The sequence below is a fragment of the Lagenorhynchus albirostris genome, chromosome 20 (assembly GCF_949774975.1).
Source record: "Lagenorhynchus albirostris chromosome 20, mLagAlb1.1, whole genome shotgun sequence".
NCBI lineage: Eukaryota > Metazoa > Chordata > Mammalia > Artiodactyla > Delphinidae > Lagenorhynchus > Lagenorhynchus albirostris.
In genome coordinates this window covers 15745099-15887689 of record NC_083114.1, presented here as the reverse complement: position 1 = coordinate 15887689, position 142591 = coordinate 15745099, and the positions used below count along the sequence as shown (strand labels likewise).

At 46.9% G+C, this 142591-nt stretch overlaps 5 protein-coding genes across 9 annotated transcripts in view; 1 reads left to right on the top strand and 4 right to left on the bottom strand.

Moving 5' to 3' along the window:
- The window catches only part of FAM222B (family with sequence similarity 222 member B), a 65984-nt gene extending 16991 nt beyond the window's left edge, over nt 1–48993 (bottom strand). Inside the window, exon 1 of the mRNA XM_060135501.1 lies at nt 48875–48993. The gene's annotated coding sequence lies outside the window, so the exon portion shown is untranslated. The remainder of the gene's footprint in view (nt 1–48874) is intronic.
- Nucleotides 48994–58980: 9987 nt separating this feature from the next.
- ERAL1 (Era like 12S mitochondrial rRNA chaperone 1) lies at nt 58981–63228 on the top strand. The gene is made up of 10 exons (XM_060133162.1): nt 58981–59276; nt 60429–60556; nt 60671–60748; nt 61148–61194; nt 61358–61419; nt 61587–61699; nt 61785–62033; nt 62175–62324; nt 62446–62526; nt 62643–63228. Exons 1-10 carry the CDS (start codon nt 58994–58996, stop codon nt 62763–62765), a joined length of 1314 nt encoding a protein of 437 aa, XP_059989145.1. The 5' UTR covers nt 58981–58993; the 3' UTR covers nt 62766–63228.
- A 13894-nt stretch (nt 63229–77122) lies between these two features.
- On the bottom strand, nt 77123–92494 carry FLOT2 (flotillin 2). Of its 3 annotated transcripts, none has more exons than XM_060135835.1 (11): nt 92330–92494; nt 86906–86987; nt 83774–83864; nt 80590–80713; nt 80022–80140; nt 79790–79903; nt 79569–79688; nt 79265–79479; nt 78670–78853; nt 78212–78361; nt 77123–78096 (listed from the first exon to the last, which is right to left on the bottom strand). In XM_060135835.1, exons 1-11 carry the CDS (start codon nt 92376–92378, stop codon nt 78058–78060), a joined length of 1287 nt encoding a protein of 428 aa, XP_059991818.1. In that variant the 5' UTR covers nt 92379–92494; the 3' UTR covers nt 77123–78057. The 3 variants fall into 3 exon arrangements, with proteins under 3 accessions (XP_059991818.1, XP_059991817.1, XP_059991819.1); XM_060135834.1 differs by lacking the exon at nt 83774–83864 and adding an exon at nt 81649–81739 and having other exon boundaries at nt 92330–92493; XM_060135836.1 differs by lacking the exons at nt 83774–83864; nt 86906–86987 and adding an exon at nt 81649–81739 and having other exon boundaries at nt 92330–92477.
- DHRS13 (dehydrogenase/reductase 13) lies at nt 86906–97193 on the bottom strand. Its single transcript, XM_060135837.1, has 6 exons — nt 96947–97193; nt 96735–96853; nt 95610–95733; nt 95118–95429; nt 92723–93688; nt 86906–86987 (listed from the first exon to the last, which is right to left on the bottom strand). The coding sequence occupies exons 1-5, from the start codon at nt 97071–97073 to the stop codon at nt 93246–93248; spliced, it is 1125 nt and encodes a 374-aa protein (XP_059991820.1). The 5' UTR covers nt 97074–97193; the 3' UTR covers nt 86906–86987; nt 92723–93245.
- Nucleotides 97194–99435: 2242 nt separating this feature from the next.
- Nucleotides 99436–138961, bottom strand: PHF12 (PHD finger protein 12). Of its 3 annotated transcripts, none has more exons than XM_060133318.1 (15): nt 138760–138952; nt 137930–138111; nt 117803–117875; nt 114768–115161; nt 113469–113589; nt 112110–112242; nt 109900–110064; nt 107103–107261; nt 105689–106484; nt 104371–104496; nt 103559–103702; nt 102574–102672; nt 101771–101853; nt 101043–101181; nt 99436–100677 (listed from the first exon to the last, which is right to left on the bottom strand). In XM_060133318.1, exons 1-15 carry the CDS (start codon nt 138823–138825, stop codon nt 100343–100345), a joined length of 3015 nt encoding a protein of 1004 aa, XP_059989301.1. In that variant the 5' UTR covers nt 138826–138952; the 3' UTR covers nt 99436–100342. The 3 variants fall into 3 exon arrangements, 2 of the variants coding, with proteins under 2 accessions (XP_059989301.1, XP_059989302.1); XR_009537451.1 differs by lacking the exon at nt 99436–100677 and adding an exon at nt 104620–104644 and having other exon boundaries at nt 101127–101181; nt 138760–138961; XM_060133319.1 differs by lacking the exons at nt 137930–138111; nt 138760–138952 and adding an exon at nt 137539–137645.
- Nucleotides 138962–142591: the final 3630 nt, after the last annotated feature.

The following is a 142591-nucleotide window of genomic DNA, read 5'->3' as shown; positions in this document are numbered from 1 at the left end:
GGGGGCTGGGGGTGAAGCGATCTAGAGTAATCACCTCCCAGCACAGTCTCCCACTCACACCCTAGTGCCTTCCAGTACCCTTCTTTGCCAAGTCTCTCTCCTGCTTTCCTTTTCCTTCCCTTCAACCCCACCTTCAAAAAGAACCCCCCCCACCGCCGCCGCAAAAAAAAAGGTTGACTAGCCCAATTTCTGATTCATGCTGTGGTTCAAAATTTTAAACCTGCCATTTATGGACTTTAATTAAAAAATGAAATTGAGAGCAGTGCCATCTCTGAAATACCAAGTAAAAAAGAGAAAATGTTATGCCCCATGTTATTTGACTCCACTTTATAAAATATACCCAACAGTGAAAATCCTAAGCACATGCATCTTAAGAGAATATGATTAACACTGAGAAGCTGCATTAATTAAAAGAGTCATCACTATCTCTGATTAATAAGCCTTCTCATCCATGAGGTAAAAGGCTTATCTAAAAAGACTACTTTTCAATAGTGGGGGTAGAAGTTTTATCCTACTGTTCCCCATTCTTTTACTCCTGGGGTCCAAGAAATTATGTTAAAACCTAACGGAAATACTGCTCTGGCGAAAATAAACGGGGTCAAGGATGGCAAAAATTACATGTTTATCAAATCAGACTCTGCAGAATCAGTCATCTTATAGTCTGTGTCAATGAAATAATCTATTCAACCAGTAATTTTTGTCAGTCCAGGTAACTGTGAACTTCCAACTACCTTGTACTTTTCACTATTTACGCGATCTGAATAACATTCAGTCATTGCTCAAAGGCATCTTTCTTCTCTATCTTTAACTCAATAGGGGACTTAAAGTCACTTGTAATTGTAACCTCACAACTCTGGGCTGGGAGAAAGAGCAGGAGAGAAAGATGGATGTTCACTCTGGACTAACTTTGTTGAAAGCCCAGAACTATCCCTGCTGCAAACCATCTCCACATAGCTGAACACAGAGGCTCAAGGGGTTTGGAAACATTATTTCTTTTTTTAAAAATTTCTTTTTTTAAAAATATTTATTTATGGCTGCGTTGGGTCTTCACTGCTGCGCGTGGGCTTTTCTCTAGTTGTGGTGAGCGGGGGCTACTCTTCGTTGTGGTGTGCGGGCTTCTCATTGCAGTGGCTTCTCTTGTTGCGGAGCACGGGCTCTAGGTGCACGGGCTTCAGTAGTTGTAGTTCGTGGGCTCTAGAGTGCAGGCTCAGTAGTTGCGGCACACAGGCTTAGTTGCTCTGCAGCATGTGGGAACTTCCTGGACCAGGGCTTGAACCCGTGTCCCCTGAATTGGCAGGCGGATTCTCAACCACTGCGCCACCAGGGAAGCCCTGGAAACATTATTTCTAACTACCCTTTAGACCCATCACAACAGGTCCTGTTCCTATGCTGTTTCCCACCCCACCCTGGTCCCTAAAGGTGCTTTCTCTGCCAGTGCTTTCTTTAGCATGAATACTCTTTCCTAGATCCTCTTATTATTTATCTCATCTATGACCCACTGCTTTCTCCTGAATTTGTTATTCAGGTCCTAGGAAAGTATTTGCCCTGGCCATTCTAACCTTTCAACTCGAGTGTGAGCTTCCAAAGACTGTCTTTTATTTATCCTTCCAAGTAACAGGGTCAGGAATGAGATTATTCATGTAACAGATGTTTAATAAATATTATTGGCTCACATTCCAGAAGAATAGCAATACACTTTAATCCCAGGCTCTGGAATTTATCTGAATTTAGGTCCTTGAAACACATGGATAATACAAGTGCCAAAAACTGTCCGTGCCTGTGTGTGCACAGGTGCCTTTACTCTGAGAGTGAGAGAGCAGAGGAGACAAAAACTGCCTAGGTACTTAAAAAAAAAAAAAAGGCCCAGGTACTACTTTTGCATTGTATTGAAAAGTATCCTTTGGGACTTCCCTGGTAGTCCAGCGATTAAGACTCCATGCTTCCACTGCAGGGGGCCAAGTTCGATCCCTGGTCTGGGAATTAAGATCCCACATGCTGTGCGGCAAGGCCAAAAAGTAAAAAAAGAAAGAAAAAAAAACAGTATCCTTTGGCTTCTGTACTTTCATCCCCATTAGGTAGAAATCAGTGTTCCTAAAACTGTGAAATGCAGGCTGTGTTCATTGCAAGCCACTAAATCAGAATTTGCAGTTTTTCATTATCGTATGTAATAGCCTTCAGTTTCCTATCAGGGCTGTATCACTATAACTTAAGCTGAACAATTTTAGAAAGGTAGACTGACCTTTGTATTTAACCACATTCATAATCACAAGCAGAGCTCTCAAGCTGGGTAGAATTTTACTCATAAGTACCTGGGACTGTGCCCAGCAAGACAATGAGAATAACAACGAGAAGAAACCGCTTGCTTGAGATAATACACAAATATTGGATTTTTACCTTTTACAATTTCCTGTAGAAACTTGTATCAAATCAGAAAGTTTCTGATTATTACTCAGATTAAATATAATTTAACAAATAACCTATAATTATGTGGCAGTTTTTAATCTTCAAAGCCCACATCACACATGAGTCCATGAAAAGCTGCCAGAGAAGCACAGATCTCACATCCAGATGGGGAAACTGAGGCATCAGAGCTAAATCATTAAAAAAAAAAGTAAATCTGTAGGAAAGATATCAAAGTTGGGTGCAATTTTAAGACTCAGGGTGTCTAAAAAGTCCTTTAATAGGCCTTGACTGAGCCCAAAACAAGTCAGATCATAGACAGGTATTCATTCCGGTTAAAATGAAAAAGGCAGTTCCTCAGTATAGCTTCTGTAATTTTATAGATCAAAGACAACATGGAAAAAGAATGTGAAGAATTTCGCAGGCTGTTAAAAAACTTTGGCAAGAATGTGTTTAAAGAACATCTAAATGAGCTGCTTACTCACGCCCTTTCTCCTCCCCTCACCTGCACGGAGGCCACATTCTCTAGTGACTCCCTTGCCTCAGAATCACCTCGCCAGAGTAGGCCCCCTAACTCAGTCTAGAGTCTGGCTTTCAAGTTTGAAGGGTGACAGAAATTTAAGAGACTTAAGGTCATTTAGAAAGCCTGCTTCATTTTTTTAAAAATGTGTTTTATTGAAGTTGATTTACAAGGTTGTGTTAATTTCTGCTGTACAGCAAAATGATTCAGTTATACATATATATATACATTCTCTTTCATATTCTTTTCAGTAGAACCTTGTTGTGTATCCAGTCTATATTTAATAATAGTTTGCATCTGCTAATCCCAAACTCCCAGTCCATCCCTCCCGCACACACCACCCCCTTGGCAACCACAAGTCTGTTCTCTACGTCTGTGAATCTGTTTCTGTTTCATAGGTAAGTTCATTTGTGTCATATTTTAGATTCCACATATAAGTGATATCGTATGGTATTTGTCTTTCTTTCTTTTCTTTTTTTTTTGGCCGAGCTGCATGGCTTGCAGGATCTCAATTCCCCAACTAGGGATCAAACCCAGGCCACAGCAGTGAAAGCCCAGAATCCTAACCACTAGGCCACCAGGGAACTCCCCTTGTCTTTCTCTTTCTGACTTACTTCACTTAGCATGACAATCTCTAGATTCATCCATGTTGCTGCAAACGGCATTATTTCACTCTTTTTTATAAGCCTGCTCCATTCTGAATACGTAACTACAAGACATTATTATTTATTTTACTAAATAAATTTATTTATTTATTTTAAAATTTTTGGCTGCATCAGGTCTTCGTTGCTGTGCACAGGCTTTCTCTAGTTGTGGTGAGCGAGGGTTTCTCATTGCAGTGCCTTCTCTTGTTTCGGAGCACGGCTCTAGGCGCGCGGGCTTCAGCAGTTGCAGCACGCGGGCTCAGTAGTTGTGGCTTGTGGGCTCTAGAGTGCAGGCTCAGTAGTTGTGGCGCATGGGCTTAGCTGCTCCGCGGCATGTGGGATCTTCCCAGACCAGGGCTCGAAACCATGTCCCCTGCATTGGCAGGCGGATTCTTAACCACTGCACCACCAGAGAAGTCCCTACAAGGTATTATTCTAAAACAAATCTAGATGAGAGTGTTTGGACCTGTGTGTGCTTCTGTTTCCTCACCCCGGTGCCAAGGTGTCTTCCTTATCTGGGTCTAAAGTGCCTAATCCAAAGTTCACTGCTGGGTTTAGAAATTTCAAGAGACATTTATAAACCCATATTTTTGCTATGTAATGAGTAACACTGATTTATACTGCCTAAGAGAGTAGTTTGTCAAAACTGCAGAGAATGGTTTTAATGAAATTTTGAAGAGGTGTTGAAGAGTTATGAATGGAAGCAGTGAAAGGAGATAGGATCCACAGCAACATCTGAATGCATGTGCGTGGACTGAAGACACAACTCCCACCAAAGTCGTTGGAGAAATATAAGCAAGTACTAAACATATAAAGAAATGGTGCAACTATCTAATATTTAAAGAAATGTAAATTAAATAGAATGACATTTTATTTTTTGATTAAAAATTGACAAACATGTTTGGAAAAAAATCTAGAACACACTGAGTCAAGGATACAGTGAAGAGTCACTAAAGTGAGATGTTAAATTGACACATTCTTTCTAGAAATAAATATGAAGTTTTTAAAATATTCATACTCCTGATATGGTAACTACACTTCTAAAGTCTAACTTAAGGAACTAATCAGAAATGTAAACAAAGGGCTTCCCTGGTGGCACAGTGGTTAAGAATCCGCCTGCCAATGCACAGGACACGGGTTCGAGCCCTGACCCGGGAAGGTCCCACATGCCGCGGAGCAACTAAGCCCCATGCGCCACAACTACTGAGCCTGTGCTCTAGAGCCCTCGAGCCACAACTACTGAAGCCCGTGTGCCTAGAGCCCATGCTCTGCAACAAGAGAAGCCACCGCAATGAGAAGCCTGCGCACCGCAACGAAGAGTAGCCCCCGCTCACCACAACTAGAGAAAGCCCATGTGCAGCAACGAAGACCCAACACAGCCAAAAATAAATAAATAAAATAAATTTATTTAAAAAAAAAAAGAAATGTAAACAAAGATTTCCATACAACTCTCTTCACTGTAGTATGGTTCATAATTGTGCAAAAACTCCAACAATCTAAATGTCCAAAAGTAAGGAAATCGTTATATAAATTATGGGCTATTCATCTATTAAAATTAGTATGAGCCTCCCAAATTAAAAAATATATATTGTTAAAAAATATCTAAGGACAAAAAAATGCTTATAAGATAAATGCTGGGTTAAAAAAGTATGTGTGTGTGTGTGTGTGTGTATATATATATATATATATGTATATGGTGTAATAATAATTTTGTAAAATTTATTATATATACATAAAAATTATGAAGTCATTTGTATTTCAGCATTAAATGCATTACAGCACTTTGTGGGGATAAATTCTCATTCCTGGACTATCTAGTTCAGGATAACATTCTACTTAGCTTTCATTTCTTGAATATAAAACGAACAGAGCCAAGGAAGTAACTTAGGAAAAAACTGGCTGGCAAGGGCAGTCATTTTCTCATAAGTTTTCAAAAGGGGAAAATTCACATATAGATAAGTGTCAAGTGAAGCTCAAATCACCTGAAGAAATCTGGATTAACAAGAGGCACATCAAAGTGGTTAAGAGACAAGACTGAGTTTGACTCTCAGCTCTGCTGCTTACCAGCTATGTGACCTTGGGAAAGAAACAACTTCATCTGTAAAATGGACCTAGTTCATGGGATTGTTGTAAGAATTAAATGAGTTTAATATACTCAAGTGCTTAGGACACCAGTGCCTGAATGTTATTCAAATGTTGGCTCTTATCACTTTCTTAATCTATCAAAATCCAGGTCACTTTTTATTTTGCCAACACAACTAAACCACCACCTTACATTTTATATAGTTCTTTATACTCTGAAACATGTTTGCATACACTATTTCACTTGAAATTTAAAACAATCTTTTAATCTATATGGAATAAGTATCATTCCCTTTCCATAGATTAGCAGGTTTAGAAAGATCAGGTAACTTGTCTAGTGATATGTAGCTGGGATAGTGGACCTCATATCGAGTCTCTGTCATAACTCCTAGACTTGGGGCTCATTCCATTAGACAAGTATTTTCTAATCTGTAGGCTTGACCAGCCTTAAAAAAAAAAAATCACAAAGTAACAGTAGGAATGCTTATTGTTTCATGACTCTATTCCAGCTATTTAAATTATGTGTGTATTTATTGGGATGCAGTCTTTATTGTGGGCACAGATGAAGATGTTCGAAAAACACTGCACTATACCATGGCTGCCTCTCAAGTCTTTATTTATTCGGTACCTATCACAGCCCTCTTCTTACACTTATTTATTTATTTTTTTTGCAGTACGTGGGCCTCTCACTGTCGTGGCCCCTCCCGTTGCGGAGCACAGGCTCCGGACGCGCAGGCTCAGCGGCCATGGCTCATGAGCCTAGCCGCTCCCTGGCATGTGGGATCTTCCCGGACCGGGGCACGAACCCGTGTCCCCTGTATCGGCAGGCGGACTCTCAATCATTGCGCCACCAGGGAAGCCCTTCCTACGCTATTATATACAACAAAAACATACAATTCTAAGCCATGGTTTTGTTTTTTAAGTGTAATTATCGACTTTCCTATGGATTTGGGGAACTACTACCTGTCCCACATCAGCACTTCGCTCTGTAACTCTATTATACTATTGTACTCTGTAACTCTTCGGCTAGCCTAACACTTTGGAATCAGCTTTTAGTGAAAATTCCTTTTTTAAAAAAAGGGGCGGGGCAGCAACTATAACCAAGGTAAGACTGCAGTGGGAAAGTGACTACATAAAGGCAAAGAAACGCTTTAGGTTCGAGTGGTTAGACTTTCTTCCCCAGGGGAAAGCTCTATCATTCACACTGAGGAAACTGTATCAGAGAATACTACAAGTAATGATCAAACACAGTTATCTCTCGTTCTCAATCCTCGCACAGAAAACTCTTCCCTTCCTATTCGCATGCTCTTTCCTGAATGTGAGAAGTAAACCTTGCCTAACTGTGAACGTACTCTCAACTCATACCTTTTCTAAGTCTGTTTCCACTTTGGACATGCATACTATGATGGAAGCTGGGCATCATACAGCCCACCAAGGTCTCTGGCAGGAAGCATCCCTCTGCTCTTTAAGATGTTCTAAATTTGGGGGCGGTGAAAAGGAGCTCATACTTTTCCATGGCTATGCATCTAGTATATCCACCATATATTCATTTGGTCTGTTACCTTCTTAGAACTAGTTCTCTGTACACAATACCTTGAGCTTATGTGCCTTAGATTTCTAGTGTAGAGTTTCAGTAAGGCTAGTAAATTCAGCGCAGGTAGGGAATGAAGTTATGCTTACAGTAAACACATCACCCTTCACTGTATTAGTATTATTAGGGTTGGTTTGGCAATAGGCAGATTTTAAGGTAATAGGGCAAGGCATGACTGATACACTAATACGTTCTGTTCATTTAGGCCCTTCCTTCTGCCCCAGCCTGAGTAGAGGACCATGAGGAATTCTGATGTATAACAACTTTGGGGGAGGGTTTCTATAGCCTTAGTGAAAATCAAAAGATCTTGCCTTGCCATTTCACTAAGACTCACTATCACTGGAAGCTTTATGGCTCACACTCCACATATCCAAGGAATTACCAGGCTTCTGAAGCCTACGGTGTTTCTGAAAGCAGGAGAGGCTGCTAACCTTAAAAGGACCCAGGAACTGAAAGCTTACTGAGGAAGAGGAGCAACACCTCCTCCCACACCCTGCAAACTACCACAACTGGATAATGAAATTCAGAATACTGGCTGTATCCACAGCAAGAAGAGAGAACAGAGAGACAGTCCCTGTCCCTGCTGGAAGAATACTTTGATAGCTAGAGTAAACACCCACAGAAATAAGATTCTGAACTTAGCTTTAGGAGGCTTCCTCATTTCAGGAACTGCCTTAGGAAACAAAACAAAAACTAACAAAGTAGTTTTAAATTTTTCAAGGACTCAAAGTACTACAGCTCACTCACACATCAACCCATCAGCAGACTGGCCCTGAGAAATTCCATAATCATTCATCATTGTTATATGTCAGTGTGTGACCGGTTCTAACTGGTCAAACATGTGTCTTATACGAAATATTAAGTGCCACCCAAACAAAGCAATTTAACTCAAGATTACTTTAGCACTGAGTGAATCAGGAAAAAGTATATAAATACACGTTTTATCTTACAGATGTCTAAATGAGTTGTCTTCCTTTACCTCAAAGATACCTCAAAGAAATGGCTAACACTACACAAATTAACATTTTATAGACAGTGGCAGAAAACAAGTTCACAGCTCTTCTATTCCTGGTACATGCCTCCTTTACTCAGTGTACCCATTCACTGTCCTAATTTCAACTCCGTCAACTTCTCGCTCTGGGGTCTCCCTCACCAACTAAGTGTCCTCACCAACTTTCACCCAGTTCCCTCTGTTTCAACTGGATTAGAAAGAGAAGGTACCCAAACAGAGCACAGAGTGAGGAGGGTATCCACAAAGTTGAGGGTGGGGAGCCCTGATGTGGGGAGCCAGAACCCAAGTGGCGTGAGAACATCCCCAGAGGGGATGGACGCAGCGACTACTTCCCATTCAATAACAATGAGCCCCAATAGGGTCTGCTCAGATCTTGGCTTCTAAATACTAAATCCTCCATAACAGGAACAAAGGCGCCTTGGAGAAATGGCTGAGGCAGAGAAAGTACTAGATGAGGCTGGTACATACTACTGTGTAGGAAAGGAAGTGCTCAAAGAATAATGGTGACATGTCAAAGAACACAGAAGCTACAGGATGCTCAGCTGGTGAGGGAAACTCCAGAAAGATAAGTTTACACAGTAGAAATTAGAGGGAACAGAGAATGGATACACTGAGTGAAGGAGGCATATACTAGGAATAGAATAATTGCAAACTTTTTTTTCTACCACTGTTCAAAAGATGTTAGTTTGGGTTAGTGTCAGCCAAACCTTTGAAATAGAAGGACAGCAAATCACTTAGGCATCTTTAAGGTTAAACATATAGTTATGTATTTTTTTTCCTGATTTACTGGCAAAATCTGGGATAATTTGAACATCAAAGTAAATAAAGATAACAGACTAAATTTAATAAAATGTAATAAGTTGAATAAAATAGGAAATCATGAGTCCATACTAATGTAAATAAACTAGTAAACTGAAAGGCTTAAGAGGAAAAGGATATTTGCATGGTTTCAAATTGTCTCCTCCCAAAATACTTAGTAATTACAAAGGGAAAAGAGTAACTTTACACTGGAAATGCCTAGCAGGCACCACCTTAACCAAGTGATCAAACATTCCCAGTTACGGAACAAATAAAAATTCTGCGCTTCTTGAAATTATGCAGTGAAGAACACAGCATCACTCCTGTGATATTCCTGTTAAAGACATATAACCTAAGTTAAACACGAGGAACCATTAGACAATCCTAAATTGAGGACTTTCTACGAAATAATTGTCAGTAGTGTCAAGGTCGTGAACATCAAAGAAGGCCTAAAAAACTGTTCCAAATTAAAGGAGACCAAGAAGACATAAGAAATAAATGCAAGGTATGATCCTCAACTGGACCCTTTTTGTAATAAAGAACATTACTGGTACAGCTAGCAACATCTGAGGGGGGTCTGAGAATTATTTGATGGCAATGTGTCATTGTTAACTTCCTGATTTTGATGGCTGAATTGTGATAATGTTGGAGAATGTTCTTGTTTGTAGAAGATAAACACCAGAGTATTCAGGGATGATGATGCATCAAGTCAGCAACTTATTCTCAAATGATTTAAGGAAGAAAAATATTCTCTGTACTGTACTTGCAACTTTTCTATAAATTTGAGATTGTTTCCAATTTTTTTTTTTTTTTTTTTTGGCTGCGCTGGGTCTTCATTGCTGCGTGCGGCCTTTCTCTAGCTGTGGCGAGCGGGGGCTACTCTTCGTTGTGGTGTGCGGGCTTCTCATTGCGGTGGCTTCTCTTGCTGTGGAGCACGGGCTCTAGGCGTGCGGACTTCAGTAGTTGTGGCACACGGGCTCAGTAGTTGTGGCTCGCAGTCTCTAGAGCACAGGCTCAGTAGTTTCGGCACACGGGCTTATTAGTTGCTCCGCGGCATGTGGGATCTTCCCGGACCAGAGATCAAACCGGTGTCCCCTGCATTGGCAGGCGGATTCAAACCACTGCACCACCAGGGAAGTCCCTGTTTCCAAATTTTTTACTAAAATTGTTAAAACAAACAAACAAAAAAACAAGATAGCAGTGTTGAAATCTGAAGGGGGGGGTGTGGAGATCATAAAGAAAAGTTGAAAAGAGTGGTCTGTTAGAAACCATTCTCATTTTATCTCAACACAGGTGACATCTTTGAATTGGTGAGTGCCGACACTGGGGTTCCTGCCTTCTGGAATAGGTTTCCTGTATCTTTCTGCCTCATCAACTTCTAATTTCTTTTCAACACTGATTTGAATAACATTTTCTCCTGTGCCTGCACTTCAAATTCTCTCCCAACCTCCACTCTGTTCTGGCAATGCTTCCACTAAGTGGCATTCATGCAACTCTCTTACCCTAAAGATGGAAAATTTCACCTCTAGAAAGGTTCCAAAAGCAATGTCTTATCCTAAAAGAGGCACTATTAATGAGCCTCCTTTCTTTAGGCCTGACATTCACTAACATCTCCATCAAGTTCATGTTTTAGTGAGAGTTTTTCAAGGCCTTTCCTTCTAAACACATATAACCTACGCTCCAAGGGAAAGCCTTGTTATATCTTCTGGACTGTAACAGGGTTTTGACACTCTTTCCTCCCACTATACAAAAAGTTTCAAATGACATCATAAGCTTTATCTCCAGACTTCCTGAAATGTAGCAACTATAACTAGCTTCTCTACTTTCACACCAGCAGCAGCTGGCAGGCAGAGTCTTGGTTATTCTACAGCAGAAAGGTTTTCAGTAACAATCAATGAAGAGCTTTGAAGTAGTACAAAGATGATGTTTATCACTCATCCTTTCCTCTTCTTTCCTATTTAGGGTGATCATGGAAGTTTTGGAAGAGGAACAACTATATTATAGCCTGTCTCCAAGCAGCCACGAACTTTCTCCCCCCTCCCCTCCTTTGGCTGTGCCACGCGGCTTGTAGGATCTTAGGTCCCGGACCGGGGACCAGGGATTGAACCCGGGCCCACGGCAATAAAAGCTCCAAGTCCTAACCACTGGACCGCCAGGGAATTCCCCTTCCCTTACTTTAAACAAACACTAACAAAAGCAGACTCTTAAAATGTGTGGCCATACTTTTTGGCAATTTATCCTCAACAAAATTTTTATGCAGCCACATCCATGAAAATATCTAAGGAGACCGATAGGCCCTTGGGAAGAGAGCCTAGCAACAAAGGACACTAAGGTGAGCAACAACATCCAGAATGAAAGCAGCAGCAGGTCACCTAGAGATCGAGGAACAGCTCTGGCTGGAATCAGCTTCACTCTTTTCGTGTTAAAGAGAGAAAATTTTGCTTACTAAGCCAATTCAGGGTAACCATCAAACAACAACAGAGAAAGGGGAAATAGCAAAGGAACGTCATCATCTTTAGAGAAAGACAAACTATTTCCTTTTGTTTCTTCCCTCTTTCTCTACCTAACAAGGATTGTTTCCAAAGACATTATGCAATTTTTTTAAAAATCACAAACTAAAATTCCTACAGAGCTAAAGAAACGTGTCCTCAGTGTCATACTGACTTTATTTTTTTTAATTTATTATTATTATCTTTTTTTTTTTTTTTTGGCTGTGCTGGGTCTTCATTGCTGCGTGCAGGCTTCTCTAGTTGCGGCGAGCGGGGGCTACTCTTCGTTGCGGTGCTCAGGCTTCACACTGCGGTGGCTGCTCTTGTTGCGGAGCACGGGCTCTAGGTGCGCAGGCTTCAATAGTTACAGCGCACGGGCTCAGTAGTTGTGGTTCATGGGCTCTAGAGAGCAGGCTCAGTAGTTGTGGCACACAGGCTTGGTTGCTCCGTGGCATGTGGGATCTTCCTGGACCAGGGATCAAACCCGTGTCGCCTGCATTGGCAGGGGAATTCTTAACCACTGCGCCACCAGGGAAGTCCCCATACTGACTCTAGTGTCCAAAAGTTTTCTTTTGCACTTTTAGTGCAAGCAGAGGACTAAACTGCACCTTGCTAATTACTATAATCTTACAATAAGCACATACTCCTGTGAATGACATTTAGTTCCATCTCAGTCTATTCTCCCATGATAAGCAGCAATGAACTCAAGGGTATGATGTCAGAATATAAAAAGCCATTAAGGCTGCTCCTAACAGATTCTTTTAAAATATGATCCTACACTGCTCTTCAAAAGAAGGACAATATGTTTTAATTCTGAAATGGATTTTTACAATGCTTTGACCTCCTATCTAAAAGAAGTCTGGAAAAAAAAGTAACTGCAGTGGAGTGAGGGAGTGAAACATGTCACTCTGGTTATTAAAATCCATCAAGTTCATACTTCAGCCTTAGGATAACTGCAGCCAAAAAACAGACTCGCAAGTAATTAACACCACTGTCTGCAATAAAAGTTAATTGGACACAACTGAACTAACGCCCTAGTCATCGGGAAGCTGCAACTGGCGAAGAGCCCACTTCTCCTGTTCCTTCAATTTGCAAACAAAACTGCTAATGATAATCTGTGGACAAACAAGAAATTGCTCTCATGGCTTCCCCACTGCAAATCACTCAGCAATTCCAGCTAATGCCCAGGCATGTTGGGCCAAGAGAAAAATCATTAACCAACACTTCCTTGGATAAAGATGAATTTTAACAATAACCAAGCCCATTAAGGCTGAGAGTTGCTGAGAACTGTTAACTTTCCCCGGACACCCTAAGTAAAGCAATGTGGCCTGATCTCCACACCTTAGTACTACACACGAGACGTGCCCTGTGCCACTAGCATGTGGTAGTAAGAAGAGACATTATGCAAGGCTGGGAGCTACTGTTACACAAATAATTTATCTTCTTGTAAGAGAATCCTGGGTAATCTCATTTTTAGACAGGCAAATGGCATTGCAGATCTGCTTCAATAGCAAAGATTAAATCGCTTCTGAATTGACTTTGGAGTTGATAGATTCCTGCTGCCTGACTCATCTGCCTTCAATTCTGGACAAGAACTGTGCCCTTTCCCCTGGAATTAGTATCAGACTCTCTGCTTTTCAATTCTGTCTACAGCCCAAGAGACTGAGACTCCTAAGGGTATTATGGCATCTTAGGTAGCCACTCTTACAAAAGGGGAAAATTGTGGTCATTATATCTACAATGACCTGAAAAGTGGGCAGGAGGCAGTAACCTCCTGAGGTGACAGAAGGTAAAAGAGAAAAACAAGTACAAAGTACTACCTCTGCTTATTTTTTCTTAGGTGGTCTGGGCTCTATCCCAGCAAGGAGGTGGCTAGAGAAATTACTAATGCAATCAGAACCATCCCCAAGAAAGCAGCTGGACCAACTGTCCACTTGGTATACTTTTCAATGAAAGTTATTTTGGAAGGTTGCAGTTTACTTCCTCTAGTCATCAAAATACAACATTTTCTGATATGAAATATGGAAAAGCCTAAGAATATCTCATCCAGTATGTAAAAAAGAGAAGGATCTAGAAACTGTAATATGGATAGCAAAGTGAAACAGGAGTTTAACCTGAAAAAGAGGACACTTAGTAGGAACGTCATTCATTCACTGGGCACCTATGACACACTAGGCACTATGGTAGTAGTAGTACTATATATTAGGAATACAGATATGGCAGACAAAATCTTGATGAGGTATGTGATTAATGTGATCATTTCATAATATATACAAATATCAAACCATTATGTTGTACACATGAAACTAATATCATATTGTTTATCAATTAAACCTCAGGAGGGACTTCCCTGGTGGTTCAGTGGCTAAGACTCCACACTCCCAATGCAGGGGGCCCAGGTTTGATCCTTGGACAGGGAACTAGATCCCACGTGCTGCAACTAAGAGTTCACATGCCGCAACTGAAGATCCTGCATGCTGCAATGAAGACCCAGCAGCACAGCCAAATAAATAATAAATATTCTTAAAATAATAAATAAATAAACCTCAGGAAAGGAAGGACAGAAGGAAGGAAGGAAAACAGAGTTGTTTGAAAACCCAAATAATGAAAAAAATACTTCCAGGAAACAATGAGAAAGATGGGAGAAAACAATATGGGTCATTGAAGGCTGAGCAAGAATTTACCAGATTGAGACAGGTAGGCCACTCTACACAGAGAAACTAGCATAATGAAAGGCATGCAGTTGTAAAACTAACTGGCTGGCTTGTTTGGGGAACCACAAGTGGTCTGGTATGGAGAGGAGAGTGTCGGGTGTATGGGCTAAACCTGGAGATGAGCCTGATGTGTTAAATTATGAAGAGCCTTATATTTTATACTAGAGGGACAGAATAGCAGATTAAAAATAAATCAGGGGGCTTCCCTGGTGGCGCAGCGGTTGAGAATCTGCCTGCCAATGCAGGGGACACGGGTTTGAGCCCTGGTCTGGGAAGATCCCACATGCCGCGGAGCAACTAGGCCCGTGAGCCACAACTACTGAGCCTGCGCGTCTGGAGCCTGTGCTCTGCAACAAGAGAGGCCGTGACAGTGAGAGGCCCGCGCACCACGATGAAGAGTGGCCCCCGCTTGCCGCAACTAGAGAAAGCCCACGCACAGAAACGAAGACCCAACACAGCCAAAAATAAATTAATTAATTTAAAAAAAAAGTAAAATAATTTTTTAAAAAAAATTTTTAATAAATAAATAAATCAGCAGGGGCTTCCCTGGTGGCACAGTGGTTAAGAATCCGCCTACCAATGCAGGGGACACGGGTTTGAGCCCTGCTCCAGGAAGAGCCCACATGCCATGGAGCAACTAAGCCCGTGCGCCACAACTACTGAAGCCCGCACGCCTAGAGCCTGTGCTCTGCAACAAGAGAAGCCACCATAATGAGAAGCCCGCACACAGCAATGAAGACCCAACGCAGCCCAAAAAAATAAAAAATAAAAATAAATAAATAAATCAGCAGAAAACTAGCCCTGACATCTTATAGACTAATTGTGATGATTAAATGAGATTATATTTATAAAGTGCTTAGTACAGTGCCTATGCTCAATGACGGTAGTTATAACTATTATTAGCTAATGTCAGACTTTATCCTGAAGCCATGGGGAGATAGGAACAGGTTTTAAGGACAGTAACATGATCAGATGTCTATTTTAAATAAATCTGCTGGAAGTGTGAAAGACAAATGGGAGATGGCAGAAGTCATTTAAGTGGCTATAGTGATTTCGAGGTGAGAGATGATGAAGATCTCAAATAAAGGTGTCATAAGAGGGCTGTCATACAAAGGAGGGAGCAGCTTTATCTCTGAGCTCCAGAGATCAAAAATAGGTTAATAAAGTCTGAAGAAAGGCAATTTTCAGTGAACATAAACAATAATTTGAGCTTATTCAACAGTGGCACAGCACTAGAAACACTAAAGCAAAAGCAATGACCCCTTCATTAAGAATGACGGAAAAGAGTTTATTTTCAGTAGCTAAGAATTTGGACTAGACGACCACTAAACCCAATTTCCAGATTCCAAGATTCTAAATCACTTACAGAGGTGGTTTTGTAAAATCATTAACAATTGCTTACATTTGTAGAGAGGTTTACAATTTTCAAAGTGCTTTCACATTGATTCTCTAACTTAATTTTCTCAAATGCCCTGAGATAGTCTGGGCAGGTATCATTAGTGCCATTTTCACAGATAAAGAAATTAGGAAAAGCTAGTAAGTGCCTGGACTTCAACCAGATTTTCAGACTCCTGGCTCTGTGCTCTTTCCATTCTCACCATTGCCGCCAACATGGTGCCCGCGTTGAAAAGCCATTCTGAGAAACCAGCCCTCTTTGGTCACCTGTTCCAGTGTTTATTCTCAAAATCAGTAAATTCTTCTGCATGTCTTATTTTCGCTGTTCAGAAGTTTCAGCCTATTCCTTTGCCCTCGTGTAGGTGAATAAGAGCTAGTCATCTATCTTTATACAATGTTCCTTCATATTTACATATTATAAAATGTCTGTCATGGGCTTCCCTGGTGGCGCAGTGGTTAAGAATCCGCCTGCCAATGCAGGGGACACAGGTTCGAGCCCTGGTCCGGGAAGATCCCACATGCCGCGGAGCAACTAAGCCCATGCGCCATGACTGAGCCTGCACTCTAGAGCCCGTGAGCCACAACTACTGAGCCCAAGTGCCACAACTACTGAAGCCCGTGCACCTAGAGCCCGTGCTCTGCAACAAGAGAAGGCACCCAATGAGAAGCCCGCGCACCGCAATGAAGAGTAGCCCCCGCTTGCCACAACTAGAGAAAAGCCCACACACAGCAACAAAGACCCGATGCAGCCAAAAATATAAATAAATTAATTTAAAATAATAAAATAAAACAAAATGTCATTTCTCTAATCTAGGATAATTAATCCCAATTACTTGAGTTTTTTCACATAAATATTATTTCCCTTAAAGTAGTTAAGTAATCTGATCCTTAATTTAGTACTAGCTCCAGGAAGATAATATTCTCTTCCCATCACTCCAATTCTAATCCCCAGATATCTATTCTATTAAAGAGTACTTCCTCCAATTAATTAATATCAATATTTATTGAGTACCTAATATGTAGCAAGGCACTGCTCCAGGAGCTAGGGACTCAGCAATGAACAAAACAGACAAGAACTCCTGTCTTCATGGTGCTTCCATTTGTACATGAGGTAGTGTGTGAGGGTCAGATAAACTTAATGAATACGTAAGTGACACAGACTATTAGAAGGTGATAAATGCTATGAAAAAAACAAATGAAGCAGTGTAAGGAGATGAGGAGGACTGGATGGGGCAGCAACCTTAAATAGCATAGTCAGAGTGTGGTCCTCACTGAGAAACTGTACTTTCTCCATGCTTTATCTGCTAGTTTCAGTGCAAGGCAGCAGTACAGCTTTTAATTACAAAAGAGACCTTTTTTTAGCAATTAAACTATAACTAAAATAGTTTTTCCCCCCTCTCATTTCAAGTTTAACTCTTAGGTACTTGCACATTTAATAAAAAGCAATTGATCAACTTGTTTTGAAGAGGAAAATTTTGTTTCTGTAATGCTGAAATACTCTTCAAGAAATAATGAAAAAAGTAATGCAAGCCCACCAGCACACACACGAAGACTGCTGCCGGATGCAACTCTGACTTTAATAAAGACTAGCATTTCTCTAGTTGTGGGGAGCTGAAAGATGAGCAGCTGTGGACAGATAGGGGGATGGAGGGAGCTGGTAGAAACAGAATTTTAGAGAGCTACAAAATTGGCATGCAGACTGAAGTGGCATCAGCCTCTCACTTCTAGGTGCACTAAGGAACAATCTCTCCAGAACATACTATGAATGATAAGAACGACACTTTTCAGTTGGGACATTTGTTCAGCTTGGAAAAGAGGCAAAAATTAAAATATAGCTTGCTGAAAAAGCAACTGGTTCCAAATTCATTTTGCCACAGGATATGGAAATAGGGAAAGGTTTCTTAAGAGGAAAGGTTCCTTTCATCTCTCTGGAGAAATGTCCTAACACAGTATCACACTCCAATCGTACCATACCTCACAGGGACTGAATGAAGCCTAAGTACTAAAATCCTCAGTAAAGCACTTTATTTATTTATTTTTTGCGTTACGCGGGCCTCTCACTGTTGTGGCCTCTCCCGTTGCGGAGCACAGGCTCCGGACGCGCAGGCTCTGCGGCATGTGGGATCTTCCCGGACCGGGGCACGAACCAGTGTCCCCTGCATCGGCAGGCAGACTCTCAACCACTGCACCACCAGGGAAGTCCCACCTACTTGTCTCTTGAATGACCAGACAAAGAAACAAAATTTTAATCAGTTTGTTCAGTTGGAAAATCGCAGTTAAAAAGCAGAGGAGGGCTTCCCTAGTGGCGCAGTGGTTGAGAGTCCGCCTGCCGATGCAGGGGACACGGGTTCGTGCCCCGGTCCAGGAAGATCCCACATGCCGCGGAGCGGCTGGACCCGTGAGCCATGGCCGCTGAGCCTGCGCTCCGCAACGGGAGAGGCCACAACAGTTAGAGGCCACAACAGTGAGAGGCCTGTGTACCGCAAAAAAAAAAAAAAAAAAAAAAAAGCAGAGGAAGTTAAAGCTATTGCTTAAAAATGTGGCCTAGGGATATGTTTGGATTTTACTTGTCTATACTTTGCCTGTTTGCCCTTCTGCATGAATAATCAAGAACTGACTGTATGCTCTGATCAGGAATGAACCCTTAACTAGAGTTCTGCCTGTATGTTGGTAAAGATGCCTCCTGCCCTTTTCAGCTAGGCTTAAATGCAACAAACTCAGTCTATGACTAAATTTGATCTAATCAGCCACACACCCCCACACCCACACCCCCGCCCCGGATCCGTCGGCACCATATTTAATAAAACTTCAATTTGGCCTTTCCTTTACATCTCTTTTATTCCTCCAGCACCTCATCTTGAACCTTTCTCCTTCTCTTGACTGATACTGGCATCTTGGTCTTTGGATTCTCTTCACAACTAGAGAAATAAAAACACCTTCTCAGGGTAGAGATAGGAAAATTTCAATCATTTCAAATAGGGACCCTGAAAGGAGTTCTTGGAGAAAAGAATTAAATATATTAGAAATTCAGAGAAGGGAAGAATTCAGAGACCTTGGCTCTGGGTCTGGCTTCACTACCAAATCACTTTCTAAGTTATTTAGACATTCTTGAGGCATTAGTTTTCCCTACCTCAGAGAAATGCTGAGACCACTAAGAGAGTGCTTATTTAATTCACTGGATGAAAACTAATCCAAAAGTAAAAATATTTATGTTAATACTGGAAATGATTCTTGGGCTGAAGGAATTCTTGTCTTAACCTTTTGTGAGTTGTTATATATTATACCCTACAACCCGACATTTAATTTCAAGGTACAATATGTACTCAAGGTACCAAATAATTCCTTTAAGCCAGGCTCAGGTCCTCTCTTCTATTACTATATATATTTACAGATGATGAAATCTCTAATTAGGCAAAATTCTAAGATGTGACCAAACAAAAGGACTGTCCAGTATTCATAAAATGCTAATGCAGAAAACAAAGTTGGGGGAGGGAGCAAAGGCCTGGATTCTAAAAAACAGATGAGCTATTTGGGTGTTTGGTTTAAAAAAAAAATGATGGATTAAAAGTTTATATCTAAAAGGCAACTCTATTTTGAATGGCTCTAACAATCCCATAATAAGTGCAGTATCAAACAAGTCAGGGTAATTAATTCAGTGGACTCTTCCCCTTTCACTGCCAGATTGAACAGCTCTGAGGATAATCTCCTTCATTCTCCCAGAGCTCAGTTGGAAGATTCATTATTTATGCCCTCAATTGTTTACTCTGTCCTATTTTTCCATCCATCCAGGCCCAAGTGCAGTGTTATCACTGGCCTGTTTCCAAAACGAATGTAGTAGTTCACTGCCTTACTAGTTACAAACTCAAAGATAATCGAATAGTGGTATCTTAACATTGGAGAGCAACTTCATCCCACCACTTGATCCAGGAGAGAAGTTAATGATAATGCTGACCCAGGTTACCAAAAGCTAAGTTATTTTAGATGGATGAAATGAAACACACAAGTTATTCTAGTCTTGTTTTTTTTTTTTGAACCACTGAGCAACATATATGCACATCCAACAGGATTCTTAAAGGGCAGTATCATTAGAAAGACAGCTCTGGCTCTCACCAAGAGCAGACCTGTAAACTATTGAGGATTAAACTGATTGAGATGCACTTTGCCTAGCAACCATTCATTAGGAAGAGTTCAGTAACTCACCAGCAATCAATTCCATGTCCTTATCTAAGCCATAAACAGATAACAGACTCCACCAAGTCCTCTACCCTCTGGATTCAGACAGCAAACAACTTCCTCAAAAGATTCAGCTTCCACGAGTCAACCTTTGGGGGAGGGGGTTGTGCTTAAACACACAAAATATTGTCTCAGACACCTGACTGACAGAGCTGAAGAGCTAAAAACTACCACCAGCCCCATCTCCATATGAATGCATTCATTGTCTCCCAGGTCTTTTTGCCTCTAATATTTTCTCACCTTGAGCAAGCTTTTCCCAATTCCAAACCTGACAACACTCAAGCTGATCATCATGAGAATCAAACAACGCCAAGGGTCCAATCTTTTCCTTCACCTTCTCAAGGGGACCATTTTATACTTCTGATGCGAATGGGGGATTGGGCTTGAGTCTCCCTTTAGAGAGAACATAGGACCCTTTTTCTTAACACATTCTAAGCTGTGACTCACAGAAATAAGCAGAATGGACAAAAACAGATTGCTAAAGAAAAATCAGTGGACTGAACCTCAGCTGCACCATGTCCCCTCAACCTAAGAGATTATGAAAGTCATGGGGGGATTCTCTTTGCCTTTCAATTTAAACATGATTCATGGAGTCTTAAGGGATAAATGGGTAATAAACTAAAAACCCAAAATCTAACAAAGGTTTACTGTGAATCTACTTTTTTTTGCACAACTCTATATTAAGGCTACTTGCGATTAAAAAAAAAAAAGGATATTAAGTTCCTGATCCCTAGTAAGTTTCCACAACTGAGATGGTTTCCTACCCCATCATCCCTAGTCTTTATAATACTTGCTTTTACCCCAAACTGCCCTTATTGATTAGAGATAAAATAAATCAATGCAAAGAAAAAATATTAATCTAGCTTAAATGGTAAAACAGCTCCAGCATATTAATTCTATCTTCAAAACTGAACTCCAGTTAGAACAATTTCTGGAAACTGAACCTGGATTACAAGACTGAACTCTCAATCATTTCAATTAATACTTACCAAAGTGCTGCCAAAAAAATTGGTATTTCTCACTTTTGGCATTCGAGCTCTTTGCTAATCAACATTAAGATAAATCTGGTCCAAACAAGTTTACCATGAACACTGCCACTCAACACACACACACACACACACACACACACACACACACACACACACACACACACACACACACCCTCCTTTGTTTCTATCATAAATTTTGGGTTTTCTATCTTCAATTGATAACTTTCCTCTCAATTAAAAACCTATAAAGAGGTTCCTGATTTTGGCTGAAGATGAGCTCTGTCCTTCAGAAAGAAGGGATCCATACATTGTAGAAGCAAAGGAACTCAAGACATACATATAAATTGTAATGATACAGCCACACGAATTCATGGGGGTGGCGCTTTAAAAAATAAATGAATTAAACAAAATTCATCTGGATTTGTTTGAAGTTTGGTTTTTGATGACAGAAACTAATCCCTCTGAGAGCCTATGAATGAGAAATATACAGATGGAGAAAAAGATAAGACTTTTAAGTTTCAGTAACAGCAAGGTAAGTTTGCTTGCTCTAGCTAGGTTTCTCCAACAGGGCTGAGTGCTACACAAAGCCGGTAACACTGTACTCGGGGAGAGACTTTAGCAGAGTTAATCTCTAACAACTATCAGGATTTCCTTTAACTACCATCTGACGGGGGCTGATCCCTCTTTCCACTGGCACCTCCTTCCTTTTCAGATTGTTTTTGCTGATTAAGGCAGTCCCAAGTAGGAAAATGGTGAAGACAGCCTTAATGGACACGGATGCAGAACAGTTCCAAAAACCCACTCCTATCCTAACCTGCTTTTTTTTTTTTGGTTTGCTGCATCAGATGCCACACAAGAAAGGCTCCTCTTTTTTTCTTCTGTTCATTTTACTACGCGACCGACATCGACACATCAGTAAAAAGAGATCAGAGTCCTGAATCTCCTTACCCTGCTGCACGGGTGAGATGAAGGGAGGGAAAGAAGAATGAAGGGTAGAATTAGAAAATCAAAATAAACTGATTAGATGGGGAGCTCTTACTTCCCATTCCATTTCCCCCTTTCTCACAAGGTTAAGTCGGCTGAAGTCGGGGTTGGTTAGAAAAAGCACACACACCTTGAGCCCTGGAAGGGAGGGAGGTGAGGTTCGCTCCGCAGCGCTCGGTGGGGCTCCGGGCTCCGCCCCGCCTGCCTGGGGCAGCTCAGCCCTCCTCGCCTGAGCCCCGGGAGGATGGAAGAGAAGGGGTTTCTAGCTGTCTTGGCAGGGGGAGGGGGAGGCGGCTGCTCCGGGTGCCAGGCTCTCTGAGCGCAGCACTCCGCGGCGCGCCGACACCCCCTCCCCCAGCCGGCTACCGCTCGCTCCCCCTTCGCCGCCGGAAGCCAGCCCCGCCCCCTCAACTCCATCCCGGCCCTTCTCGAGCCCCCTCCAGTCCGCACAGCCAATGGCGAGCCAGGGAGCCAGCGGAGCGACTCACCAAACAGCCAACTGGGGAGGCCCACTGGGAGGTCAGCCGCCCGGGATAGGCCAGCTACCCGCGGCCCCGGCCCTGGCACGGCTCCTCTTTGTTAGAGCTGCCCCCATCTCTCCAGGCCCCCACCCCGAAGCCTGCAGCCCGGCATCCCGGATGGGCCAGGTGATGCGGCGCCCCTTCTCCTGCTCCCCCGCCCACGCCGTGCCTGGGTACTAGGAATGACCCCCATCCAGGCAGTACCTCCCAGAGTGCATCAGACTTCCACAGCAATAGCCATCCGGAGACACCTGAGAGTTGAAAGATGCTCCCCAGGCCTCTCTGCCTCGCCCTTCTTTTCTCAGACTAATCAACTGCACTCCCTCATAACAGTGCATAGATTTAGGTTTGCATATTAGATCAGCTGCACACATCAATCCACCCTGTCTGAAACTCCTGCTTCCCGTGACGCAGAAATTAGGGGGGAGGGGGGCGCATACTGGGAAGGGATTTATCTGGAAGTTGGTGCGCTGGGAGAAGGAATACATCAAATCATCTGCAACAAACAAAACACCAAAGACACACACTCAGCTGGATCCAACCCACCTCAGATACAAGCTATCTACATCCAATTAAACCCAGGCTAACCACTCCCTTAGCAGGTTTCAGTACAATTAGGAAACAAATATCTAAGTCTTGTTCAAGCCATACACCTAATATTAGAAAAAACTCTCAGGAACTGCCAGGCCTCCGCATAACTGGCAGGTTGCATCAACACTTCAATCACTAATGTCAATGTTAAGGGCCTAACACTGCTGGGATGGAATATGCTAAAGACTGTCGAATATTTTCTTAGGTATAGTGGTGAAGCAGTAGTAGGGGTTCATTTAAGAAAAACAAAGTGGGGATGGGGAAGGCAAGTTATTACCTACACTGTCATTTTTGTCCACAAAGTTCTTGCAACTAATGTTAAGTGTCTACCTCACACTACAATCCCGCTTAGTTCCCAAGTGCTACTACAATTTTTAAAAAACAACAACAAAACACTTTAAAATTAAGTAGCCTTTTCTTATGTGGAGCCCAAAGCATTTCATATATATATATATAACCTCAGTGTTCTGGGAAGATGGAAAAGGAATTGTGTGACATGCCCATTTAAAAGCCAGCTCTTTTTTCTAACCCAAATTAAAAGGCTTGGGCTTAAATAGATTTATGGAGGAACTTCATTGCTGTCTCATAGGCTAAGTTCCAGATAAAAAGACCCAAACGTGAAAATTTTATTTTACATACTGCCCACAAAAGTCTCCCAAATTAGCTAACGAGTCCATTCCCTTCCCAAATACATCTGACCTAAACAAAAATCCTCAAAAGCACAAAAGCAGTTACAACGCTCCATATCATTTAGCAATTCTCTGGCATTTTCCATATTAAAATAACTAAACAATACTTCAAGAAACTACTATTTTAAATAGCTGACCTAAAAGCTACTTTTTTTTGCGGTACGCGGGCGTCTCACTGTTGTGGCCTCTCCCGTTGCGGAGCACAGGCTCCGGACGCGCAGGCTCAGTGGCCATGGCTCACGGGCCCAGCCGCTCCGCAACATGTGGGATCTTCCGGGACCGGGGCACGAACCCGCGTTCCCTGCATCGGCAGGCGGACTCTCAACCACTGCGCCACCAGGGAAGCCCTAAAAGCTACTCTTGATGACTAAGGTAAACAGCTGTGTCAGTACTTTCCTTCAAATTCTAACCTTCTTGAAAAAGGCAATTTTTCTCTCTTTAAGGATTAAATAGAAACTAAAATTTAGGGAATTCCCTGGCGGTCCAGTGGTTAGGACTCCACGCTCTCTCATTGCCAAGGGCCTGGGTTCAATCCCTGGTCAGAGAACTAAAATCCTACAAACCTCACTGCGCGGCCAAAAAAAAAAATCCTTCCAAGATCACTCATAAGCCCATTAATTTGCCAAGACATCAAAAACAAACAAACATGTCAGTCTCACCATTATCACAAATGTTCTTGACAATTAGATAATTCAGACAAAACTTCTAATATCCTCTTCTAAAATATAAATGAGGAACTCAGGGTATTTTGAATACCTAAAATAAAATTAAAACATCAAATTTATCTTCATCTACACAGTCCAAGAAAACAGAGAGGAATTACAACTGTTTAATACAAGATCACAGGGGAAGCCCAAAACACCTCCTCCTAAAGAAGAACTCAAGTCCAATTTCTTTTCATGCCGCTCAAATGTACTCTATCTTATTACCACTACCCTAACAGAGACCCTTACTACGTCTGTGGGGGAAACTATAACTTCTTTCTAGTCTCCCTAATTCCACATAGCACTGCTTTCACATCCATTTGCTCTTCTCCTTAAGAACTACAGAAACAGTTCAATTTATTGCACATTTACTAGGTGCAAGCCCCTGTGTCAAGGGGGAAAAAAATATATATATATATATATACACACACACACACACATAAAATAGATAAATAACAAGGACTTACTGTATATCACAGAGAACTATATTCAATATATTATAATAAGTTATAATGGAAAAGAATCTGAAAAAAATATACATATAAATGAATCACTTTGCTGTACACCTGAAAAATACTGTAAGTCAACTATCCTTCAGTTTAAAAAATATACATAATAAATAATTATGATTTTATCATCATGATAAACCTATGAAATAGACATTTCCCCCATTTTTACAGACAAAGAAACTGAGGTCCAGAGAGGCTGAACAATCTGCTCTAGGTCAACAAGGTGGTAAATGGAAAAGCCAATTTTAGAAGTTGAGTATTCCTGGCTCCAAGTCTAATACTCCTATCCACTAAGCTCTACTGTGGCTCTCTGGTGCCTATGCCATCCAACCAAGCTCCCACTCTATGGCTATTGTATGTTCCACAGTCTGGTACTATCCTATGTTATCAAACTTACTCTCCACCTTTCCTCAGCAGTTTACTCCCATAGCAGACAGACCGATCTGCTTGCTCACTGTCTGTGTATCTTCCATTTCTACTTTCTTGCCATGACTTGTATTGTTATAACCATTCCATTTAAATCCTACCCATTCTTCAAGGCTCAGCTCAAATTCCACCTCCCTTGTGGAGCCTTCTTTAATGCTCTCAGCAATGATTCCTTTTCTGAATCACTACTACACAATTTAGTACTTAACTGTTCTGTTGTCTAATATGTGATTTGTCTTCCTAATTTAGACTGTAAGTCAAAGCTTATATTACACTTGTTTTTGTATCTTCTCCTTTCCCAATTTTGCACAGTAAGTCACACATAGTAAAGTTCTCTATAAATATTTAGACCAGTAAACACTACAGCAAAAGAATGGTCCAAATCACTAAATGACCCAAGTTCTCATAACAGCCACCAAAGTTGAAATAATTAATAACTTCATTCATTTTCAAGATAGAACGAATAACCAAATTCTAAGTCTGCCGGTACTGACCAAGGACTTATCCACTCTGTGCTTCAACAATATCATGGACAAATTGCTAGGAGGGGATTCAAGAGGGCTGGTAATGTTTCTTGATCTGAGAACTAGTTACGTAAGTATGTTCAATTTGTGAAAATTCATTGAGCTGTACACTTAACGTGCACTTTCCTATACATTTTATCTCAAAAAGTTTTAAAACATCAAGTTTCAGATTGTATTATAAGATAAACACATCTATTTTTGAAGCACATATGAATATTATATATATGTCTGTAGGTCCAAGAAAATATCTAGAAGTACATACACCAATCTGTCAACAGTAGTAACCACTGAGAGGAGGAAAAGAGGGGTACGGAGGAATGAAGAGGAAAAAATTTTTATATTTGTTTTACTCAATCTTTTAAAAGATAAAAAACATGCATTAATTTTGTAATTTTAATAGATTAGCTGAGTAGTAGAATTACAAATTATTATTTGTAATTTTTGAACTTTCTGTGTTGAACATGCCTTACATTCACAATCAGCAAAAGATATTAAAACACAAAACAAACATACCATCTCTCAGAAACAGAAGGAAAGATCAATGGGTTGGACTGAAAACTAGTTTAGGTAACATCCATCTAGTCTGATCATTGTTTGCACTTCAATATTTCTTGAGTACTCTATTTTGCAAATTTCCCAAATGACACTTTTAACAAGCAAAAAAACCCCAAAAAGGTGCGTTTGATGCTTAATTTACTCAAATCAAAATAAATATACAGTTTTCAGCAGAACCAGATAACAAAAATAAAACAATAACAATGATCTATTCTGAACCTAAGCTAAACACTATTAAAAAGGCATTTTCCAAATCAAAACTACGAGGTACCACCTCACACCAGTCAGAATGGCCATCATTAAAAAGTCTACAAATAACAAATGCTGGAGAGGGTGTGGAGAAAAGGGAACCTTCCTACACCGTTGGTGGGAATGTAAATTGGTGCAGCCACTATAGAAAACAGTACGGAGGTTCCTCAAAAAACTAAAAATAGAGTTGCCATATGATCCAGAAATCCCACTCCTGCACACATATCCAGACAAAACTATAATTTGAAAAGATACCTGCACCCCACCCCCCCATGTTCATAGCAGCACTATTCATAATAGCCAAGGCATGGAAGCAACCTAAATGTCCATCAACAGATAAATGCATACAGAAGATGTGGTATATATAAACGATGGAATGCTACTCAGCCAGAAAAAAATGAAATAATGCCATTTGCAGCAATGAAGATGGACCTAGAGATTATCATACTAAGTGAAATAAATCAGAAGCAGGGGGAGGATGAATTCAGAGACTGGGACTGACATATACTGATACTATGTATAAAATAGATAACTAATGAGAACCTACTTTATAGCACAGGGAACTCTACTCAATGCTCTGTGGTGACCTAAACGGGAAGGAAATCCAAAAAAGAGGGGATATATGTATACATATAGCTGATTCACTTTGCTGTACAGTAGAAACTAACACAACATTGTAAAGCAACTGTACTCCAATAAAAATTAAAAAAACAAAAGCGAAAAATACCACATGATGTGACTTATATGTGGAATCTAAAATATGCACAAATGTACTTATTTACAAAACAGAAACAGACTCACAGACATAGAGAACCGACTTTTGGTTACCAAGGGGGAGGGAGGGATTGGGAGTTTGGTATTAGCAGATGCAAACTATTATATATAGATTGGATAAACCACAAGGTCCTACTGGATAGTACAGGGAACTATATCCAATATCCTGTAATAAAGCATAATGGCAAAGAAAAAAAATAAAACTTTAGTGTTAAAAAATAAGTAAATAAATAAATAAAATAAAATAAAAAGGCATTTTCCCCATAAAGACCCACTAGTGACATTTTACAAAATTCAAACACCCAAGAGACAGAACACAAACTTTGATAAGGAAATTTATTATTCACTAGACTTAAAGAGAACAACAGGTCTGAAAAAACAAGTGTGAAAACTTGGGGGAAAAAAAGAAAAAAGGCAATGCTTTGACTATTATTTCAATGTAGCAAGGTATTCTTTTAACCTTTTTTTTAACTGGCTGCACTTTCTCTTTCAGACACTAGAGGGAAGTATAAAATCCATTCACTGTATCTTTGGGAATTCAATTCATTCATTCATTCACTCACATCACCACGTATTTACTGCATTCCTACATACCAGGAACTTCATTAGACCCCAGAGACAAAAAGATGAATAAGCTACAAACTCTGTCTTTAAGGTGCTTAGTCTAGTGAAGGGAGACACCAGTTTGGAAAAAAAAGGCAAACTACAACAAAGAATGCACATGAGAACCAAACCCCAACTTTTGCAAGACTGTGGGTTTGGGGCAGGACGGTTTGGCAGAGGGAGGAAAAAAACATGTGTCCATATAAAAATTCATACTAGACAAACCAGCTTATCAAAACTGGCTTACTCTCCTATTTACAATTTTCCCACCTTAATCTAAATGGAAATAGCTTCACTTAGAAGGTATCTTTAGGGCTTCCCTGGTGGTGCAGTGGTTGAGAATCCGCCTGCCAATGCAGGGGACATGGGTTCGAGCCCTGGTCTGGGAAGATCCCACATGCGGCGGAGCAACTGGGCCCGTGAGCCACAATTACTGAGCCTGCGCGTCTGGAGCCTGTGCTCCGCAACGACAGAGGCCGCGATAGTGAGAGGCCCACGCACCACAATGAAGAGTGGCCCCCGCTTGCTGCAACTAGACAAAGCCCACACACAGAAACGAAGACCCAACACAGCTATAAATAAATAAATTTTAAAAAATTAAAAAAAAAAGATTCTTTAAAAAAAAAAAGAAGCTATCTTTAAACTGTTATCTATAGAAAGTAGAGGAGTGAGGCATTAACGTGTGTGGAAGATTTGCTAAAATATCTAGTTGGCTAGGTTTCAAAATCAATTGTACACAGTTTAAAAAGCATGAAGGTAACAGATACAATTGGAGTTAAGACTGCTTACATGATAATAAAAATTCTCATTTGAAATCAAGATAAATTACACTACAACCCCCTGCAAAGAGCACATCAAGGATAAATAAATAAGTAGAAGTTTCCTAAATGTGCTCTCTCTTATGCAAATTAAGTTGCCCTAATCCTCAAAATGACTGCTGCATCTTTTGCTATGGTTTGGGATGTTTGGATTGTGTGTGTTGGGGGTGGAGAGTTGGAGAGAAGGAACAAGTTGTTAATTTCTCATACTGATGGAGTAGCACATGGTAGAAAAAGTAAAAGCCAACATCCTGAAAAAGTTTCACACACATACACAAAATGAGACAGCAAACTTGTGAATCAAGCATGATTTGGCATCTTTAAATGAAGAGCCAATTCCCTTCTAGTGCCAAAGCCAATGGCTTCTCCTGTAGATAAAATGGCACAGTTCCTGAAAAAGCCCTGGACGCTGTTTCCCCACAATCCTATAATCTGTCAGAAGATAGAAAACAAAAAGAAGGCTCTGCCAGCCAGAAAAAGCAAATTATAACCAACACAGAGCCAACACTTTACTTCAGACAGAAGGAGCTTTTCTATGCATTTTTGGAAGGAAAGAGACAAAAGAAGCTTACCATTGCTCAAATAACCAAGGCAAACATTTTAACCAAATATCATCTTGGATAAGCATTTGATGCAATAGCCTGCTTTCTCATTTATACATAGCCTTAAAGAATATTTGCAACAAATTGGCCACAAAATACGAATAATTTTTACAAGTCAATAAGAAAAAGAAACAACCGAAGGGGATACTTTCAAAGGGCATGAACTAGTTAGTAGTCACAGAAGAAATACATAAGATCAAGTATTACATATATTCCATATTGTTAGGAAGTGGTGGAAAGTGCCTTCTCCATACAGTCCCAAAGGTATTTTGGCTTGATAGTACTGCCAACTGCAAGCCTCCAGAATAAAAAGAACAATAACAGAAGATAAGGGTGCCTCAAATCATGTTGTACACTTTAATATCTTACAATTTTATTAATCAATTATACCTTAATAAAGCTGGAAAAAATATACATTCCTAAAAATATATGACAGAAGCTTTGTGAAATATCTACTCTGGAAAAGAAACAAGAAACAATTAAGTAGAATGGATACAGGTCAACTGCAAATCAAACCCAAAGGAACTAAAATAAGAATTTAAGGGCTTCCCTGGTGGCGCAGTGGTTGAGAGTCCGCCTGCCGATGCAGGGGACACGGGTTCGTGCCCCGGTCCGGGAAGATCCCACATACCGCGGAGCAGCTGGGCCTGTGAGCCATGGCCACTGAGCCTGCGCGTCCGGAGCCTGTGCTCCGCAACGGGAGAGGCCACAACAGTGAGAGGTCCGCGTACCGCAAAAAAAAAAAAAAAAAAAAGAATTTAAGATGAACCTTTACCTATGAACTTGAAGCCAATCCCTGAGTCTACAATGAGCAAGGCAGATGATGGCAGCAGATAACAGAAAGCCTAAATACAACCACAAATGTAAAGCATCTCCAAGAAAGAAAGCTTACTCCACCGTCTTTGCTGTAGAAGCAGACCATTCAGGGACCCCCTTTCCAGTCACCAAATGCAAAAATAAAGCGAATAATGCCTGGGTGAGGCAAAAACAAGTACAGTCTTCCCATCAAAGAGGAAAAGAAACCTAAACCTTTCACTTGTCCTTGATACAAAGAGGTAATGGATTGTGGAACTGAAATTCCAGAAAAAAGATTCAATTCCAACCTATGTAAAGCTAAGAACTTCATGTCACTCTGTTCTAAAATTAGCAATACACAGGTTTCCACAGAAAAAAATAATACACAAGATCCCAACTGAGCTGTCAGCAGGGTAAAGTTCTGAGCACGTCAGCAGACTATTGCTTAACCATTTCCCTTATCGGTTTTAAACATCAAAAGAACCACATCCCAGTTTTCCTCTATTGTTAATGTCACTTTAGAGGCTGAGAAAAATTTAGTTCATCAGATTCAAATTTCAGGCATTTTCTAAGTACATTATAGGTAATGATGCCACCAATTCTATATTTAGAACCAGGTGTGGAACAAGGAGTGCTAGTTTTGCCTGAAATGGCACTGTCTCTCTCTTTAAAGCCTAACTGCAACCATCACCTAAGCCTACATTAAAATGTCTATATGGTGTTGCCTAAAATAAATTAAAATGCTTTTTCAATGCTTTTTTTTGAGTGGTTCTATTGATTGGCTGTGACACTTTAAATATAGACAATAAACCACCACCACCAGTCCTTTAAACAGAGTTTTAACTGCCATAGGGTGCCACTCACACCCTCACTTGAACCAAAAAGCCAAGATGGTAAAACCCTTGTGATAAGAAACCTCTAAAGTGATATTATAATAAACCTTTAGGAAATATTCTCTTTAATAAAAAGTTGTCTCATTATGGTTCCATAATTGTTACACTACAGAAATTAGGATAGCAATCTTTTCCCAAATCCTGAGCTATTTTTTTCTGCAAATAGTATTTACAAAAATATATCACCGGGACTTCCCTAGTGGTGCAGTGGTTAAGAATCAGCCTGCCAATGTAGAGGACACAGGTTTGAGCCCTGGTCCAGGAAGATCCCACATGCCGCGGAGCAACTAAGCCCGTGCGCCACAACTACTGAGCCTGCACTCTAGAGCCCGCGAGCCACGACTACTGAAGCCAGCTCTCCACAACTACTGAAGCCCGCGCACCTAGAGCCGGTGCTCCGCAACAAGAGAAGCCCCCGCAATGAGAAGCCCATGCACCGCAACAAAGAGTAGCCCCCACTCGCCACAACTTGAGAAAGCCCGCGCGCAGCAATGAAGACCCAATGCAGCCAAAAATAAAATAAATTTATTTAAAAAGAAAAAAAATATATATATATATATCACCTTTCTCAAAAGGAACTTAAGGGCTCTAAGAGACAGCATATTGCTAATTTTCACAACATCCCAATAAAGAACTATTATTTAGGGCTTCCCTAGTGGCGCAGTGGTTGAGAGTCCGCCTGCCGATGCAGGGGACACGGGTTCGTGCCCCGGTCCAGGAAGATCCCACATGCCGCGGAGCGGCTAGGCCCGTGAGCCATGGCGGCTGGGCCTGCATGTCCGGAGCCTGTGCTCCGCAACGGTAGAGGCCACAACAGTGAGAGGCCTGTGTACCGCAAAAAAAAACCCAACAAAAAACAAAAATTATTATTTAGCATTTATATCACATTTTAACTTGCAAAAGTGTTTTACAATTTTCATTAGTAGTCATGCCTCACAACCACCCACTGAGCTAAACTGGTCCTGTTATCCTCATTTGACAGCTGAGAAAACTGATGTATCATAAAGCCAAGGTGAAGCCGGTCTGCTTTTCCAAGACTAGGGACCTGATCCTTAAATACAGTCTCATTCACTCACCAGTGTATATGTATTGTTCATAACCCTAGTTAAACTAGGGGGTTTTTTGGGTTTTTTTTTAAATAAATTTATTTTATTTATTTTTGGCTGCATTGGGTCTTTGTTGCTGCGTGTGGGCCTTCTCTAGTTGTGGCAAGCAGGGGCTACTCTTCATTGCAGTGCGTGGGCCTCTCATTGCGGTGGCCTCTCTTGTTGCGGAGCATGGGCTCTAGGTGCGCGGGCTTCAGTAGTTGTGGCATACGGGCTCAGGAGTTGTAGCTCGCGGCGTCCAGAGAGCATGCTCAGTAGTTGTGGTGCACGGGCCTAGCTGCTCCGCGGCATGTGGGATCCTCCCGGACCAGGGCTCGAACCTGTGTCCCCTGCCTTGGCAGGCGGATTCTTAACCACTGCGCCACCAGGGAAGCCCCTAAGCTAGGTTTTGAGAGGACAGGAATCTACCTAAAATGATGGTACAAAAACATTAAGATTATAATGCTTTGACAAAAATATATAACCACATTGGAATACAAATAAGTAAGAATTTAGTAACTACACAGGAAGTTTTTAGAAACAGGCTTCCAAAACCTCGCCATCATCATACAAAAATGAAATGCTTTTCATCTCATTTGCTCCCTCCAACCACTACAATCAGACATCTATCTCCACCAGTCCAATGAGTAGTTCTACTCAAGATCACCAATAACCTCTAGGTTGCCAAACCCCACAGGTACTTCTCTGCTCTTATCTGAGACAGCAATGCAATACAGTGGTCCACTCCCTTCTTTACATGTTCTTTACTTGCCTTCCATAACATCATTTTTCCTGGTTTTCCTCCTACCTCACTGGCTACTCCTTCTGTGTCAGACCTCTCTTCTCTAGACACAGACCATTCTAGGTGACCTCCTGACTGAATTCCATGATTTCAACTTCTATCTACACGTTGATGATCTCCAAGTCTACAATTCCAGCCCAGACCTCTCCCTGGAATGCCAGGCTTTTCTACCCAACTATCTTACAGCTCCAGTTGGCTGTCGAACATGCAGCTTGAACTCGACATGACCAAAACAGAATCCTTGATAAATATGTTCTGCCACAGTCTTACCCATCTCAATAAATATAATCACCATTTATACACAGTAACCAGAGTATCTTTCTAAAAGTACAAATCAACTCACATCATATCCCTGCTTAAAAGCCTCCAAAGGAAGCACACTACCCTAGCTTTCAAATCTCAATGTCATATGGCCTCTCTCCTCTTCTTGCATCACTCTCCCTCTCACCCACCATATTCAAGCCACATTGGTCTTATTCCTGCTCCTCCAACATATGGAGTTCATTCCTCCTTAGTTTTGCACTGGAATGCTTGATCTGCTAATCCTTGTATCCTCCTGGATCTTAAATGCCATACCCTCAGAGAGATATTCCCTATTCTCCCAATCTAAAGTAGCTATCCATTCATCCTCTAATACATCATGCTGTTTTAATGCTCTGCAACTGATTTTTTAAAAGTTGTTTGTTGTCTGTTTACCCTCACTAGAACATCAGCTCCATAAGAACAGGGACTTTGCTTACAAGAGAATTGTTAGTTCCCAACACATACTAGAAACTCAATAAATTTGGCAGGCTTAGTTGTTAGGTGCTGCTGAACTTAAAAGGGTAAAAAAGACATAACCCCTACCCACAAAGAGCTCACAATCCAGCTGATGAAACAAAACATTAGAATAATAAGTGTAATGCTAACAGGATACTAAAATATCAGAGCAGCCCAGAAGCAGAAGTGATTAATTCTGACTTGGAAACTAGGAAGACTTCACAGAAGAAATGAGCTGTGAGCTAAATCCTAAAGATTAATCAGGAGATTCACTAGATTATTGGTTATGTCTGTCTGCCTGTTTTGGAAGTGTCCTTGGAGGGAAAGAAAACAGCCTGAGCAAAAACATAATGAGGAAAGGAGGAGGGAAGATGGAATCAAGCATGTGCTATGTATCAGGCACTGTGGGTAATGAAGGGTTTGAAAGGGAAAGCCCGTAAGTAGTCTTAGAATTTAGGAAGATCACTCTTGTGGCAGTGTGGTGGATCAAGTGAAGGATGATAAGACCTGAGGCATACAGACCAGTTAGGAGGTTACTGCAACGGTCCAAGTGAGAAATGAAAACGGTCTAATCCAAGACTTCAGCAATATGGCTGGAAAGGAAACGGCAGGTTTAGGAGACCTTGAAGGTTAAAATCAGACCTAGGTATCAACCAGATATGAGTGATGAAGGAGAAGGAAGAAACAAGGTCAAGTCCAAAGTTTTTGATTTAGGCAACTGTGTGGCTGTTAATACCGTTCAACTAGGCAGGAAATCTAGAATGTTTAGATTTTGTGGGGAAGACAATGAATTCTGTGATGCCTATGCAATGTCTAGGTGGGTTTTGGAAATATAGACCTGAAAAAAAAATATATATATAGGCCTGGATTCTAGGAGGGAAGGAGGGATGGCGCAGGGGAGAGGGAAAGAGAGAGAAAGAGAGAGATCTGAGTTAAACCTAGACATCTGGAGAAGTTGTCTGTGTGTGCAGTGAATTACATCACCTGTGAAAAGAAAAAATAAAGACAGAAAGACTAAGGATTCGGCTGAAAGAGAAACAGTGATACAAGGTCACAGAGGATTAACAGTATAGTGAAGAAAGGAAAGGCCAACATGAATATAGTAAACTCTATAGGTGTGGAAGAAAGAAGTAAAGATAATCCACTTGATAGCCTTTGAGAGAAAGGTGGGGGAGAGAGTAACATCAACGGACTAGAGATTAATGATTTACCAAGAACAGGCAAATATTTAGGTGAGATATAGAAGCCTAATTGGATACCCAACAATCCCTTACTTAAGAGGAAAGATCTTATTTTATCTAAATAAAAGTCCTTACTTAGAAATTTGAGATCTGATGGAAAACCAGAGTATTTGTGGGAAAAAAGGGCAGAGTAGAGACATGATCCAGAAACACTAGCAAATAGTTCAAATTATCTCTCACCAAAAAACCAGTAGCAAAGGGAAGAGGATGGATGCCCAGCAGAGGGGTGCACCAGGTCTTCATTTTGGCTGCGCCAGGTCTTTGTTGTGGCACGCGGGATCTTCGTTGCGGCATGCAGGATATAGTTCCCTGACCAACTACCGAACCCAGGCCCCCTGCACTGGGAGCACCGGGTCTTACCCACTGGACCACGAGGGAAGTCCCCTTATTACGTATCTTTTAAATTATTTAAAATATATTCAAAAAAGAAATTAAGTTAAAAAATTCAAATATTTAAGAAGTTGTATTTCTGGAATTCTTTAATGTCTTTAAAGAGTTATTTAAAATCTTTTTTAAAGTCTTCTACCCTCAGACTTTCTTTCTGAAAAATTTTACACAGGGACTTCCCTGGTGGCACAGTGGTTAAGAATCCGCCTGCCAATGCAGGGGACACGGTTCGAGCTCTGGTCCGGGAAGATCCCACATGCCATGGAGCAACTAAGCCAGTGCACCACAACTACTGAGCCTGCGTTCTACAGCCTGCAAGCCACAACTACTGAGCCCACGTGCCACAACTACTGAAGCCCGTGTGCCTAGAGCCCGCACTGGGCAACAAGAGAAGCCACCGCAATGAGAAGCCCACACACCACAACGAAGAGTAGACCCTGAGGGCTTCCCTGGTGGTGCAGTGGTTGGGAGTCCACCTGCCGATGCAGGGGACAAGGGTTCGTGCCCCGGTCTGGGAGGATCCCATGTGCCGCGGAGCGGCTGGGCCCGTGAGCCATGGCCGCTGAGCCTGCGCATCCGGAGCGGCCGCAGCAGTGAGAGGACTGTGTACTGCAAAAAAAAAAAAAAAAAAAAGAGTAGACCCTGAGAAAGCCCGTGCACAGCAATGAAGACCCAATGCAGACATAAATAAATAAATAAATAAAAATTTTACACAGTAAAATTCATTTTATAGTGTTCAGTTCTAAGAGTTCTCATAAATTCATATAACTATAACCACAAACAAGGTACAGAACAGTTCTATCACCTCCCCAAAATATCCTCATGCTACCCCCCCGTAGTCAAACACTTCACCTACCCTTAACCCAAGGCAATCATTGATCTGTTCTCCATCGTCCCTATAGTTTTGAGTTTTCCAGAATGTCATATAAATTCAATCATGTAGTATTTTTTTTAATTGAAGTATAGTTGACTTCAAAGTTATGTTAGTTTCAGGTGTACAACAAAGTGATTCAGTTATATATATATGATATATATATATATATCACATATATATATAAACACACACACATATATACATTCTCTTTCAGATTCTTTTCCATTATAGTTTATTATAAGATATTGAATATAGTTCCCTGTACTATACAGTAGGTCCTGGTTGTAGAGTAGCCTTTTGAGTATGGCTTCGTTCACTTACCATGATGCATATGAGATTCATTCATGTTATTGCATATATGAATAGTTCCTTTTTGTTGCTGAGTAGTATTCCATTGTATGGATATATCACAGTTGGTTTTTCCATTCCAAAGTTGAGGGATATTCAGGTTGTTTCCAGTTTTGGGTGAGTACCAATAAAGCTGCTATAAATATTCACATACAGGTTTTTGTGTCAGAGGTTGTCATTTAATTTGGGTAAACACCTGAGTCATATGGTTAAGTGTATGTTTTACTTTATAAGAAACCCCCACAGTGTTTTCCAAAGTTCCAATTGTTCCACATCCTCATCAGTCCATAATCTAGACAGTTTTCTTTTGTTGTTTTTTAGTCATTCTAATGGCACATCTCATTATGATTTTAATTTCCATTTTTCTAATGACTAAGATGTTGAGGACATTTTCATGAGCTTATTTGCCATCCATATATCTTCTCTGCTGAAGTCATTCAAATCTCTCACCCATTTTTTTAATGGTGTCATTTGCTTTTCTTCTTGATGAGTTTTGAGCTCTTTATACATTCTATATACAGTTCCTATCTTGATATATGACTTGCAAATACTTCCTCCCAGTCTGTATCTTGGCTTTTGCAGAGTAAAAGTTTTAAATTTTGATGAAGCCCAAGTTATCAATTTTTTCTTTTATGGATCTTGCTTTTGGTACTGTATCTAAGAACTCTTTGCCTAACTCAAGGTAACAAGGATTTTCTCCTGTTTCATTCTAAATATTTTATAGCTTTCCATTTTACATTAAGGTCTGTGATTGATCTTGAGTTAATTTTTACATAAGGTGTGAAGTGTAGGTTGAGGTTCTTTTTTTCTTTTTTTGCGTATAGATATCTAGTGGTTCCAATGACTAGCGGTTGAGAAAACTATCCTTTCTCTGTTGACTTGCCTTTGCACCTCCGTCAAAAATCAAACAGCCCTATTTAATAGTGTGGGTCTATTTCTCTATTCTCTATTCTGTTCATTGATCTATATATCTATCCTTTTGCCAATACCACACTGTCTTGGTTACCGTAGATCTTCAGTAAGTCTTGAAATCAGGTAGTATGAGTCTTCCAACTTTGTTAACCTTTTTCAAAATTGCTTTGGCTATTTTGGTTCCATATAAATTTTAGAATCAACTTGTCAAGGATTTTTTAAGCTTCCCCAAAAGTGTCTACTTATAGATGGAAGTTGGCTGCCTAGGTTAACCTTAAGAAAGACGATGGGGGTACGGGCTTCCCTGGTGGCCCAGTGGTTGGGAATCCACCTGCCAATGCAGGGCACATGGGTTCGAGCCCTGGTCCGGTAGGATCCCACATGCTGCAGAGCAACTAAGCCCGTGCACCACAACTACTGAGCCTGCAAGCCACAACTACGGAGCCCATAAGCCACGACTACTGAAGCCCACGCACCTAGATCCTGTGCTCCGCAACAAGAGAAGCCACCGTAATGAGAAGCCCTCACATCGCAATGAAGAGTAGCCCCCACTCACCACAACTAGAGAAAGCCCACGTGCAGCAACGAAGACTCAACACAGCCATAAATAAATAAATAAACAAGCAAACAAACGATGGGGGCATTGTAAGGGCTGGAAATTCTAGGCTTATTTTTCAAGGTTCTGATTTTTCACTTGCACAGCTGTTTTGAGATTTCCTTGCAGTTGTGCAAAAGGGAAGAAAAGTGCTTTGTATAAAGATATGTATTAATATTATTTGGTACAATAAAGTTGAAAACACAATTTTCCTAAAAAACATGCTGTTTATTTCAAATAGTGAAAATAAAAATGTTAAACTTATTATACTTTACAAACAACAGTCCCTCTGCTGCCAGTAATCCTAACTCCAAGTCATCCTTCAGGTGTTACATTGAACATTCCTTCATCCATCCACATGCCTTTCTTGATCCCCCAAATATGGGTTAAGGGTTAACATGTTTCCATTGCACCCTGAGGTCCTCTAACATCCCTCTTAACATGTTATATTCTATAACTGATAGCTAACTTTGTTTCTCCCATCAGGACATAAACTGGGTGGGCAGAACTAGCTACACTAGCTAATTCATTCTTAGCTCCTAGCACAGAGTAGGCAATGCATAAATCTTTGTTGTGAATGACCAATTGCTTTGAATGACAGGAAGAAACTGAAAAGAGAATGTCCTATCTTGTAGACATACTGTAAAAGGAATCCCCCAAAAGAGTAAAAGGGGATAACAGCTGTTAAAAAGGAGATATCTTGGGGCTTCCCTGGTGGCGCAGTGGTTAAGAATCTGCCTGCCAACGCAGGGGACACGGGTTTGAGCGCTGGTCCGGGAAGATCTCACATGCCGCGGAGCAACTAAGCCAGCGTGCCACAACTACTGAAGCTCATGCACCTAGAGCCTGTGCTCCGCAACAAGAGAAGCCACTTCAATGAGAAGCCCACGCACCGCAACGAAGAGTAGCCCTGCTCCCCCCAACTAGAGAAAGCCCACGTGCAGCAACGAAGACCCAACGCAGCCAAAAATAAATAAATAAATTTTAAAAAAAAAAGGAGAGATCGTCAATGAATACATGAAGAAATGGAGGGCAAACCTATAGGTTAAACGATAAAAAGCAGACATATGAAATCATTCTGTATGGACCTATTTGGATACTGTTCCAAACAAACAGTTGAAAAATTATTGAGGTAATTGGGGAAATGTGAAAACTAACTGGATAACTGATGCTATTAAGAAATAAAATGCCTGTTAATTTTTTGTGGGATTTCTTTTAGTCCTTATCTTTTAGAGATACATACTGAAATATTTATTCATGAAATTATGATATCCTGGATTTTTAAAAAATAATGTAGGTGGGTTAGTGGGTAGGGGGTACATAGATGAAACAAGACAGGCATGAGTTGACAATTATTATAACAGAGTGATAGGGGTTCATTATACTGTTCTGTCTACTCTTGCATATATTTGAAATTTTCCATAATAAAGGGGTAAAATGATAACATATCTACAGATTAATTTTCTTTTTAACATTAAATCCCCAAGGAAAGGGAGAAAAAGAGAAATATGGGAAGCTAAGCCTTGAACCAAGTCAAGACCCTAGAGATGTCTGTGATTCCCAGCATTTGAAACTCCAGTCAAAGCCAGACATCCTGTTCAATGTCAATATTAAAAATGCTTAGCTAAAATATACCAACAACTTTAAACACTCTGCAAATTCCTTCCTTTCATAAAACATGCCTTTGCTTATATTTCAAAATCATGAACTAAAAAAAAAGCACCTAAATTATACCAAATTGTCCTTCCAAAAAGCAACAACAGCATGTATATCTTTCACTTACCATCGGGCATATTTATTTCAGTGTTTTCAGTTATTATATAAACGGTGCAAAGCTGTGTGGTAGGAGAAGACTGCACAGAGATAGCTGACTTGAGTTCCCAATCCCAACTCTGAATTAACCTGGTATCACTAATTAAAAATTATCCTGTGGTCTTCAAATCAAATCTTCTGAGGTTTTGGTTCATAAAAATCACCTAGCTTGGGACTTCCTTGGTGGCACAGTGGTTAAGAATCCACCAGGGTTCGAGCCCTGGTCCGGGAAGATCCCACATGCTGTGGAGCAACTAAGCCCGTGCACCACAACTACTGAGCCTGCGTTCTAGAGCCCGCGAGCCACAACTACTGAAGCCCGCACGCCTAGAGCCTGTGCTCCACAACAAGAGAAGCCACTGCAGTGAGAAGCCCATGCACCGCAATGAGGAGTAGCCCCCGCTGGTCAAAACTAGAGAAAGCCCGCGCACAGCAACGAAAACCCAAAGCAGCCCAAAAAAAAATCACCCAGCTTTTTTTTTTTTTTTTGCGGTACGCGGGCCTCTCACTGTGGTGGCCTCGCTCGTTGTGGAGCACAGGCTCCGGACGCGCAGGCTCAGCGGCCATGGCTCACGGGCCCAGCCACTCCGCGGCATGTGGGATCTTCCCGGACCGGGGCACGAAACCACGTCCCCTGCATCGGCAGGCGGACTCTCAACCACTGCGCCACCAGGGAAGCTCTCACCTAGCTTTTAATCTGAGGTACTCAGTGGAACAGATTCCTTTTTTCCCCCCCATATCTATAATGGAACTGATGTTAGAAAAGGCAGTTTTCAGGATTTCCCTGGTGGTCCAGTGGTTAAGAATCCGCCTTCCAATGCAGGGGACGCGGGTTGGATCCTTGGTCGGGGAACCAAGATCCCACATGCTGCAGGGCAACTGAACCTGCGCGACACAACTAGAGAGCCCATGTGCCGCAACTACAGAACCCACGCGCCACAACTAGAGAGGAGCCTGTGTGCCACAACAAAGACCCAACACAGCCAAAAATAAAAGAAGGAAGGAAGGAAGGAGAGAAAGAAAGAAAAAAGAAATAAAGAAAAGGCAGTTTTCTAAGTCTGGTAAACCACTGAGAATAGGAAAAGAAAATGTACAGCTGATGTGCCCACTAATTTCCTTTCATTGAAAAATTTACAAACTTACATATGCTTTTAAGCAGGAATGGTATCCTTACTTAATTAAGAGTAATACCATTCTTTCCACTAAGATGAGAAGTTTTGTGTTTTATTCTTGCTTGCAACCTAAAAGCTGCTAATTTAAGCCAAGTATGTAACACATTAAAAAATGTAAAAATAAGTATGAACTACTATTGAGAAAGTACTGAGTGCCACATTTCCATTAAGCCAATCCCTCCAGATGATGTGAATGAACAACATATTAAGCAACTGGAACTTAGACTCACAGGGTCATCATGCTGGCTTTAACTATTACTTACACCCTAATGATTTCTAGATCTGCATCTCCATTCTAAACCTCTCTACCGAACTCTAGACCCAAATATCCAGAAGCCTATCGGACATTTGCTCCTGGATTTCCCAGACACCTCAAATCTAACACACCAAAATCAAACTCATTTTCCCTCAAATGTAACACCCTCTTATTCCTGTATTCCCTACCTTGTTTAATGACATCACCATCCACTTAGTTGCCCAAGCAATTTCAAATCCATCTTCGACAACTACTTCTCCCTTACACACTCCCCAACATAAAGTCAAAAAGATCCTTCTAGTCAGTCTCTTAAAAAGCTCTTTAATCTGTCTACAATTCCATCACTACCACTGTAATTGAGATCTTCAATATCTCTCAAGCAACCATCACACCAGTCTCATAACTAACTGTCTCCCTGCAGCCAATTTCTCCTTTTAAAATCTAACTTCCACACTGTCAACAGTGTTAGATTACTTTTCTTTTTTTAAAATTTATTGTATTGAAGTATAGTAGATTTACAATGTTGTGTTAATTTCTGTTATACAGCAAAGTGATTCAGTTGTACATATACATTCTTTTTCATATTCTTTACCATTATGGTTTATCACAGGATATAGGACCTTGCTGTTGATCCATCAGTGTTACTTTTCTTAAAGAGTGATCTGAACTCTTCCATAGCACCTACAAAATAAAATTCAGACCCCTCACCAAGGCCATCCACAATTGGGCTCCAACCCATCTTTCACCTCACGTCCTTCCACTTCTACCCCATACCCCATGATCTACGCACATTAAACCACTAGCCTAAGGGTCCATACTCTTATACCCTTGTGCAAGTTGTTCTTTGCACTTGAAACACTATCTTCTCCAATCCTTTTCTGTTGAAGCAGCCAAACTGTATTCATTCCTCAAGACTCAATTGATTCTTCCTCCAGGAAGCCTTCTCCAACCTTCCTTTCCCACCCCCAGGCAGAACCAGTGCTCCCATAGCTCTTAGTGCAGATCTCTATGACAGCACATACTGTATTGGTTCATAATTACATATTTGTCAGCCTCCAATTAAAATGTGAGCACCCTAGGGGACTTCCCTGGTGGCACAGTGGTTAAGAATCCACCTGCCAATGCAGGGGATCCAGGTTCGAGCCCTGATCTGGGAAGATCCCACATGCTGTGGAGTAACTAAGCCCGTGAGCCACAACTACTGAGCCTGCTCTCTAGAGTCTGGGAGCCACAACTACTGAAGCCCGCGCGCCTAGAGCCCGTGCTCCGCAACAAGAGAAGCCACCACAATGAGAAGCCCGCGCACCTCAATGAAGAGTAGCTCCCGCTCACCGCCCGCACAGCAACGAAGACCCAACGCAGCCATAAATAAATAAATAAATTTTTTTAAAAAAATGTGAGCACCCTAATGGACTTCCCTGGTGGTCCAGTGGTTAGTTAAGACTCCACGCTTCCAACGCAGGGGGCACGGGGTCAATCCCTGGTGGGAGAACCAAGATCCCACATGCCGAGCAGCGTGGCCAAAAAATTAAAAAAAAAAAAAAATGTGAGCACCTTAAAAACAAGGATCATGTCATTCACATTTTAATTCTCAGTGCCTAGCACAACGCCTAACACACAGTAGGCACTTCAATGTTTGCTGAATTTGACTGCTGAGGATCAACCCCAAAATTTTTCAATGAGACCAGAGTCCAAAAAGCTTAAGAGAGTCCAGTTTGGGGGATTTCCCTGGTGGCACACAGGTTAAGACTCCGTGCTCCCAATGCAGGGGGCCCAGGTTCGATCCCTGGTCAGGGAACTAGATCCCACATGCATGCCACAACTAAGTTGTCCACGTGCCATAACTAAGGAGCTGGTGAGCTGTAACTAAGGAGCCTGCCTGTTGCAACTAAGACCCAGCACAACCAAATAAATAAATAAATACTTTAAAAAAAAAAAAAGAGGGCTTCGCTGGTGGTGCAGCGGTTGAGAGTCCGCCTGCCGATGCAGGGGACACGGGTTTGTGCCCCGGTCCGGGAAGATCCCACATGCCACAGAGCGGCTGGGCCCGTGAGCCATGGCCGTTGAGCCTGCACGTCCAGAGCCTGTGCTCCGCAACAGGAGAGGCCACAACAGTGAGAGGCCCGCGTACCGCCAAAAAAAAAATAAAAAGAGAGAGAGAGAGTCAAGTTTTGGCTTACCGGTGAAAAGAAAAGACACTACAGAAATTCATGCTTATGCTATTTTTCGTTTTTCATAGTTTTCCCTACTAGCTTCAGGGTTAGTTACCAGAAAATTAATAACTGAGTTTTTTTTTTCTTTTCTTCTGAGTCTTTTTTTTTTTTTCCCGCGGTATGCGGGCCTCTCCCGTTGCGGAGCACAGGCTCCAGACACACAGGCTCAACGGCCATGGCTCACGGGCCCAGCTGCTCCGCGGCATGTGGGATCTTCCCAGACCGGGGCACGAACCCATGTCCCCTGCATCGGCAGGCGGACTCTCAACCACTGTGCCACCAGGGAAGCCCTTCTGAGTCTTTTAAGTCACTCCTTAAATGATCTATGTTTTCCCATGAAACTGTACAATCCAGCACTGTACCAAACCACCATTTTATAACTGAGCTATCAAATCTGATAACTTATTACCCTCCTTGTATTAAATGCATCTTTAATAAAGAAAATTTAGCATTTTTCCTCTCAAGTTGTATTCCTTTTCACTCTGAGTTACAAAGCTCTAACAGGGACACAATCAAGACCCTGATAGGCAGTGAAAAGACAGAAATAGATATTAAACACTTCTCTGCTGAGAAAGCATTCACCTCACACCAAGAGTACAGGGACTTCACACTTATCCCCTCTCTGGTCAGCTGTAAAGCTTCAGCCCTTCCCTTGGCCACTTCACTTCTCACACATACTCTCACTTCCCAATTTATTGTATTAGAATCATCTTTTTAGAGTTGTGATATTTTAGGAGTTTAAATCCAAGAATTAGGCTCATGTCTCTTCTGAAAATGTTCCAAGCTTCCTGTCCTGCTCTGCTGCATTATACAATGTTACTCTGCCAAAGCCTTAGCTCATTTCCTCCTCCTGCTTGTCCTGATATGGTGGTACACATCAATAATGCCCTCTCCCTTCCCATTTTCAGACTTTACTGTCTGTCTGGAATGCCCTATCTTTCATGTCCATCTGCGAGGGCCTATCATGCAGGTTCAATGCAGCAGAGGCCTTTACTGACGATATGTGAACCCAGCCCTTCCATCAACTCTCGTAACAAGTTGTACCTTTCTCTAGTAGAGCACCACTTACTACACTCCATCAATTCTTTTTTTTTTTTCTTTTGGCCATGTGGCATGCAGGATCTTAGTTCCCCAACCAGGGATCATACCATCATCCCCTGCAGTGGAAACATGGAGTCTTCACCACTGGACCCCAGGGAAGTCTCTCCATCAATTCTAAGACACCCTTTTTTCCGTCATATTTCTCTGAAAACAGGATACACCTTACAACTGATGGCATGCCAGTCTCATTAGCAGCATTTCTTCTTTCTCAGTGGTATGCAAAATAACTGTGAGCCTTACAATCATTAGCACCACAGATTTGATAAAATAAGATACTGCAAAAAAAATTTTTTTTAATTTAAAAAAAATTTTAAAAAATAGATATTGCATTCTATGTAATTACTTTGTATACTTCTGTTTCCTTCACTAGACTGTGAACTCCCAGAGGGCAAGGGCTATGTCATAATCATCTTCGACCAGTGGTTTGGGCACAAAGAGAGTGTGTATCCAACAAACACTAGTAATAATTAGCATTCATTTAGCATTTACTAAGTATCAGGTACCATTCTAAACAATTTACATGTATTACCACATTTAACCCTCACAACAACCCTATGAAGTAAGTACAATTATTATCTTTGTTTTATATATGAGGAAACAGGTAAAGACACAAGGGTAAGCTTATTCAAAGACACACAAAGTTGCAGAAGATCTGAACCCATGTTTGCTGATTATGATTCATATTGTTATTATTTTTCCCTTCAGCAAATATTTAATCAGCAATTACTCTATGCCAACAACCGTGCTAAATAAATAAACACTGGTAAGCAAACCCTGGTCCTCAGAAGGCTACTCTGAACCACAGGTCCATTCTTGAATCCTTTACCCTCCAAACATCAGAACCAACTTACAAATTCACTAAGTTAAATCCACTCTCCTCACAACATTGTATATCAACTATACTTCAGGTTTAATAAATAAATAAATAAATAAATCCACTCTATTTTTCCTTTTTAACATTTTCTCATATAGTATTCCTTTAAAGTTGTTAGCACTCTATCAAGAACCAAAACAGGGCTTCCCTGGTGGCGCAGTGGTTGAGAGTCCGCCTGCCGATGCAGGGGACGCGGGTTCATGCCCCGGTCTGGGAAGATCCCACATGCCGCGGAGCGGCTGGGCCTGTGGGCCATGGCCACTGAGCCTGCGCGTCCGGAGCCTGTGCTCCACAACGGGAGAGGCCACAACAGTGAGAGGCCCGCGTACCGCAAAAAAAAAAAAAAAAAGAACCAAAACAAATGACAAACAGACCACAAAAAAAAACCCCTTTGTGCTCTATTGTTAAGTGGCTATAAAAATATCACAAAAGTGACTTCAGCTAAGGAATGGGTGGCAAAATCACAAAGGCTCTGAAGAAACAAAGATTCTGTTTGCAAGCAAATATTCTCAGGAAAAAAGAGAGGAAGGTAAAAACACCAAAATTTTGTTTTTATACAGACTGCTTTAAAAAGGTTCCCCCGAGGGGCCTCCCTGGTGGCGCAGTGGTTAAGAATCCGCCTGCCAATGCAGGGGCCACAGGTTCGAGACCTGGTCCGGGAAGATCCCACGTGCCACGGAGCAACTAAGCCCGTGAGCCACAACTACTGAGCCTGCGCTGTAGAGCCTGTGAGCCACAACTACTGAAGCCCGCGCGCCTAGAGCCCGTGCTCCGCAACAAGAGAAGCCACTGCAATGAGAAGCCTGCGCACCGCAACGAAGAGTAGCTCCCACTTGCCCCAACTAGAGAAAGACCGCGAGCAGCAACGAAGACCCAATGCAGCCAAAATACATTAATTAGTTAATTAATTTAAAAAAAATAATAAAAATAAAAATGATCCCCCGAGGCATGAGATGCTTTTTTTTTTAAAGAAAAATGATTCATTTTATTAGAATAAAAATGAACCGGTAAACCTTATTCCTTTTATTTTAGCTCTTGCTATGTCAGGGATTCAGGGGAAGTCCTTACATCCCCTGGCGGGGGATGTAATCCCTTAGGCGGACTGCTCACACAACAAGGCAATCAAGGCACTGGCCATCCCCTTTCTTTCCCTCAGGGGAAGACTCCTCATTCTGTAACAGTAATCTACTACATAAAAGGAACCACAAATAGGAAAGAGAATAGAAGGAGAGGACAGGCAATTCTCATCACAGCTGAACAAACCTCTACCATTTTAACGTAATAAGGATAGCGTTTATGGACTTGTTTGAACTGATGGAAGTTTCCAATAGAGGGGAAAATGCATTACCAAAATTAAAAATAAATGTCCAACTATTAAAAATAAGATGGTTAGGTTAGTTCTAACATTTTATACCTCTACTTCATCTTCCATGTGGTGGTGAAAGACAGAATAAATTTGTATCCTGTAAATGACCTATGACAACAGTAACAAATGCTTTCTTTTTTAAACTATCCTCTAAATAAGAATAAAAAACTTACCTCTGTGTTATGGACACAGATTTTATTGGGACAGCCAAGGAACTAAAGCAAAAAGTTAAATATAATGTATCACTGTGTATTTCCAGGAAAGAAGTAAAACACATTTTACCAGATGGAGAAGTTAAAGACACCTACGGTGCATTTCCCTATTCCTATAAAATAATTCATTCTCCTTATCTGTGAACCTTCAAGGATCTAATACAGCTACTCCCTACCTTTGGTCAGATGAAAGACAAGTCACTCACTAATTTCCAAAAGACCTCACCATTTCAAGCTCCGCATCCTCAGAGCCAGCAGAGCTGAAGCATCGTCTCTTTCTATCCTTTTGAAAGGAGTTTCATCTCTTTCAAAAGTTGTGACTAGAAAGCCATTTTCTCTCTCTCCAAGTACACCGTCTAACTCTGTCCTCTGCTTTGTCCACCCTAAACAGCAAGAACAACAACAAAGCCTCAGGAGCGCTCCTTCAGCCCCTCAGAAACAAACCAGCCACCTCTTGGGCTCCTGCACAGCTGCTTCTGTCTTTCTTTGAGAGGCACTCCACCCTGGAGGTTCCACAGGCAGGGTAACAAAAAGTGGAGATGAAAAGTTGCTATATGCTATCTAACCTCCAAAATAGAGACAGGGCCTTGGGGCAACCAGAGACTCTTGCAACAAAAAACTTTTTTACAATTAAAAAATAACAAATTGTATTCGCACATCCCTCACTGTGCACCCCTCCCAGTTTGTCTCAAACTAGTTTCTTCAACTCATCATAAAGCACGTTAGTACCAACTGTGGTTACAAGGGAACAAACCTAAACGGGCTGTGTTCAGAAAGCATTTAACAGATTGGCCTTCCATTCTCTATTGCCTCCCTCTTGAGTAAGGAGCTACATACCATTTGTAAAAATGCCTGAGAGTATGGTATTTTTCCTACACAAGTCTGATGGTTAATTTGTCACATCACAGAAGAAACTGGTATTTCTGCACATGCACACGATCTGCTGTGCTGATGAAGAAAACACGTCTGTGCTGTGCCTACTGAGGTTTTACAAACAATATGTTTCGCCTTGACAAAGAAATCAGTTGTTCCATTAATAACGGTAAGATCTAAAATCCAGTGATACTGTTGGTGATATAGCAACCTCGGCACAGTACTCACAATTTACAATTTTTATAAACGATCTCAATCACATACATGATGCTTGCAATAGTCCGTTGAAACACATTACATCTTCCAGAGGTTCAGAAAGGTTAAGTGGGACCTGCCCAAGGTTATCTTTCAGCTTTAAACAGCGGTGGACGTGGGTTCGAAACTGCCGGACTCTAAGCCCCCAGCTCTTTTCCTTAGACCCCTCCCAGCTTTAAACGACCCCCACCCTCTACCCAGAGCAGCCTATTACTCCGGGCGACCGGCTCTTCCCTGCCTGGACCAGAGCCGTCTTCTTCAGCCCCAGCAGGGCTTTCATCCTCCACGCACCCCCATCCCCCGAGACGATTCTCTGAAAGAAGCAGAAAGCGAGAGGCGACCGAAAGCTCCCGGGGGAAGGGACGATGACAAACGGGGGAGCGCGGGACACTGCCCCTGCGGCGGGCTCCTTCACTCTGCAGCGCGCACCCCGTTCCCTCCCCAAGCTGTCCAGCCCTGACACCGGGCCATCTGACCACCCCTGCCCCAAATTCCCGCATCATCATCTCAAACTGTCCCTCCCCCACGCCCCTTCGCCTCCGACAGGCAGAGCCCCCCCACCAAGTCGGAGTATCCCTCCAGCAGGTTACCCCCTTCCCTCCCGTCGCCCACCCCGCTTCCACCACCACTCACTGTCGGTGACTGGGCCCGGCCCTCATGGCTGCTCCGTTGCCGCCCGCCGCCGCCACTGCTGCTCCACGCCCCGGCTCCTCAGTCGCCGCCGCCGCCGCCGCCGCCGCCGTGGGGACTCGCCGGCAGCCGCTCCTGCGCCTGCGCAGCCTGGAGCGCCGGGGCCCTTCCGGGCCGCCCGCGCCTGCGCAGCCCGCACCGGGGGTGTCTGCCTCAGTGCCTGATGCCCTGGACCCCCGGGTCTCGGGTGGACATGGCTGCTGGCTTCGAGGACTTAATCTTAGAGGCTTTGGCGCCTGCCCCAGGGTCTGAGGCTTCTGGAAGGTAGCGTAGGTTTCTAAACGCGGTGCCCGTAGGGGCCGTAGACTTCATAGCACTTCCAGGATTCTGGATCCCACTTGCACTTAAAGGCCTGAATGCTCTGACGTGACTACTGATAAATTTAGGTTTCTTTCAAGAATACGATCACATCTAGAATGCACTGAGGGGTAATTGTGCAAGAGTCAACTTTGACATCCCTGAATACACTACTGGCCAGTAGGTGCTCAGAAGCTCTGGGGACCTTGTCAAAAAGGTGACTGCACCTAGAATGCACTGTTCAGTCTGTTTATCAAGCTCGTACTGTTTATGGGACGAAAATGCTCTAGGCATCTCATATGTGCCATCGAGGGACTTGCAGGTTAATAGTCCCCTACTTTACAACTCTCGCTGTGGAGCCTGGCTCTTTTGCAAATTGGTAAACAGAAACCAGGCCTTTAGCCCAAGGAGGCCCAGCTGTCACCCCTAGACCCCTACCTAGACTGCTGCCTTATCATAACCCAACAAGAAACTAGGCTCAATTCAGTCCCAGGAATTCAACAATACAAACTTTTTTATGTCTGGGGGGGTGGGGGTGTGGGCAGCGTCTGATGGCTTGTGGGATCTTAGTTCCGCAACCAGGGATGGAACCCCGGCTCTAGGTAGTGAAAGCATGGAGTCCTAACCACTGGGCCACCAGGGAATTCACCTCAACAATGCAAACTTGAAAGCTGCGGGCGATGCACTGCAGTCAAAGGGAAGAGGAGGTACAGGACGAAACTCTCCTTATCACCGTGACTCTTCCATCCTACCTCCAGCCCAATCTTCTGTCTACAGTTCAGAGTCTGGAGGGATAGAGACCAAGATATAATGTAAGTCCAGAGAGACAGAGAGAGACACACACAGAGAGAGAGAAAGAGAAGAAGTTCCATTCTTTTGTGAAGGGTCTTAAGTTCGCTTTACTTCTAGGGAAAGCAAAAGCTACTGTTGGATGCCAGGATCTGGTACGAGTATTTGAACTCCTCATCTAAGATTAATATTTGAACTCCTCATCTAACATTAAGGGTCTTCCTCATTTTGGAAAAAAGCAAAAATAGGCCCTAGAGTAAAGGTTGAAAAGGCTGTAAATGGAATGTCACAGACATGCTGGAGGTAATAGAGCCTGCTCACATTCTTCTGGAAAAGGAGGCAGGAAGATATATACAAATGCATATAATGGAATTCTCAGGTCCCTGAGAAACTAAGGGTTACTCCCTGAAGCACCTAGGAAACTAAGAATTTTTTTTTCTCCTCAGATGCTTGTGACTTTTACATACATAGGCTTTTACATATATACATATGTTGCTGTAGAGAAAGTGTATAAATTGGCATAATCCTGTCCCTAGAAAAGCAAATCTACTCAAAGGTTCAGGCTTCATGTATGAATACCCTCCCAGCTAGGGAGTTCCATCTGGACATACGTAGAGTAAACTACAACAGCTGAGAGGGTGGTGGGCAGTAAACAGGACATCCTGTAGGTGGGGCCCTACAGAGCCTAGCTCCAGGCTTAGAAGGGTTGTCATTACTTGCAAAAGTATTATCCTTTGGAATGAGAGCACATTTGGCACCACAGGGGAATTGCAGAACCAGAAAGGAGCAAGAATTAATATCGACACGATGTTCTGATGAATGGATGACTAAAAAGAAGGCCATAGCTGCCCCTGAAACTTCTGGGAACCGTGACTTCCTAACCCCACCACCACACACAGCCCCTGAGAAGGCCTGCTGGAATCTATATGATGACAGCATATTTTCTTATATTTGAACCATAAGGGTCTCCTGAGCCATTTCCCTATTTGAATGTCTTACCAACGGCAAAATTGAGATTTTTTTTTCCTGCCAAGCATTCACTCACTATATCCAATGATACTCATTCAGAGATTCACCCCTACTCCAATTTCAGACCATGTGGATGAGCAAATAGCCTAGACCCCAAGTCAATCAACACGTAACATTCCCTAAGTTACAATGACTGTTTCATGGATGGGCATGTAACCCAGTCAGAGCCAAAAATGCACAAGGAGTTCCTTCTGGGAAGATCTGTTGCTCTTTCCCACAAAAACTGGATGTAAGAAGATATAATATCTGGAACTGCTTCACATGTTGACACCACCAAGGGACCACCAATCCAAAGAAAGATGTAATTTATTCAGTCACTGAACAATGTGCCAGACACTGCTCTAGATGCAGGAGACACAGTAGTGACATACATATAAAATATCTATATTATTTGTCCTCTCACAATTTACAGTCTAGTAGAGGACATATAATAATAATAGCAGGGACTTCTCTGGTGGCGCAGTGGTTAAGAATCCGCCTGCCAATGCAGGGGACACAGGTTCGAGCCCTGGTCCGGGAAGATCCCACATGCTGTGGAGTAACTAAGCCCATGCGCCACAACTACTGTGCCCGCGTGTCACGACTACTGAAGCCCGTGTACCTAGAGCCCGTGCTCTGCAACAAGAATCCCGCAATGAGGAGCCCACGCACTGCAAGGAAGAATAGCCCCTGCTCACCACAACTAGAGAAAGCCCACGTACAGCAGCAAAGACCCAACACAGACAAAAATAAATAAAATAAATAAATTTTAAAAAAGAAAAGAATCTGCCTGCCAATGCAGGGGACACAGGTTTGAGTCCTGGTCCGGGAAGATCCCACATGCTGCAGAGCAAGTAAGCCTGTGCACCACAACTACTGAACCTGCACTCTAGAGCCACAACTACTGAGCCCACATGCCACAACTACTGAAGCCTGGGTGCCTAGAGCCCGTGCTCCACAACAAGAGAAGCCACCGCAATGAGAAGCCTGCGCACTGCAGCAAAGAGTAGCCCCCGCTCACCGCAACTAGAGAAAGCCCACGTGCAGCAACGAAGACCCAACACAGCCATAAATAAATAAAAAATAACAGCAGACACATAGCATTTACAATGTGCCAAGCACTGTTCTAAGCACTTTACACATATTAAATTCTTTTAATTGTAACAACCCTCTTTTACAACAACAATCAATATTCCTGTTTTATAGATGAGGAAACTGAAGTAGAGAGAAGTTACTTGCCCTGGGTCACACAGTAAAATAATGAGGTTGAGAACCATAGCCAGGATGTCTGTCTCAATAATCTGTGTGCTCATTCACTATATTATTAACTGCTTTGTCATAGAAGGATAAAGGATCCTAAGAGAAAATTTAACCAGCCATGGAAGGAACAGGTTATGGAAAGACCTAGAAGTAAGAGAGAATACCAGGCAGTTGGGGGACTGAAAAAAATTCAGTTGAGCTGAAAAAGAGGAACAAGAGATGAGACTGGCAAAGTAAGCTGGAGCCACGTTACTTACTTTACACTTTATCCTGAGGGCACTGAAGTAAGGGAGTGACTCGGTTAGATTGGGGCCATCAGGAGGTAGGTAAGACCCTGAAGAGCCCTGCGCAGCCTCTTACAGTATTCCAGACACTGCAACAGAATCATTGCAGGTAGTGATAAATGCTGTGAGGAAAAGGCTCTCTGAGGAAGTGACATTTCAGCTGAGACCTGAATGGGGAGCAGAAGCCAAATCTAGAACATAGGAGGCAGGAGTAGCAGGTGTAAAGGCCCTGAGGCAGAAATTAGCTTGATATATTCAAGAGAAAACTAGTGTGCCTGACACCTTGGGAGTAGAAGTTAGCAGGGCTCAATGCATGCAAGGACTTTGGACTAATCTAGTTGTAATAGGAGGCCACTGGAGGGTTTTAAGCACCATCTCCTTCAAATTCTATCTCCTTAAATCTCTGGAATCCATCTGTTTCTGTCCACCATCTTCACTGCAATATTTTAGTGAGAAAGATAAAGTGACTTCTATTGGAAAAGGACTTGGGGGTCAAGGAAGTTTTTGGTTTTTGGTTTTCAGATGGAAGAGGTGAAGCCTTTAAAAAATAAATGCTGGGCTTCCCTGGTGGCGCAGTGATTGGGCGTCCGTCTGCCGATGCTGGGGACGCGCGTTCGTGCCCTGGTCCGGGAGGATCCCACGTGCCGCGGAGCGGTTGGGCCCGTGAGCCATGGCCGCTGAGCCTGCGTGTCCGGAGCCTGTGCTCCGCAACGGGAGAGGCCGCGGCAGTGAGAGGCCCGCGTACCGCAAAAATAAATAAATAAATAAAACATAAATGCTGATGGGAGGTCACCCTGATACCAAAACCAAACAAAGATGTCACATAAAAAGAAAACTACAGGGCTTCCCTGGTGGCGCAGTGGTTGAGAGTCCGCCTGCCGATGCAGGGGACACGGGTTCATGCCCCGGTCCGGGAAGATCCCACGTGCCACGGAGCGGCTAGGCCCGTAAGCCATGGCCGCTGAGCCTGCGCGTCCGGAGCCTGTGCTCCGCAACGGGAGAGGCCACAACAGTGAGAGGCCCGCGTACGGCAAAAAAAAAAAAAAAAGAAAGAAAACTACAGGTCAATATCTCTGATGAACATAGATGCAAAAATCCTCAACAAAATACTAGCAAACAGAATCCAACAGCACATTAAAAGGATCATACAACATGATCAAGTGGGGTTTATCCCAGGAATGCACGGATTCTTCAATGTATGCAAATCAATCAATGTGATACACCATATTAACAAATTGAAGGATGAAAACCATATGATAATCTCAATAGATGCAGAAAAAGCTTTTGACAAAATTCAACACCCACTTATGATAAAAGCTCTCCAGAAAGTAGGCCTAGAGGGAACCTACATCAACATAATAAAGGCCATATATGACAAACCCACAGCCAACATCATTCTCAAAGGTGAAAAGCTGAAACCATTTCCACTAAGATCAGGAACAAGATAAGGCTGCCCACTCTCACCACTATTATTCAACATAGTTTTAGAAGTTTTAGCCACAGCAATCACAGAAGAAAAAGAAATAAAAGGAATCCAGATCAGAAAAGAAGAAGTAAAACTGTCACTGTTTGCAGATGACATGATACTATACATAAAGAATCCTAAAGATGCTACCAGAAAACTACTAGAGCTAATCAATTAACTTGGTAGAGTAGCAGGATACAAAATTAATGCACAGATATCTCTTGCATTCCTATACACTAATGATGAAAAGTATGAAAGAGAAATTAAGGAAACACCCCCATTTACCATTGCAACAAAAAGAATAAAATACTTAGGAATAAACCTACCTAAGGAGACAAAAGACGTGTATGCAGAAAACTACAAGACACTGATGAAAGAAATTAAAGATGATATCAACAGATGGAGAGATATACCTTGTTCTTGGACTGGAAGAATCAATATTGTGAAAATATTACCCAAAGCAATCTACAGATTCAATGAATCCCTATCAAACTACCAGTGGCAATTTTCACAGAACTAGAACAAAAAATTTCACAATTTGTATGGAAACACAAAAGATCCCGAATAGCCAAAACAATCTTGAGAAAGAAAAATGGAGCTGGAGGAGTCAGGTTCCCTGACTTCAGACTATACTACAAAGCTACAGTAATCAAGACAGTATGGTACTGGCACAAAAATAGAAATATAGATCAATGGAACAGGATAGAAAGCCCAGAGATAAACCCACGCACATATGGTCACCTTATCTTTGATAAAGGAGGCAAGAGTATACAATGGAGAAAAGACAGCTTCCTCAATAAGTGGTGCTGGGAAAACTGGACAGCTACATGTAAAAGAATGAAATTAGAACACTTCCTAACAAACATACACAAAAAAAGTAAACTCAAAATGTATTAAAGACCTAAATGTAAGGCCAGACACTATAAAACTCTTAGAGGAAAACATAAGCAGAACACTCTATGACATAAATCACAGAAAGATCCTTTTTGACCCACCTCCTAGAGAAATGGAAATAAAATAAACAAATGGGACCTAATGAAACTTAAAAGCTTTTGCATAGCAAAGGAAACCATAAAGATGAAAAGACAACCCTCAGAATGGAAGAAAATATTTGCAACTGACAAAGGGTTAATCTCCAAAATATACAAGCAGCTCATGCAGCTCAATATCAAAAAAAAAAAAAAAAAAACAGACAACACAATCTAAAAATGGGCAGAAGACCTAAATAGACATTTCTCCAGAGATATACAGATTGCCAACAAACACATGAAAGGATGTTCAACATCACTAATCATTAGAGAAATGCAAGTCAAAAACTACAATGAGATATCACCTCACACTGGTCAGAAGGGCCATCATCAAAAAAATCTACAAATGATAAATGCTGGAGAGGGTGTGGAGGAAAGGGAACCCTCTGGCACTGTTGGTGGGAATGTAAATTGACACAGCCACTATGGAGAACAGTATGGAGGCTCCTTAAAAAACTAAAAGTAGAACTACCATACGACCCAGCACTCCCACTACTGGGAATATACCCTGAGAAAACCATGATTCAAAAAAGAGTCGTGTACGACAACGTTCATTGCAGTTCTATTTACAATAGCCAGGACATGGAAGCAACCTAAGTGTCCATCGACAGATGAATGGATAAAGAAGGTGTGGCACATATATACAATGGAATATTACTCAGCCATAAAAAGAAACAAAATTGAGTTATTTGTAGTGAGGTGGATGGACCTAGAGTCTGTCATACAGAGCGAAGTCAGTCAGAAAGAGAAAAACAAATACCTTATGCTAACATATATATACGGAATCTTAAAAAAAAAAAAAGGTTCTGATGAACCTAGGGGCAGCACAGGAATAAAGACACAGATGTAGAGAATGGACTTGAGGACATGGGGAGGCGGAAGGGTAAGCTGGGACGAAGTGAGAGAGTAGCACTGACATATATACACTACCAAATGTAAAATAGATAGCTAGTGGGAAGCAGCTACATGGCACAGGGAGATCAGCTCGGTGCTTTGCGACCACCTAGAGGGGTGGGATAAGGAGGGTGGGAGGGAGACGCAAAAGGGAGGGCATATGGGGATACATGTATGCATATAGCTGATTCACTTTGTTATACAGCAGAAACTAACACAACACTGTAAAGCAGTTATACTCCAATAAAGATGTTAAAAAATATATATACTGGAGCTTCCCTGGTGGCGCAGTGGTTGAGAGTCCAGCTGCCGATGCAGGGGATGAGGGTTCGTGCCCCGGTCCGGGAAGATCCCCATGCCACGGAGCGGCTGGGTCCGTGAGCCATGGCCGCTGAGCCTGCGCGTCCGGAGCCTGTGCTCCACAACGGGAGAGGCCACAACAGTGAGAGGTCCGCGTACCGGGAAAAAAAAAAAAAAAAAATATATATATATATATATATATATATATATATATATACTGATGGGAGGAATATAGTACAGAGAGAAATTGTCTATACAGAAAAGAAAGGATAGGGGCTTCCCTGGTGGAGCAGTGGTTAAGAATCTGCCTGCCAATGCAGGGTACATGGGTTCAAGCCCTGGTCCAGGAAGATCCCACATGCCGCAGAGTAACTAAGCCTGTGCGCCACAACTACTGAGCCTATGCTCTATAGTCCATGAGCCACAACTACTGAGCCTGCGTGCCACAACTACTGAAGCCCGCGCGCCTAGAGCCCGTGCTCCGCAACAGGAGAAACCACTGCAATGAGAAGCCCATGCACCGCAACAAAGAGCGGCCCTCATTCGCCGCAACTAGAGAAGGCCCGCGCGGAGCAACGAAGACCCGAGGCAGCCAAAAAATGAATTAATTAAATAAATAAATTTACTTTAAAAAAAAGAAAAGAAAGGATAATTCATGGAACAAGGTTTCTGAGGGGGTAAAACAGCCTTAAGATAGGAACATTTATTAAGAGCCTACATTGTTCTAAACCCTAGATTCAAATGAAAATATGATATTAGATAAATATGTTTATTATCATCTGCATTTTACAGAAGAGGAAACTGACACGTGGAGAGTTTAAATAACTTGTCCAAACTCACACAGCTAATAAGTGGCAAGCTGAGATATGAACCCAGGCAGTCTGATTCATTTGATTAATCTCTCCTAACCTCACAAAATTCCCCCCACAATATCCCTTGATAGAAAATCTCTGGGAAAGAAGAGAATTAACAAGACACTTTGACTCATTTCCCCTAAGTTTTTGTGTCATCCCTGGGATTCTTTCACTGTTATCTGTTACCACCACTGTAGTACTTAATATGTGTTCCTTGGGTGATAGTTGCATTTATGCAATTAAGCTCTTCAACTACTGTTTAACCTGACATTTCCCTTCTCCTAAATTGCAGTTGAAATGGTATTTCACCTAACTGTCCATGAAGGAAGATTTGTATTTTTCTGATTGTTGGCTGTCTCATATTTAGTAGCATCTTTTTCTTTGGACACCCATATGCCCAAAGGACATCCAGAATATCATGTTCCAAAAAGGTTGTTTCTTCTACTAACAGAGCAGGCAGCCTGAAAGCTGGAATCTGACACCATTTGCAAACCATCAGTGCATCTGGCTGCCCAAGGCTCTGTCAATCCATGTCACTAAGAGCTTCTCTGGACACTCAGCATCCACTCCGACAACAGCAGCCTGGCCAGTTGGTTCTTACCATCCTCCAACAATTCTCCCCTCTCTGTCCTATATCATCCATTTCTTCCTCTCTACTAGGTCACTACCATGAGCAAACAAAAACTTCCCATCTTAAAAAAAAGAAAAAGGAAATCGTCTCTTAACTCCACCCCTCTCTTCCACTCTTGTGTTACCATTCTCTTTTGCTCAGCTCCTCTGGTAAGAGTTGTATATATATTCTGGCCGCCCTCAATTCCTTTCCCCTCATTCTCTCTTAAACCCACTCCATTTAGGCTTTCACCCAGACCATTCTACTGAAACTATTCCTGTCAGGTCACAGGTCACTTACGTATCTCTCTCTCTCTCATACACACACACACACACACACACACACACACACACACACACACACACACACACACACGCACAGCCCCCAGGATACAAGTCCCGTGCTGGAGATTTCTGTCCGCTTTGTTCATTGTTGTATCCTCAGCACCTCCAAACCCGCGAGATTTATCCCTCAATTCCAAAAGTCTGACTGAGGCTTCAAAGGATGAAGAGAGGGCTTAAGGCCACAGATCGGCCAAGGTATATCAGGTTCCTCAGGCCGCTAAGGCAGTCCGGGAGATCCTAGGTGACTAAGCCGCTTCTTCTCCCTTTGCAGACCCTCTGGTTTTTCTCCAGAAAGGAATGGCCTCAGAGAGGAGATAGTAGCCCAGTCTTACAGGAGGGAAATCCGGGTCTGCTGCTCATCGGGAACACCGACCCTTCCTTACAGGAGGCTCCCATAAAGTAAAGGTACAGACTGCCGGAGGCCGCTGCCGACGCTATGCCAAGCCAGAGGGGCACTGGGAGGGGATCCTGCAAGCCTGAGGCTGGAAAGGACTAAAAAGACCCTCACGGGGAGCAGTTCACGGTCCCACGCCCCGGACCATCCCTCCTTCGTTGCGCGAGTTTCTCCCGCTTAGTGAGGTCAGGCGCTAAGAGAACGATTTTGCCGCTTGGCCTCGTGGGAGATGTAGTCTTTCATGAGGCAGGGCTAGAAGGGCCTTCTACAAAACTTTGGCAGGACAAGAAGAAAACACGATGCGTATGAGAATCCAAAAGATCTTCAAGCTCACACAAACTCTAAATACACTTTTTCCCCGTTCCTTAGCCTCGGGCAGTCTCCAGAGCGGTTCCAACTCCAGCCCACCTCCAATGTCCCATGTTCCTCCGCTCTGTTCGGGCCGATCTAGCTCTCTCCCGCTCGCTCGCCTCTCCGCAGCACTGTCCAATCATAGGTGCGTTCCTGGGAGTTCCCGGAGTGCCTTGCGGTTGCGATGGCTGCCCCCGGCAGGCGAGGTGCTGAGCTCCTTCGAACAGTGTTAGGGGTTTGGCCGCCGGGTCCCGACGCCGCGAGGGAATGGGTGACCCGGCTCCCCTTGCTCTTGGGCAGTCAGCAGAGGTGCGTCTCCTGTGTCTCGGGCCCGGCCTTTTCTGGTCCCCGCCTGGCCTCGGCTTCTCGCCCTAATGGCCAGAGCTCAGCCCTGGACTGCTTCCTCGGACTCTCTCAGCCAGACAGCTCGTTGAATTTTCGCGTCCCCGCCGTGTCCATGCACAGAGGTAAAGGGCCCAGATAGATTTGTCTGGGATTGTCACTGTTTTAGCACAGAAAGTCCCGTGTCGGGGAAACCCCTCAGTCTCTGGGGATATCGTCTTTGGCTCTGTATTACAGAAAACGATCTTGAGGCCCCGAGAGATAGAAGCGAGCAGTGAAGGATCTCATAGGAAAGAGATACTAGGTTCTAAGAGTTTTCGAGCCAGAGGGAACCGATCTGGTCACAACCACAGACGTTCACAAAGAGCAGGAGATTGAAGGGCCACAGGCATGGAAGAGTTGTGGCTCTCTGTCCTCACATGGGGAGCAAGCTTGACCCATCTACTTGTCAAGACACTGAGTTACAGTTGGCCCTTGAACAACTCGGGGCAGAGGTGTTAGGGGTGCAGAACCCATGCAGTCGAAAATCCTCATATAATTTATTGTGGGCCCTCCGTATATGCAGCTCCTCCGTATCCACGATTCCCATCTGAGGATTCAACCAACTGCACGTCGCATAGTACACATGTAGTGACGAATAAAAAAACAAAATAACCTGCGTATAAGTGGACCAACACAGTTCAAACCCATGTTGCTCAAGGGTCAACTGTACACCTGGAAATAGCACCCTCTATTCTTCAAGTAGCATAGACTAAAGGCTGAACACAAAAACTGGTAACGACGATGCAGTGTCATGAGGAGCAATTACAGAAAGACCGAGAAAGTTTGCAGAGCCTTCATTGTACCCTTAGTAGGGTAAGATAGAGCTGGAGGGATTTCTGGCTTTATCTGGTATAGAGATACTTTCACACATGTACATACATTTACTGGGCACAACTACACAATACGATTCCACAAGGTTATTGAGTATTAAGTGCCAGGCATTGTGCTGAGTGGTTTCACACAACTGCCAATGGTCAAAAGGTTATACAGTAAGTAGTCATCAATACCATTTCTCTTTTACATATGAGAAAACTAAGGGGCTTAGAGCAGTTAGAGAACTTGATAAAGGCATATAAACAACGTAATGGACAAACTGAATCTCAAAGCCAGGTCTCGGCTTCAACCTGATGCATGAATCTCGTATCCATATTCCCTTTGTGGATGCGTAGGACCAAGTACCTGACAGGGGATCCATGTTGCACTACCTCTCACTCCCCTCCCATTCCCACACACAGATGAGCAGGATCTCCTCTTGGTCCATCGCCCCGACATGCCTGAGAACCCCCGAGTCCTACGAGCGGTCCTCCTGGGTGCCCCGAATGCAGGAAAGTCAACCCTCTCCAACCAGCTGCTGGGCCGAAAAGTATGCTGCATCCTTGACACCCCCGACCCTTTCATTTCTCACTTCTTACTGTGCTTTCGTGGATTGTTCTAGAGGGATCTGGGACCTCACTTGGGACTTCTTTGTTCCTGGCAGGTGTTCCCTGTCTCCCAGAAGGTGCACACCACTCGCAGCCAAGCTCTGGGGGTCATCACAGAGAAAGAGACCCAGGTGGTGGGTACTTGCAATGGATGTCCAGCAAACAGGACAGAGGTTGAAGCTAAGAGGGTCTCACTTACTGTTGGACCTGAAGAAAATGATGCTTAGGCTCACTGCTCTGAGGGAAGGGGGCTCCTCTTCCTTTTAGGCCTGTGCAGTTCTCTCTCTACCTTCCCCCTTTGGCATCTAGTCAGAAAGGTCTCACTGCCTCTTTACTGCTTCCTAGTCTTCCAGATATTCACAGTTGTTCTTTCTCCTGGATCCTATCTAGAATTAAAGCAAGGCTGGAGGGTAAAAATTGGCCAAGAAGTGGGGGCAGGCTCCTGACATCAAGGGTGGGTGACCTTTTACTACCCAGCCATAATCTTTCCTCCTGGGGTCGGGGGTCTGCACATCTCTTTTTCCTGATTTTAGATTCTACTTGACACACCTGGCCTCATCAGCCCTGCTAAACAGAAAAGGTAATATCTGGGGAAACAGGGAGTTGTAGGGGGGAAAGATGTTGAAGAGGGAGTGGGGAGATTCCATCATAGGGGCTAGAAAACCCCCTTATCACACCCCATCCCTCCTCAGGAGGGCATCACTCCCAAGACCCTTTCTGATCTATGTATGTCTGTCCCTTAGGCACCATCTGGAGCTCTCTTTGTTGGAAGATCCATGGAAGAGCATGGAATCTGCTGATCTGGGTTAGGCTCAGGATGGGAATCTGAAGCCCAATTTACATGGTCATGGCCTCTCATTGCTGATAGTTTGGGGGGAATGGGGGTTGGCCACATCCCATACCCTGGAAGTTTTGGGGGTTAAGGGGAATGAGTGGTCATAACCTTGTCCTCCCTACACTGCCAACTGCCAGTTGTGGTTCTTGTGGATGTCTCGGACAAGTGGACTCGGAACCAGCTCAGTCCCCAGGTGCTCCAGTGCTTGACCCAGTTCTCCCAAGTCCCCAGCATCCTTGTCATGAACAAGGTGAGCACCACCTACCTGAGGAAGGGGTCTACTTCAAGGGTCCCGTCTCACTGACCACAGTCCTCTGCCCGTCCCCCACCCCCAGGTTGATTGCCTGAAGCAGAAGTCAGTTCTCCTGGAGCTTACAGCAGCCCTCACTGAAGGTGTGGTCAATGGCAAGAAGCTCAAAATGAGGCAGGCTGTCCGCTCGCAGCCGGGCAACCATTGCTCCAGCCCAGCAGCTAAGGGCCCAAACACACTGTCTGTGGGAGACCCTCAGCGGATTGGCTGGCCCCACTTCCAGGAGATCTTCATGTTGTCAGCCCTAAGCCAGGAGGATGTGAAAACACTAAAGGTCAGTTGGCCTTGACCATAGCCTGGCCCTTGGTTTCCACCATGTGAAGACAAGCCTCAGAGTTCCTCCTCTTGGAAGTGAGAGTGAGAGGAAAGTCCTGCTTGGGACTGAGATGCCTACCTACTCCCTCTGTGCCCATAGCAATACCTCCTGGCACAGGCCCGGCCAGGGCCCTGGGAGTTCCACAGTGGAGTCCTCACCAGCCAGACGCCTGAGGAGATCTGCGCCAACATGATCCGAGAGAAGCTCCTGGAGTACCTGCCCCAGGAGGTGCCCTACAACGTGCAGCAGGTGCAGGCACGGTTAGGGGTCATGGGGCTCTCCATCAGGCACACACCCGGAGCAGACAGCTGGGTCCCGAAGAGGGCGGGGTAGGGGCCTGCCTGACCAGTCACGGTGTCTCCCTGTGCAGAAGACGGTAATGTGGGAGGAAGGGCCAGACGGGAAGCTGATGATTGAGCAGAAGCTTCTGGTGCCCAAAGAATCTCACATGGTAAGCAGGGCCAGGCTTGGAGGAGGGACCAATACTCTGTTAGGCAGGGGTTCTTCCCTGACTGCTTGGGAGCTCTGAGAGCAGGCTCACGTCCCTGTCTTTTACCCCACCCTCAGAGGATCCTGATCGGTCCGAAAGGGCACCTGATCTCCCAGGTGGCACAGGAGGTGGGCCACGACCTCATGAACATCTTCCTCTGTGAAGTTCAGCTCCGCCTGTCTGTGAAACTCCTCAAGTGACCACCCTCTGATAGCTTTCCCAAGGCATCCCTGCCCAGGCTGCTGGCGGGAGCCACTGACCAGAGCTGCCCTTACCTGGGGCCTGCAGGGCCTGGAGCCGGGCCTGGACAGTGACTGGGTGGCTGGCCGAGCATGCACAGCCCCTGCCCGGCCATGCCTCTTGCTGGAGGAAGGAATCTGCCTTAGCCTGGTTCCCACGTGGTTCCTCTGCCTGGGCCTGTAGCTACTTAGGTCTTAGAAGCTGGCCCTTTGGTGTGGGAGCACTTCTGCCACCTGGCATTGGGCCGAGTTTCTTCCTGAGTTGTTAGCAGGGAGATCTTTCCCCTCTCCCCTCAGTTCGTACACCTTGCAGCTGTGTAAGGACCCACGTGTCCTGAGTGAGATAGTGCCTCCCACCTGCTCCTCAAGTCCTTGATCCCTCTCTCCAATCTCGGATGCTAATAAAGTTGAAAGACAAGCAGCATTCTGGGTCTCATCTTTATTTCTTTAGAACAGGAAAGAGAAAACGTACCCATTCCCTCCACCCCTACCCCGTTGTCTGAGCTGGAGTCTCCCTCCCTTCAGTAGGCTGCTCCAGGGTCCCGAGCAATCTTCTTGGCACGTTTTCTGGGTGCAGCAAGAGAACCGTTACCATTACTAAACTCAGTAATGGTAACGGTTTCCTCGCCACCCCCAAGTGCCCTGGCGGTCGGCAGGCTGTGATAGGCTGAGCAGTGAGAACGGTGGGCTTGCAGCAACCCCTGGCCTCTTCATCAGCCTCCAGAGCTGGGAGTACCCGGACTAGTACATCATCTATACTGTAGTGTCTCATCACAAACTTACAGTATATGATGATATCCCAGCCAGGGCCCTGCAGGAGGTACAGGGAGCATGGCTTGAAGAGCACTGTGGCAGAGAGAGCCAGGCACTGGGGGCACAGCAGGACAGGTCAGGGATGGACACAGCTCCCCACTCCCTGGCCGGCATCTCCTTGATCCTGTGGTCAAGGGCAGCCTGAAGGGGACTGATCCAAAGAGCCCTTCAGAGCTAGGGTCTGTTGAGATGTCCTTAGGGACCCAGTGCCGGAGTTTAACAAGCCAGAGGTCACATAATGAAGCGGAAAATTTCCTCTGGTCAGACCAACAAGCAGACAGACCCAGAGGAGGAACACTTACCTGGGGCTGGAACTGCAGACTAAGGCCTTTGGAAGTAGGGAAACCCTGTCCCTCCTGCCTCTCCACTCAAGCTGCTCCCTTTTAATCCACCAGCTGGCCCCTCCCCTTGGGCGGGGCACTTTCCCGGGTTCTGGAAGGCCCTGCCTCTTAACCCTTTCCCTGCTAGACTCCTTGGACTGAGGGTCACTGGCCCTTCTCCATTAGGCCCTTTGTCACATACTCTTTGCAATTTTTTTTTCCCCTCCCCCAGTACGCGGGCCTCTCACTGTTGTGGCCTCTCCCGTTGCGGAGTACAGGCTCCGGACGCGCAGGCTCAGCGGCCATGGCTCACGGGCCCAGCCGCTCCGCGGCATGTGGGATCCTCCCGGACCGGGTCACGAACCCGTGTCCCCTGCATCGGCAGACGAACTCTCAACCACTGCGCCACCAGGGAAGCCCTGTCACATACTCTTTTATGGACCTTGCTAAGCCTGCTAGGCTTGGGCCTGGCTGAAGAAAAAACAGCCTCACCTCAGCCATCCTGCAGGGCTTAATTGCTGGTCAGAACCCTGGGGAGGTGGTGGTGGTTGTTTTTGGTGGTGGGAATGTTAGTTTGAATCTCTGTAAGGCAGGGAGGGTCCTGACAGCTGGATCTTGGGGCAAGCGCTGACCTAAATTTCAGTCCCCCGGCCCTTGTCTATGTTTATGCTGAACCCAAGGAGGCCGGACCCTTTGCCCACCTCTGCCAGGGCAAGGTCCTCTAGGGGGAGGGGTCCTCTGCCGGAACATTTGAGGGTGGCTGGCTGAGTCCCAAGCTCACGTGGGAGCCAGCTTAGGAAAGGGTAGGGGCTGTTCGTCAGAGCTCAAGGCCCCCAGAGTGAGAGCCCGGCAGTATTAGGTTCTCTGCCTCTGGAAAAGGTGAGACTTGGAGTAGAGACTCCTCAAAGCAGGGCCTCTGCTCCTTGGACCCCCATTCTGGGGAACACAGACTCTGCTTTTCTGCTCCCTCCCCTTCTCCTCTCCTAGACCATCTGGTGTGTATTCTGGGAAGCAGTTACACCCCCCTCTGCAGGGGCAGATGAGGCCAGGATGGGGAGTGAGGGGAGAGACCCAAACTTCTTTCGGTTCCTTGGAGGTGTTTTATCTCCTGCCGTCGCAGAGGCTTGACACATGCTCTTGACTCTGTTTGATGATCTTCCCTCCTTTCTTGTCTAGTTAACTCATTCCCTCTCTTCAGATCTCTAAGTGTCTCTTCTGCAGGGAAGTTTTTCCTGGCTAGTTAAATCCCCCTGTTATGGGCTCGTTTATTTGTGTGATTATTCACATTAAGCAAATAATCACGAGGGCCTGGTTTATTCACCATTGTATCTCTACCACAGAGCAGTGACTAAACAGGCATTCACGTCGGATGACTGATGTGATGTGGGGGAGGGGAGAGACTTTGACCTGGGGAGGCAGACTGACAAAGATGTGGCTCTCTCAGGCAAGCCATTTTCTTGGACCATCCATGTTCGCCTTTGTAAACAGGAGCGATAACAGTCCCCAGTTCGCAGAGCTGTGAGAGCTAGGTGATGAGCTGCCGGTAAAGCACTTAGCACTTAGCCCACAGAAGGGGTTAAACAAATTAATGCCTACTTCACCCGCTTCTCACAGGGGCTCGCTGAAGGCCACAGGTGAGGCCTGTTGCTTCTTTTAAATTAATTAATTATCTATTTTTGGCTGCATTGGGTCTTCGTTGCTGTGCGTGGGCTTTCTCTAGTTGTGGCGAGCGGAGGCTACTCTTCGTTGCAGTGTGCGGGCTTCTCATCGCAGTGGCTTCTCTTGTTGCGGAGTCCGGGCTCTAGGCACGCGGGTTCTGGAGCACAGGCTCAGTAGTTGTGGCTCACAGGCTTAGTTGCTCTGCGGCATGTGGGATCTTCCCGGACCAGGGTTCGAACCCGTATCCCCTGCATTGGCAGGCAGATTCTTAACCACTGCGCCACCAGGGAGGTCCCGAGACCTGTTGTTGAACATCTGAAAACTCATGAAATACTCTTGAAAGCAGCTGGAGGCCATAGAGAAAGCCCAGGTTTAGAGGTAACAGGCCTGGAGTGACAGTCCTGACTCCATTGCATCCACTTCTGTGCCTCTGGGCCAAGTGCTCTCTGCTTCAGTCTCCTCAAATATAAAATGGGCGCTGTCCAACCTACCTCAAGCGGTGGTTACAAGGATTATGGGAGCACTCGTGTCAAACACCCAGATCAGAGCCCAGCGTGCATGAACCAATGTCAGTTTCCTTCTCTCCTTTCCTGTTTCACTCTCTTGCTGTGTGACTGGGGGCAAATGCCACTATTCTGAGCTTTGGTGATAATATGTATCTTACCAAGTTGTAAGAATTAAGTGAGAAATGTGGGTGAGAAGCCTTTATAGACCCAGGTGCTCTAACCCAGTGAGGAATTATCCTTGTCTACTCCTGCCTCCCTGCGACCCCCTTTCCTGTCCTGTGACCCCACAGATAGTCCAGGCTCCTTTCCCAGAGTAAAGCCTTCATGCACTAGGGCCAAATTCATGCCACTCGCTGGCTAGGTTTCCACTTAGACCCTGGGGGCCAAGTCCAGGGGTGAGCATGGACAGAACTCAGGGGTCCTGGAGGTAGAGGAGAAATATCTCCACCAGCCAGAGATCTTGTGACTGTGGCCTCAAGCTGGGTGGAGGAGCCTGCGCTCAGGGTGTGGGCTGAAGGAGAGCCTGAGCCTGGGCGGGGTAGTCTGGGGACCCTGATTAGCAGACTTAAGGCTATCAGGGTAGGGGCCCTTTTGCTTATCAGGAGCTTGCAGGGGCCACAGTAGAACCTGAGGACACTTCATGCTGAGGGCGGTCTCCTGGATGGCTGCTTTTCCATCCTTCTCCCTCCTTAGAACCCTGAGGGGAGTTAGGTTGGGAGTACTTCTCCCTTTCTGCAGGTCACATGGAGACTCTGCCCCTTGCTGGCAGCCAGCCTGGGGTTGGGGGACACAATCCCAGTCCTTGGGAGAAGCCTTATATGCTCACAGCTTTTGCTTCAGACTAGGAGCTTCATGGCTCTCCTGAGACTGGGGTGGGCTTGTCTGGGACCTTATCCTTCCAAAGTCTGATTCCAGTCTCTGCCACTGCAGCTTTAAACGTTTGACTCTTATTTTGTCCTTCTTTGGATGAAGTCCTTAAACCATGTGCTGAGTGATGAAATTAAGGACAGTAAGATCTGCAAGTTTCCTTCAAAATCATGAAGTTCAAGTCCCTCCTTTATATAAGAGAGGAAGCTGAGGCCCAGAGGAGGGGAGGATATATCATCCAAAGCCTCAGGGTTCCCTCCACCTCTCAGAATCAGGGAACCCATGACCCTATGAGGAATAGGAAGGCAGCAGCAGGTACCCACAGGTACACAGACATACAGAGTCACACACAGATACACATACACAACACACATGTATGATGTCTGCATAGACCTATAACACACGGAGATACACATCAAAAAAACTGGACTCAGCTAGTAAAATTACTCTTAATTTTCTCTTGGTTGTTTTACTAAGTTTCACGAAGTCGGCAGTTTTGTACAAAGATAAAAGGCCGAAAAATATGGTCTTTCAATGTCTCACTCACAGCACAGTTAGCAGCAAAACTCATCTTGGAACCAAGGACTTCAAGAAGTTCTGGGAAGTTCTCGCTCTCCTGTTTTGCTTTAGATGCAGGGGACTCAAAGCAAGAGGCTGTTGTGGTTCTAGGAGCTTAACAGGTGTTAGAAAGAAAGGCTGGAAAACTGATCTAATCCTTACTCTCCGTGTGGTAGATTGGGGCTCACGACCTGGGGCTTCGTCAGAGATTACGCTGGCGAGCGCCTTTCCTCCCGGCTTGGTTTCGTCATGACTGGCCTGGGAAGCCTCTCCTAACCCTCCCTGACACTTGCCCCTGTGTCTAGGCTTGGACCTTCTCTGTTCTCCTTATCACACTGTGAGAATTCATCTGATCCCTTATCTGTCCCCAGCGGCTCCATGAGCAGGCATCTTGTCGGATTCTTCTCTATGGCCCCAGCACCCTTCATGGGCCTTATCCTGGGAGATGCTCAGAGAAAGCCTTACACTGAACAGATGCCTTGCAGACAGTGACCAGCGTGTACTCACATTCTCAACACATCCCCTTACACGCTCTATTCCTGTTGGCCCCATGAGCAAGGGCACGATTTGAGCAATGAACTCAGGTGCCGCGGGTCATAGCAATGGCTTCTCTGGGGGCCTTGCCAACGTCCATCAGTTTCCGAAAGATGACTGCATGCCAATTTTATAACAGAAACTGAAGCTCTGGGAGGAAACTCATGACCCTGGGTCACACAGTAACCAGGAAAAGAGGCAAGACTACAGCTCTGCTCTCTAAACTCCAGATCCCAAGCTCTGTGCACAAAGCTGCTATGAAATGAGGTTGATCTTGTGTGTGTCTCTGTGGGGCCTTAGAAAGTTTCAGAGGCAATGGAATCAGACCCGAGCTTTGCCACCTACCAGTAATGTGATTCTGACCACATCGCTTGCTTCATCTCTCTGAGCCTTGGTCTCCTCGGTCTCTAAGATGGGGCTGACCTCGGGAAGACTCAGTGAAAGAGTACGTGGGAAGCTCCCAATGGAGTCGGGATTCCCTCCTTGCTTCTGCTTCCTCAGATACTCCCACCCGTCTCACCCCTTTTTAAGCCTCTTCCACACCTGCTCTTGGCCAACTGCAACCCAGCAACAATGCTCTGCATTCTCTGACCTCCTGCGGCTCACGAGCCAGGCCCTCGTATGGAGCTCACACGCCCTGGAATCACAGGCCAGACCCTCTGGGGCTTGAACCAGAGCCTCAGCCTGTACAGTTCAGGAGTCACGCCTTAGAGTTCTTGCTTTTTTTCCAGACCACCGGCCCGGGATAGACTCAGAGCCAGAAGGGAAAAGCATGGCTTTGGACCTGTCAGAGCCCGGGCTCTATCACAGCTGGCCGAGTGGGCCTGGGCCCTGCCTGCTCTTGGAGTGCCGGCTTCCTTATCAGTAAAATGGGCTTAAATGCCATCTTTTTCATGATTGTGGTACAGATGAAATGAGACAGTAGAGGTGACAGTTTCTAACTTAGGGACTGGCTCATATGTAACAGGAGCTCAGCAAATGCCAGGCTCCTTCCCTTCTGGCTTTGCCATGGGCTTCTCCTACTCATCCTCCCCCGGGGCGGAGGGGGAGGGGGCCGTGTGCTCACTCAAATACCTGCCAGGTGTGCGTGAGAGCGCACACCTGCCCAGGCTCATATTGAGGCAGAAATAGAAACTTTCCAACCCACACCTTCCTAGATCTGTTCATCAGCTCCCAGTTCCTGTTCTCTTGGTCAGCCCCCATGTCCAGACTCAGGCCATGCCCGCTCCCATCTCCTGGCACAGCCCTGAAGGTAGCTGTTAGGTGGGAAAGGATCTCCAGGGAGTCTGGGTGTCCCTCCCTCCTCAAATCCTTCCCGCCATCAGCCGGGCTTTACCTCCCTCCCTCCCTGCCAGGACAACCTGTCTGCTTCACAGCTGCTGTGAAAGAGATAGGCAGCCTGGATTATCAGGCCAGAAGAGGCTCCTCCAGACAGTCCTCTGCCTCCACCCCCACCCCAGGCAAAGGTTCCAGGGTGCTTAACCCCCTCTGTGCTGGGCCCTCAGCCCTTCCTGAGGCTGGTTCCAGGCTCAGGGAACGAGGCCTTGTTCTCCCCACTCTCGGAGTCCATTGGCTTTAACACAGGTGCTGATGCCTCAGCCTCCCTCCAGATCATTGCCCCTTCCCCGCCTCCAGCACCCTTCAAGTCTCTTGCAGCAAGACCCTTGCCTTTTCCCAGGCCCCTCTGGTCGTCTCCTCTGGCTAGCCACTGTCCCTGACGCTAAGGCGAACCAGGACCATATCCTACTTAGGTCCTAGTGCGGCCACCCAGGCCTCCATTTCCTGAAAGTCAACAGGAAGTAGTGAAAAGAGCAGGAGCCTCAGAGTCTGGGCATCTGTGCAGTCCTGGTTCCGGCTCAGACCCTGTGTGACCTCGGGTAAGTTTCTCCACTTCCGTGAGCCTCAGTTATTTCATAAAATGGAGGGCAGTAGCTCTTTTCACAGGTTGACTCAGGGATTAAATGAGTACAACATATACATCATTTTAGTAATCAGTTGGAAAATAAAATTAAAATCTGAAAAAAAGAAAAGAAATGCCTATATGTATATGTATAGCTGATTCACTTTGTTATAAAGCAGAGACTAACACGCCACTGTAAAGCAATTATACTCCAATAAAGATGTTAAAAAAAAAAAGAAATGCCTGCAAGAGGGCTTTATAAGCCAGCTACCAAGCAAATCATAGCAGCTCCTACATGCTAAGTGCTCATGAAATGTCATGTTTGATGCGAACCTGAGCTCTGTCATTTAGTCCTTATAATAACCCTCACTATAGACGGCCCCAGGCTCAATCCTTGAACCTCTTCTCTTTACACCTGCACTCATTCCTTCGTTGATCTCATCTCGTCCCATGGCTTTAAATACTGTCTACACACCGGTGACTCCCTAATCCATGTGTCCAGGCCAGACCTCTCCCCAAAACTAACTTGTAAAGTGAACCTCCTAGTTGGCAAATTTCTCTAATAGGCACCTTAGACTTAACATGTCCAAAACCGAGGTCCCTGATCCCACCTCAAATCTGCCTCATTTCAGTAAATAGCAGCTCCATTCTTCCAGATCAGCCAAAAAGCCTTGGAGGCAACTTATCCTTTTTTTTTTTCAACTTTTAAAAATACTTTATTGAGGTATGATTGACCATAAACTGCACGTATTAAAAATGCACAATTTGATAAGTTTGGAATATATATACACCCACTGAGACAAGTTATTCTTTATTCGCTTTTTAAAATTTAGTTATTCATTTTTATTTTTGGCTGTGTTGGGTCTTCGTTGCTGTGCGTGGGCTTTCTCTAGTTGCGGCGAGTGGAGTCTACTCTTTGTTGTGGTGCATGGCCTTCTCATTGTCGTGGCTTCTCTTGTTGTGGAGCATGGCCTCTGGCGTGCGGGCTCAGTAGCTGTGGCTCGCGGGCTCTAGAGCGCAGGCTCAGTAGTTACGGCGTACGGGCTTAGTTGCTCTGTGGCATGTGGGATCTTCCCGGGCCAGGGCTCGAACCTGTGTCCCCTTCATTAGCACACGGATTCTTAACCACTGCGCCACCAGGGAAGCCCGACAATTTATTCTTGAATTAATTTTTTACCGAAGTACAATATATATGTATATACACACACACACACACACACATATATATATATATATATATTCAAAAAATGGGGAATTCCTGGTGGTCCAGTAGTTAGGACTCTGAGCCCTGGTCAGGGAACTAAGATCCCGCAAGCTGCGTGGCGCCAAAAAAAAGGAAAAGAAAGAAAAAAGAAAAAACCCCACCAAACTCGTAAGTGAATTATCACAAAGTGAACACACCCAAGTAAGAACCACCCAGGTCAAGAAACACCACCTTCCCAGGTGCATCCTCTCTCTCTAACCCACCTCTTTCTCTCCAAAGGTGACTTCTATCCTGCCTTCTAATACCATAGATTAGCTTTGCCTGCTTTTTTGGATGTTGTACAATGGAATGACGTACTGTGTATCATTTTAGGTCAACATTATGTTTGCAAGACCCATTCAAGTTGTTGTATGGATCAGTAATTGGTTTATTTTCATTACTGCACAGTATTCAATTTCACGAAAACACTACACTTTATTCATTCTACCATTAGTAAACATTTGGATTGTTTGAGTTTGGGGGCCGTTATTCATAATGCTGCCATGAAGATTCTTTTTTTTACCACGCTGCCACGAGCCGTGGCAGTGAAAGCCCAGAATCCCAACCACTAGGCCACCAGGGAACTCCCATTATTCTTGTACATACATGTGTGTGTATCTCTGCTGGGCGTGGAATGGTTGGGTCAAAGGGCATGCTTATGTTCAGGTGTAGGTACTATATTCCGTCAAACAGGTTTTCAAATTGGTTGTACTGACATTTCTTCCAGCCGTGTGTGAAATTTCTAGTTGCTCCACATCCTCCCCTGCACTTGGTATTGTTACTCTTTTCCATTTTAGTCATTCTGGTGGATGTACAGTGATATCTGTTCTGGTCAGAATTTGGACTTCCCTGATGACTAATGAAGTTATGCATGCTATTCCCATTATCCATTGCTATGTTACAAATCATCCCCAAACTTAGAAGCTTAAACAACAGTCCTTTTCCTACTTTGCACAGTTTTGGAAGTCAGGATTTCAGGAGGTCTGCTGTGCAGAACTGGCTTGGGGTTTCTCATGCAGATGAAGTCAGATGGGGGCTGGGAGAGCTGGGAGCTGGCCGGGCATCCCTCTCTCTTCATGTAGCTCAGGGCCTATCCATGTGGTCTGCCTGCTTGGGCTTCCTCACAGCACAGTCAGACTGCTTACACGGTGGCTGAAGACTTAAAGACAGACTATTCCAGCAAATAAAGTGGAAGATGCATTGTCTTCTATGAGCTAGCCTTGGAAGTCATATAATATCACTTCTGCCGTATTCTATTGACCTAAATAGCCACAAAAGTCCACTCAGTTTTAAGGGGAAGGGGGCATAGTCTCCACCTCTAATGGGAAGGACTGTCAAAGTCACACTGTAAGAGGGACATGTAGAATAGAAAATATTGTTGCCACTGTCTTTGCCACTATCTTTGCCATACATGTTTTCATGCATCTATTGGCCATTCTGTGCAGTGCTTGAGCCATCATTTCTCTTTTTCTGTTGGGTTATCTGTCTTTTCCCTTCTTGATTTGCAAAGTATATTCTGAGTGCTACATTTCCCCCCCAGATATATGTATTATAAATATCTTTTCCCATGATTCTGAGGCTTGCCTTCTCATATTCTCCATGGGTCCTTGTGTGTGAGTGTGTGTGTGTGCTTATTAATTGAAATTTTTATTGAGGCAATTGTGGATTCACATGCAGTTGTCAGAAATAATATGCAGAGGTCCCTTCCACACTTTGCCCAGTTTTTCCACTGGTGACGTTTTGCAAAACTGTAGAGTAATATCATAACCACAGCCAAATATCACAGGATGTTGACATTGATATAATTTACCAGTTTTATTCAGTTTTCCTGTTTTGCTTGTGCTCACTTATGTAAGTGTATTAAGTTCTACGCAATTTCATCACGTGTGTATGTACATGTATCCACCACGATAAACTTATTGAACAGTTCTAGTACAAGGATCCCTAATGTTTATAACCACACCCACCCCTGTTCCTACCGCTGGCAGCCACTAATCTGTTCTCCATTTCTAAAATTTTGTCATTTCAAAAATGTTATATATAACTCACACTCATTAGGATGGCTACTACCAAAAAAAAAAAAAAAAGAGAGAGAGAGAAAGAAAGAAAGGGAGAAAGAAAGAAAAGAACAAGTGAGAATGGTGAGAATGTGGAGAAATTGGAACACTTGTACACTGTTGGTAGGTGGTGGGTATATAAAATCGTGCAGCTGCTGTGGAAAAAAATATTAGAAATAGGGATTCCCTGGTAGTCCAGTGGTTAGGACTGGGAGCTTTCACTGCTGAGGGCCCGAGTTCAATCCCTGGTGGCGGGGGGTGGGGGTGGGGTGGGGGGTGTGGGGGTGGGGACAAAACAAAACAAAACAAAAACAATAGCTAAAACATGGAAGCAATCCAAGTGTCCATTAACAGATGAATGGATAAGCAAAATGTGGTGAATATATACAATGGGATGTTATTCAGCGTTGAGGATGTTATACTAAGTGAAAGGAGCCAGTCACAAAAAGGCAAATATTTTATGATTTCACTTATGTGAGGTATGTATAGTAGTGAAATGCATAGAAACAGAAAGTAGGTCGTTGGTTGCCAGGGACCGGGGACAAGGAAGAATGGGGAGTTGTTGTTGAATGGGTAGAGTTTCAGTTTTACAAAATACAAAGAGTTCTGGGAGATGGATGGTGGTGATGGTTACATAATAATATAAATGTACTTACTACCACTGAAATGTAGGCTTCAGATTGGTTAAGATGGTAAATTTTATGTTATGTGTAATTTACCACAATTAAAAATAAAAGTTATATAATTGGAATCATATATGTAGTATGTAACATTTTGGTACTGATCTTTTTTGCTCGGTATAATTCCCTGGAGATTAGTATGTCTTTTGATAAACAGATATTCTTGATTATTTTTATTATTTTTGGCCACACCTCGAGATTTGCGGGATCTTAGTTCCCTGACCAGGGATTGAACCCAGGCCACTGCAGTGAAAGTGCCAAGTCCTAACCACTGGACCGCCAGGGAATTTCCGCTCTTATAGTTATTGATTTTGACTTGTTTAAAAAACTTTTTTGATTATCCTAAGGTCATGAAGATATTCTGTTATTTTCTATATGTTTTACAGTTTTACTTTTTTTTTTTTTTTTTTACAGTTTTACTTTTAACATTTAGATCCACAACCCATCTGGAACTGATTTCATGTACAGTGTGAGGTTCAAGGTCAAGAACCATCCCCACCCCCCCAGATATCCAGTATCGTTTATTGAAAAGACTGTCTTTTCCCCACAGTTCTGCATTGCCACTTTTGTCATAAAGCAAGCGTGGGTCTTTTCTGGACTTTCTGTTCTATTCCATTGGTCTACCAAGTGCCAGTATCACACTGTCTTGATTACTAAAACTTTAAAAGTCTTGACATCTGATAGTTCGAATCTTCCGACTTTAGTCTTTTTCAAGACTGTCTTGCTTATTCTTGGTCCTTTGGCATTTCCCCATAACTTCAGAATTAGTCTGTCAATTAAAAATCTCTTGGGATTTTGATTGGTATTATATTGAACCTATAGACCAATTTGGGAGAAATTATATCTTTGCAATACTGAATCTGTTTGTTTTTTTGGCCGCACTGTGTGGCATGCAGGATCTTAGTTCCCCGACCAGAGATCAAACCCGTGCCCCCTGCAGTGGAAGTGCTGGACCACCAGGGAAGTCCCTGTAATACTGTCTTTACATTCATGAACATGGCATACTGAGGGCATTTTCTTTCCCCTCTTTTTCTCTTATACCCAATGTCAGCAACTCTGGTTAGTTCAAAATAGATCCAGAATCTGAGTGCTTCTCACCAGCCCCCATTGGTCCAAGTCACCATCATATTTCACCTGTATTATTGCAATACAGGTAAGAAGCAACTGTCCCTCTCCATTCTATTTTCAGCAGAGCATTAAGAGTGACGTTCGTATTGTGTTGTGTTTCTATTATTGATTTGTGGGAGCTCTTTTTATTTACTTATTTATTGCCACACCAGCCACTCGTGGGATCTTAGTTCCCTGACTAGGGACCGAACCAGGGCCCACGACACTGGAATCGCAGAGTCCTAACCATTGGACTGCCAGGGAAGTCCCTGGGAGCTCTTTTTAAATGAGATGCAAGCCCTTTGTTAGAAACGCATACTGTAAATGTTTTTTCTGACTATGCTTGCCTTCTCACTTTAAGTTTCTTTTGATGAACAGAGACTTATTTTGATGGTCTAATTTCTTTATGGTTAGTGCTTTATTTTTGTTGTTTTTGTCCTAAGAAATCTTGCCTGTGCGAAGGTCACAGAAACATTTCCCTCTTGTCTTATAAGCATTATGGTTTGATTTTTTACATTAGATCTATGATCCATCTCAAACTAGTTTTTGTATCAATATATAGAATGAGGTAGGGCTTGTGACTCAATTTTTTTCTCATTTATTTATTTATGTATTTTTGCTGCGCAGCATGTGGGATCTTAGTTCCCCAACCAGGGATTGAATCCTCGCCCCCTGCGTTGGAAGCTCGGAGTCTTAATCACTGGACCACCAGGGAAGTCCCAATTTTTTTCTCATTTAGACTCAGTTGTTCCACCATTTCTGGAAAAGATTTTCCTGCCTCCCTTGGATTGTCTCAGTGCCTAGAATGATCTTTTTACATGTGTCAGATCACATCACTTCTCTTTGGAAGAGCTTCAGTGGTTTCCCATCTCGGAGCAGAGGCAAAAATAGGCCCCATTAAGATTCTACATGAACCAGAAACAGGTTTCCATCCTGACCTCATCTCCCACCACTCACCCCACTGCTCATTCATTCACTCACTTCCAAACACACTGACCTCCTTGCTGGTTTTTCAGTCATGCCAGACACACTTCCATGTCAGAGGCTCTGGACAGAAAGCTCTTCTCTGGTATCTGCATGACTCATTCCTTTGCTTTCCTCAGTGCTACCTTCTCAATGAGGCCTTCCTCACACTAAAGTTTCAACACCCTCTCGAACTTCCTATTCCTTTCCCTGTTTATTTTCCTCCTTAGCACATACCATTATCTAACATAGTGTGTATCTAGTTTTTCTTATTTTGTTCCCCCCACCTGAATGTAAGCTCTAAAAGCTAGGGATTGGTTTTATTCACTGCAGTCTCCCCTGCATCTAGGACAATTCCTGGCACATAGGAAGCATTAAATTTGTAAAATGAATACAAATACTGAAGCCCAGAAAGATGAAGCTACCTGCCCAAGATTCCACAGGTGATGAACAACAGAACTAAAATTTAAACCCAAGCAGTCTGACTCCAGGGCTCACGCTCTTGAGAAACAGTCTCCATTACCGAGTGGGGCTCAGGATGGGCAGGGGTGCAGTGAACCTGGCAGCCCCTTCCGTCTTCTGTCTGCAGTGGAGCCAGGTCTCCCTGGCCTCAGGTCTAGCTTCAGCACCTGGGCGATGGCGGCCCTGCTCTAGGATGCTAAGGGGGCATGGCCTGGGTGCTGGTGCCCCCCAGTGGCTAGGGTGGGGAAGAACAGGCAAAGTGCAGCTTTCAGGCTGAAGGGGTGTAGGGGGTGGGGGACCTGGTTGGTCCTTGCTTCCCAGTCTCTCCCCTCACAAAAGACACAATACAGGGTGTGGGCATAACCAGATCTTTATTTCACCAGAAGGGACGGGCAGCGGGGCAGTGCAGCGTCCAAGCCCCAGACCACACATGCAGCATCCACATGCAGGAACGGCTACACAGGCTGGGGCAGGGCAAGGGGTGGGGGACTGGGACCACAGGATGCTTGGGTCCTGGGCTCTTCTGCCTCCACTGGAGCAAGGACACAGAGGACCGGGCTGCTTCCCCATGGCTGGAACCTAGTCACTCTGGCCAGGAAGGAAGCTGGCACAGGGGTGTGGAGTCTTGGCCAGTCTACAGCACTGGATTCTGTATAGGGTACCATAGCTTTGCCCACTGGAAGGGCCCAGCCCGACACCCAGGACAGTACAGCCCTGGTAGGAAGAGGGTCTCTACACTTTCCGGTCTCCAGAAGGGCTAGATCCTGACCCCAGAAGGGCTTAGCAGAGTTGGGACCAAGCCCCGCTCCACCTAGTAGGGACATGTCCATGAAGGGGACTTCCCTGAGCACAAGCAGGGGCCTCCTAAGGCAGTAGTAAACTGAGGGAGCTGCCCTACACAGGAGGCCTTCCCTCCGTGCCCCTGGGCGGGGGAGAAAGAGGTAAGGTATGAGAGCAGGCCTGGGGCTGGGCACGGGGTTAGTGAATGGTGCTGGCCCTGGGCCTGCAGCCACAGATAACCTGGGCCGAGAAGGGCCAGAGTGTGCGAGGCTGGGGGCTTCCTGGGGGCAGGGACCAGGCCAGGAGAGGGCAGGGTGGCCGTCCTACCCAGAATCCCTGCACCCATGCTGAAGCTCTGGCTGGGGCCGCAGGGGGGATGGACAGATGCACAGAAAACTTCAAGGCACCAGGATTCTGAGGAGCAGCAGGGCCACCCCCCAACAGACAGACAATGACTATACTCAACATCTTCAGCCTAAACTACATGATGTGTGTAGAGGATGGGAGGAGAGGGGAGAGAAAAAGACAAACAGACAAAGGAAGAAACGTACAGGAAGATAAGGGCGGAAGAGACAAACCAGACAAATGTGGCAGTGAAAATGAGGGTGTGGGGTAGAGGAGAAGAGGATGTAGACAGACAGAGACAGGGGAGAAGGGAAGACAGCCAGAGGCCTGAACACGCAGCACTCCTGGTCCCTACAAAATAAGGCACCAGAGTCAGTAACGTTCCCGTTGTCCCTGTGGTACTAAAACGGGTGCTGAAGAGGGGGCGGTGGCTGCTGAATGGTGTGAGCCTTCGGGACCTCACACCTGTGCACCGGTGGCCTTCTTGATCAGCGGTATCTGCAAGGATGGGAGATGCCATGAGGCCTTGGTTCCGGGGCCCCCAACCGGCCGCTCCGCCTGGGCCAGTCCACTGGGCTGCCCAGCAACCCACCGCAGATGGCTAGACACCCACCTTAGACAGGTCCACGCCCGTGAGGGCGTGCACAGAGGCAGGCAGCTCGGCCAGCAGTCGGTTCACCTCTGAGGTCACCTTGCTGTTGTCCCCACTGAGGACCACAATCTCATCGACTTTGGTCAGGGGGGCGGAGATTTTGGCAGCAATCTAGGAGGCGGGGGGCGGGAGGGGAGCTGGTTGGTACTCAGACTCCATCCACCTGCCCTGTCCAGCATCTCTCCCTCCCGTCTCTACCTCACCCAATCCCAGTGTAGCCTGGGTGGCCTTCATTTGCAATTCATGGTCAGATGGCCCAGTGGGTTAGGGATGAGCCTATGCCTGTTGTGGGGTTCTCTCCCCACTGCTGAGTACTCCCCAATTTAACCCTCCCAGCCAGCCTGTCGCTGTGTTACGGACAAAGTCCAGAGAAGTCCAGCGCTTGCCCAGCCAGTCCCAGGCTGGGGTGGGAGCCTCACCCGGGGCAGGGCCTCCAGCACCAAGGCCATCTTGGCTGCGTCCCCGTATTTCTGGTAGGCCTCAGCCTTGAGTTTCATCCGCTCAGCCTCTGCCTTGCCCATCGCCTCGATGACTGCTGCCTCCGCCTCCCCGATTCTGCGGATCTTCTCAGCCTCTGCCTGTGCCAAGAGGACCTGCTTCACCCTGGGGGAGCCCGGGTGGGCAGGATCAGTGGGAAGTCCCGGGGGCCCCTCCAGCCTTGCCTGGGGGCCAACAAACCCCGAGCCTCTGCTTTGGCAGGTGTCAGGGGTGGGGGACCCACGAGAGGGGGGTGCCCTGGCCTTCTGGATCTGGCCAAGGAGAGGGCACTGGCTCCCAGATGCAAATGAGAGAGGGGACCAAGCAGAGGTGCCCTCTGTGCCAGGCACCATACCAGGCCCTTAAACCTCCTACATCTAATTCAGTCTTCCTAACAACAATCCCGTGGGGGAGGCGGGTCACTCCTACTTCACAGTGGGGGAGAAGGGGCCCCCAAGCTCAGTCAGGAGTGGAGGGAGTGCATGGGTGGCAGGGGAGCTGGACTAATCCCCCAGCCCGGGCCCCAGTGGCACCTACTTCTCGCCCTCGGCGATCTGCTGTATGCGGTGGGCCTCGGCCTCGGCGGGGCAGCGCACTGTGGCTATGAGCTCCTTGTCTGTGCGCAGGATCTCCTGCGCCTCCACTGCAATCTGCTTCTTGCGCTGCACGACCTCAATCTCAATCTCTTCCTGCCGGATCTTCTGCTGCTCACGGGCCCCTTGTAGCTCGTAAGCTAGCTGGGCCTCAGCCGTCTGTGGCGGGAGTGTGGTCAGCATGTCAGAGGCTGGCTGCCAAGTCCTGGGCCCTGAGCCCCAACTCGGGATGCCCTACAGCTTCTCACCTTGATGTTGACCTCCTCGCTGAAGGCTGACTTTTGCAGCTCGAAGGCTCGCTTGGAGTCGGCGATCTTGGTGTCTGCCATGAACTTCACGTCCAGCATCTCCTTCTTGCACTCGGCTTCCTGGGAGCAGGAGGGGCAGGTGCTCAGGGTCCCCTGAGCAACCGTGGTCCCACCACCCCTGAGCTCCCTGTCCCTGGGGCTGGGAAGGAAAGCCCACATACCCGGATGCCTGCATCCCTCTCAGCCTCGGCCACTCCGATGTCGGCATCTCTCTGTACCACAGCAGTCTGCGTCTTGCCCAGGGAGCTCAGATAGTCCACTTTGTCATACACGTCCTGGGGAGGGAAGGGGGAGTCATCCCTGGGAACAGTCAGAGGCATAAAGGTTCTCCTCTGGCCAAGCTCCCCACTCCCGGATGGATGCAGAGGCCACAGGCTTCCCATCACACTGCACCTTGATGGTGAAGCTGAGGATCTCGATGCCCATGCGGCCGACGTCGGGGGCTGCCACCTCCCGCACCAGCTTGGCAAACTGGTCCCGATCCTGATAGATCTGCTCCACTGTCAGGGTCCCTGAGGGCAGAAGCATCGTGGGCTGGCTCCCCAGGGGCCCAGCCAGCTGGGAAAGGGGGGAGGCATGCAGGCGGAGGTCTGAGTGTAGCAGGGGTCACGCGGTCAGAGCTGGGTCTTCCTTGGTTTCTTCTTAACAGTGTCTAACACTGAGCCTCCTCCTGCAGGGTCCAGGCAGGATGAGGAAAAGTGTCCCAAGCAGCACCAGGTGCCTGACCAGACTGGCAGCCGCTCACCCCCTACTTCAATGCCCTCCTCGTCACTCAAGTCACCTCATGTTTTGAAAGGAAATACTTGACGGAAAAGGTATCAGCTTTTCAGCTAGAAGCCTCTCAGTGGGACTGACAGACAGAACCCCCTGCTCGCCCTGTCCCCTCCCTGGCCATGGCCTGGGGACACTGTGAGGCTCCTTGAAGGCAGCAGAGGGGTCCCCGGGCTGGGCAGGGCCTCACCGAGGATGGAGCGCAGGTGCCCCTCCAGGGTCTGCAGGACGACGTTCTTGATGTCCTGCACACTCTTGCCCAGGAACTGCTCGCAGGCCACGGCCAGGAGCTCCTTCTCGGTCATGATCTTCACCTGCCGGTAGTCACAGAGGCACCTGAGCCAGGCTGGAGGGAGGCAGACGGAGGCCCCAGACCCAGGAGGATGGTGATGGTACCCCTCCCCTCCTTTTCAGGACCTGGAGGCCTAGGGGCTGGGAGGGGGTGGAGTCTGTCTGAGGCCTCCAGTGTGGAGAAGACAGGAGGAACTCATACTGAGAAGCTTCATCTTCACTGGCAGCCCCAGGCCCTGCCATGGCCTCTCTCCTGGGCATTTGGGGCTCCCCACTACCCCTCCAGTCCACTCTCTGCCCCTCAGCCTGCAGGTCTCTGCAAAGAGGAGAATGAGCAATAGGGGCACAGACAGACAGACAGACTAGGAAAGAGAGCGGGACAGGGTAGGAGACAGGTCCGGGGTCCGCCACCGAGGGTGGGCATCCTCCTGCCTTTGTCTCCCAAGGCACTAAGCCAACAACCCCCTCACCAGAGGCCTAGAACATGGTTGAACCTGCCCTGCGTGGACTTCTGGAGAGCAGGAAGCCCCTTGGCCAGGCACTGAGCTGGGAAGATAACGCGGCCTCTGACTCCAGAGCTCCCCTGCCTCACGTGGCCTCACCCTCTGGTCCCCACCCTGCAGCCCCCTACCCAGGGAACAGGGAAGGCTTGGAGTCTGGGGCTTGGCATTTCTGACACCTGCAAAGAACGGGGTGGGGTTAGTGAGACAGGAGTTCTCAGCACTGGTTCTGTCCTCCGTGGGCCCGCTGGGGAGAGAAGGGATGTCTGTTAGTCCTGCTGGGCGGCCAAGAGGCCGAGTGCGTTCCAGTGGCGATGACACTCTTGGCAGGGGGGGCGGGGGCAGGGGCGCTGGAGGGAGACTGCCCCTGGCTGCCGTCCTCTCCTCCTCCCCCCCAAACCCCAGCATGGGGACGAGGCAGCTCAACGGACATGCGCGGGGCTGCTGAGTTACTATACCTGGGCGACACCCGTCACAGTTAAAGCTACCCCCTCGGCCGTCTCTACGTCCTCGCAGCGGGGCTGCAACGTCATAATCTCTAGGGAAATCCTGCCAAGAAACGCAAAACAGGGACATGGGTCTGGGGGCCCAGGGCCTGGGGTGCAGGGAAAGAGTGCGACACCTCACTGCTCCGGCTGGGATGGGCCAGGGGTCCTGCTGCGGGGGAGGACCCTCTAAGGGGTCAGAGCAGGGAGCATGTGAGGAGGAGATGGGTGGGAAAGCAGGCGGGGGGTGGGGTGTAGAGGGCTCACAGGAAGGAGTGGAGTGTGCTATCCACGTGCACACGTGTCCTCTGCTCAGGTCAGCCTGGCTGGAGGAGTGGGAAAGGGAAGCAGAGGAGAATTGGCTGCGGGTGGGCTGGGCTGGAGGATCGGGGGTGGGCAGAGTCTACAGATGTAGTTGTGTGTGTGTCCTGGGACAGCACGTAAATGCTGGTCCTCTAGGCCGTGCTGTGCGGGCCGTCCAGGGATGCCATCTGAACATGGCCCTCACCTGTTCCCTGGGTCTGCTCACACCCTGGGATGCCCCAGGAGGCTGCTGAGAAAGCTCTGCCGTGTAGCCTGGCACGCTGGGAGTCTGCTCCCTGCGAGGGAATCCCGGCCTGGTCCCTCTACCTAGCAACAGGCTAGGACTTGAAGCCCACCCTCTGGGGTTGGGGCCAGGTGGGCCAGTGGGGGAAAGGGCTGGGGTCACACTAGAGCTTCCTGGCCAAGAAGCACTAATCCTACGAAGAGCTGTTCTGCCCAGACAACCTGAGTCCTCGAGGGTCCACAGCACCCAGCTGAAAAGGGACCGGGGCATTTGCAGCCGTTTCAAGCAGAACGTGGGTTTGGAGGGAGATGAGGCTGCTCTGGAAGCGGGTCGAGAGAGGCCTGGACCCTACTCATTCCACACAAGGCGCTCTGAGCTTCTCCTCAGGCCTCTGCCCTGAAGCCTTCCCTCCTGTGGCTACAAGGGGTGGGTGCGATGGGGACAGTCCCCTTCCCATTAGGGATAACACGATGGGTGAGGAAGGGTGTGGTGGTGCAGGGGTTTTGCCTGAGAAGCTGGAAGACAATTTCATGAGAGGGAAGGGGATGGGTAAGGTGACATGTAGGTCTCTTCCAGCCTGGGGACCTGCCAGCATGCAGGCTCTGAGAAGCCAGGGGTTTTCTGATGTTCATCGCTGCCTCCTCAGTGCCTGGAGCTGACAAGGTGCTCAACAGGAAGCTGGTGAATGAAGCAATGAAGATGGGAACTTGCATGTCATGAAGAAAGCACTTGGAGCTGCTCAACGCCCTTGCTCAAGAAAGGGTTTCATAGCTACGGCTGCGTGGCAGTGAGGAGTGAGACAGCAGGTCACTTGCTTTTCCAAGTGAGATCATGAGATCGTGTTCATGGTACAGATGGGATTCCTCTAGCACTTCTTCCCTGAAAATCCCAAAGCACCCTCATATTGTTCTACTCGCCTTTCCAATATTCCTACAAGGCACAGGGAGGGCATAATTCTCCCCATTTCACAGATGCGGAAGCTGAAGTCTGGTGACAAGAGATCTGCTCAAAGGTCCCTCAACACAAATTAGGGGCAGGAAATTGGGGGGCGTCAAGTGGCGGGGTGAACACAACTCCCCCTGGGACGCATCTCCTGGCCCTGCAGGGAGGACTAGGGCTTGACACTGAGGTGTCAGCCTGGAGCAGGGGCTGGCAAGGGGCTCCGTGGTGCCTGGAGGGCTAGGACTTCTGTAGGAGTCGTTAGGCCGGAACCCTCCGCCCAGACAGCCCAGCTCTGTCACTAGAGGGCCTGTGTCTCCTGCCTCAACTTACTCCCAATTTAGGCTTGTCATCCAAGGACCCCCACTGGCAAACTTGGGCAGAGCTTCCAGAAGCCCTCGCCCTTTCCCCGCTAGCAGCCCCAGTGAGCGAGGGCAAGGGAGTTGGGGATCTGTAGGGATCCATCCTGCCACCCAGAGCAGCAGAGGTGGGAGCAGAGGGGAGAGAGGCACACTCTCAGAAGTGGAGTCCATCCGGCGCCTGCCTGCCAGGCCCCGCAGGGCAGGAAGAGAGAAGGTTAGACACAGAGGAGGGAAGCAGGTGGGTTATTACCTGTGCAACCCCTGTTACGAATAGCGGGACCCCCTCCGACGTCTCAATATTCTCACAGCGACACAGGATGGTCATAACCTCCAGAGACAGTCTGAGGAGCAGCCAGGGGGTGGGGAGAGGTAGGGACAGGAAGGGGTAGGAGGGGACACAGCAAACACACACAGTGGTTACCAGACAAGCACCCAAAGCCTGACGCCTGGGGGGTGGGGCGGGGCTGCTCTTAGCACTTCAGCTCCCCCCGCTGCCAGCTCAGCCTAGGGCCGCAGGGGGACAGAGACACCCCCTTGCTGGCCTGAGGCCTCTGGGTCTCTTCTCTAGCCCCCATACCCTTCCAGTGAGGAGCTACTGGGCTGGAGGAAAAGTCGGCCCATGCCCTGGGCCTGTGACCTGAGGTTGGGAGGCCTGTGCATAGGGCACCTGGGTTACCCACCACCTCACTTTCCCAGGAGATTCCTGGCACAATCTGCGAGACAGCCTCAGCTCCACCCTCCAGACACAGGCTAACCTGTGTTTCCAGAATTGGCGGGGGAGGCCACTCTGGGGATCAATGAGCCACAGAAAATACTGAATCCTGCTGGGGGCACAAACCCTCAAGGCCTGTGCTTCATATCACTAAGAAGGCAATTTAGGGCCAGAAAAGCCCCCTCCCTAGATTTTTGGATTTTCTGATCAGGGGGAAGGGCGTGTCCAGGAAGGCTGGGGCAGAAAGTGCGCCCCTGCCAGGATAGTCACAGGAACAACAACTGGGAAACAACGGAGTCGTTCACTTTGGAATTTCTAGAGCTGGGCACAGCACAGAGTCACGGCAAAGGAAACCAAGTGCTTCAAAGCTACCTGGCCCCCCCCAGCTGGGCCTTCCTAGGGCAGCGTGTGTGAGAGTGTGTGCAGAGTGCTGGTCCAGGCGGAGGCCAGGCTGTGGACAGCATGGAAGGTTCCTTACACCAGAGGAAGGGAGGAGGGAGGCTGAGGTGACGGAGCAGAAGCAGGTGGACTGGGGGGACGGGGAGCAGTAGGCAATGTGGATCCCCCAACTCTACTCTCGCAGTGCCAGCCCTGGGGGCTCCAGCCATGCAGATGTGCAAAGGTTGCCTTCACTCGAGCCCCTAAAAATAGCACCCTTGGGTCTGAGAGGACTCTAGACCCAGCTCAGACAGGAACCCACCAAGCTCTCTTTTGGGGAAGGAGGAGAGAGGGGGACAGGAAAGAGGGAGGAGGGAGGGAGTAAGGGAGCGAAGGAGGGAGGCTGCAGCTCAGATGCCAGAGGTGGAGGAATCACTCGGGCAAGGGAGAGAGAGCTGCCCACATCAGGGCCTCAGGATAGGACAGGATGTGGCAGCAAAGTGCAGCAGGAGGAACTTCCCTGATTCTGGAGAAGAATGGCTGACACCAAGGAGGGTGACATGCAGGATGGCTGTGGAAAGTATCTCAAAAGGGAGGCTGGGCTAGAAACCTCTACTCTGACCTGAGAGGCTCCTGCCAGCCTAGGGAAATAAAGGCCCCAGCTTGTGGAGATGTCCCCCAAGCAGGCTAGGGGCTGGGGAAGGGGCTGCCCCAAACAGGGCCCAGGAAGGGGAGCGGCTGCAGGCTCAGACTACCCAGCAAGTGGGACCAGAGGGAGGATGCTGAGCCTGGATGTGGGAGATCAGTTTCCTAGGATGAGGACAAGGGCCCCCACCCCTCACTTCCAAGCCTGCTGTCAGAGGAGCTTGGCCCTCCTGTCTTGGGGCTCTGCTCCCTGCAGCAAGAAGACAGAGCGGGGACCATGGATGTGGAGAAAGGGCTGCTGGGTGTTGCCCCAGCAGTGGATGCCCGGGCAGGACAGGTCTCTGGGCAAATGGCAAACTCTCTCGGCATGGCTGTATGTCGAGGTGTCTTGACAAGATGCTCTGTCGCCCCATGGCGGGTGGGGTGGGGTGACAGTGTCTCTGCGGAGGGCACCTCAGGGCTTCTGACAGGCCAACTGGCCCCCTCAGGAGTGCTTAGGATCCGCCTGAGAGGAAGCTGTGACCAGTACTGATTACTCTCTGACACTTCTGGCCTTGGGCCAGAAAAGTCCCCCGGGATCCCTCAACTCAGGCAGGGCCAGGTGCGGGAGAGATGGAACAGTGGAGGGGGTTAGTGAGAAATCAGTGAAGTTTAAAAGCGGTGACATGCTTCCCATGCCCCTGACACTAGCCAACACCCTCAGACTCCCTGAGGCCCCAAGCACTAGCAGCTCAGTGTGGCCATGGGGCATCTCTCTGCTGACTGGTGGGGCTGGGGTCCAGGAAGGGGATTTCACTGGAATCTCTGCTGCTTCCCCTTCAGATGACCCCCACCGCCGCCAACATGCCCGCACTTTCGCAGCTCTACTGCCTGTGTTGCCTGGGTCCTGGCCTGGAAGAATCTGGGCCCCTCGCCTGATCTCCCATAGTCAGGAAGGGGTGCTGGTGGAGAGGTGCCCGGGCCTCATCTCCTCCTGGGTGGGCAGTGAGGGGGCAGGAGAGGCCCAGGCCAAGTCCACCCCTGCGGCAGGCTCTGGGAAAGCCAGCAGGTAGAGCCTGACGGTGGGCCCTCTGGGGAGCTGAAACCTCCCTTCCCCGAGTAAGTCTCTCCAGACTGATTTAGGAGGTCCAGAGCCGTCTTGCCCGGCCCCAGAGCCAATTCCTTAGATCCCTACCCCTTGCCTTTAACACGCTGCTGTCAGAGCCCCTTTAGACTGTATATCCATTCTCTGCCATTTAGGCCCTGCCTGCATTGTCCCAGGGCCTGCACAGGTGAGGGTTTGTGTAAGGGGTCCCTTCAGCCCTTCTTCCCTTCTTAGACCCACTCCAAACAGGTGTGTAATTAAGGCTTCGCGAATAACTCTGAGCTAGAATCAGGGCATTTGCATTCTGCTTGAATTCTCTGGGACAGAAGTGATGCCCTCAATGGAAAAAAGCACACCCACCAAGGAGGAGGTGCCCACAGACAGACCTCCTGCATCCCTGTGTAACCCATTTCATCTGCTTCTTAGGAGGTCCCGCCCCCCAGAGTGGAAGGCAGCAAGTGGTAGATGCTCTAGCTGACCTGTGGGGTGAAGGGGGTAAGGATGGAAACCCTTTTCTCCCTTGCCCACCAGGATGTCCGGTTTGCTGGCCCCCAGGCCCTTACCTCTGAGTGTCGGAGATACACCACCAGGCCCAGGCCCAGCCGCCAAACACATACTGTTTATAGTCAGAACCGCAACAGCCCCCTGGAGAGCAAAGCAAACCACTGCTGGTCAGTCAGTTCTTGAGTCTGTCTACCCTCCATGCCGCCAACAGCAGCTCTGGGCCTTCGCCTGCTCTGACACTTGACAACTCCCACTGCTGGGCGCCAGGTGCTGAGGTTACAAATAAATGGAAGGTATGCCCTGAAGGGCCTTGGGATCTAGTTTGGTAGACAGGCAATTTGCATAGAAAGGAGGGTAGCCAATGAGTAGTTCAGAATGTAAGTGCTTTCAGAGAACAGATGAGAGGTCAGTGGGCAGGAGTGAATGGAAAAGCTTCCATCTTTGATTCAACCATCCATTCGGCAAACAAATATTTTTTCATGCTAGGGAAACAGAGATGAAGATAAAATTCCTATCTTAAAAGAGGTGAGACTAGGAGGAGGGACCTTTTCCTGGGATGATGGTCATACTATGCGATTCGCCTGTTATCAGAGTGAGTGCAGTCACAGAGGGAATGCGGGTGGGAGGCTAACGGAAGACAGACTCTGAGCCAAGGTTGGGGCCTTGCTCGTGTCCAACAGTGAGGCTGGTTCTCTACTCCCAGGGGTTCAGAGTGAATTCGTTCTTCTTGTGGGAGTGGATGGGGAAGGCAAGGCCTCATAACAGAGCCCAACTCATGGTACCAACTGGAAAAGAGAAAGGGAAAAGGCCTAAAAAGGAAGTGATTCCTGGAAAAACTGTTTATCAACTAAATAGCATGTTGAACCTGGCCACGACCTGATTCACGCCGTGGACACGTACGGCAGCTCTCTATACAGAAACGAGAAAAATCAATTCTTGAAATTCTTGTCACAAACCCTTCTGCTGATGCCAAAATTACTCAACAAGTTCAAGAAAACTCAGTAAAAGCAAGAGGGGCTGTTCACTTGCAGTGCAGACATGTTCAGAAACAGACGATTCAAAGGAAACGTAATGGGGAAAATGCCAGTGGGTGTCATCATTTCCTCGTTCACAAACGGGTTTTCAGGAAAGCCTTAGGGTGTTTGCCTCCCATGGTCAAAGGTCAGGGCGTAGTTTTGTATATCTGGGTTACAGTGTCTCTCAGGCCCCTTGGGAGGGGACAAGGCAGGGTGGAGGGGCAGAGGGCAGATCATGGAGTGTCTTAGGTATCAGGCCAAGGAGAGGGTGTGTGTGTGTGTGTGTGTGTGTGTGTGTGTGTGTGTGTGTGTGTGTGTGTGTGTGTGTGTGTGTGTGTGTGTGTGTGTGTGTGTGTGTGTGTGTGTGTGTGTGTGTGTGTGTGAGAGAGAGAGAGAGAGAGTGATGGGGGAGTCATTTAAGCTAAGGAGCAACAGTTACATTTGCATTTTAGAAACACCACTTTGCAGTGGGAGGAAGATACCTGGGTCAGGGAGGCTGGGTAGAAGCAGCCTCTTGCAGTGACCCAGGCCAGCCCTAGGGGTTCACGTGGGGGGATGACTCCTAGAGTAGTCTTGTCCAAGAGAACTTCCTTCGAGGGTAGAAACGCTCCCCAGCTGTGCTGTGCAACAAGGCACCTACCAGGGACATTTGTTACTGAGCACTTGAAATGTGGCTGGTGTAACCAAGGAACTGCATTTTAATTTAATTAACTTAAATTTAAGTGGCCACCTGTGGCTTGTGGCTACCATATCGGACACTGCAGGTCTAGAGCCTGGGTTTGGGTGGGTGGTCAGGCCGACAACCGAGCAGAGACAACAGAGAGAACCACAAACCAGAGACAAGTTTTAAACAGGCGGAGGCAAAGGAACAAGGACCCCGCAGGAGCGTCGGGCCTGCCGAGTCAGAGGGCCGGTGTCTGGCACGGCCCACGGAGCGGCCAGCCCTGTGTCCTGGTCTGCTCTATGCACAGGGTGCGAGCAGCCGAGCCCGAGGCCCAGGGGCCAGGAGCAGCCCCGCAGCGTGCACAGGGGCAGGAAGAGGTCTTAGGTCCTGGAGATACGGGTTCTCGGGGCCACTGCTCAAGGTAAGGCGCTGCAGGCTTCTCTGCCCTGGGGACGGGGTAAGGGAAGCCGCTAAGGACAAGCAGTCAACTTGAAACCCAAACCATCTCGGGATCCAGTGAAACCGGAAGAGGGTCCAAAACCACAGCTTGTTCCACTTCTTCTGGCCTGGTCGGGGCTGGGGCACAGCTTCCTTGCTGTGGTAGCCTCCTGCAGTGACCCAGGCCAGACCTAGGGGTTCATGTCCGGAGATAACTTCTAGAGTAGCCATCACTTCCTCGTTCCTCACCCCCCCCAACCCCGGGGACTTCTCAGTGTGCTGTGGGAGGGGTGGTGGTAGTGGCGCGGGGCGGGATGGGGGTGGGGGAGCCCCGGGGGGCTGTCCACCCTTTACCTTTAACTCACTCTCTGACCTTGGGAGCAGGCTGTCTCGGCCCAAGCTGGGCCTCAGCCAAGGGCAACATGGCCAGGTTCCCAGGGGTAGCGACAACAGGAAGCTGGGACTGCCAGGCTGTCCCGCCCCCAGCAGCCTCCTCCCCTGGAAGGCATCTTCCTCCCCCCAGCTTCCTGGTCACATTGAGCACCACTCCCAAAAGAGGACGCTTAGGTGGCCCCTCCTTGACCTCCCCAGTTCTCACTGTCTCCAGACCCGGAAGTTTCTCCTAATGTTAGCTCACTTTTTCTAACTCAACCTGCTTTCCTTTGCTCTGTCCTCAACCAAGCTGAAAAATCAAAAAATATCCCATGATGACCTCCGTCCTACTCTTAGCCCTCCCCAAACACAGGCGCCAGTCCACCCTCTCAGGAACACTCCTTTCCCTTCCTGCCCCTCTTCCACCCTTTTCTTCCTACTAGTCAAGAAGACCATCTACAACTCTACAAGCGGGATTTTTCTTTTTTTGGTGGTGCTGCGTGACTTGTGGGATTTCAGTTCCCTGACCAGGGATTGAACCCGGGCCATAGCAGTGAAAGCGCCGAATCCTAACCAGTAGACCACCAGGGACCTCCCATACAAGGGGGATTTCTTCAGTCGAAATCCCCCTTAGTAGTCTGGTAATGGCCAAATGTTCATAAATGCATAAAATAAGATACAGAAGAAACAAATTAAAGTTATCAAAATGTTAAAACCACCAAATGTGTGATATAGTAATATGTGCTCTGTGTAATACATTAAATAATAAGATCTCGTGGTAGATATTTTAACAACTGGCTTAATTTCAAAGTAGTGATGAGCGTAAACGGTTCTTACGGTACCTGCAACAAAGGCAGAATGGTAGGAAAATACCTGCTAATACTATCATGGATTGTTGCGGACGTTAATAATCATAAGAAACGCTAAATATCAGTTTAGGTTAGTGTGAATAAAAATGTACTATTCTCCCCTCATCCAAATACGAAGAGCTCTACATTCTATCCACAAACTCCAGGCTAAGAACTTCTGACCTAATGTAGAGAAGAGAGAAAGGTGTATGGAATTTGGATTCCCCTTTTAAACTCTCAAAAGCGGAAACAGAGGAAAAAATTTTACATTACAGAATGAAGGAGGGGGGTTACACAAGAAGAAGAACCTCCAGACTTTTCAAGTGGAAAAGATGACCATGAAATCTATCAACATCCTCCTTCTGAAAGTAGGCTGTGTGAGATGCCCCTGGACTTAGATGCAGGCCCAAGTAATGGGGCGGGGGGGGCGCCGGGCTGGGAGTCCACGTGCTAGAGAGAGCCACAGCTCAGCTGGATCATCTCAAATCCGAAGGTAATATTATGCCAGGCATTCTCTCTCTCTCTCTCTTCTCTTCCACCCTCCCTTGACTCCAGTCCTCTTAATTCTCAGCATGGCCTCCTCTCCGCACCCCTAAAACAGCTTCGAAGCTAGCACTGCCTTGGCCTCTGGCCAGAGGACCAGGTTCCTGGCAACTGGAAGGCACAGAGCAGCCCATCTCAGGGGTTCCTCTTGCCCCTCAGTCTCAAGGATCTCCACAAAGACAGGACTGGACCTTTTGTCTCCTCAGGATTAGGAGATCCAGTGAAACCGGAAGAGTGGCTCCCCCACCCCCATCCTGCCCCGCGCCACTAGGATTCTAGAGAGAAATCCCACAAGAAAAACCGAGTGCAATGCAGATTTGGGTTTCTAAAAACCTTCTTTAGGAGTGGTGGCTGGGAGACTGGCCCAGTTCTTACAGAGGAGCAGGTTTGGCCTCAGTGCTCTCTGGGGGTCTCCCTGGTGACCCCAAGGCTATCTTTTCTGGTTTTCAGGGAAGTGAAGGATCTTAGTTCCCCAACCAGGGATCGAACTCGGGACCCCTGCAGTGGAAGGATGGAGTCATAACCACTGGACCCCCAGGGAATTCCTAGGGAAGTGAAGGATCTTAATTCCCCCACTGGAGTAAGGTGCTAGTTAGGGAGACTGGGGATTTCCCGTCCCAGGGGAGAGATGGATTTTGAGATACAAACTGAGCCAGAGGCCATGTTCTGGGGTGAAAGTTCCCAATGGAATCATCACACCTCTCAAAGGTGGGCAGCTACAAGCCCTGGCCCAGCCCACCCTCTCCTGTTCATTCTGCAGCCGGCCCTAACAACTCTGCACAGGCGGAGAAGCCACACTGACAGTGGGAAGATATGAGGGATTCCTGCAGCTACAGGCCTCCAAGCTGTCAGGAAACACAGTCTCTCCCCAGCACCCGTGCCAGGGGCTGCACGAATTCGTGGCTTGAAAGGCTTCTGCCACTTCCCAAGATACCCAAACATACAATTTAAATAGCAGCCTTAAGGCAAGATATCTCTCCCCTCCCCAATACTGCAGTCCCCCAGCCCCACCTAAGCTCACAGAAATTCTGGAGCCTGCAGCATTTTGCAACCAGAGCAACACAGAGCCAGGTTTCTGTAGAGGCCGCACCCGCGTCCCTGGGGCGGGCAGTGCCCGTTAACCCCAGCAAACCCAGCCTGCTGGGAATTAACGGGTCTGTGCCCAGAGCCCAAGGATTCATGCCCAGGGTCCCTCCCCAGACATGCACCTGCGACCCAACCCCCGTCCCAGGCGCTGACATCCGGCCAGACTGTTCCCGGAACCCCAAGGCTTCAGTTCGGGATCCCCTAGGCCACAGGGGAGACCCTGTCAGGGGAGGAAGCAGAGAAAGGAGGGAATAAACACGGTTAAACATTCAGGGCGGGGGAGACCCTGGCCCGTGCCCTAGGGCGCAGAGCACGGCAAATGGGAGTACTGGGGGGGGGGTTCCTCCTGGAAGGGGTCTCAAGTGCGGCCCGGAACGCCGTAGGCTCAGGCCCCACCCCCGGAGCCCTTCCCCGGCCTGGCCCCTCCCCGCTCGCTCCCCAGCCCGGCCCCCGCCCCAAACACCCTCCAGGCCCTGGGTGTCCCAGACCCACCTCCCTCGCTCGCTGTCCGCTCACCTGAAACCACCAGCGCCTCGTTGGGCCCCACCGTGTGGCAATTGCCCATGGCGCCGGCGGGACGGAGGGCCCTCGGGGGGCGCAGAGACCTGGACAACAGCAGCCGGCCCGCAACCCGCGCCCGCCCGCACCGCCGGCCGCGCCCAGCCTATCCCGCCACCCCCAGCGGCCGCCCGCCCGCGCCCCTCCGCGGCCGCGGCCCCACCGGAAGTGTGGCGGCGGAAGGCGGGGCCGGCGTGTGGAGGGAAGCAGCCAGAGCTCAAGCCGCGGCGGTCAACACGCTTTAGGGCACGGGGTCGCCATAGCGGGGCCCAGCCCTCAAAGGCGTCCCTCCACTCCCGCCGGGCGCCTCGATAACAACCGCCCTGCCCTTTCTCACCTCCCAGCACCCACCTTACAGCGGCCGGCCCTGGAGTCAGCCCGCCGGGGCTCCAATTTCAGCCCCTGCTCTTACTAGCTGGGAGACCTTGGGCGAGTCCCTTACCTGGCTGCCTAATCCCGCCTCTGGAAAAAGGGGATAATGCAACTACCTAGCTACACGGTCGAAAAGGGCCCGGCTGAGTAATTGTCAGTGTTGGCAGTGCATCAGATCACAAATTCCCAGGCCCTCATCCAGGGCTGATCAGCATTCCTGAGGGTAGAGCCTGGAAAATACGAAATTCAAATTCCTGAGAAGCCGCATCTGGCACACTACGCCCCGCCTCTCAATCTGGGGCTACGGTCACTCTCAGGAAGAAATCATCACCCTTTATTTCCTTCCATCTGGAAACGAGCTGTCCAGGATGTAGCTTGAAGCCCCAGAAGGTAACCATGGAGGTAAAAATTGCAACCCTCTCAATGCCCAGTGCGTGGCCTGGCACACAGCTAAGGTTTTCAAGGCCCACCAAGTGCCCTGGAAAGCTTCCCGGCCTGGGGGTTAGGAGGTTTGGAGCTCAGGTTCAGCTTTAACCAGAATTCGGCGCATGACCTTAGACAAGTCTGGTGAACTCTGAGGGCTGGGGTAGAGTTCAGAAGCCGTGGGCTCCTCAGGGTGGGGGCTGCTCGGAGAATATGGGTCCTCAGGCTGGGGATCTTCATCAGATTCGGCACCCTCGCCAGGCCCAAGCCCGGCTAGCCTTTTGCTGGCCTCCCATAGCCGGTGAGCTGCCCGGTCGTCTCTTGCAGCTGGGGGCACCTCCTCCACATGGCAGTTGGCAAAGTATCTCCCACTGAGGGGCTCAATGCCCTCCTGCAGAGCGCAGTACAGGGGGGTCTGGGCACCCCCTCGTGGTGCCCGCAGCACCAGCCAAGCCACTGGGCGCAAAAGTGGGCGGAGCCATCCAGGAACGTGGCGCAGGAACAGCTCCGAGTTCACTGGCCCTGTGGACAGGAAGAAAGGAAGGAAGGAGCAGGGAGGACAGTGGGTGAGGGCCCAGGGTAAAAGCAGCAAGAATAGGGCTACAAGGGAGTGGGGAACAGAGTCCAGTTCCAGGGAAACCAAGGTAGTATTTACCAGGTAGTATTTAGGGCCCCGACAAGGTGACCTCACTCGTTTCTAACAGCAAGCTCCTCTTCTCCATCCAAACTCCTTATATATCCTCATCTTCCAGATTTTGCTCATGCTGTGTCCCCAGCCTGGAACAATTCTGTCTCTCTCCACCTTTTCTACTAGCTCATCTTTTTTCCTATTCCTTTGTTGAATCAGCAAACATTTATTAACACCTGTAGTAGACCAGACACTGTTTCGGATGTTAGAGGCATGGAGTGTAATAATGGTTATCTATAATTATTATTGTCACTATTATAGTTACTAATGAGCCTTAGGCAATGATTATCTAATATGCAGTATGGTAATACGGGTGGGGCAAATCTTGTTATCCTGGAACCTGTTCCCTAAAGGCAGGGATGGGTCTTAGTCATCAGTAAAATCACTCAGACTGTAAGACAAAATGCTTCCAGTGGACCCGCAGACCCCGGATGACCCAGCCCATCTCTATTCCTCATCTCTTGCCACTGTCTCCGCCCTCACTCTGTTCCAACCATACCAGGCTCCCTGTTCTTTCTCAAGCACACCAGGCACTTCTGCCTCAGGGCCCTTGCACTCGCTATTTACTCTGTTCTTTAACTCTTCTCCTCAGAAAACCTCATGCCTCATTCTCTCATCTCCTTCAGGCCTCTACTCAAATGTTACCTTTTCAGATACATCTTCCTTGACTGCCATAGATAAAAATAGCACTCCCTGACATTTCTTTTTCTTGTGCCAACCCTGTCATTTCTTAGTCCCCTTACCCTGTTTTATCTTGCCCCGTAGCACTTTATCACCACCTGTCACCGTATATATTTATTTATTAGCTGTCCCCCCTTCTCTAAAGTAGAATGTAAACTCTACAAGGATAAGGTCTTTGTTTTGTTCACTGCTACATCCCCTGCATTGAGATTAATGCCTGGAACATAGTAGGTACTCAGTAAATGCTCCCGGAATGAATAATTATTAGCTAACATCATCATTATCATCATGTTATAGTCAGTTCAGTCATGTGGATGGCTCCTTGGGGTGAGAACCTAGGCCTTATTCATTGCCATACCCTACCTAGCAGTCAGCATCCAAGTTTGTGGTGTGAGAGGAAAAACCCAGACAAGGAGAGCCTAGCTTCAAGATCAGCAAGGAACAGTTCTCTCCTTGGACCAGACTTCCTTCCTACCCTGAGACTCTGTGGCTCAGTGAGAGGTTGGGGGAGCATGGGATGGGGGCGAGGATGGGAGAGGGGGAATCAAAACACAGCAGAGCAGCCAGAGAGCCAAGTCTCACCTGGGTGGGCTGCATAGCAGGTGATGCCAGTGCCCTCAAGCTGAGTGGCGAGCTCCCTGGCAAACAATACATTGGCCAGCTTGCTGTCGGCATATGCCCGCAGCTCCTGCCGCCAGCCCACCACTGGGCAGTCCAGGCGTGTGAAGTCGAGGCGGCCTCGACGGTGGGCGGCTGAGGATACCACCACCACGCGGCTGGGGGCGCATGTCTTCAGCCGGGGCAGCAGCAGGTGTGTCAGCAGGAAGGGGCCGATGTGGTTCACTCGCAACAGCAGGTTAAAGGACTCCCGGGTTCGGCCACAGGAACTGATCCCTGGGGCAGGGGCTAGGTGTGAGCAACTGCTCCAGAGGGATTCCTGGAGGCCTCGGTGTCCCCCATGTGAGATGGTGGTAGGGGGCATCCTTCCCACACGTCCCCTGGCAAAGCCTGGCTGGAGGGGTCGGCTGCCCCCTGGCCACCCGCCGCCCCCCTGCAGGGCCTGCTGCCCCTCACCGGCATTGTGGATGAGGATGTCCAGCCGTGGCTCAGAGCTCAGGAAGGCAGTGGCAAAGGCCCTCACGGAGGCCAGACTGGCCAAGTCCAAGGCCATGAAGATGACCTCATTGTTCCCACTCTCCTGTGGAGTGGCAAGGGCTGGGCTGTCATATGCACGCTTCTCTTCTTCCCCCTCCCCAGGCACCAAATTCTGAGAGTTCAACTCCTACTACTACTAAGATCTGCCCCTAGGCGTTAGAATGTAGTGGATAAGTGTGTGAACACTGGATGCAAATCTTGACTTTGCCTATTACTAGAGTGAGACCTTGGGCAAGATGCTTAATCTTTCTGAGCCTTAGTTCTCTGTAAAGTGGGAATAATAATAATAGTACCTGTCTCAGAGCTATTGTGAGGATTAAATGAGTTAATATATGTAAAATCTTTAGAACAGTGCCTGGCACGCACTCGTGCATAGGCGCTTGCTATTATTATTATTAATATTATCATACCCTCTGCCCATTATTGTTTACCCTAAACTCTACAACAGACTTCTCACTGGTGTCCTCCAACCCACTCTTACCCCCTCCAAACCAGACGCCACACGGCCACCAAGGGGTTCGTTCCAAAAGGCTATTCTGACAGTCCAGACCCTGTGGAAGACCCTTCACTGGATCTCCACTGCCCATTCTATAAAATCTGATCTCAGTAGGGTCTGTAAGGGCCCTCAGAACCTGGCCCTGGCTCAGAGTGTTCAGCCCCTTCATTTTGCCTCTTTTCCTCATACTGTGTTCCAGCCTCATTAAACCTTTTAATCGGTTTCTTAAATCAGACCAATTAATTTGCCTCAGGGCCTTTGCGTATGCTGTTCCCTCTGCTTTTCCCTTTCCGACTCTTTCATTAATGTAACTTCTACCGGTCCTTAAATGTCTTAGAATAGCAATTAATTCCTTCAGGTCTGGTGCCCTTTTGCTGTGTGACCAGAAGACCTGTGCACCCCCTCTTCTGCACTTGGCGAACCGAGCCGCACTCTCCTTTCAGGGGCTGCGTTTCCTCCAAACCCGCCCCGAGCTGCTCTGCTCACCCCTGTGTCCCAGGTGTGACTGTCCTCTGTTCACGGTCCCGCCTGGCCCCGCCCGCCCTCACCTGGCGGAGGTCGAAGGCGGCCGCCTCCCCGCGCTCCCGGCTCCGGCAGGCTAGAACCACGCGCGCTCCCCGGCGCGCCAGCTCCAGCGCCGTCATCTTCCCGATGCCGCTGTTGGCGCCTGCGGAGGGCGGGCGGGAACCGAACTGAGCCCGCGGGCCACCGCCCCCTCCGTCCCGGCCTCCCCGCCCCCTGCCCGCCAGCCGGCACTCACCCGTGACCACGGCCGTGCGGCCCCGCAGGCTGGCGATGCCGCGGCACGGCGGCGCCTTCACCAGGTTGTAATAGACTAGCACGTAGGCGCCCAGCAGCAACCCCACGCTCAGCAGCAGCGCCTCCATGCCGGCCGCGCCTCCGGGCTCCCGCTCAGGCCTCGAGCCGCCCTGGATCGCCGCCTGGAGGCTGCGGGATCGCCCCGCACGGGCCTGGAAGGGCGACAGGCGCTCTTCGGCCTCGCGAAGGCGAAGGCGGAGGCGGAGGCTGAGATGGACGGGGGCGGGAGGCAGGGCAGGGGGTGTGTGTGCGTGCGTGTGCGCGTGGGCCCTGGGAGCGCCCCCTAGGCGCTGCGTCTGCGTCCTCTGGGTGTGTGCTGGTGCGAAAACCTAGGTGCATGTGTGCGCTTGGGCCCTGGGAGCGCCCTCTACGTATGTACATGAATCCCTAGGGAGGGCGTGAATGACTTTTTGGTGTGTAATGTGCCCATGGATCCTGGGATCGCCCTTTAGGTTGTGTGCGTGCCTCTGGATCCTGTGTGTGTGTGCCCATGTGAGCACCTTGTAGGTGTGTGAATCTGTGGGCCTCGAGACCCTCCAGGTGTGTGCATGCATCTGTAGTCTGTCAGTGGGTGCTTGAGTGACCGTCTTCGTATGTACCTGTACTTTGTTCTGGGCTCTGGAGCAGGAGGGGCTAAGCAGATAGATGTGAGAGCCCTCTGGGTGTCAGTAAATAGCAATCCTTCCCATCTGGAGAGGAGTGGGTACATGAATGCTGCTGTGTCTGAGAGCGAGTCCAGTCCTGGATGCTCTGCTCTCAGTAAACACAAGCCCGTCAATTCCTAATCCTCATATTCAGCCCTCAGCTTCTGGGATTCTTCCCAAAGAGGCCAGAGAGGTGGCACAGCGTGTTCAGGGTGGCACCATCAGTTAAGGGCTGTCAGGAGTCACTCATTCATTAGCTGTCTATCTCCCTGCCTCCCCCACCCCTCCATTTCTGAAGGGAAGCAGGAAGAGTGTAAAATCTGTTATCTGACCTTCAGGAGGCAATTTGTCTCTGAAATTCTCACAGGTGGTAGAAATAGGTAAAGAAGCACCATCACTGAATGGAAGTGATTATGATGGCAAAGTGGGTGGGGACAGCTAGGGAGGCATGGGTAAGGGTATTCCTGGCCAGGTGACTTGCCAGGAGAAAGGAGAAAAAACTCTAGTACAATTTAGCACCCATTGTTTGGCACTTATGGCATGCCCGGCAGTGCAGTTAGCCTTGGAAATACCGAGCAGAATAATGTTTTTGTCCTTAAGGAGTTCAAGAGGCCCATTAGGGTAGGGATAGGAGAGTGGCGGAGACAAAGCTAGACAAGTAGGTGGAAGCCAGTCCCAGACCTCACATTCCATGGGGAAGTTTCCTATTTAGCTGCACTGTGGATTCAGTGTTCAAGTGTTGACACTGTGGGATGAGGCTCGGGATGGAATATTAATGAAATTAATGGATGCGCTCTCCACCCCCGCCAAGGCAAAATCCTGATATGCGAACAGGTACCAACCCACTCTAACAGTGCTGGCATACACACAGATGTGTTCTTTAAGGAGTAGGAGAGGGTCTTCAGGAAAAACTTCTCAGATAAAGTTTCTTAGGTAAGTGTACGAGGAGGAAGAAATAGTTTGGTTTAAAAAGAGGGTGCTTGGGGGCCTTAGAATTAAGGTAATGGGTAGAATCATCTTCTGATGAGGAACTACAGTTGTAAAGTTGTGATCGCAAGTCACGTTACTTGTGGCACGGCTGAGTCTAGAGATTGGATTTCTCCTTTTTCATGTTCTTCAGACATTTGAATCAAAATTCCGCACTAGATTCTAAGCTCCAAGAGGCAGGGGCCACATCTGCCCTGGTGATTGCTCACAGCAAGTGACCTAGACCAAGACCACGGCCTGGCAAAGGCCGGAACTGGAGGAACTCGAGTGATACTTGAATATATTAATGAATTCCTCCATGCCCACCTAAGGGCTCCAGGCGGAAAAAAACAAAACCAGGTGTTATGACTTCCCCCAGAATAGGTGGATAAAATATGACAGCAAACAACTGGAACCAAAGGCAGCCCCAACTCGTTGGGTTAAAGCTTCTAGACCAGAATGCAGAGGTCTCATGCCATCTTCTATTTTAATGTCTTGCTTTTGGAGCCAGGAGGAGCAGCGACCTGCACACTCTTGGATTCTTGCAGAATCTGATCGTGTCAAACGATCAAGCCCTCTGAACTCCCTCAAGTCACCCACAAAGCCACAGAACAGCCCTCCTTCACAGCTGCACCCGTCCCCTCCCATTTCTCCCTCCCACCTTAGGTGCACTTTTCTCCAGCACCTCCCCTCTCCTGACTTTCCTTGGGGACTAAGCATCTGGGAGTGAGGCTTGTTCAATGAGGCTGTGGGACCAGGGCCTCAGGGAGGGTCCCCTCTAAGGGTGATGACAGGTAGGACAGACAGGCAGAAAACATAATTTGAAGTATTTTTGTTTTTTTATATACAGAATACAGGAAAGTTTCTGTAAAGTCTAAAACATTACAATTACTATGTACATCGGTACTAGTTGTCGGGGTGGAAGGAAGAGGAGAGAAGTGGCAGGAGAACAAAAAAAGGAGACAGAACAGGTTTACGACAAAAACGCTTTTGCTACAATAGACAATTTGAAGAAAACGCTCTACCACATGTAGTACTGTACAGTTTTAAAAAACATTGAAAAAATGTCATCACTAGATGTATTTACACAAAATCCAAATACACTTTTCCTTATTTGAAATAAAATAGATGGACAGCCAGAAAAAGAATTCATTTCTCATTTGTCCATAATACACAGTAGCTACCTGTAGTGCAACCGCTGCAGAAAGGGAAAATAACCTGGAGGGTGGGAACCATGGAAGGAGGGTGGGTAGCGATCTTTATATTAAATAAAACAATGATATTGTATAGATTTTGCTGTATGAAAACTGTATTTTTTTCTTTTAATATAAAACTATTGTCACTGCCACAAAATAGAACAAGTTTCTGATTATTTTACAACGGCGGGCGAGGGGGAGGGAGCAGGAGGTGGGTGGGGAACGGTTTTGTGTCGGAGGAGGTGTCCAGACCACTGGCCTTCCCCTCCCTGCCCACGCTGTTCCTCAGCTCGGTCTGCCGCTTTCCCATGAAATGTTGAGTACAAATATATGTGCAAATGCCCCCTAGAACTTGAGAAAAGAAAAAGGATTTTTAAAAAAGTCAAAAGGTTTTCTTCATTTCATGCAAAGATTGTAGTTGAAGGGTTTCTGGTGGAGTATAGAAAAAACCCCGGGCTTGGTTTGTGTACATTTTTGCATTGCAGGAGTCTTGGGTTGGGTGGAAGGGCGGGTGACGGGTGGCCGCCAGTCCTAGGGAACGGAGTTGGAGCGCAGCACAGGGCCCTGGTGGGGCTTGAGAGAGAGCTTCTCGGCCAAGACCCCATCCTGTAGCAGGCCGGCATCGCCTTTGGGCTGTTTGGTCGCAAACTCAGTGATGCTGAAGACAAACTGCAGGCACCCCAGCTTGATGTAGCTGCCGTGGTGCAGTAAGGCCGTGCCCTCCCAGCCGGCCCCACTGCCCCCAATCAAGCTCGAGCTGCTGGCTTTGCAGTTGCAGGGTCTCCGCTGCGGCCCCTGGGCCTGGGAGCTCATCATGGCTGCCTCCTCACTTGGCTCTTCCTCCTGTTTCTGGTGCCGGCGGCGCCCTGGGGAAAAGGGGGAAGGTCACAGGAGAGGAACAGTGAGCAGCCAACCCACCGGGGCTGTCTGCCAGGGTTGGGCCCCTGTACCTCCCCCCTCTAAATGCTGCGTGACTCGGGGTGAGGGGCACTCAGAAAGGACTGGTGGAGTCTGAAGTCCCCAGGTAGGTGTGTACACACGTGGGGCTGCACAGCACATGCTTCTCTGTGGCCTTTCCTGGGCCCACGAGCACGGAGAACCTGGCCAACGGGACCAGGAAGGCCAGAGACAGCAGGTCACGGCAGCAAGCCAGAGCCACCCTGACTGAGGCATTAGAGAATGTGTCCAAACATGGCGGGTTCTGCGGCCACAGGCCTCTGCTCCAACTTACTGATGACACTCTGCACTTTGGCAACAATACTGCTTGGGGGGGTTGGCGGGGTCTTCTCAGAGAAGTCACATGAATACAGCACGTTGTCCACCGTCGTCCCGTGCTCACTGTAGTTTAACAGCTCATAATGTTTGGTATTCTGAGGAGGAGGGGGGAAGATAAGATGTGTGGTCTGCTGCGTGGGGCCTGGGGCTAAGGGGAGAGAATACACATGGAGAAGGCTGTGCTGCTCTACCTGGGGAGCTCCCTCTTTCTTCCCCAATCATGCCCCCCTTCCCTGTCCCTTTCGAATGGGGCGCAAGACTCACCTCTTCAAGGAAGTTTCCTTCCTAACCCGCCCCCCGCCCGCGCAATAGTCTGCCTCCTTAGCACGGGCTCCTGGTGAAATGATGTTCACCGGCACGTGATGATGAAGATGAAACTCACAGGGACACGCCCAGAGGGCTTGGTTCCTTCTATGATGGCCCCCTCCCCTGCTTTAGGGTGCTCCGCCCCGTGCTGGGCCTGCTGACCAACCTCAGGAGAAATGGGAGCCCTGCTCCTGGGGAGCGGGTAGCCGGGTAGGATGCCCCTTCACACCAAGACTCTTCTCCAGGAATGACGGGGAGGGAAGAAAAGGAGAGGACCCCCTATCTCCTTCCCCTCACCCCAGGGCACTGAACAAACCCCAGCGCCTGGGACAGGGCTCAGGTTGGAAGACCTCTCTCCCACCGCGTCCCCACCCTCACCTCATCGTAGAAGATGCAGGCGTGTTTCCCAGACACGTAGTTACAGTGACCATAGTTTGTAAGGCACACGTCCATGTCAGCTCCTGTGAGGTGGCAGGACGCGAGGAAAAGGAAGGCAGAGAACAGACTGTCAGGGGTATGTGTGGGGGAGGTGAGGGGCCAGGGAACTTCCGGGCCGGAACTCAAGGGGTAGGTAGCTCAGGGCCCTCTCCTTGTATTTTTGAACAAAAACTGATGTCTTTTCTAATCCCCTGTTAAAGAACAGCTGTCCCCACCAGCTCATCTGCTTTAGAACATGTGCTGTTGCCCAGAGGAGAGCAGTGAGCTACTGAAGAGGATGGGGTATTTCTAGGAGAGCACAAGATGGGGTGCAGGGCCCATAAACCGTATCATCTGAAAGGGAAAGTTCTAGGCTAAGGGCTCATCTGTCCCTCTGCACAAGATGTAGGGCTAACTAAGTAAGTGTTAGATACGTGTGAGCCCCATCACTTTTTCAAAGATCTCCAGGGACAAAGCATCTACCCTCTCCTCAGGTATTTCCTGCAGTGTTTAAAATGCCTCACTGGGTGGCAGTCAGAGCTGACGTTCAGCCCTCCTGATGCCACACTGGGCACAAGGCAAAAGGGCCTTTAGCAGGGAAGACAAGCAGTTGATGGTCTCCTTTCTTAGTCCCTCTTGTCCAGACGTCTGCTGGGTTAAACCCGTCAGCCCTGGAGAGGGCTTCCCTCCCTTTCTAGCCTCTGTGGGTAAGAGTATCAATCTTTAGGGCCGAACAGATTCAGCACCTCTCCCAGCTGGCTTACCTGTCCCGATGTAGAGGGTTCGATAGCACATGTTCACAGCTCCTCCCAACCCTAAGAGAGGGTAGAACACAGCTCGGGCCTGTACTTCCCTTCTCGGCACTACAAGGCAAACACAGGGACGTGACCATTCAGAAACAGAACCTGGGGCCCAAACATAAATCAACAGAACCTGGACCTTTGGTGATGGCCTGAAGAAAATAATCCCACTGGATGAGCCATCTTTCCAAACTCACATCTGACACTAGGCTGCTTCAGGGTGAGGCTTCCTCTCCCCACTTACAGCATTTCCCACATGGGTAATAAGAAGGACCATCTTTGAAGATGACCATATAACTCAAGGATGATAGTACTTGAAGCACCTGGGCTGCTTGTTGGTTTATCAGGGATATACCAACCGATACTACAGGGAGGCTGTGCAAAGAAACCCAGAAGGCAGAGACCAATGCTTCTCTAATTTTGAATATGAATCACCTAGGGTTCTTGTTAAAATGCAGATTCTGATTCCATAGGTCTGAGGTGGGGCCTGAGCTCTGCATTTCTAACAAGCTCTTAGGTGATGCTGATGCTACTGGTTTGGGGACCACCTTCTAAGCAGCATGGCTTTCAATGGCTAATGCTCAAAGGGCTATCCTAAGCAGAGTTAACCTTCTGGGAAACTCTTCTAACTCAAATATTTGAGAGCGATTGAGCAGAAAGCACACCACAAATACCCAAAGGCGCTCATAGCTGCTTTCTGTGCCTCAAAGAGGACACGTATGAAAGAGTTACAGCAGACTTTCCCGAGTCTGTTCTGAAAGCTGTGGTTGCCATCTTGTTTCTGCTTTCTGAGAAAAGAAACCACGGTGTTTTATTAAGCCCAGTAAAGGCATACATGGAGGACTGAGATACTGAAAGCTGAGGTTCTCCATGGAGAGGAGACGGCTGTTCACACACACAGAGGGTAGATCTAACGGTGTGGTGTGGTGGCAGATATGGGCATGCGCACCTTCTGTGTGGTGCCCTCCAGAAGCCAGCGGATGTGCCCCGACACTGCCCGGTGAAGCTTGGACCCGGGAGGGGAAAAGCTGATGTATTCTCTGCAAGGCCAGAAACTTGACCAGCTTCTCGTCCAGCATATTTATCTCGATTTCTATTAACCAAAGAGAAAGATTAAAAAGCTGCTGAGGAGGAAATGGAATGCGGAAGTAGGTGAGCATCACAGAGCAACTATTTCAGCATTCCTAAAATCCAGCCAAGTGATTTTCTTAAAACAACACAGAGTACAAAGTGGTACAAGGATCTGGAGCTGAGCACCTCACTAGCCATTTGCAGCGAGAGACAGACGCCAACGCAGCCTGTGCAGATGCCTCCTGCAGTGGGGTAGCTTAATGTTAGGTACAGCTGTCCTAGAAAGTGGAGCGAGACAAACCACTTGCCTGCCTGTGGGCGAGGGCCCAGATGTCTGACACTGAGGCTTGGATTTTCCACCCACCCTGTTCACAGAGATCAAGACCTGCCCCAGTTCTCCCTGACTCTGGGGATTTTTCACAGATGAGATCCCTCCTTTGGGAGCAAGGCTCCTCCTGGTTTTATTCTTCAAGTCCAGATGATCTGCCTAAAGTGATTTTCTTCTCTTCTCACTGGTTCAGCTTGGCTTTGCTCTCCCTTCGAAACAGGAGAAGGGGCTTTCTTTCCTACCCCACTCCCCGACCCACCTCCCAGCCCTCTGAGATCAGGCATCCCTTCTGTCCCCTTTTCAATGCACAGGGGCAGCACCTTCACCACAGTCGCTGGTGGCAGAGCAGTTCACTCACTCACCTCCATTGACATCCATAAATGCTCGAAGTGAGTTGGTGAGGTCCACCATGGCAGTAGAGTTGGCTGGGAAAGAGGGTACGGTTAAAGCGCTTCCTATGGATAACGTGCCGGGGCTGACCTTGCCATCTGGGGACGGAGCAGGAAGACTGTTACTTACGTCGCCTGAGGGAAACCCACCGGTCCAATCCCCCACTGCTGAGACAGGTCTGGATTTCGGACCCAAGGTGATGTTCCCTTCTTGATTCTCACCCCATAGGCTCTGGAACTCCTAGAGCTAAAAACGTGTGGTGAGGAAGGGCAGATGGAACGACAATGCACCCGGGCACGCAGGAGTCTCCAGAGCACCGAGAACAAGTGAAATCTACTGCTCTGGGGAACGTGGTGGGACAGCTTCATTCGCTGGGCCGTGACTACCTCCCTGCTGCCTCTGCTCATTCAAGTAAGTGGTGTCTGCCTCTGCAATCCCTGCGCACTCAAGTTGGACTCACAGGGTGCAAAATCTACCCAGGTTGGTATTAAGAGATAAACAGAACAGGAAAAGAGCCTGAGAGTAGGGGCCATCCTGGGACCAGGGGCCCCCATGCAGAGAAGTCACAGTCACCTGGTTACCGAGACTCCCAGCTGACTAGGAGGCCAGCTTCAGTTCAGACGGGAGAGACCACAGGGGGTTCCAGCAGCATCTGAAACCTGGTTCAGATGCTGGGGTCAGCAACCTTGAGGTCCTGAATGCTGACTGGGGACAGCTGAAAGAGCAGGTCTACACCAGGCCAAGTATGGATTAAGGGACTGCCTTTTGGAATGTGGCCCGAGGGCAAGCTTTTGGGCCAGACCAACCTCTGCGGGCATCTGCACTCCCTGACATGGAAATTCCTTCAAATGAGCTCTCTCTGAGAATCTGGATCAGGTGTGGATCTAGTTTCTGGTGTGGATCGTGAAACACTGAAGCCATCACCCAGAACCTCAGGCTGGCCACAGTGGCTCCAGAGAGCATGCTGCTTTCCTCTAAGGTGAAGGAACAAAGCAGGAAGAAGACTAAGCCTGGAAGGTGCGGGAAAGGTGGAGTGAGAAGACCCAGGCCACAGTTCGAATCCTGCACTGACTTGGTAGGTTAGCTTAAGGAAATCACTTTCAGAGCCTAAGCAGTCCCGCCTACAAAATAGGGACAAGTTAGCATGTACTTTCTCTTCTATCATAGAAACAGGGGAGGACAAATAATACGGACATCGAAGTCCTCTGCCATATTCACAGGGATACATGTGTTTTTTGAATCTTAAGTCTTATTTGCCAGGAAGAGCATGAAAGGCTGAGCAGCACTCACCTGACGATGGCGCTGGTGAGCAGAATCGTTGGTTGGCTCCTGTGGCCAAGATACCATCTCCTGCTGCTTGGGGGGGAGTGAGCACCCGGGTGGCACTTGGGGCTGAGCCCAGGGGCCGTGGCTCTGCCAGCGGAGGTCCTATCTGTGATTGGACAGTCTTTCTTTGCAAAGTGCTGGTGTTCTCGATGCTGGCACAAGAGCTGGGAACGGAAGGGGGTAGGCTTGGGACAGGAACCAAACTCCTCTGGGGGCAAGAGCTGGGGCCAGTGGCATTCTCTGTCTTCACAATGATGCCGACGGTGTGGTTCTGAAGCCCCCCAGCCGCTGGTGGCGTGAGGGGCCGAGGCCAGCCTTGCCGGTGTGAGAGGCCTGGTAGGGGGGTGTTGGCGCCTGGAAGTCGCCGGGGGTCCGTGGAATCAGTGGGGCTGCTGTAGAGGTGTGGGCCATTGGCTTTCACCTCTGTGTTCACTGGCCCGTTGGCAGTCCCACAGGGGGCTTTCTTGGATTTTTCCGCACAAGAACTGCAGCTGATGTCCTCTAGGGTTGGGGGCTGGTGGGGTGGAGAGCAGCTCAGGGAATTCTGGGTGCTAAGCCCTGAGGGGCAGGACAAGGGGTAGTGGGAAGGTGTAGGTGCCTTGTCAGCTGTTTGCAGGGAGTTGGTGATTGAGCTGTCAGTCACAATAACAGGCTTAATATCAGCCTTCTCTGTCTGCTCAGAGTCCCAATGCGAAGGCATCTGCTTAGCAGATAAATGTTTCAATATGCTGCACTGGAGCGCAACAACACTACAGAGCCACTGCAACGGAAGGAGAGGAGAGGAGAGGAGGGTGAGAGGCCTGGGAGGCGCTGGTCCTTCCTGCCACAGCGGCCAGGGCTACAGCAGAGCTGACAAGCACTGTTTCCGAGGTCCCATCGCGAATGCCCAGAGAGGGTGTGCTTGGCTCCTGAGAGGGTTCCATTTCCATGCCCAAGCAAGGCTTGCTGGTATACTCGGCAGGCAACACCCTGGTCAGCAGAGCTTGGGATTCCCGTTCTGACTCTGCCCCTAAGGCTCACCTTGTCACCAATATTGAGCAAGCACCCAAGCACCTGCTGTGTGTCCAGCACTGTCACCTAACTTCTCTATGGGTCTACTGATCTGTTTCTACAAGACAGATTTGCCCGTCTCACAGCACACTGGGGGACTGACGGAGAGAAGCAGACCAGGTGACTGTGTAGTTCTCTTACTTGCCTCAGGATGTGAGCCAGAGGTTCTCTCTGGAACATTCAACTCAGGGGGCGGGGTGGTGGTGGGGGGCTCAGGGAGGGGGAGGGTGGGGCTGCAGAAGATGGGGATGAGAATGACTTCCAATTAACAGCTGCGGCGAGGTGGAAGGAAGATTGGACTTGGAATCCCGGCCCTGCCTTCACTCACCTCTTGCTGCTCTGCCTGGGTGGCTAAGTGCTCAGAGTTCAAAAGGTGCGTCTGTGATTCCTCAGGGATCCCATTGCAGATCAGCTCCCCATCCCGAATGGCCGCGGGTGCAATGAGAGGGGGTGGAAACTGGTACTGAGATTTGATAGCATCGGGAACCTGTTCAGGATAGATAGAAGGAGGAAGGAGAGGGTGATAGTGCCAACAGGCCCAGTGGATTCTGCCCTGGCCGTGCTCTTCTGTTTGTGGTGCCGATGCCCAAGGGGAAATCATCCACTAGGGTGTCCACCAAGGACAAGGAGGCCCAGTGGGCTGCTACTGTTCTATACCTCCATCTCTTTGACTCTGACACACACACACACAGACACACATACACACACACTAGCCTGAGAAGGCACAGAACTGGAAAAAGCAGCCATGTCTCCCACTTTTCTTCACCAAGGTCCAAGGGCTGCAGAAACTAGGCCTTCTGGCATGCTGCCTTCTGCTTTGGCCTAAAAAGTATAGGATGGCCACTGGACAGGACTTCAAATTGGTACTCTAGGCTCTTATTGATCAGTATCAAATTTGAGAGATGAGTGAGCAGTATCTGAGAGATAAAAAGTTAAATAAGGTCACATGCACAGCGGAAATGCTCAGCGTGAGGCCTATCTCGTGATAAGCATTCAATCAATGTCAGTTTTCTTCATCCATTCATTCATGACTCACAAAACAATTGAAGACCTATTTGTTGCAGAAAGACAGAAGACACACTCTGAAACACACCACGTATGAATGAAAGAGCCATACAAGCAAAGAGTCATTCATACATTCAATCAACATTTATTGAGCGCCTCCTGAGTCTGGGCACTATGCCAAGTCCTAGAGATCCAGAGATGAACAAAACTTAAGCCTTGCCCCCAAGGAGCTCACAGTCTAGTGGGGAGATAAGCACAGAAACATTACAATACAATGTAAATGGGTCCTAGAAGACAGGCATGTCTAAGGAGCTATAAAAAACACAGAGAGTGCTTATTTCTGTCTGGGGGGGCAGGAGCTTGGGATTAGGGAAGATTTCATAGGAAGGCAGTATTTGAGCTGAGACTTGGAAGTTGAGGACAAACTTCCAGGCAGACAAAGGGGAACTAAAAGTAGGGGAGGTGGACTTGGAAAACATGTGAGAACCAACAGATTTGGTGACCAAGTCCTTACAGAGGATAAGGGAAGAAGAGCTGAACTTTGGTTTGAGGGACTGTGTAGAGATCACTGTCATTGACTGAAACAGGAGATACAAGAGGAAGAGCAGATTTGGAGGCAGAAGACTTTTGGTCTTGGGCAGGCTGAGACTGAGGTGTCTGTGGGATGGGCAGGCAGATATGAATCTAGATATGATGAGAAAGGCAAGAAACATGAAATTGAGAGTCATCTCCACTAACAGTGGCGGCTGGTGCTGTGGGCTTGTCTGAGGTCATCCAGGAATCAGAAGTGGAGGAATGGGGCAGTAGGCTAGCCTAAGGTTGGCCCTCGGGAAGAGTGAAGGGGTGGGGGGAAGAGGAACCCATAACAAAGATAAGATATGAAGGTCTCAGTTGATTTTGCCTGCACTGCTATACATCAAGGATGAAGGCCAATGTTCCAGAACAGAGCTGGAGCAGTTCCCTGCCACTGTCCTCTGGTACTACAGTCCTCATTTCACTCTCAAACTGTCTAAGAACAAAATGCTTTTCAGGTAACTCATACCCTTGGATTTTCCTCGAGAATAAGGAAACATTTAAAAGGGGGGAGGAGGCATCATAAAACAACAGGATTTTATCAGGGCCTCCTGGCCTGTTCACTTCAGCAGCCAGGCTTTCTTCTGAATGCACATGGTGAATCACACAGCTGAGATTACTCTTAGCTCTAGATGTTTAACTAAGGTATGAGGCACGTCACCTCCAATATACCCTACCCTCAACTGCAAACACCTTAATTTAACTTTGGAAAACTGGTGTTTCTACTGACGCATAAATATTTACACAGTTAAGAGTCTGTTATACAATTTTCAACAGTTAACATCTTGCTAGCGCTGACACCCAATGGAAGTGTGATGAGTGATTTTAAAGTGTGGCTGCCACCAAGTGGCCATATTTGAGAATTGCTGTTTTCCATTGGTGCATGGGACTGTCTGCAGGATTATTTCAAAAGAGAAAAATCAAGTTTACTTTCAGGTATATAGTGTTGCGCTCTCTAGGTTAAATGAATGAGACCGAACGGTTTATGAGAGCCTCAATACTACCAAACGCTTTTCAATGAAGGAAATACTCCCGTCCATCTCTGTGGACACTTTAGCAGCTGTCAAATGCATACAAATGTCAAGTTGTACCAGTGTCACAATTTTTTGAGTATTGGTTGATATATTAACAGCAGCCCAGAAAAATGGATAGTTCCTCACCTTCCATAAGGCCTTCTGCTTAATCACCCCCACGTTCCCCTCACCCGACAGCTGTGGGAAAGGGGCCATCTAACAGAAACAGATGTAATGAGTGCCAGGCAAGGGGCAGTAAAAGCAGAGCACACCTAAGTTTGGTGGGAGGGGCTAAAAGGGCACTTATCCTTAGGAGAACTAGAAACCTGGCCGAGTCTGAAGGCCCACTTGCGGGTTTCCTGACCACCAACCCCAAGTATTAAAATGATGGTCACATTCATTACTTGCTAAGACACCACAGACAGACCTCAGGGGCTTCAGTCTCCCCAGCTGTAAAACTGGGACCATGATCCTCTGTCTACCCCAGGAAGGCAATCGGAGACCACATCCTGCCTGCACCAGGTTGTGACTCACCTTCAAGCTTCTTCTTTTGACCGACTGGAGCACGCGGCGGTTAGGAGGGTGCTTCTTGTGGATTCGGTTCAGGAAGTCCACTTTGACAACGTGCTGCGAAATGGTGTCCTGGAAACGGTCAAACACCTGGCACCGATTGCTCAGCGTCATGTTCTTCTGGTTCAGCTAGGGACAGAGCAGACACACTCCTGCAGTGAAGTTCAGAACGCATCCCCCTCCCAATTAACTCTATGCTCTACTTTTAAAAAAGAGGAAGCCCTGGGCCAAATGGGCTCCTTCTGTCAGGTGCTGGTATGTCAACACTCCCTCAGAGGGCCAGGGAATAAGGATGAGACATTCTCCCTTAACCCTGCCCAGTCCAGCCTCGTTCCTACTCCCTGGGGAGGCTTGAGGGGTACAAGAATAGGGAATTAGCCAAGAAGTGCCCTTCCAAATTCAGCCTCTGACAGTCGACTATCCAGCGTATAGGGTTCAGAGGAGATGCAGGCCTTGGCCCTAGAGTGCTCCAGACTCCCTTCCTAGCAAGGGATTTTCTCCCACCAGAAGCAAGACTGTTTCCTGTATGGGAGCTTGGCTGACAGGTGAGATCAGCACCAAAATACTGTGTCTCCTGCCCTATTCCTCCACCACGGTACTAGAGAACATTAGTGAACCCATCTGGATACCAGAGCCTTGCTCTACAGCAGGCAGAAAACCTTGGACTGCTCTCAGAGGCCATAAGGAGGGAAGAAAAGTTTGTGCAGCTGCATAGAGAAGGCATAAAGAAACGATGCCTCTTTTCCTCTTCTACATCTGGTTCCCTACACATTAATTAAAAGAAAAGGGGACTTCCTTGGTGGTCCAGTGGTTAAGAACCCACCTTCCAATGCAGGGGACGCGGGTTCCGTTCCTGGTGGGGGAACTAAGATCCCACGTGCCGCGGGGCAACTAAACCTGCGCGCTCTAGAGCCAGCCTGCCACAGCTAAGACCCGATGCAGCCCAATAAATAAATGTTAAAAAAAAAAAAAAGATCTATGTGGCAGCTTCCTACCAGTACATTAGGAAAAACCCCTAAGTGGCTAATAAAAAGTCACCCAATTAATAATTTCTCATCTGCTGGAAAGCTGCTCTTACAGATTCATATTTGGGTTGACTGCTCATGGTTGGGTTTTTCTGGTTCAGCAAGAGGCAAAACAAGACCACTGAGCCTCGCAGAGAGGCTTCCTCCTATGTAAACTTTTCTGAGTGGCATTAGTCAAATGAAGAGGGCCAAACAAACCTTTTCTCCCTATGTGCAAGTCTATAACTGAAGTTCCTCTTGGCGCAAAGCGGACAGCACAGTGTCATGCTGAAGGCAAGCAGTCATTCCATGGTTATCATCATCTGATGGACAATGTCTTAAGCAATTACCCTTTTAATTTGGAAAGGCTGCTCTTATAAGGGAGCTGCTCTGCCTGAGGCCCTCTCCCATTCAACCTTCTGAGTGACCGTGCCTATCAGGAAATGTCCTAAACCTCTTTTGGAGATAGCAAATTACAGTTCTATTCTAGCGCCGGGAAGCAGTCTGGAAAATGTAACCAAACCTCCTGGGAGATAAGATAATAGCACCCTCATACCATTCATTCATTCATTCAACAACTTACTTACTGAACACCTATTATGTGTCCTGACAAGGTCTTTGTAAAGAAGGAAGAGAAGGGCAAGAGCCTCATGTGGTGCGTAGGACACATAAGGTGTTCAATAAGTGGCTGACTGTCTGGAATACCGTTATCTGTGTCAATTCCTCAGTTCTCCAAAGTTACTGGGCAGTTAACTGCCGGTGCTACGAGAATAAATATTTTAGAATTTTCTTAGTTTGTTCCCTCTGAGAACAAGAAGCAAGAAGATATGGAAGAGCATTTATCTGCATAAGGTTGGGTCTAATGCACTGCCCCTTTTAGGGCTGTAAAACCAACTGCTTAATTCATTACAGAGGAAATTATTCACGAACAACCAAGCGCTAGTGGGTTAAGTCTGTCGGTGCGACTGAAACAAGGCATTGCGGGAAAAGGCTAGATGCACAGCTGAGGCATGTCAAAGTAATCAGAACTGAGTAGGATGGTTTGCAGAAACCAGTGTCTGAGAGATTAAAGTGAACTCTGGTACAAAGCTGACTATACTATGCTTCCCACTGAATCAGTCCATGCCCCAGCTGTGCCCACAGAGGACTGAAGGACACTGCTGTGCTTACCACCACATGTTCGATGTGATTCGGACACATCCATCTGCCCAGGGGCATGGCAGTGAGCGGTGGCTCGAGGCAGTCCATGTGGAACAGGAGGGGGCAATAGTCACACTGGATAAGAGGGGCCACGCGACAACTCCTGCAAAAAAGAGATATAGGCCATTTCTATGGCAAGGTGGGAGAATTCAAACAAACTCTGCACTGTGGAACAGCTTCCCTTCCTTAATCCTAACAATGTTCTCCCACACCCTCCTCCCCAATAATCCCGTTACATTCACCATTAGGAAGATGGATGAAGTTGGGGGCTACCACCAGGCTCCTCATTATTCTCTCTCCTAAGAGGAATGTAGAGAAGTGAATTTTTTTGGAGTAGAGCTAAAGTGGTTGTCACAGCAGGAATGATCAATGCTTGATACCCACTGGGGGAAGACAGCCAACCCTGCTCTGATCTTTCTACTCCTTAAAAGAAAGCAACTACCTCAGTTTAAAAAAAAAAAAAAAAACCACTAGCAACCTTTCCAGAGTCTTATACTACAAAAGGAAAAGACTTCTCTTCCATATGAAGCACTCAGCAAAACTGACAACCAGAGAGTTGTGCTGGAAAAATGATTTTGTAATGTATTCGTGTAAGCATAGGTCAAGGGAGGGCATGTAAGCTAATGCCAATCGTGATTTGTAACTACGATACTCAGTGAGTCCTTAGGCTATTCTGGAGACACAGTTTGGGCGTGGCTCAGAGTTCTGCTGCTCTACTATCTGGTTCCCTATAGCTTTTGCTGTGGAACATTTCTTTTTGATAGCTATTTTCTCCTGCTATCCTGCCCTTCTAACACATCCAAGCCAACAAGTCCAGCTTCGGTAACTGAAGCAGCTGGTTCCTATCACTGAGGAGATCCTATTTGAAGGGAACCAGCGTCCCAGGGAAGCTACAACTGGGGCAGCCTAGAGGCTTTTGGAAGTCATCCAGTCTGAGGCATACCAGCTAGTATGGATATTTGTACTACTTTAAAATTCATCTTTAGTGCTTTAAAAATCATTTGCCTTTTTCCAGGGATGTGTGTCTCTGCTGGCCACAGTTCTTCCTGCTAGCCAGTCTAAATATCTCATGCTTCATTTTAAGTCCAACTCCTCTCGTTCTAGCCTCTATAAACACGGTTTACAGTACTTCCGCACCGTGATTCTTCAAGAATTTTTTGTTACAACATTCAAGGCTCTGGCCAATTAGTCACTCAGTCTCTTTGTACTCATACCATCAGAATATGGGTTATCTATATGTAACACACATGGTTTGGAAAAGACAATAGAAGAGAGAAAAAAACATTTGCTAGATATGAGGAAGAGCCTCTTGCTATGGAAGAAAAATACCTGTTACACGTGAAACAGACTTTGACTGGTAAGGGAACAAGACCATTGTGATCTAACTCATGCTGTGTCTTCTTAACGTTTTTCCCTGTGGTTTCCTCCTTTCTTCTCCTCTTGCTAGAACCTAGAAGAGAAATTGGTGGTGTTGAATTTCTCCTGGATGGAGAGTTCCTAGTTCGGGATATGGAAACAACAGTAAGTCCGAGGAACAGGTCTTAGTAAAAGCATGTGTCATGGCCTGGACATGCATCTCTTTCTGAGGCCCCCTGGGCTGGTTTGAAGGGAGAAAAAGAATGAGAAAGGAGGAAAAGGGAGATATTAAGTCAGAACTAAGATTACAAGTCACTTGCTCTATGGCAGAAACACATCTAAATGTTTTGCAGACATGAAGTGGTCAGAAACCTAGGTTAGATACGGGTGACTTAAGAAATAGAAATACCCAGGTCTAATGGTCAATAAAGACTATTCTGTGAAGGTGGCTGAGGAAAAAAATATAATTTTACTGCATTTTTATAGAAAGCAGAAAAGCTTTGAGTCTGTATGCATCCTACTGACCAGCAGGTTTCTTAAGCCTGCCAATTTCACTTTCTCTGGGAAGAAAATAAGATCTAGACGCTTTGTGGTATCAAGTAGAAGCCATGAGTTGATTAAAAAAAAAAAAAAGGGAATGGAGGGCAATTTATAATATCCATCAAAACTACAAGTACATAGTTTAAAAACAATATAAATGCATAGTTTTGACCCAGCAATTCTAGTATTAGTAATTTATCCTACTTATCCTACCGATACATTTACATGTATACAATGATGTATTTACAAAATTATTTGTTGAAACAGTATCTGTGGTAACACAAGATTAAGCACAACCAGAATTTCCATTAATAGGAAATTGGTTAAATAAATTATGGTACATCTATATAAAGAAATTCTAGGAGATACATAAGAACCAAACAGTGGTTATCTGTGAGGGGTAGGAATGTAGAAACTAGGCAAATGGCAGACAGGGATGGGTATGAAATTTTTAATTGTAACCCTTTTTATATTTTTTGATTTTTGAACTATGTGTGTGTATTACCTTTTTTGTTTTTTAAAGTGATACTGGGAAGGGTGGAAAATAGAAAACTGAGCAAGCATTGTAAACCTGCAAAGATCTCGAACCAAGAACAGGAACCTGAGACAGTGGCTACACGGACACCAACTACACCTGTGAGGCTACACCTCACAGGCTGCACAGCCCTTTGGTTGGACAAGAGTCCTTTGGGGAAGTCAGGGTAGGGGAGAGGATATGACAGTCTGGCTAACCTGGTAGTGCAGTGGTACAAGTCAGTTCATTGGGCAACTGAAATTGGGTGGGGTTCCGCTCCATGGCGGCAGCAATCAGCAGCTCAAAGGGGCGCCTTAGCTGGGGCTGCACGTAGTCCGGCTCTGCTGCCACTGGCTCCTCGTCCACGTCGATGATGTCCTCGTCGACATCATTCTGCTCAGAGGTGGGGGTCTCTGTGCTGGCATTGGATGTGGGCGTGCCAGGACGGCTGGCTCTCCTTTCCAGGATCCGGGCATGGGCAATGGCCTTGAGTTCAGTTTTGCTAGCTGATCTGTCCAACAAATCAGTGTCGCTGCTGGGGGATGTAGTCCGTTTGCCAGATTTGTCCACCAGTCCATTGACGTGGCCCAGCTCCTTTTTCTGCTCTCGTTTCTGTGCAAATAAACAGGTGGGCCCATCACACAAAGTGACACAAAATAGAGATGGATGCTACAAAGTCCTGCTAGACCACTAACCAAAATTACGGAAGTCTCTAATATCAGAGACTCATCCACCTGGGTGGGGACTTGGAACAATGGTCTGTTAAAGTTGACAAAACTATAGCTGAACTAAACTAAAGCTGGCAAAACCACTGCAGCAGGGAATCACCAAAAAGTACAAAAGTTAGAAACAATTTTACAAACCACACATCATATGATACACAGTGTCTGTATACGAGGTGGGGGGGCGGTAAAGGGATAAAACGTTAATTGTGAGAATAAACTTAGACTAAGTGAGGACAGTGAGAATAACGTAGAGAATCAAAGAGAGCACTGTTGTTTGCCTCGGAGTGCCCTGAATGGTTTTAAGAACTTTGCTCAAAATACAGAAAAACCTGCAGAAGCAAAGGTAAAAAGTAAAAGAGGCAAGTAGAGCTCCCTGTCCAGGGAGGCTGGGTGCTGACTTGCAAGGCAGCCACACCACAAGGTGGAAGGGTGGTGTGTGGAGGGCAGTGATCCAGCAATCATGGCGTCCAAGAACGGCGGCTTTCAATGTCTCAAGTTTAACTAGAACTCTGACAGTGACACTTTTTGAATGGAAAGGTGGGGACATGGAAAAAGATTAAGTGTACAGAGTAGGACTGAATGACTGATAATACCTTTTCCTCCAGGGCTCCAAATAGAGTGGTCAAATGAAGGTTTAGCACTGGTCTCCAGTCAGGAGACCTGGGATCTTGTCCCAGTTCTGCCTCTGATTCCCTATGACCTTAGGTGACTCAGGCCGGAGGGCAGGAATTTCTCTATGCGTAAAGTGAGACTAGTAAGACCTTTCTTCTCCTCCTCTCAGGGATACGGTAGAGATAAAGAGCATCACATATATGAAAGGGATGGCTCTGAGTTGGGGGAAGATCTAGCCTCCACTAGGAATAAAACCCGAACATCAGAGGTTGATGAGGCCCACAGGATGTATCATTTCAATCCACTTCACTGTAACCGCAGGAGGCCAGAGGGCTGTAGAGGTGATGGTGCAAAGGGCAGATTTGGCACTGGTAGGCATAGAGGTCCATCTGAGAGCAGGTCAGAGTGGCATTTCAGGAAAAGCACACTCTGTTGAAAAAGGCATACTATAATATAATCCCCAGAAAGTAGCTCTGTTTCCAGAAAATTGATGAAGAAGTAATAGGGCTTTGGAACGAAACAGAATTTGGTTCAAATCTTGGCTGTGTCCATTCCTTTGAGTACTTGGGTAAGTTCTACCAATTGTGAACCTCAGTTTCTTCCTTTTAAAAAGGGAGAGAGGAAAAAAAAAAAAAAAAGGAGAATATACCACCAGTACCCATAGTTGGCTGTATGGGCTAAATGAGATAACACATGTAAAAACCCAGCTATGATGAGCACTAAAACAATGTTAGTTCTTCTTCTTCACCCTCTTTTCCTGGCTTCATCTCTTCCGCCACAGCTGTTCCCAACCCTTTCAAGTCCAGCTTCTTTGAGTGGCAAGTTTCTGAAAGGCCTCCTGGCTGGCAGGTGACTCTAACTGGCCCCACTCTAATCTAGCTGGGGACACACAGGTAGAGATCTTGGAAGGAGGACAAGCTGGAGGACACCCTGGTTTGTGGACTTCAAGAGATATTAAACTACAGCTGTGGTTAGATGGCTGACTTTGCCTTGGCTTGCTTCAATAAGAACCCTATGCACACACTGAAGAATAAAGGTCTGCCTAATTGTTTACCTTCTTCTTAAAGGCTGAAAACTGTTACACACATAAACCACAATCTCTGAATCATCTCATCCTGTTTCTGCAACCAAGGAAGTAATCATTCATTGTGACATCATGTTGAGGGGCCAGGAAGAGGTTGACGTCACAACAAGGGAAAGTTGCTTGGTGTATAATTAGTGTGGGGTGGAGGGTAGGGAGTGGTTTACAATTCACAGACAAATCCGAATCCACAGCCTATAATTTGAGGATTGGGTCTCTCATAATCTGGGTGGAAGCACACCTACTTCCTTTTTTGATAAGGGAGCATTTAGCTTTTATACCCCACAGAAGTTCTCAAAGTAGAAAATTATGTTCTCAAAGCCAGTACTGAATTATCAAAGCTGAGGGAAGGGGAGCTAAAGAAAGGTTAGGCAACCTGGGGTCCAAGTGGGTCCAAGTCCTCTCCACCCCACACACCTGGCCAAGCTTCTGGATACCAGCAACTTATTTGCCTTGGGGTGAAGGGAATCCTTTTTGTATCAAGCTGGAGGAGCGTCTTCCTCTTCAGCCTCTTTCAGCCACTGGATATGGCTGCCACATTCAGGCCACTTATCAGGAGGTCTACAAGGAGATCAGACTACTCCTGTCACTAGTGAATTAACATGGCTCAGTAAATTAACACACCTTTTCTGCCCATTTCAGCAGCCCATGTTTGGATTTTAGGCCCTACTGGATTCTAAACAGTCACCATGGGGAGTGTGAGGGTGATTCCAGGGCTGGAAGAGACAAGAAGAAGGGACAAAAATGCCTTCAGGGCCAAGCTGTCTTAGCTCTAGAATATCAGTGCTCTAGATCTGGCATCCTGAGCAAAGCCTTCAGAAAGCAGCATTATTACCTTTCGGCGAACAGTGCACCGGTGACACATCCACTCCCCAGGAGGCAACATCTCTTCACTCAGTGGAGGGTTACTGTGGGGAAAAGACAAGGGCAAGACTAAGTAACTAACCCTTTGATGCAGCAGGGAAAAGCCTAACTAGGTCTGACACAAAGCTGCATGCCCCTCAACTCGTATTCTGGCCAGTCCTGCAGCACTGCTTGGGTTCTCTTATCCTTCAAAGTGCTTACTTGGCATCATTTACAATAACCTAAGGAGTAAGCATCCCTTCCCATATCTTAGAAAGAGAAGCCAAATCCAAAGCTGTTAACACTGGGCTTACAGGGAAAGAAAGATATAATGAACTAGTTTGGAGCCTTGAAGAGTCATTCCCAAACTCTGCACCATGCTAATAAAATCACTGAGAGAGAGGTCCTCCACCATCTTTTTAAAGCCTGCCAAAAGACTTCCACCTGCTGTTCAAAGCGCTCTGTAAAATGGTCTCCTTCCATCTTCCCAGACCCCGTTTGTGTTCTTTTTCTCCTAGTTAAACTGAAGACTTGCTATTTCTTCTGCTAGAACTCTTCCCCTTGAAAGCTATGCCTACCAAAACCCTATTCATCCTGTAAGGCCTGCTTCAATCAGCCTATGGTAGATTAAAGATGCCTACAAATTTTTCGCTACTCCTTCCGCCCAGAAGTAGTCCATTTCCTTCCTCTTGAATTGAGCTTGTCTTGTGACTTTTTTTTTTTTTTGGCCACAGCTAGTGGCCAATGGGATCCTAGTTCCCTGACCAGGGATTGAACCTGCACCCTCAACAGTGAAACTGTGGAGTCCTAACCACTTGACTGCCAGGTAATTCCCTCTTGTAAGTTGTTTTGACCAACAGAATGCAGCAGAGGTGACAATGCTGTAACTTCCATGGCTGGGTCTGAAGAGACCTGCAGATTCCATTTTTAAATGCTTGCAATGTTCCATCTCAGAGCCCTGCTCTCATGCTGAGAGGTCACATGGAGGAGACTTAAGGCGCTCCAGTTAACTCCAAGCCAACAGCTAGCACAAACTACTGCTATGTGACTGAGTCATCTTGGATCATGCCAGCTCAGTTGAGCCTCCAAATAACTGCAGTCCAGATAACAATGTGTACAGAAAAACCACCCAGCTGAGCCTAGTCAACATGCAGATTTGTGAGAGATAATAACTAGTGTCAAAAATAAATAAATAACTAGCGTCTATTTTAAGCCACTGAGTTTTGGGGTAGTTTGTTATTCAGCGACAGATAACTGAGCACACAGCTCCTCCATGCGCTCTTCCCAGATTACTCAGACATCCTTCTTCAGCTTTCCCTTGTGTGACAATTCTCTTACTTCTTTTATTAGAGGAACCAAGACAAGGACTGGATCTCTTCCCTCTTTGTATCTTTATAATATAGAGGTTGTACACACAGTAGTCACTCAGTAATTCAATACTGAGTCAAAATTACAGCTGTGTAGGGCCGGCCTTACTGCTCCTCCAGATTATTGATTTCCATTAAGGTTACACCAAGAACCATATGAAATTTTATTAAATTCTTAGGAGGGTCACATTTATAATGTCTATACAGCAGTAGTTCTCAAAGTGTGGCATCAGCATCATCTGAGAACTTATTAGAAATGCAAATTCTGTTCGATAAGATACATGCTCCCCAATGTTCACAGCAGCACTATCTACAACAGCCAAGACATGGAAGCAACCTAAATGTTCATCGACAGGTGAATGGATAAAGAAAATGTGATACATATATACAATGGAATATTACTCAGCCATAAAAAAGAATGAAATAATGCCATTTGCAGCTAAGTGAAGTAAGTCAGACAGAGAAAGACAAATATTCTATGTCATTTACATGTGGAATCTAAAAAAAATGATACAAATGAACTCACTTAGAAAATAGAAAAAGACTTACAGACACAGAAAACCAATTTATGGTTACTAAAGGGCATAGCATAGGGGGATGAGGGGTAGGGGGAAGATAAATTAGGAGTCTGGGATTAAAATATACACACAGTACTATATATAAAACAGGTAAACAACAAGGACCTACTGTATAGCCCAGGGAACTATACTCAACATCTTGTAATAACCTATAATGGAAAAGAATCTGAAAAAGGATGTATGTGTGTGTGTGTGTGTGTGTGTGTGTCCACATGTATAACTGAATCACTTTGCTGTACACTTGAAACTAACACATTGTAAATTAACTATATTTCAATTAAAAAAAAAAAAGAAGAAATGCAAATTTTGAGACCTCACTCCAGGCCTACTGAATTAGAAATTCTGGGAGTGGGGCTCAGCAATTCATGTTTAACAAGTTCTCTGCTCAATACCAAAGTTTGAAAACCACTGCTATACAGAATAAGGCTACGTTTACGCTTAAGAAATGCCTACATTTGGTTCCTGGGAGTCACCTACTTGGAATGGTATGGAGGAAATTTTTTTTTCAAAATACATGAGAAATGCTAAATATATATATACATAGACTATGAATATATAACGACTCTCCCTTAAGTCCCAGGCCTTAATGCTAGGCTGCTTTACCGTTTCTACCTAAAACAGCACTTGGCTTGACAAATTTTCCTAGCTCCCACTTTGCTAATGCGTCCCTGGAGCCCTGAGCATACATGTCAGGATGTCCACCAAGCCCTCACAGCTCCTTGCTTCCTATCCTCTGTTTCCTTGGCGGAATCTCAGGAGGATCCTTACCAGGAAGCATAAAACTGGAGGCACACTGGCCTACTGGGACAGGTCTTCAAGCCCTGGAGGGCCACAAGTGAATGTCGCCTGTAAAGTCTTCCCTAGTTCTCTCCAATGTATTTCTGCATAGGCCATGTCCAAACTAATGAAATGCATGCATGTAATGTGCAAAGGCCTACAGACTCTGCTGTGCTTCAGCAGCTGTCATATTAAAACTAATCCTGAAAAGGCTGCCATTTCTCATTCTGTTTTTCATCATTTCTTTTCATCTGCCTACTGACTTTGTGTTTTGTATCAAGATACCCTACAGCAAACATGTAAAGCACAGAAGGGTGAGGCAAGGCGGCAGTGGCTTAGATCTTTTACCAAGATGTGAATGGCCCCCTGGCCACTCTTCCTGCCTTCCTCAATCTATTTCCAACCCTGCTGGCAGAATAATTCTGCCACAATTCTGATCATATCATTCTCCTTATTAAAAAGCCCTTCAATATTGCCCTTACCCCATCAGGATAAAGTTCAAGCTCCTCAGTACTGCAAGCCAGAACCCTGTCCCTTCCCCAGCTCCATCAGTCTGGTGGCTCCCTACACAGTCCACACTGTTTCTCAACCCTTTCTCTGATCATTCTCATTCTCTGCTACCCACAACCACAAAAGCTGAGCCTCCCCCCACTCCTTCACCTGGTGAACACCTTATCTTTTGGAGCTCAAGTCAGGCACTATCTCCAGGAAGACTCCTCTGACAGCCCCTGATTCCCTACAGCACTTCTGGGCCATACTATAGTGAAATATTATGTACCTGAATCTCCTTCTCTGCCTCATTTACCTTTGTATCTCTACACTCTGCATTATGCCTGGCACACAGTAGGTACTCAATAAAGCTTTAAAGAACTGGGGAACACTAAAATAATGGGCTTCTAAGAAGTGAATGTAACCCCCTCCACCCAAGTCATGAGGCAAGGCAATGTGGATGTGCAGACACTTGTTCTGGTGGTTAAATAACACATGGAATTACTTATGTTTTCAATAAGAAGACATCAAAGTCCATATTTGCAAGCTTGAACTTCATACCGTAACCTACTTAAACTCTCTTTAAACAATTTGATTTCTCATTTCTCTTTCTTTTTTTTTAAACATCTTTATTGGAGTATAATTGCTTTACAATGGTGTGTTAGTTTCTGCTTTGTAACAAAATGAATCAGCTATACATATACATATATCCCCATATCTCTTCCCTCTTGCATCTCCCTCCCTCCCACCCTCTCTATCCCACCCCTCTAGGTGGTCACAAAGCACCGAGCTGATCTCCCTGTGCTATGAGGCTGCTTCCCACTAGCTATCTATTTTACATTTGGTAGTGTATATATCTACATGCCACTCTCTCACTTTGCCCCAGCTTACCCTTCCCCCTCCCTGTGTCCTCATCATTTCTCTTTCTTAACACAGGGGTAAAATGCTCAAAATCTGTATTAAGAGGCTCTCAAAAGTAGCTCCTGGTTAGTTTCTAAAGGATCACTTTCAGAGATACCATGCTGAAGAACAAACATTTCTCAGAATTGTAGATTATGGCCACAGGCTCCTCTTGTCTGCCCTAAAGTTCAGGCTGGGAGTTTAGGGAGCCATGCAGGAAAGTCAGAGTGTTGTCTCCAGGATGAACATAGAACATTTAAAAGAGTGAGGCGTTGTTGGGATTTTGCTGCTTTCTTAGAGACAGAACATGCATCTTGAAATAAATCTGAAAATATGGTGGGACTTCCCTGGTGGCGCAGTGGCTAAGAATCCGCCTGCCAATGCCGGGGACGTGGGTTCGAGCCCTGGTCCGGGAAGATCCCACAGGCCACGGAGCAACTAAGCCCGTGCGCCACAACTACTGAGCCCGCATGCCACAACTACTGAAGCCCGTGTACCTAGAGCCCGTGCACTGCAACAAGAAGCCCGCAATGAGAAGCCTGCGCACCGCAAGGAAGAGTAGCCCCCCTCCTGCCACAACTAGAGAAAACCCACACAGCAACGAAGGCCCAGCACAGCCAAAAATTAGAAGGCAGTTTTTCAACTCAAACATCTAGAGGAAAAGGATTCATGAAATGACTCAAGGAAAGACAGGCTGCCATTGGGGTAATAAGCTCAGGAACTAGTTCTGGAAGATGTTGTTCTGCAAACAGACTAATTTTGTTCCATATGAGAAATACTGTCAACAGACAAAGGATTCCAGGGAGAAAGGAGATTCTGCAGTCTCGGGGTACTCACATACACATCCTGAGGACTTCCCCACCTCACCCACCCATCTTAAAGCTCCTTGCCCCCCATGTTCTCATAAGTTAAGTATGAACTTCAAAACAATTATATGCATGCCAGAATCTTTAAATCATGATATGCCTGTCAAGAAAAACATGGCTCTGTTCCAGCTCCCTCTCATCCCCATATATCAATGAAGACAGGGTACTGAGAGCCATCCTCTACAAAAGGAAATCATTAAAAGTTAAAAGTCAGGTAGTGCTGAAATTATCAGTTTCTGCTGCTCAGCAGTAAAAACCATGAAAACACTGTAATGAGCCAGTGCTGCTTGTAAAGACATCAATATGCTTCCTAATCGCTAAAGCTTAGAAATAGCAGAGTGATAATCTCATTTTACATCTAGTCTATTACAGTTCACAAAGTGTTTTCACAGATGCTCTTACTTGATCTTCACCATCATACAGTGAAAATTAATTCTTACTCCCATCATACAGGTATCTCTAAACGGACTTATCTAAAGCCATGGAGTCAGAAAGCAGAATTAGAACCAAAATCAGCTTCCTGGTTCTTCCAAATCTTGAGCCCAGTGTGATTTCTAGGTAGTTCTCCTATTTCTAGGGAACACAGTGGAATATCCGTCACAGTATCTTCCTCAACCACAGGGTTGAGCATTCCCCTCTCCTTTAGTCATTATTTATTGAGTTCCCACTGCTTACTAACCAATGCCACACTGGAGGTACCATGCTAGAGGAAGGACACAAAGCAAACAAGTTATGATCTAACCCATCAAGAAACACAGCCTTTAGGGAGAGAGGACCAGAGTCATTCATCACTCAAGCATTACTGGACACTATGTTATGCTAGACAACGTGCTAAGTGGTGAGATTTCAAAAATGGTCCTTGCTCTCAGGGATCATAATGTGAAAAGGACAGTTGGTAATGAGACCACATATAATCAACTACAAACTGATTCTGATTCTTGCCATACAGACCTATATAAAACTCAGCAGTTCATGGATGCCAGACTCAACACAGAGCCTCAGAACTTTGGTCTTTTGGTACCTGAAGGTGACGGTGGCCTTTCCCCTACTCTTTCCACATCTCAACAACTGCTATTCAGCAAATGGTAATTAAGCCAGTGATCCTTTAAAGATGGTGAAGTTAAGGATCTTGAGGTGTTCACGAGGAGACTATAGTTTTAGAAGAATGTATATTTCTGTATTTTGAAAACCTACCTGATGAAAGGAAGGTTCTGGGAGTGGAGACATTTCCCTGGGAACAGAGACTAAAGTCCACCTAGCACACAATATTATTTGAAACTTTAGATTCCTTCTGAGAACTGTCTACGTCCTGGGAAGGAAGGTGAGTCCTGGAAGAGTCATTTTCTGTATGTGAGCTGGCTTGTCTTGGAAAACTGGTAGCTCTTTAGCCAACAGGCCAAGGGCCTTTATTTTACTTTCTGACTTCAAAAGAATATGGCCTGCGGTGCTGCGAGACAGGCACTCTTCTCCATGGCAGAGAAGAGAGTGCCCTGTGAGCATGGCGCTCTTGCAGAATATCTTCCCATCTTCATGGCTCTGGATGTTTCCTTCCAGATCGTTTGTTAAAAAGCCCTGGCCTGCATTCCTGGCCAGAAAGTGACTGTTCACTGCTCTCCAACTTGTTATTTATTTTAACCACTACCTGATCTTGAAGACACTGTTAGCTATAAAATAATTCATAACAATAGAGCTCTAAATCTTCAGAGATTGTACAACTGAAGAGTATGCGTCTCAGAGTTTGGTGTGGCTCTCTGTGAGGCCTGAGAGGGCCTATAAACTGTTAACAGTAACATCTGCCCACAAACCAACTAAAAAGCTGGACAAACATTAATTTTTTAAAACTAAAACTCCTAAAGCCAACCTCTGCAGCGGGACTCTGGCATCTGAACTTCCATAAACAAATGCAAATGATGCATCTCTGTTGCTGAACAGGCTGTCTAGATTGGTCTATTTCTGGAGTCATCGAAAAGAAAACCACAAACATACACCCCTCAGCTAACTGTAATGCCTGCACTGACAGACCTCTCCGTGTCAAAGATTCAAAGCCCAGAGCCAGATGATCCCAACTTACAGCCCAAGGACAGAGCCCAGTTTTAATTTAGAATGCCTCTTTCATTCACTAATGAGGCTGCAGCTCACCACTGCAGGTGGAAGATATTGGTAGTTGTCATGGTTCTTGGCTCTCTAATTAAGAGGATCTATTTCAAGTCATATACCAGTGTGGTTGATCGGAGTCTAACCTCACTCATCTCCCTCGCCTATTAATATATGTGAACCTGCACGACATTAACATTTACTTCAGATTTAGTCGCCACCAGTGGGACCTGTTGCTCCATAGCTCTGCGTTAATTATCCACCCAGCACAAGCAGTTTTTCAATATGGAACTGGAAGAGAGAAGGGGGAGGGGAACAAGAGAACAAAGGGAGGAGGGGAGAGGTGAAGGGAGACAGAGAAGCAGAAAAGACTGCCTTTTATTTCAGAGACCTATTTTTTACATTATAACATGCAGATAAAAATGGTGTTGGGCTCTGGACTTTTTTTTTTTAATATGTTGTTACTGATGTATGGCTTGCAACTGTCCATCCAGCCAAGCAACACTGACATTTTAAAACTTGAGCCAAAGGCAGCCAGAGAGACATGAAAATATCACTTAACCAAATCATAAGCTTTGGTGTACGTCTTAGGACAAGAGGGAGCAAGTGGATGAAAAATACTTAGGAAAGAACACACTCCATTTTCTCTTCCTGGACTGACAAAAATATTCTATTTAACACAAACACTTAACAGGAACACTGTGCAAACAGCATGTCTGCACACAATATACCAACAACAGCCTTCCACTCAGGTTCTCTTCTAAAAGAGGTCAGTCAAATGACCCTGGTTAGGGTCCCTCCTGTCAGAACCCACCATTCTCCAAGAATCAGAAGCTCTCTAGCTACATAAACAGTCATTTCAGTTGAAATAAAATATCAGACTAAGAAAGATTCCACTGCCCGCCGCCCCGCATCATCTGTATGTCCCTCCCCCCCCCTTTTGGTGGTGGTGGGGTATTCAGCAAGCAAACAACGGCACTGAGCAGTTTTGATTTTTAATTTCACAGTTCATGGGTCTCATCCATCCACGTGAGGTCCACTACCAGATAAAAATCCTGCATCTATATTTCACGGCATCGTGTAAGACCAACTGCAGAAGACAATACATGCGCGGAACAGGCCTCCTCTCTCTCAGACTGGCCCTGCTGCTCTCCGTCTGCTCAGGAAACGTGTTGGTACCAGTTAAAAGGGGAGTGAGGGTGATCGCTGACAGGACCACAACCATGTCCCAGCCTCCTAGCAGCCATCTTGATCTATAAAGGCACCTATCAGTACAGAAAACAAGCCTTTTATAAATTGAAATCAGCTTCTGTCCTGGAAAAGCTAAGAGGTGATGGGTAAAGTTTAATTTAACAATATCTTTTAAAACTTAAATTAAAAGTTATATTAATAATTCCCAAATTTAATGGTCTGTGTTTTGAGGGAACAAAATTTAATGAAATTTAAATGTCAGCAGAAATAGTAAGCTTTCTCTGGACACTTGTGTGGGCATCAGCTTTTCCCTTCATGGATGGCCTACCTTTCAAAGGCAGAGAAGAGGGTCATATCGAAGGATACTGGAGAGATGAAAGCAGAGAGAAAGTTCATGGGGGTCCCTGAACCTTAATTTCTTACTCTCCTTTACCCCAACTACTGACTCAAATACAGCTAATGCCACAAAGTACATAAAAAGTACAAGGGCTGCTGGTTCTTTCATGCAGAGCCTTAGTAGCTGTGTTAACAAGGAGGCCAATGAAATGCCAGGCCATTACAAATGCCCTATTGAGAAACTTAGCTAGTTGCGTCACTTCCACAGGCATATAATCCTTTCAAACTAGCTGACTGTGCCCCCAAATTTTATTGCCTTCTATGTAGAGCTGGCTTGGGGCATCCTCCCAGTGAAGGACACCTGGAGAAGAGGGTTATAAGAAGTGCAGGGAAAGAAGGAGGGAGGGTAGAACCAACAGTTATAACAGGTATTTGCCTCTGCTAACTTCTCTACAAGCCAAGCCCGGTGCCACAGGACCTGATCTACCACTGGTTTGCCTATTCTTGCAATCCTGGCTTCTCTACAATGGAAAATGAGCTGGCTGCAAACAGTTAAAAAATGGGCTTCATTCATTCACCTTATGATGGATGCTGGAGACCACCTATTTTAGAAAAGAGTCAATATTCTGGCCTCAACAGTCACTTTCTTTTTTTTTTGGCAACAAAGGATTTTAGTTATTTATTTTAAAAATTTTTTATCATCTTTATTGGAGTATAATTGCTCTACAATGTTGTGGTAGTTTCTGCTGTATAACAAAGTGAATCAGCTATACGTATACATACATCCCCAACAGTCACTTTCTAATACTCCACTTTCTAATATTCCATTGGAAAGAACCAACAATTTTAATTGTGTATTCCATAAGAGTCTCAAAGGTATGGAAAACTGGGTACTGTTCCGTGGTCAAATTTTAGTGGGACTATCAAGAATAAGGAAAGAGGCTACACTCTTCTTGTAGACACAGCTCAGGGAATCTGGACCAGTTCACACCTTACAGATATTGGACCTAAAATTCTATAAAGGCTGGGAAAACTAAAAATAATAACATCCTAGGGAGAATATTTGAAATCCAACTAAATGTAGAGCGGGTTTCTACCCAAGGCTCAGCTGCTTTTCCCTAAGGAGGATTTCTGCTTCATTTACTCTCCTCTGACAGGGTCTTCTAAAAAAAAAAATGAAGGAGGACGAATAATGTTACTGGGACTTTCCTGGTGGCGGAGTGGTTAAGAATCCTCCTGCCACGCAGTGGTTGAGAATCTGCCTGCCAATGCAGGGGACACGGGTTCGAGCCCTGGTCCGGGAGGATCCTACATGTCGCGGAGCAACTAAGCCCGTGCGCCACAGCTACTGAGCCTGCGCTCTGGAGCCCGCGAGCCACAACTACTGAGCCCGCGTGCCACAACTACTGAAGCCTGCACGCCTGGAGCCCATGCTCCGCAACAAGAGAAGCCACCGCAATGAGAAGCCCGTGCACTGCAGCCAAGAGTAGCCCCCCTCGCTGCAACTAGAGAAAGCCTGTGCACAGCAACGAAGACCCAATGCAGCCAAAAATAAATAAATAAAATTTTTAAAAAAGAAAAAAAAAAAAGAATCCGCCTGCCAGTGCAAGGGACACGGGTTCGAGCCCTGGCCCAGGAAGATCCCACATGCCGCGGAACAACTAAGCCCGTGTGCCACAACTACTGAAGCCTGCGTGCCTAGAGCCCGTGCTCCACAACAAGAGAAGCCACTGCAATGAGAAGCCCGCACATGGCAAGTAAGAGCAGCCCCCGCTCGCTGCAACTAGAGAAAGCCTATGTGCAGCAATGAAGACCCAATGCAAACAAAAATTTAAAAAAATTAAAGAATAATGCTACTATTGGGGCCAAAACAGCACAGGGCTTATTCCCCTCTTCTTTTACCCTTACCCTTGCCCCTCCCCCAATTTTACTCAGAAACCTCAAAGCTCCCCACCCTGCATGACTGAAGTAATCTCCTGGGCACGCTGTCAAACTGTGCTGTCGTGGTTTGATGCCACAGCTAAGTGCGGACTTGGGCTTCTGAAGCCTTCCAGTTATACCCCTGGTGACCTATTTAGGAGTTGAACATACTTGTCAGAGACAGAGTGCCATGATTTTTCCCTTCGGCCCACTTTTCTCTCAGATGGTCCCTAACCAAAGAACAGTCACCCTAAGGGCCTGAATGTGTGCACACAAATGGTAAGATTTGTGGAAAGCTTGTATACAGCAAGCATACAAGCCTTGCGCATGAGCTCTTTCCCGTAACTTAAATAACCTGCAGGCACTTTTCTTACTATACAGCTTCCTACAACACCACAAACTGCAGCCTGAAGTCAAAGGTGTCTGATATCATGGAATCAGGCGTCAGAATTGCTTTGAGTTAGAATGGCTAAGTGTCATCTATGCCAGGCAAAACCAAGAGGACTACCAAGGAGGGATAAAGCAAAACAAAGATAATAAAGCAAAACATTGTTTCTCAATAAAGGTCAAAATTAGTGACATAGTTCTCCCTACATTTAAGACGCTCTTTCAAAAAAATGGCAAGATCAAGGAAAGTTAAATATAGCCAACCCATGTATAGAACTATGAAAAGTTACAGGTTTAGACACATTTAATGAGATTTATGTAGTATAATCTTCACAATGTATTTTGACCAATAATTGATGATTGTTAATGGAAAAAGTTCACCATAGAGTTTCCCTCTAATGTTTCCAGAGCTTTGTTAAAACCAAGAAGCAGTAGAGGGGCTTCTCTGGTGGCACAGTTGTTAAGAATCCGCCTGCCAATGCAGGGGACACGGGTTCGAGCCCTGATCCGGGAAGATCCCACATGCCGCAGAGCAACTAAGCCCGTGTGCCCATGAGCCACAACTACTGAGCCCACGTGTTGCAACTACTGAAGCCCGTGCACCTAGATCCCATGCTCTGCAGCAAGAGAAGCCACCGCAATGAGAAGCCTGTGCACCACAACGAAGAGTAGCCCCTGCTCGCCGCAACTAGAGCAAGCCCGTGCACAGCAAGGAAGATGCAACGCAGCCAAAAAAAAAAAAAAAGAATCAGTAGAACTCTACCTGAGGGTTCAGTGAACATGGGAATTAAAAAGCTCACAGCTCATCACAGGAGCCCATGGCTGGTGGAAAGAACAGGAGTAGCTCCACATTGCCCAGTTTTGTAATGCAGAGACTTTTCTAAACTCACTCAAAGTTCCGTGCACTTCATTAGCTTCTCTGCTCTGTTCTTTGTACAAATGCAGACAGGAGGAAAAAATATCCAACAACCCTCTGAGGATCACAGCTGGATAAAAGACTATAAATGTGCTCGTGCTGCTACAAACAGGTTTCCACCCTAGAATTCAACGTTGCTAGTAATTCTGAGAGGTACCCCCACCCCTGCCTGGCCTGGAGGTAAAGTGATGTCTTTGGGCTACAGTTAAGCTCAAACCCCACAGAGAGTCCTCTCCTGCTCACTTGAGCTTATTTCAAAAAGAGCCTCACGCAGAGCCCAAATCAGTGGGAAAGACTAACGCTAGGTTCAGGCACTGAGTCCCCGCCACCTGCCTCCCCCACCCTGCTGTTACTAAGTCTTTTGTCCTTTCAAGACCGGGAAACATTTCCTGGGAGATACCCTGTACAATTTGTCAGAAAACAGGGGAAGGGCAAAGATTAAACACCAAAGCTACTAACATACAGAAAAGCAAACGTAATTAGGGAGAAAGGAATAGTCACCATGTGTTTGTGTTAACAAAGGTACCATCCACTTCGAAGAACCCAGACATCATTTCTGTTCCCCAACCAGTGTTTATCTTTGCACGTCTCTCATTTGTAATACCACTAAGTATTACGCAGCAAAGAGCAGAGGAAATGGGTCAGTCTCTGGCTTTCAAGTAGTTTAATGAACATTTAGTACAGGATTGCAAAAGGGAAAGGAGTAGTTCTTTGAATGAGTGAGTCAAGTTTTTCTTTATTTAGAAAATTTCATCAATCTGCAAGGTGTACTTGGAATTTGCTTATTGTGAATTCAGCAACAGCTGTATGTAACAGCCAAGTTCCTTTTTACTGATGGGTCCAATCAATAGTTTCTTCTTTTGTCAGTGCCCATCATACCCCTCAGTGTCTTTTGCCTCTCACACAAAACTTCGTCTTTATTCTTATTTGCTGAGACTAGATTTAGAAATAATTAAAGGCTTAAAGGATGAGGATTTTGATATCTGTAAGTGGCAGGCAGAAAAAAGAGTCACCTTCTTATTCTTAACTGTTGTTGAGTCATGGGAAAAGCAGTCAGCGAGCGACCTGTGCATGCGTCCTGGGCATGGTGACAAATCTGCAACACCAAAGTGCCTTTCTGAAATTTGGTCTAGGACTTGCACTGAATACAATGTCCTCCTCTTTCAGGAAACTGGCAGGGGGACAGCTGTACTCCTGTCCTGTCTCTTGGGAGGCTAGCATTATGCAGAGGTGCTCTTATAAGTGTCACTCATTGAATGGCAATGCAGCTGGCCATGTTGTACTCCCTGGGGACTTTAAGTCAAAGGAAGAGCACAGTGGAGGTGGGAAAACAAACTTTTTTTTTTCCTGCTCTGGTGACTTAAAACTCTGGCACCTTAAAACAAAAATGCAGGGACTTCCTTGGTGGTCCAGTGGTTAAGAATCCGTCTTCCAATGCAGGGGACATGGGTTCAATCCCTGGTCGGGGAACTGGGATCCCACATGCCACGTGGCAACTAAGCCCTCAGGCTGCAACTACTGAGACCACAACGAAGAGCCTGCGTGTTGCAATGAACACCCAGTACAGTCAAAGATAAAAAACAAAAACAAACAAAAAAACCCCAGAAAACAAGAATGCATTTCCAGGTGCCTGTGCTGCATTATCATAGTAAATGCCAACATAACCTCAACCAGAATTTTCCACCAGATTGGTCTGCTTAACTACACACCCAAGGAACTGTTGTGTATGCGCTGGGGGTGGGACAACAAAGTTCAGAGATGGATTTCAGTATTCTACTCATAACTCAAAGCAAACAACATTCAGCTTCATCTATTTTCTATAGCCATATCACTTGTAGAAGAAAAAATATACCCATTTCTGTTAAGAAGCAGGACACCTGCATTTCTAGGGAGCATCAAAGCAGACGGTTTCTTTTTATAAGCTATATAAAACCTTCAAGCAAATATTCTCTGCATGCCGCCTCCCTATTTACTGTTATCTGGACTTACATAAAGACACGTATAAATAGGTGAGTTCACTGCACTGTTCGAACAACTTTTTGTTCTTGTTCACCGAGATCAAAAGCTCATTAACTGATCTGTAGTTATTTCCACCCCAAGCAGTTACCAATCAAACTGAGGTGATTAAAATCTTCCTCCTTAAACCAGGAACCAGGGGCCTCCAAGTATGAGAAGTGCCTATACACAGAAATTTTCTATTGTGGCTGGTGGGAGCCAGGTGAGCATCCTGCCTTAGGGCAGGTGGTGGATTTTTTATACTTCCTCTAGGGTAACTTCCAGCCTTAGACTTCTTTGCTAAGAGGGGTCACCCAGAAAAGCTGAAATAGCAACATACCAAATCATCATAAGGTTCCCTCCACTGAGACACATCATCTTGACTGAGTTCACAGAAGAAATCCTTTACTTACTGTCATTACATAGACAATATAGGCATAGACATTTAAGTGTACTTAAATCAACCATCTTTTTCTAGGTAAGACTAAAAATTTAAAAATAAAAAGATAGGGGAAGTGAAAAGACAACCCACAGAATGCGAGAAAAGACTTGCAAATCATATATCTGACAAGGGACTTGTATCTAGAATATATAGAGAACTTTTACAACTCAATAATAAAAAACCAAATAAGCTGATAAAAATTGGACAAAGATCTGAATAGACATTTCTCCAAGAAAATATACAAATGGCCAAGAAGCACATGAAAAGATGTTCAGTATCATTAGCCACCAGGCAAATGCAAATCAAAACCACAATGAGATAGCACTTCATAGCCATAGGATGGCTTTAATCAAGAAGACAGGTAATAGCAAGTATTGGAAAGGATGTGGAGAAATTGGAATGCTCATACACTGCTGGTGGGAATGTAAAATGATGCAGCCACTTTGGAAAATAGTCTGGCAGTTCTTCATCGGTTAAATGTAAGAGTTACCATATGACCCAGTGATTTCACTCCTGGGTATATACCTAAGAGAAATGAAAACAGATATCCACAAAAAAACTTGCACACAAGTATTCACAGCATGATTATTCACAATAGCAAAAAGAAGAAACAACCCAAATATCCATCGACTGATGAATGGACTACAAAAATATGGTATAGCCATACACAGAATAGTATTCAGCCATAAAAAGGAATGAAGCACCAACAAATGCTAGAAGGATGAAACTGGAAAACTCACTGAGCCCTTTTGAGTAACACTTGTACTTTCACTCAGAGCTTAATAAAAAACAGTGTTTCATTCAACACACAGTAGTGACAATTTGAATTCCTTTTCAGTTCAAATCAGGTAATTTATTTGTCTTTATGATTTGGCTTTAAAAAAATTCTCTTGGGGCTTCCCTGGTGGCGCAGTGGTTGAGAGTCCGCCTGCCAATGCAGGGGACACGAGTTAGTGCCCCCGGTCCGGGAGGATCCCACATGCCCCGGAGGGGCTGGGCCCGTGAACCATGGCCGCTGAGCCTGTGCGTCCGGAGCCTGTGCTCCGCAACCGGAGAGGCCACAACAGTGAGAGGCCCGCGTACCGCAAAAAAAAACAAAACAATCTCTTGGAAACATACTTGATTAAGAATTTTAAAAAGACCAACATGAATCTCATCTCCAGATTAAAATGAAGGCTGTACCTAAATATGGCTTTTGCACATTTAAACATGTAAAAAACCACACAACTCATTTACAAAGGCCCCAAACAGCACTAATGTACTAGTGGAGCCCATCTGTAAAGTACTTTGAGAGCCTTAAGGAACAGCAGGAGATGGATGAGATTATAACTGCATTCTACCTTTCACTGAGTATGGTAATTAATTTTGGGACAAGCCCGAAATGAAAAATTTCCTACAACAGTACCACTAAGTACTTGCCTTAAATTACACAAAAACTGTTACCTCTGAGAAGTATTACCTCTCTTTCTGGTTTTAATATTTCTGACGCTTCCTTTCTCAACCAAAGCCATCTGGGTCACAAACATTTTTTGAGTAAACAACTCATACCAAGTATTAGTCTTATATTTTTAAACAGCGATTATCCCTTATCTTTGAACTAAAGTACTCATTTCATAAAAATTGGTCCCGGAGCCCCACATTAATTTGGCGAAGCATGCATGTGAAATTGAGTTAAAGTTAAATGTTACTAGACCCCTCCTGTTTGAGTGGACCATTTAAAAACAATACTACACACCCAGATTCCAACACAACACAGCAAATGCAAAAATAAATAAAATACACACAAAACCAAATTAGGTTTGTTTATTGTTGAGTTATTTTACTATTGAGGGGGCAGAGTGAAGGGAGGGAGTCCAGATGCTGTCACCTCCAGTTCTTCAGTGCCAGGCTTCCAAGCACTTGGAATGTCAGAAACAAAAGATGTATAAGATAATGTTAAAACAAATGTATTTTAATTCACCACTTGCCTGATACTATTCTAATGACGAGCTAATAAACACAACAAAATCAGAAAAATCGCCTCCTTAAAAGTTCAAACAGTATAGATTTTCTGCAAGGCAGTTTTCTACTGTGTGTGTGAAACCTTTCTTGTTATGACTCACTGAAAATTAAATATGCAAAACTCCAAGCTGAGCTTAGTTTTGCCTGTGCACAGAGACCTTTTTACTCTCATTCTTCGAAAACCTCATTTTGGATCATGCTGCCAACACCAGAGAGAGGAAAGCCGGCCAACAATTCCAAATATAACATGCGGAGGCAAATGCTACAGAAATCTGTCTGACGGGAAGCGACCATGCTGAGGTCTGCTGAGGTAGATGCACTTCTCAACCAGACCGTTCTGGTCCCTCAGACTGTTTGGAGCAAAATGCAATCAGAGGAAACCATCCAGGTTCCAGTCAGCCCCATTACCGATGCCTATGGTATTCACTTTCTCAGTGAGAACAATCCTATCCATCTCAAACAGAAAGATGGGTCGGCGGCAACCAGAGCTCCACCAGTTAGTCTAATTTTTTTTTTTTTTAAGGCCAATTTTTAGAGACCAGTCCATGGAGATCAGTATTTTCGGAAAGCTCAACTTACTGCACGACAATTATGATAAAGGTAAGGTTCCCCAGGGAACACTTAAAAACATCTCTTCCTAATTCTCTAGGAGCAGGTTTAGTAACCCCTAACCCCACTCTGAATAATTGATAAACCAGTTAAACTTGGATAAAATGATTATACTATCACTTAAACAAATATGAAGACATCAGCTCCTCAAGTTTAATTCTTCAATGAGTTCATGGTACTAAGCACAGGACAATTCATTCCCTCACCCAGATCATCAGAGAAAACCCAGAAATAGGGCTCCCAGTCTAACTGGGAAGAAAGGACTGTTCCTCATACAGAGCCCTGGCCCCTGAGATAAGACAAGACAATTAATACAGCTTATGTGACCAGTCATTTCCTCCAGTAGATTATCTTAGGAAAAATCCCCTGTGGTTATGGCCATGTCACTAAGCCCAGGAGGTAAAGCTTGCCTAGAATCACTTCGGGAGCATTTTACTAGATGCTGTTCACTGGGAGGCAAGCTGGCAAGGCCACCAGAGACTGAAAGAGGACTTGTCTCACAGAATTTTGAATGGAGACCCACAGCAGCACTGCAATTATGACCTACAGGGTTTGTAAAACGCCACCTTCACTTTTGAACATTCTGTACATAAGGAAAATTATCATTACTATGCTTACCTAAATAATCCAGTCTTAGTTAAAAAGGGAAGGAAGAGAAAATATAGTCACACCTCCTAACCTCACTCCCACATGACACAAATAAACAATAACGGGACAAATTACCATGAGCACACCCAGGAATCAAAATTTTCTGACACCATTAAGTGCTTGACCTAACTACTTGGGTTGAGATGGTTAATGAAATACTTCACTTGGGCTAGAAGAGTGTGGGGTAGGAGGCAGGAAAGTGGGGTAACCCTCACTTGAAAGAAGGGTTCCTGCCTTTGTACCAATATCTGCAACGTTTTGTGATTTATATAACTACTCAGATAAGTCAATGGTACATTCAGTCCTGGCATCTTCAAAGAGGGAACTGGAGATGTGAAACAAGCTCTGCCTCATTTACTAGGATTCGCAAAGCTCTGATTACCAGTTCCCATTCATGGTCTTAAAAAAAAAGTAGTCAATGAAATGCACAGTCTGAATCTCACTAACAGCTAGAAACCCCTCCCTCTCTCCTACCAGCTAAAGTAGAACTGTTAATTGTTACAATTTGACAAGACTTGAACTCATCAAATTCAAAGATTCAGGGGTTAGGTTTTATAGTTCAAAAGCCCAATCTCAGGCAAAACAGCACACTTTTTCTATGCCTGAAGTTTCTAATAAACAATTTCAGCTTTATTAAACAAACAATAATAAAGAGCTTACAAAATTCTCAGTATGGGAATCACCATTCTTGATTAACGGTAACTTCATTCTACAGGTAAAACATTAACCCACATTTTAAATCAAGAAGTCTACAATTCAGTCTTAGTATGTATCAAACAAGCGCAATAAAAAAAAATCAGCTCAAGTTTAATTCTCAACCAGAGCAACACAACACATCCAGGTACAAATCTCTTCTGTGCTCAAGAACAGCACAGGAAACTTGACAGGAGATTTTTTTCCCCAGGTGGATTACACCTTATACCAACAGGAAGCAAAGGTTAAAAACCACAGAACCTTACTGCTGGTATTAGTCACTTCACAATAAAAATTTTAAAGCCATTGGCAAAGCTTCCTCCAGGATAATCATTTTTGTCCCTGCAACATTACAAGCCAAGATAGGGTGCTCTCCTGGGCAAAGGAATCTTGGGAATGGTAATGGGAGCTTCCTACAAAACTTCTGACTACAGACTTAGTTTGCCCAGTATCAGTCATCTGTCTAATAAGTGTTCCAAAACCTGCAATTAGTACAAATATACAGTGGGCACTACTCCACCAACCGAGAAACAGAATGTGAATGGAACTGTGTAGAGAGCTTAAGGAAAACCTCACTTTTTTTTTTTTTTTTTAAAACAGAGGGCTAAAAAAGGCAACATCAAAAACGGGTGGGAACAAACAGAACAGCCCCTCTCCTTCCCGCTCTCTCCAGCCATCTCCTCTCATAAACGCCTGCCTCAGTCAACTGTTGCTGAACAGAACAAGACCCATCAGAACAAGATGCAATCGGGGTCCCGGCGCAGATGTGGGATTTTTGTGGAGGGCAGAGGTGATTTCTCCAGGCAGAACCTGGAGTTTAAACTCTTCTTGGCCGGATTGTTCTGGGCTGAGCTGCAGAGGAGGATCAAGCAGCGGGCGACCAACCCTGGTCCCTCCCTCCCTCTTCGGTCTCTCCCCTCCCCTCGCGTTCAGTAAGCGTCGCGGGGGTGGTGGGGGGGTGGGGGGAAAGCGCACAGCTTTTTTGCTCCGGTCCTTAAAAATGCCCTCGCGGGGCCACCACACACAATCCTAACCCCGACAGCAAAGGATTCTGCAGCGAAGGGTTCGCCGATCCCGAGCGGAGAAGTGAAATCGGCGCCCAATGGCAATTTTAATTGTCTAACCCGGCCCGATTTCCCAAGAGGCGGCAGCGCGGGGCGGGGAGGGAAGAGGGAGGCAGCTCCGACAGGCAACAGGGGGCAAGCGGCGGCAGAGAAAGGGGACTAAAGCGGCAAGATCCCAGCCCCGGCCCCCGAGGAGCTTCCGCAGAAAGGACCCCGAGGCAACCCCCACCGTTCCCCGGGAGACGTTTGCAAATCATATATGCAGCCAAAATGGCGCTGAGAATAAAAATATAATTTAAAGGCAGGTCGCCATATTGTAAACAGAGAGGCAGAGAGAAGAGGCGGACTCGAGAGACACCCTCCATGATTTCTTCCACAGCCGGGAGCGCCCGGGCGCCGGGTCCCGCGGGTCTGGACCAGGGCAGCTCCGGCCGCCGAGGGCTCCGCGCACCCACCGCGAGGACAGCCCAGCCAGGCAGGAGCCCGAGGGCGGCAGGCGCGCGGGGAGGCGAGCGGCGCAGGGCCCGGAGCTCCTCCCCTTCCTCCCCGCCACCGTCGGCCGTGCCCCACCGGCTCCGTCCCGGCTCCTCAGCGACTTCCAATCCCAGATGGGGCTCTCCTCACCCCTCCCAACCCCCACCTCGGGGTCCGGACCCACAGCTGCTCCCCCCCCCCCAAACGGCCGGATCCGGGCAGCACCTGGGGGCGGGGAGGCGCTGGCCCCAGCGGCTGCAGAAAGCTAGCGGCTGCAAGCGCCCGTTATTTCGGCAGCCAGGGGTAGGCCGGGTGAAGGAATGTTCCGAGAAGGGTCCGCCAAGGGGCTCCGGAGGGGTCCCCAGACCTTACCAGCACTGGAGATGGAAGGCGGCCGGGCAGTGGTCACAGCACAGGAGATCCCCACCTTCTTTGCAGCTATCGCAGCTGTCGTGGTTGGTGGCCCTGCCGCTTCGCCGGGGCTCCTTCTCAGGCTTCCGACTCCGCTTTTCTGCCTCGTCCGTCTTGGGGGGAGCCAGCAGAGCTTGGATTTGCTGCACACACATACAAATGGCGTGTGTGCACACCCGGAGGTCCCGGGCGGTCCGTCGCCCCCCCGGCGCGGCTTCTCCGTCACCCACCCCTCTCCCCCCTTTTGTCCTTCTTCCTCCCATCCAGCCTGCTCCCAGAACCTCTCAGCCCCCGGAACCAGGGGGAGCCCAACCTAACCGCGTTCCTGCAGCACAACAACGAGAACGGCTTCTTCCAAATGGGGAGGATCAGAGTAGGGGGATGGGGAGAGGGTGCGCGGTTCCCTTCTCGCCACTTCCTTGTATGGACAGTGGGGGACTCCAAAGCCAGGCTCGGGAGAGGCCTGAAGCCCAGTACCCGGACGTGCTGGGGGAAGCACAAAGGGGCCGACAAGAAGGGGGTGGGGAGGCCCGCCGGTGCAACGAGATGGAGTGGGTTGGCGCCTCGGGAGAGCGAATCGAGGGCGGCGGGTAGGTGAAACTGCTGCAAACGTCCTCGGCGGCTGAGCGTAACCCCCCGAGTTGCAAAGATGGGAGGGAGAGTCTGGGTGAGGAAGAGCCCCCCCGTCCCCCGGCCCTCTTGCGCTGCGAGCTCAGGGCCGGCTTTGTGGGGCGGAGGGCGGAGGTTCCCTCCCGGCGCTGGGGGAAGGGGATGAGGAGGGCCACTCTTACCTCCATCAGCCCCCCCGACGTGTCCAAGTCGTACACGATCGTCTTGGTCTCCATTTTCTCCCACATTCATCCACCTCCCGGGCTGGGCGCTCTCTGCTCCGGCCCCCCCAACCCCGGGGGGAGGGGGGAAACGGGGGGAGGGGGTGCTCCTGACCCCGGCCCCCCTTCTTTTTTCCAAACACGGGTCCCGACTTCCTCGCCCTGGCACCCCCCCCACCCCCCGGCCCCCAGTCCCCGGGACGGCAGCGTCCTCCCCACGGGCCGTGAGGGGGGAGCGGCCCCTCAGCCCCGGCCCGGCGTCTGGCTGCACGGTGGGTCCCGGCTCCGGGAGTCAGGCCTCGGCGGGGCCTAGTCCCACAGGCTAAAGCCGGTGCTGGCGACCGCTGGTCCGGCCGGGAAAGCTGGCGGGCGCTGCCATCCCGGGGTTGGGGGGATCGCAGTGGGGGTGAGAGGTTAGGTGAGGTTGTGGTACGTGAGGTGACTGCGGGGAGGGTGATGGGGGGTGGTCCCCGGGCTCCGCCTCTCGCCGCCGCCGCCGTCTGCGTCCCGGCTGCCGCGCACTTGGCGCAAACTTACCGCGAGCGCCCGCAAAGCCACCCGCGCAGGCGCCCCGGGATCGCCGCTCGCCGCGCGCAACCGCAGTGACAGCCGGCGGCCGGGCTCCCGCGCAGCCGCAGTGAGGGGGTACCCCCCAGCGCGCAGCCGCGCTGGCATTCGTCTGGAGAGCCGAAGCCCCGCCTTTCTGCCCTGCGCCAGCGTACTGAGAGAAAAGGGCGGGACTTGAGGTCTCGCGCAGGCGCCTGGGAGAGCGCCTAAGGGTCACCGCGCAGCCGCAGGAACATGGGGATTCTTCATCCATTGGTGTTTGAGTATAGACCAAGACTACTCTGTTCCCGCGCAGGCGTATTGAGGATGCTCCCCTCCCGCCCCACAGCAACACAGCCGGCTCCGCGCAGGCGTATTGTCACCTGCAGGCCCTAACAAGAATGCTTCTCCTTTCGCCATTTTGGTAGTGGGATATAAACCACCGTGTCCTTGGTGCCCTCAGGCATGAACAGAAAGGAGCAAAGTGTGGTGTTGGCTAGAGCTGGTAGGCTGTCGGTGACAGCAAGTACTCCTAGGGATGTTGTACTGGACTCTGGTTCCAGCGTCAGGTGTGGCTGGACCAGGCGCCATATTGGTAAAGAGAAAAGAAAAGCCATCGCGACGGAAAACGATGCTTTTGGTGTCGGGTTGGATGGCTACTGTTCCCTCTTCCCTCCCGCTCCCAGCAGTAAATTTTAGCCTGAGCATTCCTGCCTTTCATGGTGATGAAAGGAGAGGTCAACCTGCCCGTTACTACCCTCTCTTGATCACTGTCCCTGAGAATTGCTTTCCAAGAGGAAGCCCAAAGCGAAGAGTTTGTAATGCTGACAACGCCCAGCTACCTGCCTACAGTGGACTTCAACTCCCAGTTTGCAATGCGCAAAGGGTCCAAAGGGCTAACGAGAGCGCATTGCATCCTGGGAGCAAGAATCGCGATGGCGCTGGTGGGTTATGGGGGCCGTAGTTCCGTGTGCATGCGATGCAGTGGACGGTAACATAGACGCGGGGAAGAGTGATTTGCCTGCCGGAAAGATACTTTTCAGAGCTGCCGTGCTGCATGCTGGGATTTGTAGTCTGAAAGGCCTCACCTCGAATTCTGGGCGGGGCTTCACGCTCTCCACGGCGCCCGCCCCTGCCCTTGGTACCATCTTCAGAGGCTGCCAGTTATCTCTGCCTGACTGTAGATGAAGCGGTGGAGAAGGGAGTGGCATCATTGTGCCTGACACTAGGCGTTTAGTTGGCGTTGTTACCAGGTAGCTGTGTCCTGGCTCACTTTTGATGTTAAGGTGTACTTAGCATTCTCAGAAGCCTAAAACTGGAAAGGGCTTAAAAACCATCTCTTAATCTCCTCACTTCCAGATGCACAAAGAAGAGCAGTGATTTGCCTCGTTCACATAGTGAATTTATGGCAGAACTAGGGATGAAACAGCTTTCTTGATTCCCAGGCTAGGATACTGTTTAACTGCCTGCGAGGAGTTGCTGCTTTTTTGGGGAGAGTAAGGAGGATGATTGGATAGGGTGGGGATGTCGGTGTGTGGACTTAGGTTTCCGTTTTTCTGACTTTCCTAATGATCCTGTTGTTGCCTGGGAAGAACGATAAAGTCCTGGGCCTTATTGATCAAGCAGGGGAGTATATCATGTAGATCGGCCCTCTCTGCCCTCTACCAGCCTCAGCAAACAAGAAATCTTAGTGGCTATGGGCCAGAGATGTGGCCCTCAGAGAGAGGAGGGCTGAGCTAGAAGTATGGAAGTGGGCGGACCTCATCTCTTCTTAGGCTGTATTTCATGCCACAGACCCTCAGAAATGGATACATCATGTGCCCTCTCCCACTGGCGTCCTTCCCACTGCTCAGGGCCCAGCTGTGTTGATGTGTCAGCCTGAAGGTATTATGGGGTAGAAAAGTAAGCCATTGGCACATGTCCAAAGAGCCAGGCTTTGCTTTGATCAACACCATCATTGCTGTTGAGAACAGACATAGGCATTAATAGGCTAAAGAGGGAAATAATACTTGGCTCTGTTGACAAGTGCCAGGGGAACTAATCACTCCACAAACCTTCCCCTCAGAACTTGGAGGATGAGGTCAGCCCAGTGGGGCCAGTAGTTGGTAACACCTTGGAGAGCTCCAGCCCTGGCTGTTCCAGGGGGATTGAGGAGAGAGAGCAGGTGGGTTACAGATGCCTTCGGAAGTGACCTCTTGTGGCTAATTTAGGCACTGCATCCTGCATAGACTGGAGCCTCTCCATCCTTCAAGGTGGCTTGTGGTAGAACCAGGAGGTGGGCAGCCGTGAGTGGTCAAGACCTCCCTGCTGGATGACTGTAGAATTTCTGGTTACTGCTACTATTTCCGTCAGAGAGTTTGTGTCATCTGGCTTCTGAGTGCCCTTAACTCCCTGTTGCCTCCCTCTTGCTCTTACTCTGGAGAGCAGCCATGCAGAGCATACCTCTAAGCATGGATGTATGATGGGGACCAAGGCTGGCTAAACACATCTCAGGAGGTTCTGGGGGCCATAGGGAAGGGGCATAGAGGCTAGGAGGGACCAAACGTGGCAAACCTAAGCACATCCGCTTCAGTCACCTCTTTCTGGAGTCCATGGATACAGCTTTTGTTAAAATAGGAGCCAGGGGCTTCCCTGGTGGCGCAGTGGTTGAGAGTCCGCCTGCTGATGCAGGGGACATGAGTTCGTGCCCCGGTCCGGGAAGATCCCACATGCTGCGGAGCGGCTAGGCCCGTGAGCCATGGCCACTGAGCCTGCGCATCCGGAGCCTGTGCTCTGCAACGGGAGAGACCACAACAGTGAGAGGCGCACGTACCACAAAAAAAAAAAAAAAAAAAAAAATAGGAGCCAGGCCCCTACGCTGCATTGCCTCTGCGCCTCACAGTCTGGATGTTCTCTGAGGACAAAACAGACTAGAGCCTCATGTTCAGGGGTTCAGTCTCTGATTCCTATTCCAATTTCCTAAGCCTTGCTAGCTGGAAGGAAGCGAAAGAAGAGAGGCATCAGGCTTCCTGGGCTTTTTCAGCAATACAGTGGCTCAAAGGAGAGGCTTGGGAATGTGCCAGCCTGCAGTTCTGGACCTAGCAAAGAGGAGGAAATGAAGCATTGGGATTGATAAGCATTTGAGTTCCTGGGCTCCCATACCCCTGTGGCACCAGCAATTGGGACCTCTCATTTCACATGCCATCTGTTGCACTGACCTTGTTGGGACAGTAGTCCCTGAAGCACTGGCACGTGACTGTGTTTTTTC

Coding starts and splice junctions, on each gene's coding strand:
- PHF12 (XM_060133318.1), bottom strand. CDS start 138,825: ATGTGGGAGAAAATGGAGACCAAGACGATCGTGTACGACTTGGACACG. Junction 138,112..138,759: donor CGTCGGGGGGGCTGATGGAG/GTAAGAGTGGCC, acceptor ATGTGTGTGCAG/CAAATCCAAGCTCTGCTGGC. Junction 112,243..113,468: donor GTCTGTTTCACGTGTAACAG/GTATTTTTCTTC, acceptor TCTTTTTTGCAG/GAGTTGTCGCGTGGCCCCTC.
- DHRS13 (XM_060135837.1), bottom strand. CDS start 97,073: ATGGAGGCGCTGCTGCTGAGCGTGGGGTTGCTGCTGGGCGCCTACGTG. Junction 96,854..96,946: donor CCGCACGGCCGTGGTCACGG/GTGAGTGCCGGC, acceptor CGCCCTCCGCAG/GCGCCAACAGCGGCATCGGG. Junction 93,689..95,117: donor CTGCTATGCAGCCCACCCAG/GTGAGACTTGGC, acceptor TCCTGTCCACAG/GGCCAGTGAACTCGGAGCTG.
- ERAL1 (XM_060133162.1), top strand. CDS start 58,994: ATGGCTGCCCCCGGCAGGCGAGGTGCTGAGCTCCTTCGAACAGTGTTA. Junction 59,277..60,428: donor CGCCGTGTCCATGCACAGAG/GTAAAGGGCCCA, acceptor TCCCACACACAG/ATGAGCAGGATCTCCTCTTG. Junction 61,420..61,586: donor CATGGAATCTGCTGATCTGG/GTTAGGCTCAGG, acceptor GCCAACTGCCAG/TTGTGGTTCTTGTGGATGTC.
- FLOT2 (XM_060135835.1), bottom strand. CDS start 92,378: ATGGGCAATTGCCACACGGTGGGGCCCAACGAGGCGCTGGTGGTTTCA. Junction 80,141..80,589: donor GCACCTGCGCTCCATCCTCG/GTGAGGCCCTGC, acceptor TTCTGCCCTCAG/GGACCCTGACAGTGGAGCAG. Junction 79,904..80,021: donor TCCTCAGCTTCACCATCAAG/GTGCAGTGTGAT, acceptor TTCCCTCCCCAG/GACGTGTATGACAAAGTGGA.